The sequence below is a fragment of the Rhinoraja longicauda genome, chromosome 9, assembly GCF_053455715.1.
Source record: "Rhinoraja longicauda isolate Sanriku21f chromosome 9, sRhiLon1.1, whole genome shotgun sequence".
NCBI lineage: Eukaryota > Metazoa > Chordata > Chondrichthyes > Rajiformes > Arhynchobatidae > Rhinoraja > Rhinoraja longicauda.
This window is the reverse complement of record NC_135961.1, coordinates 61,376,832-61,521,010: the sequence shown is the minus strand read 5'-3', so window position 1 is coordinate 61,521,010 and position 144,179 is coordinate 61,376,832. Positions and strand designations below refer to the sequence as shown.

Below are 144,179 nucleotides of genomic sequence, written 5' to 3'. Positions count from 1 at the left end.
TATATGAATGTATTCTCACACACAAACACATCTATCTATATCTATCTATCTCGACCCAAAACGTCACGCCTTCCTTCTCTAGAGATGCTGCCTGTCCCGCTGAGTTACTCCAGCATTTTGTGTCTACCTTCGATTTAAACCAGCATCTGCAGTTCTTTCTTACATCTCTCTCTCTCTCTCTCTCTCTCTCTCTCTCTCTCTCTCTCTCTCTCTCTCTCTCTCTCTCTCTCTCTCTCTCTCTCTCTCTCTCTCTCTCTCTCTCTCTCTCTCTCCTCTCTCTCTCTCTCTCTCTCTCTCTCTCTCTCTCTCTCTCTCTCTCTCTCTCTCTTCTCTCTCTCTCTTTCTCTCTCTCTCTCTCTCACAGGAAGTATTTATGGAGCCTTGTTGCTGTTGCTTTATGAATACAGATGTGGTGCGGTGGAATCTTTTCAATACAGTGAAAGTTTGCCAAGACATTCCTTCATGAGCTTAAAGTTGAATGTCTTCAGACTGCAGATTAAAGCAAACAATTTGCAAGCCTTTGTACCTCAGCCAGTGCAATCATTCATCTGACAGTCCCACATAATCAGAAACACTATCTTAAAACAAACCTCCCGCTTTGCACCAGTATATTTTGACACCTTAGTTCCACCTCTGATTATTATTTGGAATGCTCACCAACCCTGGTGATGAACTGACTTCCTCAATCAAAGCTCTTGATGGTTTTCTAGGCTGCTCATGAACCCTGTTTTGCCTCTGAGTTTCCCATCCATTCGTTACTTTAGACTTTAGGGATACAGTGACAGAAACAGGCCCACCAAGTCCACACCGACCAACGACTACCCCAAGCACGAGCACTATCCTGCACACTAGGGACAATTTACGGAGGCCAATTAACCAACAAGCCTGCACACACCCTTGGAGCGTGGAAGGAAACCGGAGCACCCGGAGAAAACCCACGCAGTTACAGGGAGAACGTACACACTCCGTACAGACAGCACCCGTAGTCAGGATCGAACCTGGGTCTCTGGAGCTGTAAAGCAGCAAATTTACCTGCACCACTGTGCCGCCCTTTCATTGAAACTAATATTCTATTCATTTAATCTGGTCATAAGTCATAGGAGCAGAATTAAGCCATTTGGTCCATCGAGTCTACTCCACCATTCAATCGTGGAAATGTGCCTAGCAGGCCTTTGCTACTTAGAACCCTGATCCTGCACCATCACTCGAGACATAGGTCTACACCTAGTTCCTTGTAATGCATGGATCGATTCTTGCACCCTACGCCAATTATACCTGAAACCCCCCCCAGTGTGAATATACCTCTGCTGCACATGTGGAGAACTAGTTATTAAAGCAGTTACCTTTCCAGTGCCAAAGCACATTCCATTGTGTGCATCAATAGCTGAGAGCAAATAATATAGAAACATAGAAAATAGGTGCAGGAGGAGGCCATTTGGCCCTTCGAGCCAGTACCGCCATTCATTGTGATCATGGCTGATCATCCACAATCAGTAACCCGTGCCTGCCTTCTCCCCATATCCCTTGATTCCACCAGCTCCCAGAGCTCTATCTAACTCCCTTAAATTCATCCAGTGAATTGGCCTCCACTGCCCTCTGTGGCAGAGAATTCCATAAATTCACAACTCTCCGGGTGAAAAAGTTTCTTCTCACCTCAGTTTTTAATGGCCTCCCCTTTACTCTAAGACTGTGGCCCCTGCTTCTGGACTCCCCCAACATTGGGAACATTTTTTCTGAATCTAGCTTGTATAATACCTTTTATAATTTTAAACGTCTCTATAAGATCCCCTCTCATCCTTCTAAACTCCAATGAATACAAGCCTAGTCTTTCCTATCTTTCTTCATAAGGCAGTCCCGCCATCCCAGGGATTAACCTCGTGAACCTACGCTGCACTACCTCAATAGCAAGGATGTCCTTCCTCAAATTAGGAGACCAAAACTGCACACAATACTTCAGGTGCGGTCTCACCAGGGCCCTATACTACTGCAGAAGGACTTCTTTGCTCCTGTACTCAAACCCTCTCGTTATGAAGGGCAACATGCCATTAAGTTTCTTCACTGCCTGCTGTACCTGCACACTTACTTTATAATTATTACATAATGAGGGGTGGTCTCAGCCAAAATTATCTCCCCTCCAGCAACACTGGCTGACAATTTATTTTGTTAACGCTTCAGTCTATACAGCATGGCAAGTTGTTGCTTGATAAACATCCCAGCCTGGAGACGGGAACCTCATTAGAAGAAGGGTAACAAAGTCACAAGGCGATCAAGGCTCAACAGCCTGCTCCCTGTGTCAAAATCCAAAGCCTTGAAGAAGGAGAGGCACGGTGGCGCAGTGGTAGAGTTGCTGCCTTACAGCGCCCGAGACCCAGGTTCAATCCTGACTACGGGTGCTGTCTGTACAGAATTTGTACATTCTCCCCGTGACCTGCGTGGGTTTTCCCTGGGTGTTCCGGTTTCCTCCCACACTCCAAAGACGAACTGGTCTGCAGGTTGTAAATCCGGTAAAAGATTGTAAATTGTCCCTAGTGTGTAGTAGTGTTGGATTGCTTATCGGCACGGATTCGGTGGGCCGAAGGGCCTGTTTTCGCACTGTATTTCTAAACTAAACTAAACTAAGCTAGCCAAGATGATTAAGGAACATATGTGAGAACTGGAAACTAGTTGGGGAGGGGGGGGGGGAGGGGGGGATGGGGCATTGTGTGTACTCACGCTGCCTCAGCAAGGCCAACAGCATAATCAAGGACCAGAGTCACCCCGGTCACTCCCTCCTCTCCCCTCTCCTATCAGACGAGAGGTTCAGAAGTTTGAAAATGCACACCTCCAGCTTCAAAGACAGTTTCTTCCCAGCTGTTATCAGACAACCGAACGGTCCTCTCATCATCTTGAGTGCGGTCCCGACCTCCCATCTACCTCATTGTAAACCTTTGAACTATCTTTAATCGGACATTATCGGACTTTATCGTGCACTAAATAATGCACCCTTTATCCTTTATCCGTGTGCTGTAGGTGGTTTGATGGTGTTCGTGTGTAGTCTACATGGACAGACTAGATAGCATGCAAACAAAAGTTTTTCACTGTACCCCGGTACACAATAACAAACTAAATTAAACTAAACAAGTGCAGAATGTATGAGAGAATGAGCAGCCACCTTTTTGCTCTTTAACCACCATTCAAGACAGATCACATGAAATTTGTCACAAGTCTGAAGAAAACTTTGGTCAACAGCGATTATTATTCTATTCAACCACTATCGACCGTATTGGTGATCATCAGACTATCTCTGATCGGACTTTACTGGCTTAACCTTGCACTAAACATTGTTCCCTTCTCATGTAACTGTACACCGTAAGTGGCTCGATTGCAATCATGCATTGTCCTTCTGCTGACTGGGCAGTGCACACAACAAAAGCTGTTCCCTGTGACACGTGGCAGTAAACCAAAACTGAACTGGAAGCAGTTAAAAATGAAACTTGTCACAATCCCTTCTCTCCAGAGATGCTGCCTGTCCCGCTGAGTTACTCCAGCATTGTGTGCCTGCTTACTTTCAACATCTATTTACTTCATTCCAGAGCAAAGACAAATGCCTCTCCTGCAGTGACCTTCAGCCTCAATTACCAATGGGCACGAACAATGATGGCTTAATGGTCCTTTGAGTCAATGAAAGCACAATCCCATTGAAAACAACAAACACGGCATCAGCGAGCTCATTCCTCCATTCCACAGATGCCAAAAGGTCAAGTGGTTCTGAAAGGTAGCAATCTGAGCAGAGATGGAGCTCACAATGAAGGTATAAGCAAACGTGAACTACAGGGCAACACTCTTGATTAAGATGATACAAGGGTCGATGCCTTGCGATGATCTTGAGTTCACCTGAGCGTTAGGTTAAGGTGGAAGATTAGGGCGCAGCGATAGAGTTGCTGCCTTACAGAGCTTGCAGCGCCAGAGACCCGGGCTAGATCCTGACTACTGGTGCTTGTCTGTACGGAGTTTGTACGTTCTTCCCGTGACCGCGCAGTTTCCTCCCACACTCCAAAGACGTACAGGTTTGTAGGTTAATTGACTTGGTATAAGTGTAAATTGTTCCTAGTGAGTGTAGGATAGTGTTAATGTGTGGGTCAGTGCAGACCATGACTCTGATCACAGAAAGGTTACAGCAAAGAAAGAGGCCTTTCATCCCATCTAGTTAATGCTGGCCCTATGCAAGGTAAATTCAGCCGGACAGATTGCCATTGTGTCTGAAGATGGGTCTCGACCCGAAACATCACCCATTCCTTCTCTCCTGAGATGCTGCCTGACCCGCTGAGTTACTCCAGCATTTTGTGAATAAATACCTTCGCCATTGTGTAGTCCAACCCTTGTATCACTGAGGAGAATCCTGCAAACCTTTGTAACCTTTTAACCAAACGGCTTCAAAGCTTAGTCACCATAAACATATGACTCAAACTGACTTCCCATGATAATGTGAGGTCGGACTATCTAAATGCTTGTTTGGCGCTTCGACCGATCACTGCTAACAATTTCTGCGTGTGGGATTTTCCGAGAGCAACAATCTGTCAAGAAATGGCTCTGCTTTGCTGGGAGTTCAAGCACATAACTCTCCTTGGTCAGAGGCATGATATCAGCCCTGTAATTTACATTTCTGAATTCCTCACTGAGCACTCTGCTCTCATGTCCTACTCCATTTAACCCTAACCAGAAACTCCCGGAAAATCAACTTGTGCATCTTAAAATTGACGGTGACTCCCACTTGAATTAAAATTATTTCCAGGGCAAGACAGGAATGAAGACAAGTGCTGCATTAGAGTCTGAAGAAGGGTCTCGACCCGAAACGTCACCCATTCCTTCTCTCCCGAGATGCTGCCTGACCTGCTGAGTTACTCCAGCATTTTGTGAATAAATGCTGCATTAGAGTTGCTGCCTTACAGCGCCAGAGATCCCGGTTCGATCCTGACTACGGATGCTGTCGGTTCAGAGGTTGTACATTCTTCCCGTGACCGCGTGGGTTCTCTCCGGGCGCTCCGGTTTCCTCCCGCACTCCAAAGACGTGCGGGTCTGTAGGCTAATTGCCTAGGTATGATTGTAAATTGTCCCTCGTGTGTGAAGGACAGGATAAGAGGGCGGGGATCGCTGGTCGGAGCGGACACGGTAGACCGAGGGGCCCTGTTTCCACGCTGCATCTCTAAACTAAACTAAACTAAACTAAATAAAAGTGGACAATTGCCCAAAAAAGAAGTTATACGAGTAATTTCCAGGAAATCCGAGGTGAAAACCATTGCGCCAATACTCTAGTTGGCCATCCTATCTACTTGTGAAGGAAGGAATTGCAGATGCTGGTTTACACTGAATATGCTGGATTAACCCAGCGGGTCAGGCAGCATCTCTGGAGAAAAAGGAATAGGGGACGCTTCGGGTTGAAACCCCTCTTCAGACCAGGATATCCAGTCGTTGCCATGGGTTGCACCGCAGTCCCAGTGGGTTGAGGATAGGACTAACGTTCAGTATCGGGTTTGCAGGGGGAGAAGATATCATGGGCAGTCATGGGCATGGTAAAATATTTCATTGCTGATTTGATTTTGGGGGCCCAATCTTTGCAGGCACATCTCCGTGCAATGTGCAAAGCTCGCCCTTGATCGTTGAGTCTGGGACTCCAGGACTTCCAACTGACGGTGGTGGTGAAATCTTCACCTCCCTGTGGAAGTCAGAACACATTCATGCTTCGGCTTGAATAACTTGAATAACAATATGTTATTCCTTTCTTCACAAGTTATAGGAATAGAATGAGGCCATTCAGCCCATCGGGTCTACTCCGCCATTCATTCGTGGCTGATCGCTACGTCCCAAACCCATATTCCTGCCATCTCCCCATAACCATTAGCAAATTTGCAGATGATACTAAGCTGGGGGGTAGTGTGAATTGTGAGGAAGATGCAATAAGGCTGCAGGGTGACTTGGACAGGTTGTGTGAGTGGGCGGATACATGGCAGATGCAGTTTAATGTAGATAAGTGTGAGGTTATTCACTTTGGAAGTAAGAATAGAAAGGAAGATTATTATCTGAATGGTGTCAAGTTAGGAAGAGGGGATGTTCAACGAGATCTGGGTGTCCTAGTGCATTAGTCACTGAAAGGAAGCATGCAGGTACAGCAGGCAGTGAAGAAAGCCAATGGAATGTTGGCCTTCATAACAAGAGGAGTTGAGTATAGGAGCAAAGAGGTCCTTCTACAGTTGTACAGGGCCCTGGTGAGACCGCACCTGGAGTACTGTGTGCAGTTTTGGTCTCCAAATTTGAGGAAGGATATTCTTGCTATTGAGGGCGTGCAGCGTAGGTTCACTAGGTTAATTCCCGGAATGGCGGAACTGTCGTATGTTGAAAGGCTGGAGCAATTAGGCTTGTATACACTGGAATTTAGAAGGATGAGGGGGGATCTTATTGAAACATATAAGATAATTAGGGGATTGGACACATTAGAGGCAGGAAACATGTTCCCAATGTTGGGGGAGTCCAGAACAAGGGGCCACAGTTTAAGAATAAGGGGTAGGCCATTTAGAACGGAGATGAGGAAGAACTTTTTCAGTCAGAGAGTGGTGAAGGTGTGGAATTCTCTGCCTCAGAAGGCAGTGGAGGCCAATTCGTTGGATGCTTTCAAGAGAGAGCTGGATAGAGCTCTTAAGGATAGCGGAGTGAGGGGATATGGGGAGAAGGCAGGAACGGGGTACTGATTGAGAGTGATCAGCCATGATCGCATTGAATGGCGGTGCTGGCTCGAAGGGCTGAATGGCCTACTCCTGCACCTATTGTCTATTGTCTATTGTCTAACCCTTGACACCCGTTCTAATCAAGAATTTGTCTATCTCTGCCTTAAAAATACCCACTGACTTGGCCTCCACAGCCCTCCACAGTTCCACAGATTCACTACCCTCTGACTAAAGAAGTTCCTCCTCACCTCCTTTCTAAAAGAGCGCCCTTTAATTCTGAGGCTATGACCTCTGGTCCAAGACTCTCCCACCAATGGAAAACGTCCTTTCCACATCCACTCTATCCAAGCCTTTCATTATTCTGTAAGTTTCAATGAAGTTCCTCCTCAACCTTCTAAACTCCAGCGAGTACAAGCCCAGTGGTGTCAAACGCTCGTCGCATGCTAACCTACTCATTTCTTCTTGATCTGCAGATTAGTTGTTGAAGATTAATCATCCAGGCCATAGAGTTGTGCAGTACAGAAAAATGCCCTTCGGCCCAGCTCCTCCATGCTGGCCAAATTGTCTATCTGAGCTGGTGCCATTTGCCAATATTTGGCCCATATTCCACTCAACCGTTTCTATCCATTACCTGTCCAAATGTCTTTTAAACATTGTGCCTCAACCTATCTCCACAGCTTGCACTGTCAATTTGTTCCAAAAGCCCCTATCCTTTGTGTGGAAATGTTGGCCCCAGTTCTCTTTTAAATATTTTCCCCTCTCATTCCAGAACCAGGGGCCACAGTTTAAGAATCCAGAACCAGGGGCCATAGTCTAAGAATCCAGAACCAGGGGCCACAGTCTAAGAATCCAGAACCAGGGGCCACAGTCTAAGAATCCAGAACCAGGGGCCACAGACTAAGAATCCAGAACCAGGGGCCACAGTCTAAGAATTCAGAGCCAGGGGCCACAGTCTAAGAATCCAGAACCAGGGGCCACAGACTAAGAATCCAGAACCAGGGGCCACAGTCTAAGAATAAATGGGAGGCCATTTAAAACTGAGGTGGAAAAAAAAAAAATTCACCCAGAGAGTTGTGAATTTCATCATATCATATCATATATATACAGCCGGAAACAGGCCCTTTCGGCCCACCAAGTCCGTGCCGCCCAGAAATCCCCGTACATTAACACTATCCTACACCCACTAGGGACAATTTTTTACATTTTACCCAGCCAATTAACCTACATACCTGTACATCTTTGGAGTGTGGGAGGAAACCGAAGATCTCGGAGAAAACCCACGCAGGTCACGGGGAGAACGTACAAACTCCTTACAGTGCAGCACCCGTAGTCAGGATCGAACCTGAGTCTCCGGCGCTGCATTCGCTGTAAAGCAGCAACTCTACCGCTGCGCTACCGTGCCGCAGAGGGCAGTGGAGGCCGATTCACTGGATGAATTTAAAAGAGAATTAGATAGAGCTCTAGGGGCTAGCAGAACCAAGGGATATGGGGAGAAGGCAGGCACGGGTTACTGATTGTGAATGATCAGCCATGATCACAATGAATCGCGGTGCTGGCTCGAAGGGCCGAATGGCCTCCTCCTGCACCTATTTTCTGTTTTTTTCTATTTGAACTACATGCCCTGTAATGTTTAGACCCCCCATTTCCCCCCTTACCATGGAAACAAGAGTGTAACCTTCCACTTTATCTACCATGTTCATAATTTTATATACCTCCACAATATAAACCACCAACAACGGAGATGAGGAAAAACATTTTCAGTCAGAGGGTTGTAAATCTGTGGAATTCTCTGCCTCAGAAGGCAGTGGAGGCCAATTCTCTGGATGCATTCAAGAGAGAGCTAAATAGTGCTCTTAAGGATAGTGGAGTCAGGGGGTATGGGGAGAAGGCAGGAACGGGGTACTGATTGAGAATGATCAGCCATGATCACATTGAATGGTGGTGCTGGCTCGAAGGGCCGAATGGCCTACTCCTGCACCTATTGCCTATTGTCTTTTGTCTTCAATGGTTCAATGGTTCATTGGAGCTTTATTTGTCACAGGTGCAACTACACAGTGAAATTCGTTATGCATATATTACACATGCAGGCACCGCCATGTTTTGGTACCATTTCCAAAGTCCAAAGTCCGGTCTGCCCGCCAGCTCGGTCGAGAGTCAAAGAGTGATAGAGTGAGTGATACAATGTGGAAACAGGCCTCTCGCCCAACTTGCCCACACCGGCCAACATGTCAATAGACAATAGACAATAGGTTCAGGAGGAGGCCATTCAGCCCTTCGAGCCAGCACCGCCATTCAATGTGATCATGTCTGATCAGTACCCCGTTCCTGCCTTCTCCCCATACCCCCTGACTCTGCTATCCTTAAGAGCTCTATCTAGCTCTCTCTTGAATGCATTCAGAGAATTGGCCTCCACTGCCTTCTGAGGCAGAGAATTCCACAGATTCACAACTCTCTGACTGAAAAAGTTTTTCCTCATCTCAGTTGTAAATGGCCTACCCCTTATTCTTAAACTGTGACCCCTTGTTCTGGACTCCCCCAACATTGGGAACATGTTTCCTGCCTCTAACGTGTCCAACCCCTTAATAATCTTATACGTTTCGATAAGATCTCCTCTCATCCTTCTAAATTCCAGTGTATACAAGCCTAGTCGCTCCCATCTACACTAGTTCCACCTGCCTGTAGATGTCCCATCTACACTAGTCCCACCTGCCTGTGTTTGGCCCATATCCCTCCAAACCTGTCCTTTCCATATACCTGTCTGTTTGTTAAATGTTGGGATAGTCCCAGCCTCAACTACCTCCTCTGGCAGCTTGCTCCATACACCCACCACCCTTTGTGTGAAAAAGCTACCCCTCAGATTCCTATTAAATCTTTTCCCCTTCACCTTAAATCTGTGTCCACTGGTCCTTGACTCATCTGCACTGGGCAATAGACTCTGTGCATCTACCCGATCTATTCCTCTCTTGGTTTTATACACTGGAACGGTTCCCGATCCAGGTAAGCCCCAGGCTCCTGCAGGGCATTCTCCCTTTGTCGCCATTAGGGTTGCCAACTTTCTCACTCCCAAATAAGGGACAAAAGGTGACGCCCCACGTGACCTCTCCCAGCCAGTGGCCATGTGCTCCCACTCCACCAATGGCGGCCTACACTATCCGGGGTTACACTGTCCGGGCCTACAGCAGCCCCCGGGCCTACAGTGTCCGGGCCTACAGTGTCTGGGCCTACAGTGTCTGGGCCTACAGTGTCTGGGCCTACAGTGTCTGGGCCTACAGCCGGGTCAAGGGCAGTCCAATACGGGACAAACCAATTTAACCCAATGTACGGGATGTTCTGGCTAATACGGGACAGTTGGCAACCCTAGTCGCCATCGACCGGATCGGCCTCCAAACCGTCGTCCCTCTCCTCGCCCGGACATCTTTGTGCCCCGGGGTTGGGGTTGGGGTGGGGGGGGGGGGGGGGAGGGGGGGTCTGTGAAGGGACAATCAATATTTTTTAAAGTTTCTACTTTCATTTCAAACTGTAAAAAAGTAATCCAACATTGTTACAAAGCAGCCCAAGAAGCTTTAACGTGGAATCACGGTGGAATCGCGTACAATGGACGGGCGAATACACTTGCCAAGAATGCTTCAATCGGAAGATAACAAGCTGAGAGGGCGATATTGTGTCAAGTCTTATCATTTCATCTTTTCCTTCGAAAGTGCAACGTAAATGCACCTATCTGAAGAAAGGATATTGGCCCCACAGCGCAGAAAGCCCAACGGGAAAGAATGAGCGAGCTTAATTCTTCACCCTCTCCCGTGTCATACAGAATGGTAACTAGCACTCATCACGTCAAAGTTGACTAAAGTTACAGAGCTCATCAGTCCGCACATGACATTTTGTTACCACCACCACGCCTGCTGAAATACAAAGTCCTCACGGAGCTGATAGATGGGTGTGTAAATGCCGAGACTCAACAATCTACTTGTCAATTTTTTCGGGCTGTGAAGACCATGACTGTCAGTACTTGCATCAACTTACGTCTTGGGTTTTCATCACGTTGATCAGGCCCACGAACGTATGCATTTCATCCCCTTTCCTTCTCGAAGGCAGTGAAGTATGAGCCACTTTTTGTGTGCCTTGTTCAAATACATGAAAGCCAGATTGTATTAAAGACTCTGGACTTTAGACTTTAGAGATACGGCGTTGAAACAAGCTCTTCGGCCCACCGAGTCCGCGCTGGCCAGAGAATCACCCCGTACATTAGCACTACCCTACAAACACTAGCGACAATTTACAATTTACAGAAGCCAATTAACCTTCAAACCTGTACGCCTTTGGAATGTGGGAGGTAACTGGAGCACCTGGAGAAAGCCCACTCAGTCACAGGGAGAATGTATCAACTTCAAACAGCACCCATGGTCAGGATCAAACCCAAGTCCTTGGAACTGTAAGGCAGCAACTCTACCGCTGCGCCACCGTGATGCCACTAAGAGTTTAACATTTTATGATATGATGTTTCATAATGTATAGATTTGATGTTTCATAATGTATAGATTTGATGTTTCATAATGTATAGATTTTTCTGACCTAAACTCACCTTGACATCAGGCATTAGATGGCAAAGCACGAAAAAGTCGTTGATGTGTGAGGAAGAAACTGCAGATGTTGGTTTACACCGAAGGTAGACACTAAATGCTGGAGTAACTCAATGGGTCAGGCGGCATCTCTGGAGAAAAGGAATAGGTAGTATAAGGCTATCTGGACTACACTTCTTCCCACCCGGTCCCCTGCAAAAAGTCTATCCCCTACTCCCAATTCCTCCGTCTGCGCCGCATCTGCGCCCGGGATGAGGTGTTTCACACTAGGGCTTCCGAGATGTCCTCGTTCTTCAGGAAACGGGGCTTCCCCTCCTCCATTATAGATGAGGCTCTCACTAGGGTCTCTTCTACATCCAGCAGCTCCGCTCTTGCTCCCCCTCCTCCCACTCGCAACAAGGACAGAGTCCCCCTCGTTCTCACCTTCCACCCCACCAGCCAGCGGATGCAACAAATCATCCGCCAACATTTCCGTCACCTACAACGGGACCCCACCACTGGCCATATCTTCCCATCCCCTCCCCTCTCTGCATTCCGCAGAGACCGTTCCCTCCGTAACTCCCTGGTCCACTCGTCCCTTCCTACCCAAACCACCCCAACCCCGGGCACTTTCCCCTGCAACCGCACGAGATGCAACACCTGTCCCTTTAGTTCCCCCCTCAATTCCATCCAAGGACCCAAACAGTCTTTCCAGGTGAGACAAAGGTTCACCTGCACCTCCTCCAACCTCATCTATTGCATCCGCTGCTCTAGATGTCAACTTATTTACATCGGCGAAACCAAGCGCAGGCTCGGCGATCGCTTCGCTGAACACCTGCGCTCGGTCCGCATTGACCAAACTGATTTCCCCGTGGCCGAGCACTTCAACTCCCCCTCCCATTCCCAGTCTGACCTTTCAGTCATGGGCCTCCTCCAGTGCCATAGTTAGGCCCACCGGAAATTGGAGGAACAGCACCTCATATTTCGCCTGGGCAGCTTGCAGCCCAGTGGTATGAACATCGACTTCTCCAACTTTACATAGTTCCTCTCTTCCCCTCCTCCTTCCCAGATCTCCCTCTATCTTCCTGTCTCCACCTATATCCTTCCTTTGTCCCGCCCCCCTGACATCAGTCTGAAGAAGGGTCTCGACCCGAAACGTCACCCATTCCTTCTCTCCTGAGATGCTGCCTGACCTGCTGAGTTACTCCAGCATTTTGTGAATAAATACCTTCGAAAAGGAATAGGTGACGTTTTGGGTCGTGACCCTTCTTCAGGGTCTTCTTCGTCGTCTGAAGAAGGGTCCCTTTCCCGAAACGTCACCTTTTCCTTTTCTCCAGAGATGTTGCCTAACCTGCCGAGTTACTCCAGCATTCTGTGTCTATCTTGAGGCAGTTGAGCCAGGTGCAATGACGACATTTAAAAGGTACCTGGACAGGTACGTGGAGAGGAGAGGTTTAGAGAGATATCGTGGACAAATGGGACTAGTTTAGATGGGCATCTCAGTCAACATGGATGAGTTGGGCCAAAGGTTTTGTTATGTGCTACGTGACTCCATGACTTGAACCGATCTGCCATTGGTATTTGTGAAATTACTCTTCAACTTCCTCTCCAACAGTCCAGTCTCTCTTCCAGCATATTGTTTTTTTGACTCTTTGAGACCCAAAGACAGAAGATCATGAGTTTGGGGCACATTCAAAAGACTTGGCATGAAAGTCTACTGAAGAGGCACAGCTGTGCCAATGTAAGTACCAACTTTTTGCCCGGGAAAATAAACTATTTTAAGGAGAATCCAGGAGTTATCACTAAACAATACACCTGTTCTTCAACGTTTCCAAAAGAGATGATCAGGGTCCATTACATGCATTAGAACAGCTGTGACTTATTTTCGAGTGCATTCAGATATACTGAAAGAGCACTAAAGGTGAGTGATTTTGTGTTTCAAGGAGATAAATTCAACAACTGCTCTGCCAGATATAAAAGTGAATTTATTCTTCCAAGGAACGCTGTTTAAAAATACCTGTGGTTGCTCCCAAATGGACGATCTTTGTGCTTGTCAGGGTCGACGGCACGGTGGCGCAGCGGTAGAGTTGCTGTCCTACAGCACCAGGGACCCAGGTTCGATCCCGACTACGGTGCTGTCTGTACGGAGCTTGTACGTTCTCCCGTTGACCTGCGTGGATTTTCCCCGAGATCTTCGGTTTCCTCCCACACTCCAAATACGTACAGGTTAATTGGCTTGGTGTGCGTGTAAATTGTCCCTGGTGTGTGTAGGACAGTGTTCGTGTGTGGGTATCACTGGTCGGTGCGGACTCAGTGGGCCGAAGGGCCTGTTGCACGCTGTATCTCTAAACTAAACAGTCTGTTTACACAGGGTTACACAGTGTATATTGCAGAGAATTAGGCCATTCAGCTTACCATCCTTTACCAAAGGTCTTGCTCCGTCTACTTCCTCACCTAAATCTAAACATTCTCTCTCTCCATCCACTTTGTCATATACTTTTAATAATTCTAATGACCTTTCTCAGTAACCACCCCTCCAACCCCTCCCCCCTCCTACCCCCCCTCACCCCCCCCCCCGCCCACCAAACACCAAAGCCTCCTTTTCTCAAGAGAAAAGAGACACAATCTCTTTATCCTTTCCTGAAATATACGTTGCATTTTCCGCACTATCCTTGTGAAAAAGGAGACACAAGAAACTGCAGATGCCGGAAGCTCAAGCAAAACACAAAGTGCTGGAGGAACTCAGCAGGTCAGGCAACTTCTGCGTTAGATGGGTGATGTTTTGGCTCGGGACCGCTTGGAGTGGTGGAGGGTGAAAGCTGGAAAGGAAACGTGACCCGGGTTCGTTCCTGACCTCGTGTGCTGTCTGTGTGGAGTTTGCAGGTTCTCCATGTGACCACGCCGGTTTCCTCCGGGTGCTCCGGTTTCCTTCCACATCCCAAAGACGTGTGGGTCTGTTGGTTAACCAGCCTCTGTAAAATTGCTGCTAACGTGTCGGGTGTGCATGAGAAAGTGGGATAACGTGGAACTGGTGTGAACAGGTGATCGATGGTTGGCGTGGACTCGCTGGGCCGAAGGGCCTGATTCCCGGCTGTATCTTCCAACTAATTAAAATTTGCTCCTTGAGTAGAGGAGCAAAGACATCCTTCTGCAGTTGTACAGGGCCCTGGTGAGACCACACCTGGAGTATTGTGTGCAGTTTTGGTCTCCAAATTTGAGGAAGGACATTCTTGTTATTGAGGGCGTGCAGCGAAGGTTCACGAGGTTAATTCCCGGATTGGCGGGACTGTCGTATGTTGAAAGACTGGAGCGACTGGGCTTGTATACGCTGGAATTTAGAAGGATGAGAGGGGATCTTATTGAAATGTATAAGATTATTAAGGGGTTAGACACGTTAGAGGCAGGAAACATGTTCCCAATGTTGGGGGAGTCCAGAACCAGGGGCCACAGTTTATGAATAAGGGGTAGGCCATTTAGAACGGAGATGAGGAAAAACTTTTTCACTCAGAGAGTTGTGAATCTGTGGAATTCTTTGCCTCAGAAGGCAGTGGAGGCCAATTCTCTGGATGCTTTCAAGAGAGGGTTAGATAGAGCTCTTAAAGATAGCGGAGTCAAGGGACATGGTGAGAAGGCAGGAACGGGGTACTGATTGTGGATGATCAGCCATGATCACTGTGAATGGCGGTGCTGGCTCGAAGGGCCGAATGGCCTACTCCTGCACCTATTGTCTATTGTCTACTGTCCATTAAAATGACAGTAGTTGTGGGGTCTTTCCCCCTTTGGCACACGGGAGGAATCCGGAGAACCTGCAGGGAACCCACGTAGCCACAGGGATAATGAGCAAACACCATCGGACAGGGCTGGAGGTCGGGATGGAATCTGGGCCACTGGAGCTGTGAGGTAGCAGCTTTACTACATGCAGAGTGCAGCTAAACTATGTTCCAAAGTTTGTAAAAGGTATCAATGTGCCAAGGCTCTCAGTTCTGAAGTTGGACATGTGCTCTCCTCATATTTCACTTGGGCAGCTTACAACCCAGCGGTAGAAAGTGGATTTCTCAAATTTCAAGTAACCCCTGCATTCCCTCTCTCCATCACGCTAGTTGTCCTACCAGTTCCACTGTTCGCATCACTGTATCCCCTCGTTATCACCTCTTCCCCACCCAACAATGGACCATTGTGGGCTCCACCCTTCCTTAGTCATCTGTTGCCGGATCACGGGGCTTGGGTCGGCCCGCTGCGGACCTTTCACCGTCCGGCGCGGCCTGGAACGTGGCAACTTCAACAGCCTGACCGCGGGAGAAGACGGCAGGGGAAGAGAAAATACATTCTGGCCTTCCATCACAGTGAGGAGGTGACTGGAGGAGACTCACTGTGATGGATGTTTCTTTTTTTTGTTTTGTGTTGGTTTGTGATTGTGTGTGTGTTATTGCTTATTTTTATTGCTCTTATTGTTGGACTGTGGGTAAGGGAATTTCGTCCAAAAGACTTGTTTTTTTGGATGACAATAAAGATGATTCTGATTCTGACTCTGATTCTGATTTGGATTTGGATTTGGATTCTGATTCTGATTCTGATTCTGATTCTGATTCTGATTCTGATTTGGATTCTGATTCTGATTCTGATTCTGATTCTGATTCTGATTTGGATTCTGATTCTGATTCTGATTCTGATTCTGATTTGGATTCTGATTCTGATTCTGATGTAGACTATTCAATTCTCGGCAGTGTGGCATGGTGGCGCAGCTGCAGAGTTGCTGCCTTTCAGTGCCAGAGAGGCTGGTTCGATCCTGACTATGGGTGCTGCCTGCAGGGAGTTTGTACGTTCTCGCTGTGACCGCGTGGGTTTTCTCAGAGTGCTCCGGTTTCTTCCCACATTCCAAAGACGTGCAGGTTTGTAGGTTAATTGGCTTCTGTAAATTGCAACATTGTCCCTCGTGTGTAGGATAGCACTGGCGTGCATGGTGATCACTGGTCAGCAGGGACTCGGTGGGCTGAAGGGCCTGTTTCCGCGCTGTATCTCCAAAGTAAAGTCTAAAGCTTTTATCTGCTTTGATATACCTTCCCAAATAGTGTGGGTGGTGTCCACTGCTTCCACCTCCTGGTAACTTGCTGCATTACTTCCCTTTGGGCAGGTGGCCCCAAATGTCAAAGAGAACGACCTTCTTCTATTCATCTCATGCCGTCAAACCTACACTTTAATCAACTCGTCCAACAAGATAAGGCACAAAATGCTGGAGCAACCCAACTGGGCAGGCAGCGTCTCTCTAGAGAAGGAATGGGTGACGTTTCGGGTCGAGGACCCTTCTACCGACTGAGAGTCAGGGGAGAAGGAGGCAAGGGAAACGAAAGGGTAAGGTTTGAAAACGACAGATCAAAGCAGACAATGCTCAATGAAACGTAGAATGGTTCATTTGGATTTGGATTTAGATATAGAGATACAGCGCGGAAACAGGCCCTTCGGCCCACCGAGTCCACGCCGCCCAGCGATCCCCGCACATTACCACTATCCTACACACACTAGGGACAATTTTCTTTTACATTTACCCAGTCAATTAACCTACATACCTGTACGTCTTTGGAGTGTGGGAGGAAACCGAAGATCTCGGAGAAAACCCACGCAGGTCACGGGGAGAACGTACAAACTCCGTACAGACGGCGCCCGTAGTCAGGGTCGAACCTGCGTCTCCGGCGCTGCATTCGCTGTAAGGCAGCAACTCTACTGCCCATTGTTAACTAGTCGGAGAACTAGGGTGGGGGAAGGGATGGAGAGAGAGGGAAAGCAAAGGCTACTTGAAGTTAGAGAAATCAATGTTCATACCGCTGGGGTGTAAACTGCTCAAGCGAAATATGAGGTGCTGTTCCTCCAATTTGAGTGTGGCCTCACTCTGACAGTGGAGGAGGCCCAGGACAGAAAGGTCAGTGTGGGAATGGGAGGAGGGGGGGGGAGCTGAAGTGTTTGGCAACCGGGAGATCGCGTGGGCCTGGGCGCCGTACAGGAGTCCACGCCTGGAAGTGCGGACGCTGGATATCTCGTGTTCCAACGCGTGCCCGTTCGCCGTCTCGCAAGTCTGTTTCGCCGCCCGTTCCTCCAGCTCCCCATGCAGCTATTGGAAAAAAAAAGACTGCAGAAGTTAAAAGGTCATCAGCAGCCTTCGGAGAGGCTGGAAAGGAATTTGTCCCCATATCGCAGCTGCTCGCATTTAACTCACCACATCCCCTTTAATTTTGACACACAGCTCTTTGAAGACTAATGATACGCCAGATTTGCCAACCCACCCCTTTCTTGCACAGCTCCGAACCCATTCCACACTGGGGGCTTGCTTGTTCCTGCCACTTGGAACCTCTGCATTTTTTCCCTCGCCTGTAAAATCTACTTTTCTTTTTAAAATGTATACTTTTTTTTTAAAATCACGATGAGATACAGCCATGGCTTTGTCTGCCAATCTCACGTCAGTGGGATATGAAATCCCGAGTGTTTCTTGGCGTCTGAGACATCTATGTGCGAACGGCGACTGGCATTCCACGAGGCGAAACAAGCTCTTTGTCCATATTTGTGCTTCAAAAACCTCCTGGACCCATCCCTCCACACATGAAAGGCAAAGCAGTCATTTTCATATGATCCGCACACCTTAAGAAGTCATTCGTTTGTCTTAGTCTTAAAAAAAACACAACACATAATGATATCCCATTTCACAAACCTCACAGTGTTTTCAATTCAAAGGCAGGAAGTACAAGGTAATAGCTACAGCACTATAATTACTGAGCGTGAGATATGAACTACAAGGTTTGAGAATAAATTGAATTATCGGAGCTCGAGGTGGACCGATATTCCTTATTTAATGCACTAATTCTCAAAGGTTTCAAAGGTCTTTTTATTCACAAAATGCTGGAGTAACTCAGCAGGTCAGGCAGCATCTCAAGAGAGAAGGAATGGGTGACGTTTCGGGTCAAGACCCTTCTTCAGACTGATGTCAGGAGGGCGGGACAAAGGAAGGATATAGGTAGAGACAGGAAGATAGTCCCAAGAAAGCAGATGTGGCTGTGGTAGCGAGTCTGGGTCAAAATGTGGTCGTAGAGTAGGAGGGCAGGAGAAATCACAGAAGGGGAGCAGCTAGTCCCAAGAAAGCTCTATCTTCCTGTCTCCACCTATATCCTTCCTTCAGGCGGGCCCCCCTGACATAAGTCTGAAGAAGGGTCTCGACCCGAAACGTCACCCATTCCTTCTCTCCTGAGATGCTGCCTGACCTGCTGAGTTACTCCAGCATTTTGTGAATAAATATCCACGATGTTAAAGTCCCCAGGCTCCCGCTGTTGGAGCTCCATGGTCGATCCCTGGCAAAGGGATCGCCAGCTCCACGATGTTAAAGTCCTGCAGGCTCCCGCGGTTGGAGCTCCCAAATCGATCTCCAGCAAGAGACCGCCAACTCCCCGATGTTAGGCCGCAGTGCGGACGGAGATACGATACGGAAAAATAATCGCATCTCCGTCGAGGTAAGAGATTAAAAAAGGTTCCCCCAGCTCCCACATAAAACAAACTAAAGAACTCTAAAAAACATACATTTAACACATACCATCAAAACAACAAAGAAGGAAGGGACGGACAGACTGTTGGCGAGGCAGCCATTGCTGGCGCCACCCGGTGGGCGAGTTTCTGTGTGTTTATCAACATCTTTGATCGGACCTTACTGGCTTTTCCTTGCGCAGAACGTTATTCCCTTATCATGTATCTATACACTATAAATGGCTCAATTGTAATCATGGTTAGCACGCAACAAAAGCATTTTGCGGTACCTCGGTACACGTGACAATAAACTAAACAACATTTTTAAAGTCTTTTTTAACCTGATAGGTTATGGTAAATTTTTATTCCCCACCAGGATGGCACCTTTCACACCCATCACACAAACCAACCTCCCTTCCATTGACTCCGTCTACATCTCACGGTGCCTCGGCAAGGCCAGCAGCACAATCAAGGACCAGTCGCATCCTGACCACTACGACTTCTCCCCTCTCCCATCGGGCAAAAGGTACAGAAGTGTGAAAACGCACCCCTCCAGATTCAGGGACAGTTTCTTCCCAGCTGTTATCAGGCAACAGAACCATCCTACCACAACGAGAAAGCAGTGCTGAACTTCTATCAATCTCATTGGAAACCCTCGGACTATCCTTGATCGGACTATACTGGCTTTATCTTGTACTAAACATTATTCACGTTATTCCCTTTATCATGTATTTGTACACAGTGGAGCATGGAGAACCAGCTGGGAACAGACATCACCTCCTCCTCAATTCACTGTCGCACCGAACACCACAGCCCCACCCGGCTCGGACACGCCCCGCAAGGAGTGGGTCGCCCTGAACTGGCTCCGCACAGGGGTCGGCCGGTTCAACGCCAACATGCATCGTTGGGGGTTGCGTCCATCAGCAGCCTGCGTGTGTGGAGCAGACCAGCAAACAGCGCAGCACGTCATTTTCGACTGCGCTGTCCTCCGTCCCCCTGGTGGAGGGGTAGGCCTCACGGCCCTCGACAACAGCACATTGCACTGGCTACAGCGCCTGGAGGGCGTTACATAACTTCTGCTGCCTCAAACGCAAGAAGAAGACACTGTGGGCGGCTCAATTGTAATCATGTATTGTCTTTCCATTGACTGAATAGCAGGCAACAAAATGCTTTTCACCGTACCCTGTTACACGTGACAATGAACTAAATTAAACTAAATTAAACTGAACTGAACCTAAAATACAAAAGAAATTTTTCATTTACAAATGGTCACTGGCAATGGACATGTTCACACCGGGGATAGACACAAAATGCTGGAGAAACTCAGCAGGACAGCCATCATCGCTGGATGGAAGGAATGGGTGACGTTTTGGGCTGAGACCGTTTTTCAGACTGTCTGAAGAAGGGTCTCGACCCGAAATGTCAACCATTCCTTCTATCCACAGATGATGCAGGTGCCACTGAGTTACTCCAGCAGTTTGTGTCTATCCCCTCTTAATTGTGTAATTTGCCAGTCAGGAGATGGGGGCGGGGGTTGAAATGTTGATACAGCTGGAATAGCAAGATAAATGAAAAAAGTGATAGGAGCAGAATTAGGCCATTCGGCCTATCAAGCCTACTCCATCATTCAATCATGGGTGATCTATCTTTTACATTTCAACCCCATTTTTCACCTGCCTTCTCCCCATAACCCCTGACACCCGCACAAATCAAGAATCTATTAATCTCCACCTTAAAAATATCCATTGACTTGGCCTCCACAGCCATCTGTGGCAATGAATTCCACAGATTCACCACCACCTGATTAAAGAAATTCCTCCTCATCTTCTCCACATCCACTCTATCCAGGCCTTTCGCTATTCGGTAAGTCTCAATGAGGTCCGCCCTCATCCTTCTAAATTCCAGCGAGTACAGGCCCAGTGCCATGAAATGACTCCATCTTTTGTCGGTTGCTTTCGAAGAGTTCTACCTTGTCGGAGAGCTGGTGATGTTCCACTTCAATTATTCACCTCCGTTTAAATCTAAAATCACAAGCAACCGATTTCAAAGCACCTCCCACTACTCTCAATCCCACCACCATCTCCTCTGCTGAATCCATTTTCACACAAGTCCAATGTTGCGAGGAATGACAGGAACCACTTCCATGGGAGGTATTTGAGCAAGGCAGGATGAGAGGGGATCTTATCGAAACGTATAAGATTTTTAAGGGGTTGGACACGTTAGAGGCAGGAAACATGTTCCCAATGTTGGGGGAGTCCAGGACAAGGGGCCACAGTTTAAGAATAAGGGGTAGGCCATTTAGAACTGAGATGAGGAAAAAAGTTTTCAGTCAGAGAGTTGTAAATCTGTGGAATTCTCTGCCTCAGAAGGTAGTGGAGGCCAATTCTCTGAATGTATTCAAGAGAGAGCTAGATAGAGCTCTTAAGGATAGCGGAGTCAGGGGGTATGGGGAGAAGGCAGGAACGGGGTACTGATTGAGAATGATCAGCCATGATCACATTGAATGGCGGTGCTGGCTCGAAGGGCCAAATGGCCTCCTCCTGCACCTATTGTCTATTGTCTATTGTCTTCACCTAATATCCACACACAAGCACTTATGTGCAAAGTTGTTGGATGGCTATCAGGAATGCTGTCTTATTTTCTTTCCCCTGCCTCTTGTGGTTCAGGACTACACCACAGCTGCGTTTAATCAGTCGAGATGGACACAAAATGCTGGAGTAACTCAGCGGGACAGACAGCATCTGACTGAGGAAGGGTCTCAACCCGACATGCCACCCATTCCTTCTGTTGGAATGGCAAGATAATTGAAATAAGTTATAGGGGCAAAATTCGGCCATTCGGCCCAACAAGTCTACTCCACCATTCAAACATGGCTGCTCTATCTCCCACTCTCAACCATTCTCTGGCGGTGCTGGCTCGAAGGGCCGAATGGCCTCCTCCTGCACCTATTGTCCCCATAACTCTTACCACCCGCACTAATCAAGAATCAATCAATAAAAAGTATCCATTGACTTGGCTTCCACAGCCAGCCGTGACAATGGATTCCACTGATTTAACACCCTCCAACTATCTTCTTCAGTCAGAAGGAGGGTCTTGACCCGAAACGTCACCCATTCCTTCTCTCCAGAGATACTGCCTGTCCCGCTGAGTTACTCCAGCATTTTGTGCCTATCTTCGGTTTAAACCAGTATCTGGAGTTCCTTCCGACACATTTAATCGCTCGAGCTTCAGTCAAACCCAACTCTGGCCGACGATGGTTACAAATTAAGAAGAAATTAAGAACATCGAAGGCGGCCAGGGTGGCGCAGCGGTAGAGCTGCTGCCTTACAGCGCTTGCAGCACCTGAGACCCCGGTTCGATCCCGACCACGGAGTTTGTACGTTCTCCCCGTGACCGTGTGGGTTTTCTCCGAGATCTTCGGTTTCCTCCCACACTCCAAAGACGTGCAGGTTTATAGGTTAATTGGCTCGGTGTAAGTGTAAATTGTCCCTATTGTGTGTGCAGGATGGTGTTAATGTGCGGGGATCGCTGGTCGGCGCAGACTCGGTGGGCCGAAGGGCCCGTTTCCGCGCTGTATCTCTAAACTAAAACTAAACTGAAAAATGGTCTTGATTTTATTTGCCTGTTTCAAAGAGCAAGTTTCCCATTTAATTACAAAGGGGAAACCGAAAGACATTCAAACCAAACCATTTCAGCACCTGACCACACCTGCAAGGGGAAATATTCTTAATGCTTCACTATTTATCTAACTCCCCAGCCTAACATCTGCTAATCCCCCGTGTATAATTAAGCGATTTCCCGAAACAATGCTGAAGCATGCTACAAAATAATCACAGCCTAATTTTAAGAGAGACACCCAATAACATTTTGAGGTTTTCGTTTAATTTGATACTCGCCAAGTTGATTCTTATTGCTTACAAAAGGTAAAAATAAAATGAAAAATGCTGCTGTTGAAACTAATTAAAAGATGCAGTTTGCGGTAATGACAGGTGCTGTTAACAGCTTGGAAATTATCAGAGGCTGTGATTTTAGGGTCCTGGTTAAGTAATGATAGAATGTTGTTGGACCTCACACCCATTAATGGCATCCAGAGTGCACTTACCCCCGTAGCCCTTCATCTGAAAGTGGTTGCCATAAAAAGGATGACATATAAGAGACTGCTTGTTGACAGAGTAATTTGTAATTGTTTTTACTGAACCCGAGGTCTCTACTTTCATCTGGCATTGTCACACAGCTGAGCAATCATCAGGAAACTTGAGGGTTGGGAAGGAATGGGAATCTTAATTGCCTATAATGGCCACTGGTTCTGTACTCCGTTCTTATATGTACCAAGTGCCAAGAGAGAGGGCTGTTAATTTTCTCGACCAAAGGAACAAGAATACCTAACGATAGACAATGGACAATAGGTGCAGGAGGAGGCCATTCGGCCCTTCGAGCCAGCACCGCCATTCAATGTGATCATGGCTGATCATTCTCAATCAGTACCCCGTTCCTGCCTTCTCCCCATACCCCCTGACTCCGCCATCATTAAGAGCTCTATCTAGCTCTCTCTTGAATACATTCAGAGAATTGGCCCCCACTGCCTTCTGAGGCAGAGAATTCCACAGATTCACAACTCTCTGACTGAAAAAGTTTTTCCTCATCTCAGTTCTAAATGGCCGACCCCTTATTCTTAAACTGTGGCCCCTGGTTCTGGACTCCCCCAACATTGGGAGCATGTTTCCTGCCTCTAACGTGTCCAACCCCTTAATAATCTTATACGTTTCGATAAGATCTCCTCTCATCCTTCAAAATTCCAGTGTATACAAGCCTAGTCGCTCCAGTCTTTCAACATGTGATAGTCCCGCCATTCCGGGAATTAAGCTTCTTCTTTCTTTTAAGGGGACACGTTGGTGAAATATGATGTGAGATCAAATCTGTACAATTCTCCCCGTGACCGCGTGGGTTTTTTCCGGGAGCTCTGCGGTGTCCTCCCACATTCCAAAGACGTACAAGTTTGTAGGTGGGGTAGGAAGGAACAGCAGATGCTGGTTTACACCGAAGATAGACACAAAATGCTGGAGTAACTCAGCGGGACAGGCAGCATCTCCGCAGAGAAGGAATGGGTGACGTTTCGGGTCGAGACCCTTCTTCAGTCTGAAGAAGACACAAAAGATAGACACAAAATGCTGGAGTATTCAGGACTACACCACAGCTGCGTTTAATCACTCGAGATGGACACAAAATGCTGGAGTAACTCAGCGGGACAGACAGCATCTGACTGAGGAAGGGTCTCGACCCGACATGCCACCCATTCCTTCTGTTGGAATGGCAAGATAATTGAAATAAGTTATAGGGGCAAAATTCGGCCGGTACAACTGTAGAAGGACCTCTCTGCTCCTATACTCAACTCCTCTTGTTCGTTGGATGCTTTCAAGAGAGAGCTGGATAGAGCTCTTAAGGATAGCGGAGTGAGGGGGTATGGGGAGAAGGCAGGAACGGGGTACTGATTGAGAGTGATCAGCCATGATCGCATTGAATGGCGGTGCTGGCTCGAAGGGCTGAATGGCCTACTCCTGCACCTATTGTCTATTGTCTATTGTCTATTGTAACTCAGCGGGACAGGCAGCATCTCCGGAGAGAAGGAATGGGTGGCGTTTCGGGTCGAGACCCTTCTCAGTCTGAAGAAGACACAAAAGATAGACACAAAATTCTGGAGTAACTCAGCAGGACAGGCAGCATCTCTGGAGAGAAGGAATGGGTGATGTCACCCATTCCTTCTCTCCAGAGATGCTGCCTGTCCCGCTGAGTTACTCCAGCACTCTGTGTCTATCTTTAATGTGGGATCATGATGTGACTGTGTCTTAAAAACCTCGTTGTAAAAGAAAAGCAACTTATAACAAATGCAGCACAGAGTCTTCATATTTTCAATTCCTAGATATCTAGATAGTTATTTGGAACATCTATGCCTTCATCCTATGTAAACTTGTAGATATGAGGTGATTTTGATCAACTCAATAACATTTCCACCTGTAAGAAGCACAGTGAAGATGTGTTTGAGGTGGATCAATGTCTTTGAAATCTTTGAGGCTACAGTCGTACTAATTTAGTTTAGTTTAGATTAGAGATAGCCATCCACCTGCATCTTCCCTCAGTTGCTCATCATTGCGGCTTGAAAACAGTCCTGCATTATTGATGGATCAAAATTGCCTTCCAACTGTGGGACTACCTTAGTTTAGTTTAGAGATACAACTTGGAAACAGGCCCTTCGGCCCACCGAGACCACGCCAACCAGTGATCACCCCATGCACTAGCACTGTCGTACACAGTAGGGACAATTTACAGTTTTTACCAAAGCTAATTAACCTACAATCATGTATATCTTTGGAGTGTGGGAGGAAACTGGAGAAAACCCACACAGGCCAGGGGGAGAACGTACGAACTATGTACAGACAGCACCCCCAGTCAGGATCGAACCCGGGTCTCTAGCGCTGTAAGGCAGCAACCCTACTGCTGCGCCACCGTGCCACTATGTTTAATGAATCAATTAATTAATTAATTAATCAATTAATTAATCGATTGATTAATTGATTAATTAAGTGACAGATAGATAGATAGATAGATAGATAGATAGATAGATAGATAGATAGATAGATAGATAGATAGATAGATAGATAGATAGATAGATAGATAGATAGATAGATAGATAGATAGATAGATAGATAGATAGATAGATAGATAGATAGATAGATAGATAGATAGATAGATAGATAGATAGATAGATAGATAGATAGATAGATAGATAGATAGATAGATAGATAGATAGATAGATAGATAGATAGATAGATAGATAGATAGATAGATAGATAGATAGATAGATAGATAGATAGATAGATAGATAGATAGATAGATAGATAGATAGATAGATAGATAGATAGATAGATAGATAGATAGATAGATAGATAGATAGATAGATAGATAGATAGATAGATAGATAGATAGATAGATAGATAGATAGATAGATAGATAGATAGATAGATAGATAGATAGATAGATAGATAGATAGATAGATAGATAGATAGATAGATAGATAGATAGATAGATAGATAGATAGATAGATAGATAGATAGATAGATAGATAGATAGATAGATAGATAGATAGATAGATAGATAGATAGATAGATAGATAGATAGATAGATAGATAGATAGATAGATAGATAGATAGATAGATAGATAGATAGATAGATAGATAGATAGATAGATAGATAGATAGATAGATAGATAGATAGATAGATAGATAGATAGATAGATAGATAGATAGATAGATAGATAGATAGATAGATAGATAGATAGATAGATAGATAGATAGATAGATAGATAGATAGATAGATAGATAGATAGATAGATAGATAGATAGATAGATAGATAGATAGATAGATAGATAGATAGATAGATAGATAGATAGATAGATAGATAGATAGATAGATAGATAGATAGATAGATAGATAGATAGATAGATAGATAGATAGATAGATAGATAGATAGATAGATAGATAGATAGATAGATAGATAGATAGATAGATAGATAGATAGATAGATAGATAGATAGATAGATAGATAGATAGATAGATAGATAGATAGATAGATAGATAGATAGATAGATAGATAGATAGATAGATAGATAGATAGATAGATAGATAGATAGATAGATAGATAGATAGATAGATAGATAGATAGATAGATAGATAGATAGATAGATAGATAGATAGATAGATAGATAGATAGATAGATAGATAGATAGATAGATAGATAGATAGATAGATAGATAGATAGATAGATAGATAGATAGATAGATAGATAGATAGATAGATAGATAGATAGATAGATAGATAGATAGATAGATAGATAGATAGATAGATAGATAGATAGATAGATAGATAGATAGATAGATAGATAGATAGATAGATAGATAGATAGATAGATAGATAGATAGATAGATAGATAGATAGATAGATAGATAGATAGATAGATAGATAGATAGATAGATAGATAGATAGATAGATAGATAGATAGATAGATAGATAGATAGATAGATAGATAGATAGATAGATAGATAGATAGATAGATAGATAGATAGATAGATAGATAGATAGATAGATAGATAGATAGATAGATAGATAGATAGATAGATAGATAGATAGATAGATAGATAGATAGATAGATAGATAGATAGATAGATAGATAGATAGATAGATAGATAGATAGATAGATAGATAGATAGATAGATAGATAGATAGATAGATAGATAGATAGATAGATAGATAGATAGATAGATAGATAGATAGATAGATAGATAGATAGATAGATAGATAGATAGATAGATAGATAGATAGATAGATAGATAGATAGATAGATAGATAGATAGATAGATAGATAGATAGATAGATAGATAGATAGATAGATAGATAGATAGATAGATAGATAGATAGATAGATAGATAGATAGATAGATAGATAGATAGATAGATAGATAGATAGATAGATAGATAGATAGATAGATAGATAGATAGATAGATAGATAGATAGATAGATAGATAGATAGATAGATAGATAGATAGATAGATAGATAGATAGATAGATAGATAGATAGATAGATAGATAGATAGATAGATAGATAGATAGATAGATAGATAGATAGATAGATAGATAGATAGATAGATAGATAGATAGATAGATAGATAGATAGATAGATAGATAGATAGATAGATAGATAGATAGATAGATAGATAGATAGATAGATAGATAGATAGATAGATAGATAGATAGATAGATAGATAGATAGATAGATAGATAGATAGATAGATAGATAGATAGATAGATAGATAGATAGATAGATAGATAGATAGATAGATAGATAGATAGATAGATAGATAGATAGATAGATAGATAGATAGATAGATAGATAGATAGATAGATAGATAGATAGATAGATAGATAGATAGATAGATAGATAGATAGATAGATAGATAGATAGATAGATAGATAGATAGATAGATAGATAGATAGATAGATAGATAGATAGATAGATAGATAGATAGATAGATAGATAGATAGATAGATAGATAGATAGATAGATAGATAGATAGATAGATAGATAGATAGATAGATAGATAGATAGATAGATAGATAGATAGATAGATAGATAGATAGATAGATAGATAGATAGATAGATAGATAGATAGATAGATAGATAGATAGATAGATAGATAGATAGATAGATAGATAGATAGATAGATAGATAGATAGATAGATAGATAGATAGATAGATAGATAGATAGATAGATAGATAGATAGATAGATAGATAGATAGATAGATAGATTTATTGGCCAAGTATGTAAACTTGATTTCTTTGGAGTGGGAAAAGTTTCTTATGATGGCCTCTATGCATCACTCCATCTTCATTCGGTTTCCTTGGCTATAACAGTCGGTGATAATCAGAAAAATATATAAGTTACTAGAAATCATAATGCACATTTTCCAGTTACATAGAACATAGAACAGCATAGTGCAGGAACAGAACTGTCGACCCTGAATGTTGTGCCAAATGTGATGCCAAAACAAAATTTCTTCGGTATAAACTAGCATCTGCAATTCCTTCCTCCACAAATTAATCTCATCTGCCTGCACACAATCATAATAATAATAATAATCATAATTTATTAGCCCCAAGTATATTTTGCAACATACGAGGAATTTGGTTTGCCATACAGTCATACCAAAAAAGCAACAAGACACACAACTACATACAAATTTGACATTAACATCCACCACAGTGGCTCCTCCACATTCCCCACTGTGATGGAAGGCAATAAAGTCTTATCTTCTTTCCTCCTTTCCTCCCACGGTCGGAGGAGCCGAACCATCTGCAGCCGGTGATTGAGCTCCCACGTCGGGGCGGTCTAAGCACCCGCATCGGGGCGGTCGAAACTCCCGCGGCTTGGACTTCCCGAAATCGGTCCCTAACCAGGGACCGTGAGCTCCACAGTGTTAAAGTCCGCAGCTTCCCGCAGGTTGGAGCTCTAGAAAGGCCAACCCCCGGCAAAGGGATCGCCCGCTCCAAGATGATAAAAGTCCGCAGGCTCCCGCGCGGTTGGAGCTCTAGAAGTCCCAAACAAGAGGCCGCCAACTCCACCATGTTAAGTCGCAGTGCAGACAGAGATACAACGTGGAAAAAGTTGCCTCTCCATCGAGGAAAGAGATAGGAAAAGTTTCCCCCACCCCTTACAAATACAAAAACTAAACATAAGCTAAACCCAACATTTTACAACAAACTAAAAACACAAAGAATGAGAAAGACGAAGACAGACGGTTGGCGAAGAAGCCATTGTGCAGCACCCCAACATGATCCATACACCTCTATTCCTGTCATATCTAGACAAGATAATTTATACGACACTCACTCACCCCCTCTATTTAAGATCAATTCAAATCATTATGAATAATTTTAATATTCATTTTGCCCTGCGTGCCATTAGTGATTTTATGCACTCTCTATATATCATTCTAACATCTATCAAGAAAACAGATTTGGGGAATTAATTAACATTACAGAAAGAGTTAATAGATGATACTGAAATGACAAGCGGTTTGAGTTATGGGTCATGTCGATTGTAATTATGTTTATTTTAGTTTTAGTTTAGTTTAGAGATACAGGGCGGAAACAAGCCCTTTTTGCCCACCGAGTCCGCACCGACCAGCGATCCCCGACAGGCACATTAACGCTGCCGTATATACACTGGGGACAATTTACACATACACCAAGCCAATTAACCTACAAACCTGTACGTCTTTGGAGTGTGGGAGGAAACCGAAGAACTCGGAGAAAACCCACGCAGGTCACGAGGAGAACGTGCAAACTCTGTACAGACAGCGCCCGTAGTCAGGATCGAACCCGGGTCTCAGGCGCAGCAGGCACTGTAAGGCAGCAACTCTACCGCTGCGCCACCACTATTGAGCACTATCGAGCATAGTAACTCCCAACAATTTTTTTGAATGGCATTATAGAACTAATTATCTACCCGCAAGAAGATGGGGATTCAGGGGCTGTTTCGCAACACCACGCACAGAGTCTAATTGACGTGTGCGTTTACAGATCAATTAGCCCTCTGTAAAATGCCCTCGTTGTGTAAGGAGCGGATGAGAAAGTGGGATAACGTGACACTAGTGTGAACGGGTGATCGATGGTCAGCGTGGACTTGGAGGGACGAAGGGCCTGTTTCCATGCTGAGTCTCTAGATTGAATTAATATACTAAACAAACAATCAGAAATCCTATCAGAGAGGGGTATGGAGTTCCTTCAAAGGGACTATCCTAAAAAAAGTGGCAATGAATTAATCAATAAGTTTGGATGTTTCAACACAAATTAACTGTAGATTAAAAATAGATGTGTGACTGTTAAAGGGGTCAATTTATGGAATTGTTGCAACAATGAATTAAAGGAGTCTAGTAATATGTGTAAATTCAAGAAAATGTTCAAAAATATTATATTTGAAAGATACAAAATATGTGATCAGCACTGACATGACAGAAATGATGGTTCTTGACTATATTTGTGTTTCTTTCTATGTTTTGTTTATCTGCTTCTGACTTATGATGCCGTGTTTTTTTAAATTATATTTTGTTGAGTATTAAGGGTAGGCACAATAAGCTTTTGCTTCTGCCTACACCTTTTTTTTTGTTCGGTCAGAAAATATCATGTGTGATTATATTGTTTTATTTTTTATACAATGGTTTCGTACTATTTAACTTTCACAACTGTATGGTAAATCTGTTGTAGTGCATTGACTGGGGAATAAATAAATGAGTAAATAAATAGACAAATAAATAAATAAATAAATAAATAGATTAATTAATTAATAAATAAATAAATAAATAAATAAATAAGTAGATGGATAAATAAATAAATAAATAAATAGATAGATAGATAGATAGATAGATAGATAGATAGATAGATAGATAGATAGATAGATAGATAGATAGATAGATAGATAGATAGATAGATAGATAGATAGATAGATAGATAGATAGATAGATCAATAAATAAATAAATGGATAAATAAATAGATACATAAATAAATAGATAAATAAATAAATAAACGGATAAATAAATAGATAAATAAATAAATAAATAAATAAATAGATAAATAGATAAATGAATAGATTAATAGATATATAAATAGATAAATAGATAAATAAATAAACAAATAAATAGATAAATAAATAAATAAACAGATAAATAAATAAATAGACAGATAAATGAATAAATAAATAAATAAATAAATAAATAGATAAATAGATAAATAAATAAATACATAAATGAATAATTAAATAGATAAATAAATAAATAAATAAATAAATAAATAGATAGATAGATGAATAAATAAAAATAAATAAATAACTAGATAAATAGATAGATAAATAGATAAATAGATAAATAGATAAATAGATAAATAAAAACTTCATGTTTTTAATTTTCTGTCTCTTCAACAATAAAATTAGTGCAAACAAGTATTTGTATTTTAGCTTGACCCACGTTGAAAGACTAATGCTACCATCAGACAGTGCTTGGCCTAAATGGGCATAAATTGACTGTACAGGCTGCAGTCACTACACGTGACATTAAATGTTTACAATATCTTTATTGTAAATGTTGATTCTCTGTCCCCTCAGGTCACCAAAATCTGGTTAAATACGAAGCCTTATTGTACGCTGAACTCCCAGCGATTATCAAAACATTTTCTGAAAACTAAATGGAATTTGATTTAGATTTTAGATTACGATTTAGAGATACAGCGCAGAAACAGGCCCTTCGGCCCACCGGGTCTGCGCCACCCAGCGATCCCCGTACATTAACACTATCCTACACCCACTACGGACAATTTTTACATTTACCAAGCCAATTAACCTACGTACCTGTACGTCTTTGGAGTGTGGGAGGAAACCGAAGATCTCAGAGAAAACCCACGCAGGTCACGGGGAGAACGTACAAACTCCGTACAGATGGCGCCCGTAGTCAGGATCGAACCTGAGTCTCCGGCGCTGCATTCGCTGTAAGGCAGCAACTCTACCGCTGTACCACCGTGCCACATTTGATTGAAAGATACAGCATTGAAACAGGCCCTTCAGCCCACGAGTCCACGCCGACCATTGATCACCCAGTCACATGAATTCTGTACTGCCCCCACTCTCTCATCCTCTCCCTACACCACTGGAGGCATTTTGCAGAGGCCAATTAACCTACCAACTGGGAAGTCTTTGGGGATATTGGAGATAACCGGAGCACCCAGAGGAAACCCACGCGGTCACGGGTAGAATGTGCAAATTGCGCACAGGCAGCACCCGAGGTCAGGATCGAACCCGGGTCTCTGGCGCTGTGAGATAGCAGCTCTACCCGATATTTAACTCGGCCTCTGTCAAATCCCTCAAATCTGGATACATATGAGGGCATGTCGAACTCTGAATCCTGAGCCTTAATAAAAACATGTTTCTTAAAGCTAAATGAAACCTGTGCATCAAAATGGAATGAAAAAGTGGTATGCGACTTATCATTCTAAGCTTTTAAAGCCTTTTTAATGCAGACAACATATGGCCAGGACTTATTTACAGCAGTGGTGGAATCAAAGGATTCTTTGGAAGTTCCCTGATATCTCTGGTATGAAGGAATAATTCATCGACAGCTCTCCTACAGGAATATAAAATTGTGGAAGTAAAGTCTACCACGGGATTAATTGGAAGGAGGAGGCTCCAAAACCGAAGGGAAATAAATTACATTTAAAGACCCCAGAAATGCAGCACCTCACCCCCTCCCTCCTCACTCAACCCCCAGAGATTGGAGGAGACAATTAGTTGACATAGGTGTTGCAATGTCAAGACCAGTCTGTACGTGGCAAGTTTGCACAGAGCCGTAACAATGATGGTCTGAAGAAGGGTCTCGACCCGAGACATCACCCATTCCTTCTCTCCAGAGATGCTGCCTGTCCCACCGAGTTACTCCAGCATTTTGTGTCTATCTTCAGTCTGAATCATAAACTGCACATTCAGTAGAGTCAAAGCGGAATTGTTGTGCGGCATTTAAGGGAGAATAAAGGTCAAGGTCCATCTGGAGTTTTCACACCTTACCCTTCCATATCTCTAATCTCCCTCTCCCCTGACTTTCAGTCTGAAGAAGGGTCTCGACCTGAAATGTCGAGCTGAAATTCCTTCTCTCCAGAGATGCTGCCTGTCCCGCTGAGTTACTCCAGCTTTTTGTGTCTAGATCATTTGTTTTAGTGACATTACCTAGAGTTATATATATATATATATATATATATATATATAGGGAATCTCACATCATTACTCACATCATGTGCTTTGCAGAGGGCACAGAGGAGGTTTACCAGAATGCTAAGAAAGGGGCTAGTCAGCCTAGGCCTACGCGATCTCCCAGTTACCAAACACTTTAACTCCCCTTCGCATTCCCACATTGTCCTTTCTGTCCTGGGCCTCCTCCACTGTCAGAGTGAGGCCCAACGCAAATTGGAGGAACAGCACCTTATATTTTGCTTGGGCAGCTTGCAACCCAGCAGTATGAATATTGATACTAGTTTCACTGTCCTCATGATTAATTTTACAGTTTGTATGCTTCGTTGTCATCTTCCCCTCAGCCAACAATGAACCGTTTTACATTTCCTTAATCTGCTTTGATCTGTAGTTTTCACACCTTATCCATCCATACCTGTAGTCTCCCTCTCCCCTGACTCTCAGTCTAAAGAAGGGTCGCGACCCTAAACGTCACCCAGTCCTTCTCTCCAGAGATGCTGCCTGTCCCACTGGGTTACAGACAATAGACAATAGGTGCACAAGTAGGCCATTCGGCCCTTCGAGCCAGCACCGCCATTCAATGTGATCATGGCTGATCATCCACAATCAGTACCCCGTTCTGGCCCTCTCCCCATACCCCCTGACTCCGCTATCATTAAGAGCTCTATCTAACTCTCTCTTGAATGCATCCAGAGAATTGGCCTCCACTGCCTTCTGAGGCAGAGAATTCCACAGTTTCACAACTCTCTGAGTGAAAAACTTTTTCCTCATCTCCGTTCTAAATGGCCTACCCCTTATTCTTATAATAGACAATAGACAATAGACAATAGGTGCAGGAGGAGGCCATTCGGCCCTTTGAGCCAGCACCGCCATTCAATGTGATCATGGCTGATCATTCTCAATCTGTACCCTGTTCCTGCCTTCTCCCCATACCCCCTGACTCCACTATCCTTAAGAGCTCTATCTAGCTCTCTCTTGAATGCATTCAGAGAATTCGCCTCCTCTGCCTTCTGAGACAGAGAATTCCACAGATTCACAACTCTCTGACTGAAAAAGTTTTTCCTCAGTTCTCAGTTCTAAATGGCCTACCCCTTATTCTTAAAATGTGGCCCCTAGTCCCAACATTGGGAACATGTTTCCAGCCTCTAGTGTGTTCAATCCCTTAATAATCTTATATGTTTCAATAAGATCCCCTCTCATCCTTCTAAATTCCAGTGTATACAAGCCCAGTCACTCCAGTCTTTCATTTAGTCCAGCAATTTGTGTCCACTCACCAGAACGCTACTTGGATTAGAGGGTTTCAGCTACAGGAAGAGGTTGGATAGACTTGCATTGTTTTCTCTGGTGCATCGGAGGTTGAGGGGAGACTTGATAGTGGTATATATAATGGTGAGAGGCATAGATAGGGTAGACAGTCAGAACCTTTTTCCCAGGGTGGAACTGTCTAACAATGGACAATAGACAATAGGTGCAGGCGTAGGCCATTTGGCCCCTCGAGCCAGCACCGCCATTCAATGTGATCATGGCTGATCATCCACAATCAGTACCCCGTTCCTGCCCTTTGCCCATACCCCCTGACACTAGAGGGCATAGCTATAAAGTGTGTGGGGCAAAGTTTGATAGAGATGTGCGGGGCAAGTATTTCTTACACAGAGAGTGTTGAAGGCCTGCAACGTATTGGCAGAGGTGATGGTGGAGGCAGATACAACAGTGACATCTAAGAGGCTTTTAGAAAGGCACATGGGGGTGCAGGGAATAGAGGGATATGGACCATCTACAGGCAGATGAGATCAGTTTAACTTGGGAATCATGTTCGGCACAACATTATTATCTGACAGTCTGAAGAAGGTTTCCGTCCCGAAGACCCTGCCCATTCCATAACACAAACCAGCCTCCGTTCTGTTGACTCCATTCACACCTCGCGCTGCCTCGGCAAGGCCAGCAGAACAATCAAGGACGAGTCGCACCCTGGCCACTCCCTCTTCTCCCCTCTCTTATCAGGCAAAAGGTACAGAAGTGTGAAAACGCACACCTCCAGATTCAGGGACAGTTTCTTCCCAGCTGTTATCAGGCAACTGAATCATCCTACCACAACCAGAGAGCAGTGCTGAACTACTATCTACCTCATTGGTAACCCTCGGACTATCCTTGATCGGACTTTGCTGGCTTTACTTTGCACTAAACATTATTCCCTTACCATGTGTCTGTCTATGCACTGTAAACGGCTCGATTGTAATCATGTGTTACCTTTCTGCTGACTGGTTAGCACGCAACAAAAGCTTTTCACTGCACCTCGGTACACGTGACAATAAACTAAACTGAACATTCCCTCCAGAGATGCTGCCTGACTCGATGTTACTCCAACATTTCATCTTTTCCTCAAGATTCCAGCATCTGTAGATCCTTGCGTCTCCAAACATTGCGTTTTCTCCAAATGCCTTGAAACACTTCAGAGATGTTTCACTTCCTGACTAGTGGCACCACCTGCTGTTAGTCTATTGCCTTGAAATCCATTTTTAATATTCATTTAGATGCGAACAAAATCTCTCAAGACTACGAAAGAAAAGTTCATAAAGTCATAAGTGATAGGAGCAGAATTAGGCCATTCGACCCATCAAGTCTACTCCGCCATTCAATCATGGCTGATCTATCTCTCCCTCCTAACCCCATTCTCCAGCCTTCTCCCCATAACCCCTGGCACCCGTACTAATCAAGAATCTATCGATATCTGCCTTAAAACATTTTTTTAAGTTCCGGTGTGTTTTATTTAAATATCAAGAATTTTATTTCAGCTTCATATTGTACCATTTTCACAAACCAACAGTGAACAAAAAGCATTTTTGGTGGAAGCTAGAAGTTAAACACAAAAGTGTGTCGAATTATACAACCTGCAGATACCCAGTCAGACCAAGATGGTGCCTCTAATCTCGTTAGGACCGAACAAACTTTAAATGGACAAGTGGCAGAAGCATCGTGCCGGTCTAAAGGAAATGCCAAATGCATCCATATGTTTTCTCAAATAAAAAATAAAAAAATTCGATATTAAATGTTATTATATATATTTTCCATATATTTTCTTAAATTTCCTCTATATCAATTGGTTTGGATGAGGACATAGAGGCCAAGATTAGCAAGTTTGCAGATTATAGAAAAGAGGGTGGTTTTGCAGATAGTGAAGTTGGTTGTGAAAGATTGCAGCAGGATCTGGATCGATTGGACAGGTGGGCAGAGGAATGGTTGATGGAATTTAATGCAGAGAAATGTGAGGTGTTGCATTTTGGGAAGTCTAACATGGGCAGGACCTACACAGTGAATGACAGGGGTCTGGGTGGTGTTGTAGAGCAGAAGGATCTCGGAGTGCAGGTACCTAGTTCCTTGAAGGTGGAGTCGCAGGTAGAACGGGTGGGCAAAAAGACTTTTGGCACATTGGCCTTCATCAGTCAGAGTATTGAGTACAGAAGTTGGGAGGTCATGTTGCAGTTGTATAAGACATCAGCGAGGCTGCATTTAGAGTATTGTGTTCAGTTCTGGGCACCGTGTATTAGGAAAGCTGGAAAGGGTACAGAGAAGATCTACGAGAATGTTGCCAGGACGAGACGATGTGAGCTATAGGGAAAGGTTGAGCAGGCTGGGACTCTATTCCTTGGAGCGCAGGAGGATGAGGAGTGATCCTATAGAGGCGTATAAGATCATGAGAGGAATAGATCGGGTAGATGCACGGAGTCTCTTTCCCAGAGTAGGTGAATTGAGGACCAGAGGGCATAGGTTCAAGGTGAAGGGGAAATGATTTAATAGGAATCTGAGGGGTAACTTTTTCACACAAAGGGTGGGGGGTGTTTGGAACAAGCTGCCAGAGGGGGGTAGTTGAGGCAGGGACTATCGCAACATTTAACAAACAGTTAGACAGGTACATGGATAGGACAGATTTGGAGGGATATGGACCAAATGCGGGCAGGTGGGACTAGTGTAGCTGGGACACGTTGGCCGGTATGGGCACATTAGGCCAAAGGGCCTGTTTTCACACTGGATCACCCTATGACTCTACGACTCTAAAAAGCAGATAATGCTGGAACTACTTTGGCACATCGTGCAGCTTTAGGGGAAAGAGAAACGGAGTTAAACGTTCATCTTGGAGAACCTTCATCAAAGATTGGCTTGTACCCAAAATTGCACTCTGTTTCTCTTTCCACAGATGCTGCCTGACCTGCTAATTGTTTCCAGCGTTACCTGTTTTTCGTTCAGATTTCCGCCATCTGAATGAAATTGAATTGAAAGATGCAGCGTGGAAACAGGCGTGGACAGAGGACGTCCTTTATGTCGCTTCTACTCATGCCTCGCTCCATTGCTGATGTCTCTGGTAAGCTGACAAGTAGCTTGCTGGGTTGGGAGGAACTGCAGATGCTGGTTTACACCGGAGATAGACACAAAATGCTGGAGGAACTCAGGGGGCCGGGCAGCATCCCTGGAGAGAAGGAGTGGGTGACTGAAGAAGGGTCTCGACCCGAAACGTCACTCATTCCTTCTCTCCAGAGATGCTGCCTGTCCCGCTGAGTTACTCCAGCATGTGGGTGCAGCAACAGTTTAGTTTAGTTTTGTATAGTTTAGTTTAGATTATTGTCACATGTACCAAAATAGAGTGTAAAGCTTTTTGTTGCCTGCTATCCAGTCAGCGGAAACACTACGCATGATTGCAAACAAGCCGTCCACAGTGTACAGGTACATGATATAGGGAATAACGATTAGTGCAATATAAAGTCCAGCAAAGTCCAATTAAAGATAGACTGAGGGTCATCAACTGCTCTCTGGTTGTTGATAGGATGGTTCAGTTGCCTGATAACAGCCGGGAAGAAACTGTGGATAGCCACAACATTCTGGAGTAACTCAGCGAGTCGGGCAGCATCTCCGGATAAAAGGAACCCTTGACGTTTCAGGTCGAGACCCTTCTTCAAACTGAGAGTCAGGGGAGAGGGAAACTAGAGATATGGAAGGGGAGGGTGTGAAAACGACAGGTCAGATGATGGTCAGGGAGAAGTAGAATGGCTCATTGTTGGCTGAGGGGAATGTGGCAACCAGGCATACAAACTGTAACACTAATCAGGAGGACAGTGAAACCGGTCGGAGAACTAGGGAGGGGGAGGGATGGAGAGAGAGGGAAAGCAAGGGTTACTGTTGTTTCTTACTCTTGCAAAGAGCAGGTTTCCCTTTCTTTGGTACTAACTTCCCTCCTTTCACCTTCAACGAATTGTAGATTGCCAAAACTCAAGCGGTCCCTTTATTATCTGTAAACTGAGCTTTTTACAACCTCAGACCGAACCGAATAATTTGCATGCAGGAAGGTAGCACGCAGGTACAGCAGCCAGTGAAGAAAGCCAATGGAATGTTGGCCTTCATAACAAGAGGAGTTGAGTATAAGAGCAAAGAAGTCCTTCTGCATTTGTACAGGGCCCTAGTGAGACCACACCTGGAGTATTGTGTGCAGTTTTGGTCACCAAACTTGAGGAGGGACATTCCTGCTATTGAAGGAGTGCAACGTAGGTTCACGAGGTTAATTCCCGGAATGGCGGGACTGTCGTACGTTGAAAGACCGGGCTTGTATACTCTGGAATTTAGAATAAATTTGCAGTCAATGATGTAGGTTTGATGTCGTTATTACAGTCAACCTCGTGCCTGGCACGTCCCACAAGCAACCACGAGATAAAAATCGAGACGATCGCTCAGCGAATAAATGTTCAATAGAATCATCAAAATCATATAGAGATGTATAAAATAGGAATAAATTGCCTAGAGTAGGAGAATCGAGAACCAGAGGGCATAGGTTTAAGGTGAGGGGGGAAATAGTTTGTAGGAGTCTGACGGGTAACCTTTTCACACAAAGGGTGGTGGGTGTATGGAACGAGCTGCCGGAGGAGGTAGTTGAGACAGGGTTAACTGTTGCAACGTTTAAGAAGCAACTAGACAGGTACATGGATAGGACAGGTTTAGAGGGATATGGGCCAAATGCAGGCAAGTGGGACTAGTGTTGATGGGACATGTTGGTCGGTGTGGGCATGTTGGGCCAAAGGGCCTGTTTCCACACTGTATGACTCTATAAACTTACCAGTCAGAATTAGTATGGTGAAGCTTGCATGTTCTGAATTTTGGCAATCTACAATTCCTTATCATTTTCACAAATTACCAGTTGCCCTGCCGATTTAATTCATGTTCAGAAAGGAGCACCCTCTCCTGGATGAATCCCAGTACTACCCTTAACTAAAAATATTTGGCAAAGAACAATGCTTTCCGGAAAATGCAATGGCCCAGATTTTGAGTTAGTGTTGGGCCAACAATACTTGTCACTGAAATTCGTAACAAAAAAATATATACAGTAGTCTTTTGCAATGGGAAAACTGTGAACATTCTGGCATTGTAGAAACAAGGAACTGCAGATGCTGGTTTACAAAAAAGGACCCAAAGTGCTGGAGTATCTCAACAGGTCAGGCAACAACTGTGGAGAACAGGAATACGTAGCATTTCAGATCGGGGGCCTCCTTCAGACGGAGTCTGAAGTCTGAAGAAGGGTCCCGACCCAAAACATGGTGGCACAGCGGTAGAGCTGCTGCCTTACAGCGCCAGGGATCCGGGTTTGATCCTGACTACGGGTGCTGTTATGGGAGAATATTATTTTATGCATGATATTATTTGCTATTACACTGTCTGTATGGAGTTTGTACGTTTTCCCTGTGACCTGCGTGGGGTTTTCTCTGAGATCTTCGGTTTCATCCCACACTCCAAAGACGTACAGGTTTGTATACTAATAGGCTTGGTATAAATGTAAATTGTCCCTAGTATGTGTACGGTGGTGTTAATGTGTGGGGATTGTTGGTGGGCTGAAGATCTTTTAGATTTTTTTTAGATTTAGATTTAGAGATGCAGTGCGGAAACAGGCCCTTCGGCCCACCGGGACCGTGCCGCCCAGCGATCCACACACATTAACACTATCCTACACACACTAGGGACATTTTTTTACATTTACCCAGTCAATTAACCTACAAACCTGTACGTCTTTGGAGTGTGGGAGCAAACCGAAGATCTCGGCGAAAACCCACGCAGGTCACGGGGAGAACGGACAAACTCCATACAGACGGCGCCCGTAGTCGGGATCGAACCTGAGTCTCCGGCGCTGCATTCGCTGTAAGGCAGCAACTCTACCGCTGCGCCACCGTGCTGCCCTTGGTGTTTCCAGCGCTGTATCTCTAAACTAAACTAAACTAAAAAGAAGCTGCCTGACCCGCAGAGTTACTCCAGCACTTTATGCCTTTTTTTAAAGGCACAAAGCGTGGCATTGCATCTTATAGAAGGAGCATCATATGCATCAGCCTAGTTTACCTCTGCAGTTGAAATATGAAATGATTTTGTTAAGTGGTCTGGTCACAGACCAAAATTATTAATATTAATCCTTCCTTCAAAAATAATCAACAGCTTTTAAAAACAAAACACAAAAATTGTTTAAAAATTCAAAAAGAGATTAAAAAACACACTATTAGATGCACATAAACACTTCAAAAAGTCTGCATTTTAAATATTCTGGATATAAAAGCAATACTCTAAACTCATAGTTCATAGTTAAAAGTCTTGTTTAATTAACAAACTTTTACCTAAATGTTTTGTGTTTTCATGGCACAGAGATTGTTGGCAAATTGATATCATAACTATTGGGCAATTAATGCAAGATCTCTCTCCCTGTTCTACTTTGTGTTGTGTCCAGCATTCAACAAACAGCCTTAACATCAGATGTTTAGTCTCCATTTCCAGATTTCTACATTCATAAGGCCATAAGGTCATAAGGAATAGGAGTAGAATTAGGCCATTCGGCCCATCAAGTCTAATCCGCCATTCAATCATGGCTGATCTATCTCTCCCTCCTATCCCCATTCTCCTGCCTTCTCTCCATAACCTCTGACACCTGTACTAATCAAGAATCTATCTATCTCTGCCTTAAAAATATCCACTAACTGGGCCCCCACAGCCTTCTGGAGCAAAGAATTCCACAGATTCACCACCCTCTGACTAAAGACATTTCTCCTCATCTCCTTCCTAAAAGAATGTTCTTTAATTCTGAGGCTATGACCTCTAGTTCTAGACTCTCCCACATGACTCTAGACTCTCAAACATGTAGGCACAAAAGTAACGAAGGTGAGATGAGGTTTGTGGTTACCACAGTGAATTTTGATGGCTGTGTCTTTCTTCTCTTCATATCATATCATATCATATCATATATATACAGCCGGAAACAGGCCTTTTCGGCCCTCCAAGTCCGTGCCGCCCAGCGATCCCCGCACATTAACACTATCCTACACCCACTAGGGACAATTTTTACATTTACCCAGCCAATTAATCTATATACCTGTACGTCTTTGGAGTGTGGGAGGAAACCGAAGATTTCGGAGAAAACCCACGCAGGTCACGGGGAGAACGTACAAACTTCTTACAGTGCAGCACCCGTAGTCAGGATCGAACCTGAGTCTCCGGCGCTGCATTCCCTGTAAAGCAGCAACTCTACCGCTGCGCTACCGTGCCGCTCTTGTAAAATCCCAGCCAATATACATCTGTAACATGGTGCAGACTGCGCATAGAGTCCACAATTCCTCTTCGCTCTTCCCTAGCACTTCAAAGCTTCTTATTCAGACTCTCCCTCAGTCTCACCTCATCCTCAAAATCCATGGGTTATGAACTCCTTTGAAATCTCACCATATCAACGCATTCTCTATTTTGGTTACATTCCTTTACTCTTAGAAACATAGAAACATAGAAAATAGGTGCAGGAGTAGGCCATTCGGCCCTTCGAGCCTGCACCGCCATTCAATATGATCATGGCTGATCATCCAACTCAGTATCCCGTACTTGTCTTCTCTCCATACCCCCTGATCCCTTTAGCCACAAGGGCCACATCTAACTCCCTCTTAAATATAGCCAATGAACTGGCCTCAACTACCTTCTGTGGCAGAGAATTCCACAGATTCACCACTCTCTGTGTGAAGAAAAACTTTCTCATCTCTTGCACCGTGAATGGAAATCCGTAGTTTAAAAATAACAATTTATTTTCACTCTCCATTACTCCAAATTTGGGCACTGAGCTAAATCACTCCTTCCCTCTGAAAATCTCTGGCCAAGTTGTCTCCACGAAGCTGTTTTTTTAAAATAAGCCTTCTTAGAAATTTCCTCTTCGGCCATGGTTCTGGCTTCTCACCCTAAATTGACGGCATCTCCTTGTCCAACATCCTCACCCTCCACTTCTGAGTCCCAATAGACAATAGACAATAGACAATAGACAATAGGTGCAGGAGGAGGCCATTCGGCCCTTCGAGCCAGCACCGCAATTCAATGTAAACATGGCTGATCATTCTCAATCAGTACCCCGTTCCTGCCTTCTCCCCTTGCAAGTTTCAGGTGGCTGGTTGGCATACGACCCGAGTCTGGCAATGGGAAGTTTGGTTCAATTGAGTAGCACACCCTCAAACCTGTTTCCCATGGCAACTGGCCAGCTCCAACCTAGTACACCATTGGTCATCCTCATTGGCTAATATTGAAGTGAAGGAAGGAAGGCAGGAAGTGAAATCACAATGGGAGTGACCCAACCAATCACCTGGTGAGGTGGGTCCCAGGTCAACGGCAGTCCTTGTCATTCCCATGGAGATATGGAAGAGCATTCCTACTCCTTCTTTCACCAAAGTCTTGTATTTACATAGCACCTCCGGATAGTAGGACATCCAAGAAGCAATATCAAAACAAAATCTGAGAAGTCTGGAGTGACTGGGCTTGTATACTCTGGAATTTAGAAGGATGAGAGGAGGTCTTATTGAAACATATAAGATTATTAAGGGGTTGGACACGCTAGAGGCAGGAAACATGTTCCCGATGTTGGGGGAGCCCTGAACCAGGGGCCACAGTTTAAGAATAAGGGGTAGGCCGTTTAGAACGGAGATGAGGAAAAACTTTTTCACTCAGAGAGTTGTGAAGCTGTGGAACTCTCTGCCTCAGAAGGCAGTGGAGGCCAATTTCCTGGATGCTTTCAAGAGAGAGTCAGATAGAGCTCTTAAGGATAGCGGAGTCAGGGGGTATGGGGAGAAAGCTGGAACGGGGTACTGATTGTGGATGATCAGCCATGATCACGGTGAATGGCGGTGCTGGCTCGAAGGGCCGAATGGCCTACTCCTGCACCAGTTGTCTATTGCCTATTATCTATTGACATTCATAAAGATCTTGTCTCTTTAGGGTTAGGGCGGGGGTCATGGGTTATGGGGAGAAGGCAGGAAAATGGGGTTGAGAGGGTTGAGGTCCAGCCATGATTGAATGGACGGTGTGGACTCGATGGGCCAAATGGCCTCATTCTGCTCCTGTCACGTGAACTCATTCTGAAGTTAACCGAAACCTCACCTATCCATATTCTGCAGAGATGCTGCCTGACCTGTTGGTTTACTCCAGCACTTTGCGTCATTTTTCCTGAGGTTTTGACTAAACACCTCACGGTCAATGGGACAGGATTTCAGAAGCACTGTGAAAGGGAGGGATGTGAAGACCTTAAGGCAAAGGAACTCAATCGTTTGGAACCAATTACTGTAGGTATGATCACCAATGATGAAGTGATAACAACTGGATTATGCATTTGGAGGAATTCAGAACTCTCAAGGGACTAGAAACAGGGAAGGCAAAAACCGTGGAGGGATTATAAAACAAGGGGAAGGTTTACTGGGCCTGGAGCCAATGCAGGCAAGTGAGCACAGGTAGGAGAAATTTGTGCACGTTCGGAAGTAGAGATTTGGAAGAACTGAAGATAGACACAAAATGCTGGTGTAACTCAGCAGGACAGGCAGCATCTCTGGACAGAAAGTATGAGTGACGTTTCGGGTCGAGACCCTTCCACAAATGCGTCTGAAGAAAGGTCTCGATCCGAAACGTCACCCATTCCTTCTCTCCAGAGGTGCTGCCTTGCTGAGGCACCCGTTGAGTTACTCCAGCATTTTGTGTCTTTCTTCGGTGTAAACCAGGATCTGCAGTTCCTTCCGACACCTTTGGAAGAACTGATGTTTACGGAGGCTGAGATCCTGGTTTGGAGAACATTGGAGCGGTTCCTATGAAAATAACTGTTCTCTTACCTTTGTGAGGCCTCTCCTTTCTGACCACTTGGGCTGAATCGGCATTACCTCAATGTCTTATTGACAGTATAGTCTCTGACTTATTTACAGTAACGAGCCCCCAACCTCATTGAGGTGGGTTACACAGTTACTGAGCTAAAGGAACAGGAGAAATTTGGTGACGGGACTTAAATAATTTTCCATTGCAACTTTAATTCTGGCGCCATCGAGTTTCTGCCAAGTTCACTGAATACCAATCAGCTCTGTTGTGTGTGAAGAACCCAATATAAATGTTTGTTGTTGTTTAATAAACTCTGGCTTTTAACCCAGTTCCACAGCTAGTCAAATATCCCAAATCCATTTTGGTCAACGAAACAAAATGACAAGGTCCTTTTTAAAAGCAATCGTTTCAATTACTATCAAAATAGTATTGTAGTGTATCCTTGTATTTCAGGGAAGCGAACAGTCCATAAAGTAGATTATACATTTCTGAGATTTTTTAAAACCACAGCAATTGTGGTTCATAAAAGTCATTGTAGGGCGGCACGGTGGCGCAGAGGTAGAGCTACTGCCTTACAGGGACCCTGGTTTGATCCTGACTACGGGTGCTGTCTGTACGTAGTTTGTACATTTTCCCTGTGACCTGCTTGGGTTTTCTCTGAGATCTTCAGTTATCTTCCAACACTCCAAAGACGCACAGGTTTGTAGGTTAATTTGCTTGGTATAAATGTAAATTGTCCCTAGTGCGTGTAGGATAGTGTTAGTGTGCGGGGATCGCTGGTCGGTGCAGACTCAGTGGGCCGAAGGGCCTGTTTCTGCGCTGAACAAAACTAATGTAATTTAATCAAAGATTGAATTAAGATATAAGATATTGAATTAGGCTTCAACTGCACACTATTGCAAACTAAATAATTGCTAACATTTTGTTCTTTTTGTTTCTTTCTTGAAGATAGTGACTCCACAGTTGACTTCCATCTGGTCCAAGATGCAAACTCTCACTACTTTCTTCGACTTTATGTTATTTAGCTCATTTGCTATCTTCATTCCTGCTGCCCCATTTTTTCTCTATTGTATAAAACCAGTTCAATCTATAGAAAATTAGACTTTAGTTTAGTTTAGAGATGCAGCGCAGAAACAGGCCTTTTGCACCGACCAGCGATCCCCACACACTAACACGATCCTACACACTAGGGACAATTTACAATTTTACCAAAGCCAATTAGCCTACACACCTGTACATCTTTGGAGTGTGGGAGAAAACCGGAGCACTCAAAGAAAAACCGCGTAGGTCACAGGGAGAACGTACAAACTCCCTACAGACAACACCCGTAGTCAGGATTGAACCCGGGTCTCTGGCGCTGTAAGGCAGCAACTCTACCACGGTGCGCCACTGTGCGGCCACAATGTATAAAATGGAGTCCTTATCACAAGGCGAACACAAAATGCTGGAGTAACTCAGTGGGTTAGGCAGCATCTCTGGAGAACATGGATGGGTGACAATTCGGGTTGAAACCCTTGTTCAAACTACTGGAGAAAAACGATGGGTGACATTTTGGGTCAGAACCCTTCTTCAGACTTGTATCCCAACAGTTCCTATCCCAAGCTAGCTTGGAAAGAACGCCTGATTAAAAACTGGGCATTTTGAAAAATGTTTTGATTGATGTTGCATTACGCAGTATATTTTAATAGTATACTATTATAAGAAAACACAGTTTTGTGTTTGGGTTTAATTAATCAACATCATAGATTTCATTGTGTGTCGAGTGCAAATTCTTAATTTTCGGCATTTCTTTGTTCGTTGTGCGTTTTTCCTCACTTTTAATTGTTTTATCTCTCTTTAAAATATATTCCATATACGTTAAGAAAAGGTACACCAGCCCCCAACATAAAAAGAGTTTTTTAATTGTTTGTCTCTGCCCAATCGTTTCCATATATTGCTGCTTAAACAATTAATGTTATGTTTAGACCATTGTTGAAGTTGGGTTAGGTAGGGCAAAGAAAACAATCCTAACAGTGGCACAGCGGCTCGATAGCGCAGCGGTGGAGTTGCTGTCTTACAGCGCTCTCAGCGCTGAAGACCCGGGGTTCGATCCCGACCACGGGTGCTGTCTGTACGGAGTTTGTACGTTCTCCCCGTGACCTGCGTGGGTTTTCTCCGAGAGCTTTGTTTTCCTCCCACGCTCCAAAGACGTACGGGTTTGTAGGTTAATTGGTAGAAGTGTAAATTGTCCGTAGTGGGTGTGGGATAGTGTCAGTGTGCGGGGACCGCTGGTCAGCGCGGACACGGCGGGCCGAAGGTCACCACCAGCAGTGCACGGCCCCTCTCCTCTCTCGGGCAGAGCCGGCAAGCCATGACCTCCATGTGCAACTTGGGAGCACACCAAGCTAGTTTGTTTATTTACGGCTATTAAAAATAAAATATACCATCTGGGCATCTGCGGGCTTGCAAAGATCACAGTGTGTGCTTTTCAGCTGCCGGGCCACTCATTCAATGGGTGCCTCAGTGGGAAGACCACTTGCGGCAGGCACACCCTTCGCAGCTGAGGCCAAGCAGAATCTGCAACAATGCCAGAACCAGCCAGATGGTTTATTGTGACACAGGCAGGGAGGTTGCGATTTAGTCATACAGGGCACTGGTGAGACCACATCTGGAGAACTGTGTACAGTTGTGGTCTCCTTATATGAGGAAGGATGTAAAAGCATTGGAAGCAAATTAAGGAAGCTTTTTATAAACTAATGCCTGGAAAATGCAGCTTGGCTTTTGCTGGCTTTCACTTGGGTTTCTAGCACTCCTTGGTGCTTTAGAAGACACGAGAGGGGGGTTATAATTAGTGGGCCAGAGGTGTTGTGTCATTAATACGTGACCTCTTGCTGGTCCGACAAAATGGATAATTCAACATTCTGGAAATGAGGATGCCAGAAAATTGGGTGGACCTGTAAAAATGTCCATTTAAAATGTGAGTTGCTTAATATTGTTTAATTGAAATATTTGGGGCAGCACGGTGGTACAGCGCCAGAGACCCGGGTTCGATCCTGACCTCGGGCACTGTCTGTGTGGAGTTTGCACGTTCTCCCTGTGACCGCGTGGATTTTCCTCCCGCATTCTACAGACGTGCCGGTTTGTAGGTTAATTGGCTTCTGCGAAATCGTTCCAATGATTATAGGATAGAGCTAGTGTACGGGTGATAAGGTGGACCGAAGGGCCTGTTTCCATGCCGAATCTATCTCTAAACTAAACTAAACGATTGGCTTATATCTACAAAAATTGTAAAAGAGAGGCGACTTGGCTGAAACATTTATCATTCTGAGGGGAATTGGCAGAGTGAAAGTGAAGAGGCTGTTTCATCTTGAGGGTGAATCTAGACCAGGGATCACTATTTAAAAATAAAGGGTCACGTTTTTACGACAGCTAAGATGAACATTTTTTCTCACAGGTCTTTGGGTTTCGAAGAGCAGTGCAAACAAAGCTTTTGAAAATGTTTAAGGCAGAAATAGACAGTTGGTAGCCAAAAAGATGAAAAGTTACTCTAACTGAAGGGGAATATGCAGTTGAGGCTACAAGTCAAGAGTGTTTAATTGCCAAATGTACCAGCAAAAGAACAATGAAATCCTTACCTGCAGTTGCATAAGAGGTCTATAAACACAATACATACAGATAATATGTAATAAACAAAATGTAACTTAAGGTTTATTTTTTTTTAGATACGTGATATGCAAACTCTAGATAGACGCAAAATCTGGAGTAACAGCAGGTAGGCAGCATCTCTGGCGAAAAAGAATAGGTGATATTCTGGGTCGGAACCCTTCTTCAGACCTGAAGAAGAGTTCCAACTGGAAACGTCACTTATTCTTGTTGTCCAGAAATGCTGCCTGAACCCACTGTTACTCCAGCATTTTTTTGTCTACGGTATATACCTACACATATGCAAACTCTAATTAGATTCAATTCACCAATTTAAGGTTTATTTAAAAAATGTGTGAAATGCAAGACTCCAACCAGGGAATAAAAGTGTAGAAATAAAGATAAAATACATTGAAAATACACCACGCGTTATCCAGCATGTGTTAAGAGAAAGGACAGCAGTGACACTGGGCGGCGCTGGGCAGCAACTGGGCGGTGGTGCAGCGGTAGAGTTGCTGTCTTACAGCGTCAGAGACCCGGGTTCGATCCTGACCACGGGTGCTGCCTGTACGGAGTGTGTACGTTCTCCCTGTGACCGCGTGGGTTTTCACCGGGTGCTCCAGTTTCCTGCCACACTCCAAAGACGTACAGGCTTCTGTGGCTTCTGCGAAATCGTTCCAATGATTATAGGATAGAGCTAGTGTACGGGTGATCGCTGTTCAGTGCAAACTCGGTGGACCGAAGGGCCTGTTTCCATGCCGAATCTATCTCTAAACTAAACTAAACGATTGGCTTATATCTACAAAAATTGTAAAAGAGAGGGGACTTGACTGAAACATTTATCATTCTGAGGGGAATTGGCAGAGTGAAAGTGAAGAGGCTGTTTCATCTTGAGGGTGAATCTAGACCAGGGATCACTATTTAAAAATAAAGGGTCACGTTTTTACGACAGCTAAGATGAACATTTTTTCTCACAGGTCTTTTTGGGTTTCGAAGAGCAGTGCAAACAAAGCTTTTGAAAATGTTTAAGGCAGAAATAGACAGTTGGTAGCCAAAGAGGTGAAAAGTTACTCTAACTGAAGGGGAATATGCAGTTGAGCTTACAAGTCAAGAGTGTTTAATTACCAAATGTACCAGCAAAAGAACAATGAAATCCTTACCTGCAGTTGCATAAGAGGTCTATAAACACAATACATACAGATAATATGTAATAAACAAAATTTAACTTAAGGTTTATTATTTTTTTTAGATACGTGATATGCAAACTCTAGATAGACGCAAAATCCGGAGTAACGGCAGGTAGGCAGCATCTCTGGTGAAAAAGAATAGGTGATATTCTGGGTCGGAACCCTTCTTCAGACCTGAAGAAGAGTTCCAACTGGAAACGTCACTTATTCTATTTGTCCAGAAATGCTGCCTGAACCCACTGTTACTCCAGCATTTTTTTGTCTATCTTCGGTATATACCGACACATATGCAAACTCTAATTAGATTCAATTCACCAATTTAGATTTAGATTTAGAGATACAGCGCGGAAACAGGCCCTTCGGCCCACCAAGTCCGCGCCGCCCAGCAATCCCCGCACACTAACACTATCCTACACACACTAGGGACAATTTTTACATTTTACCCAGACAGTTAACCTACAAACCTGTACGTCTTTGGAGTGTGGGAGGGAACCGAAGATCTCGGAGAAAACCCACGCAGGTCACGGGGAGAACGTACAAACTCCATACAGACGGCGCCCGTAGTCAGGATCGAACCTGAGTCTCCGGCGCTGCATTCGCTGTAAGGCAGCAACTCTACCGCTGCGCCACCGTGCCGCCCGTAGGTTAATTTAAAAACTTGTGAAATGCAAAACTCCAACCAGGGAATAAAAGTATAGAAATAAAGATAAAATACATTGAAAATACACCACGCATTATCCAGCACGTGTTAAGAGAAAGGACAGCAGTGACACAGAGACGCAACTGGGCGGTGCTGGGGGCAACTGGGCGGTGGTGCAGCGGTAGAGTTGCTGCCTTACAGCGCCAGAGACCCGGGTTCGATCCTGACCACGGGTGCTGCCTGTACAGAGTGTGTACGTTCTCCCTGCGACCGCGTGGGTTTTCACCGGGTGCTCCAGTTTCCTCCCACGCTCCAAAGACATACAGGTTTGTAGGTTAATTCGGTAAGTTGTAAAATTGCCCCCCGTGTGTGTAGGTTAGTGTACCGGGTGATCGCTGGTCGGCACGGACTCGGTGAGTCGAAGGACCTGTTTCCACACCGTACCCCTTAACGCCTAAAGTCTAAAGCATGTCAATGCTTTGTATATGAAACCTTTTTTTATTCAAAATGATCTGTTGCCTATTTTCAACATATTTCTGTTTTTATGTCAAATTTCCTCCCTTCAGTTTAAAAAAAAAAACTTTTGATAAGGACAAAGGATTCAGTTCATATGAGATTCAGTTTGCTTACGGAACTGTCATCTAAATATTTATACGAGGTAAGGCGTTGAATGGTAGACCTGAGGATCGGGGATATTTTGATTCCATTTGTTTAGATTACTTTGGGATCCTGACCCACTCTATCAGCCAAGTCTGCCCTTAGATTACATTATTAATATAAAAATAACGCATGCTTGGAGGATGGATGCAAACGACACGATACAATTGGTAGCACCGTCCTTCAAAATGCTACCGGGGCCGATGGAAGATTTGGAAATTTGCTCTTCATTATTAACGCCTGAGAAACAATTCCTTTCTCTTGAAAGTAGAAAAGTGACCCACTGCAATAACAAAACTAGTTGACAAGAATGAATAAATGTTCATCCCAAACTATGTTATTCTTTGATTACTTACAGGAAATGAGCGCAAACTGTAAACACTAACAAATGTCAAGGAGGTGACAGAAAATAATAAACTTCTGCACTTTAAAAAAAGGTGGGCTATAATATTGAAAAGCTGAGGAGAAGTTCAACAGAGTTTAAAAGAAAGAACTTTGGACTACTAGTATTGTACACTTTCCATTACAGAAGAGTGTGCATAGAGTTTATCTTGTACTCATAGAGTCATACAGCATGGAAACAGGCCCTTCGGCCCAACGTGCGCACCCCGACCGACATGCCCGATCTACACTTGTCCCACCTGCGTGTGTTTGGCTCATTTCCCTCCATACCCATGTACCCGTCTAAATGCTTCCTAAACCTTGCGATAATACCTACCTCACCTACCCCATCCAGCAGCTCATTCCACACACCCACCATCCTATGTGTAAAAAAAGTTACCAATCAGCTTCCTTTTACACCTTCCCCCTCTTACCTTAAACCTAAGTCCTCTGCTTCTCGATTCCCCTACTCTGGGAAAAAAGATTCTGTGCGTTTACCCAATCTATTCCTCTTAGATTTAGATTTTTTTAGATTTAGAGATACAGCGCGGAAACAGGCCCTTCGGCCCACCGAGTCCGCGCCGCCCAGCGATCCCCGCACATTAACACTATCCAACACACACAAGGGACAATTTTTACATTTTACCCGGTCAATTAACCTACATACCTGTACGTCTTTGGAGTGTGGGAGGAAACTGAAAATCTAGGAGAAAACCCATGCAGGTCACGGGGAGAACGTACAAACTCCGTACAGACGACGCCCGTAGTCAGGATCGAACCTGAGTCGACCGCGCTGCATTCGCTGTAAGGCAGCAACTCTACCGCTGCGCCACCGTGCGACCCTTATACAAGCTGCTTGTACTAGCTACTGATTTATCTTTCAAGTACAACATTTTTCGTATTTGTGAAGTCCACTACATGGCCGAATATGGCCCCTGCCCAATGCCTGGCACTGACACCATTTTACTGTGTGTAAGCCTCGTTGTCACCTTCTCCTCAACCAACAAGGCCTCCTCCATTGTCAGAGTGAGGCTCTACGCAAATTGGAGGAACAGCATCTCATATTTCGCTTGGGCAGCTTACAACCCAGTGGTATGAGTATTGATTTCTCTAACTTCAAGTAACCCCTGCGTTCCCTCTCTCTCCATCCCACCCCCACCCAAGTCGCACCAGCTTCTCGTTCTCACCTAGCAAACAGCTAACAATGGCCTGTTTCCTTTATCATCGTAACTTTTTTGCATATCTTTCATCCATTATTCTATATCTCTCTACATCACCGATATATTTCACTCATTTCCCTTTCCCCCGACCCTCAGTCTGAAGTAGGGTCTCGACCCGAAACGTCACCCTTTCCCCCTCTCCAGAGGAGCTGCTTGTCCCACTGAGTTGCTGCAGCATTTTGTGTCTACCATTAACATCTTTACTTTGTGTTTTCCAATCAGTTTGGTCGGGCCAGGCATGATGACAACGTTCCAGACCCAATTTCCGTTCCATGTTTCAAAAGGCACATTCCAAGTATGACATTCATTGGCAAAAATGTTGAAGATAACAAAAAAAATTCACGGCCAATGTTGTTCTACGGCATTTCCCTGTCTGGTATTTTAATGGAACCGGTCCTTCATTTATTTATTTGAACTGGATCACCTCCTCTTGCAAAGAATGGACAGATATCACACGCAGATAGCTGCGAAACGATATCACACAATAGTTTCCGCAGTTACTCTTCAGTTAGGTTGACATTTTGCCTCGTCTTTTTACCGGCCATTCTTTTGCAAGGTGGGGAATTGTGGATTGTCATTTGCTTTGTGTTTCCTATGGCAAACAATGAGTGCCACGCTCTGGTAGGTAGGTTTTTCAGTGTTATCTGAACTCATGTCCGGCTACGTCCTTGAGTACACACTGCAGGTTGTGTTATTCTTAATATCGTTGACGTTTATGGAGCCAGCCTTATTCCACTTATGACCAGATTGCTTTTTCTTGATCGGTTCATGGCTGGTGCCTGTGATCACATCACTTAAATGAACTGAAGTGTTATTGTTCTTCATTATGTAAACTTCACTGATGTAGGATATGATTTCTGTAGAAATCGCAGGGGAACAGTGATGTGTGTATAGGTTATGGAAAACCAGTCACAGTCTTCAGTGTAAAAGCATTAAACCCATTTCTTTGCTTATTATTTTTTCCATAGAATTCTCATTAGCTACCGAAAGCACTTTTATGACCGAGATGTTATGACCAAATATCCTCTCATCCGCTTTTACTTATTTTCCTCTTCTCTTTTGGTTTCAGTTCTCACTGAAACGAAATCTTCAGGAGATTTTTTTTTTTAACGATAGGGAAGAAATTGTCTGTGCATCATAGGACATAGGACAAGGAAAGTTACAGCACAGGAACAGGCCCTTCGGCCCACAATGGTTGTGCCGAACATGATGCCAAAATGATCTAATCTCCTCTGCCTGCAAGTGATCCAATTCCTTTCAATCCCTGCATATTCATGGGCCTATCGAAAGGCCACTTAAACACCACGATTGTATCTGCCTCCACCACCACCCCTGTTAGCACATTCCAGGCACCCACCAACTCCATGTAAAACAAAACTTGGCCCGCACATCTTTGTCCCTCTCGCCTTAAAGCTATTCCCTTTAGTCTTTGAAATTTCCACCTGGGAAAAAGGTTCTGACTGTCTACCCCATCATAATGTTATTTACTTCTCTGAGGTCTCCCCTCCACCTCTGTCGGTCCACAGAAAACAATCTACGTTTGTTCAACACAAAATGCCGGAGTAACTCAGCAGGTCAGGCAGCATCTCTGGAGATGCATCTCCTTCCCTCCAGACATGCCGCCTGTCCCGCTGAGTTACTCCAACATTTTGCGCCTGTCTTCAGTGTAAACCAGCATCTGCAGTTCCTTCCTGCACACTGCGTTTGATCAACCTCTCCTGAAAACTAATTATCTCTATTCAAGGGAGCACTCAGGGAAAACCTCATCAGCACTCCCAGCCAAGCCTCCGCGTCCTTCCTGTAATGGAGCAAATTCAAAATAGAGTGCGCAATACTCTAAACACTTTTTGAACATTGTATACCGAACTTCCCAACCTTCGCAGAGCTATGTATAGTAAACTACAGCGGATCTTTCATAGGTGCTAGGAGCAGAATTAGGCCATTCGGCCCGTGACGACTACTCCGCCATTCAATCATAGTCGATCTATCTTTCCTTCTCAACCCCATTCTCCTGCCTTCGCCCCATAACCCCTGACACCCTGACTAATCAGGAATCTGCCAATCTCCGCCTTACAAATATCCATTGACGGCCTCCACATCCGTCTGCGGCAATGAATTCCACAGATGCACCTCTGACCAATGAAATGCCTCCACATCTCCTTTCTAATGCTATGTCCTTTTATTCTGAGGCTATGCACTCTGGTCCTAGACTCTCCCACCAGTGGAAACATCCTCTCCACATCCACTCCATCCAGGCCTTACATTATTCGGTAAGTTTCAATGTGGTCCCCATTCATCCTTCCAAACTCCAGCGAGTACAGGCCCAGTGCCGTCAAACGCTCATCATATGTTAACCCAATCATCCCTGGGATCACTCTCGTAAACGTGCTCTGGACCCTTTCCAACTCCAACGCATCCTTACTCAGATATGAGGCCCAAAACTGCTCACAATAGTCCATATGCGGTCTGAACAGTGCATTATAGAGACTCAGCGTTACATCCTGTTGTTCTCCCTGAGACTGTATGGGTTTCATAAGGACATAAGGGATAGGAGCAGAATTAGGCCCTTCGGCCCATCAAGTCTACTCCGCCATTCAATCTTGACTGATCTATCTCTCCCTCCTAACCCCATTCTCCTGCCTTCCCCCCATAACCCCTGACACCCATACTAATCTAGAAGGTTTCCTCCGGGTGCTCCGGTTCCCTCCCACATAGAAACATAGACAATAGGTGCAGGAGGAGGCCATTCGATCCTTTGAGCCAGCATTGTCATTCAATATGATCATGGCTGATCATCCAGAATCGGTATCCCGTTCCTGCTTTCTCCACATATCCTTTGATTCCATTAGCCCCAACTCTCTCTTGAATACATCCAGTGAATTGGCCTCCACTGCCTTCTGTGGCAGAGCATTCCACAGATTCACAACTCTCTGGGTGAAAAAGTTTTTCCTCATCTCAGTCGTAAATGGTCTACCCCTTATTCTTAAACTGTGACCCCTGGATCTGGACTCCCCCAACATCGGGAACATTTTTCCTGCGTCTAGCCTGTCCAATCCCTTAATAATTGTATATGTTTCTACAAGATCCCCGCTCATCCTTCTTAATTCCAGTGAATATAAGCCCAGTTGATCCATTCTTTCATCACATGTCAGTCCTGCCATCCCGGGAATTAACCTGGTGAACCTACGCTGCACTCCCTCGATAGCAAGCATGTCCTTCCTCAAACTAGGAGAACCAAAACTGCACACAATTCTGCAGGTGCGGTCTCACATCCCAAAGAACGCACAATATATGTTAACTTTCGCTGGCCTGTGCACTTGCTCCACCGCTCAATAATATCACGGCCGACCCTTGCCACATCTCGTTTCTGACCTGGTCCAATCTCTCACTTTGTGTTCATCTCAGTTGCATGAATCCACCACCAACTTCCCCTGTTGGCTTGGAACACACTTTCAAGTTGCAGAACCCCACTCAGCTTGCCCGCTGCATCCATACCCTTCCCCTGAGCCAAACCGCTCACAGGATCTGCTCTCACCGTCTTTCCTATTGGAAAAGTGAAGATGGAACATTTCAACACATGCGCTGCCCAAATCAACAGCGAAACGATATAAACATTTTGAGGGGAAAAAAATGATGGATGAGTGAAATGGAAAATAAAACAGTCTTGAAGTCCCAGTGTGTGTGGGATTATATTTCTCAGTCTTAGTGGTAAAAAATAAATAGCCAGTTTTCTTGGAACCTGATGATTGTCTGTCCTTGAAGGCATGAACAGATTAAGCCAAGATCAGTTCCACAGGAAATAAAGACACACAGTGAGGTGGGGCAGCATCTCTGGAGAACATGGACAGGTGATGTTTTGGGTCAGGATCCTTCTTCAGACTGATTGTGATCGGGAGAGGGGGAGGGGGGAAAGAAAGCCGGAAGAGAGGAGGTGCAGGACAAAGCCTGGCAGGTAATAGGTGGACACAGGTAAGGGTGGGGGGGGGGGGACTTGATAGTCACATGGTTGGACAAAGGCCAGAGATGAAAGGACAGAAGGTATAAGGCAATCTCCCAGATGTATTGGAGGACAGAGGATCTAGGGGGGTAGAGGAACTGAAATAAATTTTCATTAGGCGAGAAATAGTATTGGGTAGACTAATGGGACTGAAGGGTGATAAATCCCCTGGGCCTGATAGTCTGCATCCCAGGGTCCTCAGGGAGGTGGCTCTAGAAATAGTGGACGCATTGGCGATCATTTTCCAATGTTCAATAGATTCGGGATCAGTTCCTGTGGATTGGAGGATAGCTAATGTTATCCCACTTTTCAAGAAAGGAGCGAGAGAGAAAACGGGGAATTACAGACCAGTTAGCCTGACTTCGGTGGTGGGAAAGATGCTGGAGTCAATTATTAAAGAGGTAATAACGGTGCATTTGGATAGCAGTAAAAGGATAAGTCCAAGTCAGCATGGATTTATGAAAGGGAAATCATACTTGATTAATCTTCTGGAATTTTTTGAGGACGTGACAAGCAAAATGGATGAAGGGGAGCCAGTGGATGTAGTGTATCTAGACTTTCAGAAAGCCTTTGATAAAGTCCCGCACAGGAGATTGGTGACTAAAATTAGAGCACAGGGTATTGGGGGTAGGGTGTTGACATGGATAGAAAATTGGTTGGCAGACAGAAGCAAAGAGTAGGAGTAAACGGGTCCTTTTCAGAATGGCAGGCAGTGGCGAGTGGAGTGCCGCAAGGCTCGGTGTTGGGGCCGCAGCTGTTTACCATATATATTAATGATTTGGAAGAGGGAATTAGAAGCAACACTAGCAGGTTTGCGGATGACACAAAGCTGGGTGGCAGTGTGAACTGTGAAGAGGATGTTAGGAGGTTGCAGGATGACATGGACAGGTTGAGTGAGCGGGCAGATGCGTGGCAGATGCAGTATAATATAGGTTATCCACTTTGGCGGCTGAAACAAGGAGGCAGATTATTATCTCAATGGAGTTAGGTTAGGTAAGGGGGAGGTCCAGCGAGACCTGGTTTCCTTGTACACCAGTCACTGAAAGTTTTGGCGTGCAGGTACAGCAGGCAGTGAAGAAAGCTAATGGAATGTTGGCCTTCATAACAAGAGGATTTCAGTACAGGAGTAAAGAGGTTCTTCTGCAGTTGTATAGGGCCCTGGTAAAACCACATCTGGAGTATTGTGTACAGTTTTGGTCTCTTAATTTGAGGAAGGACATCCTTGTGATTGAGGCAGTGCAGCGCAGTCCAAACCCACACGTCTTTGGGATGTGGGAGGAGACCGGACGAGCACCCGAAGAGAAACCACGCGGTCACAGGGAGAACGTGCAAACTCCACACAGGCAGCACTCGATGGCTGCAAGGCAGTGGCTCTATCAGCTGTGCCGGCCTAATGCAAACGTTGTTAAAAATCACACTTAAGGGAAATTATTGGGGGAATATTTTAAATCAGAAGAGCCGATCTGATGGACAGTTTAGGGCTGCACCTTGGGGCAGCAGGTAGAGCTGCTGTCTCACAGCACCAGAGATCTGGGTTTGATCCTGACCTTGGGTGCTGTCTGTGTGGAGTTTGCACATTTTCCCTGTGACCATGTGGATTTCCTCTGGGTAGACAATAGACAATAGACAATAGGTGCAGGAGGAGGCCATTCGTCCTTTCGAGCCAGCACCGCCATTCAATGTGATCATGGCTGATCATTCTCAATCAGTACCCCGTTCCTGCCTTCTCCCCATACCCCCTGACTCCGCTATCCTTAAGAGCTCTATCTAGCTCTCTCTTGAATCCATTCAGAGAATTGGCCTCCACTGCCTTCTGAGGCAGAGAATTCCACAGATTCACAACTCTCTGACTGAAAAAGTTTTTCCTCATCTCAGTTCTAAATGGCCTACCCCTTATTCTTAAACTGTGGCCCCTTGTTCTGGACTCCCCCAACATTGGGAACATGTTTCCTGCCTCTAACGTGTCCAACCCCTTAATAATCTTATACGCTTCGATAAGATCCCCTCTCATCCTTCTACTCTGTAGTTTCCTCCCACATTCCAAAGACATGTGGCTTTGTAGATTAGTTGGCCTCTTTACATTGCCCCTAGAGTGTAGGGAGTGGATGAGAAAGTGGGACAACATGGAACTAGTGTGAACGGTTGAAGAAGGGTCTCGACCCAAAACGTCACCCATTCCTTCTCCCCAGAGATGTTGCCTGTCCCGTTGAGTTACACCAGCATTTTGTATCTATGAACAGTAGATCGGTGGTCAGCGCGGACCCAGTGGGCCAAAGATCTCATGTTCCATGCTGTATCTCTAAACTAAACTAACGGCGAGGTGGCGCAGCGTAGAGTTGCTGCCTTACAGCGCCAGAGACCCAAGTTCAATCCTGACCACGGGTGATGTCCGTACGGAGTTTGTATGTTCTCCCCATGGGTTTACTCCGAGTTCTTCAGTTTCCTCCCACAATCCAAAAATGTGCAGGTTTGTAGGTTAATTGGCTTGGTAGAAAGGTAAAATTGTCCCTAGTGTGTGTAGGATAGTGTTAGTGTGCGGGGATCGCTGGTCATCGGGGACTCGGTGGGCCGAAGGGCCTGTTTCCACGCTGTACCCCTAAACTATACTAAACTAAAATAAATTAAACTAAATGACAATTTATTGCCCGCCAACAGCGGTAGGAGCCTTATGACTTAATATGAGTTGGGCAATAGACAATAGACAATAGACAATAGGTGCAGGAGTAGGCCATTCAGCCCTTCGAGCCAGCACCGCCATTCAATGCGATCATGGCTGATCACTCTCAATCAGTACCCCGTTCCTGCCTTCTCCCCATACCCCCTCACTCCGCTATCCTTAAGAGCTCTATCCAGCTCTCTCTTGAAAGCATCCAACGAACTGGCCTCCACTGCCTTCTGAGGCAGAGAATTCCACACCTTCACCACTCTCTGGCTGAAAAAGTTCTTGCTCATCTCCGTTCTAAATGGGCTGTGTCTAAATCCACACCACAGCTGTTTAAATACGAAGAGGATTCTGAGCCACTGCCTGCTTCTGACAGTCAAATATAAACGTGCAAGAAGGAACTGCAGATGCTGGTTTAAACCGAAGATAGACACTAAAACGCTGGAGTAACTCAGCGGGACAGGCAGCGTCTCTGGAGAGAAGGAACGGGTGACTTTTCTGGAAGAAGGGTCTCGACCCGAAACGACACCCATTCCTTTCCTCCAGAGACGCTGCCTGTCCCGGTGAGTCTAATGTAAAGCACTGCCTTCCAGGTAAGCAGTCGGATATTTAGGGAGGAGAGGTGCACGGAGCCAAAAGGGGGGAGAAGAGCAAAGCCGCAGCTCTGTCCGTGAAGGCCCTGCCCTTTGTTCCTGCCCTGTGTTGGAAAATTTCTCTCTCCAATTTTTGGCCTTGTCACCTTTCGTGGCAGCTGCCATTTTGCTTTCCGTGAGCAGAGTTTACGACAAAACTAAATTTGACATAATAGATCGGGTAAATGCACAAAGAGAAAGGAGATCAAGGAAAATGTAGAATAGATCATTGGTTGACACAAAATGTTGGAGCAACTCAGCGGGTCAGGCAGCATCTCGGGAGAGAAGGAATGGGTGACGTTTCGGGTCGAGACCTTCCTTCAGACTGGTGTCAGGGGAGGGGGCAGGACAGAGATAGAATGCTGTTAGCTGGGAGAAGATAACAACCTTGATCTCCATTCCCTTTGTCCTATTTTCACACCCTACACTTCCTTATCTATGTATCCCCCTCCCCCTGACATCAGTCTGAAGAAGGGTCTCAACCCAAAACGTCACCCATTCCTTCTCTCCACAGATGCTGCCTGTCCCGCTGAGTTACTCCAGCATTTTACGTCTATCTTCGGTTTAAACCAGAATCTGCCGTTCCTTCCTACACATTTACCCCAGCCCACGGTTGGAGTTTTTTTAGATTTAGAGATACAGTGCAGAAACAGGCCCTTCGGCCCACCGGGTCCGCGCCGCCCAGCGATCCCCACACACTAACACTATCCTACACCCACTAGGGACAATTTTTACATTTGCCCAGCCAATTAACCTACATACCTGTACGTCTTTGGAGTGTGGGAGGAAACCGAAGATCTCGGAGAAAACCCACGCAGGTCACGGGGAGAACGTACAAACTCTGTACAGACGGCGCCCGTAGTCAGGATCGAACCTGAGTTTCCGGCGCTGCATTCGCTGCAAGGCAGCAACTCTACCGCTGCACCACCGTGTCGTTAAAATGAGACCCATGAAGTGAGCTTCCCCACATGTCACCGAGATACCCTGATCATTCTCATACAACCAGGATACTTGTGCCCTCTCATTCTCAGGCACACTACCATTCTGTTCAGGCATATTCCATCACCTTCACTTTAGACTTTTGACATACAGTGTGGAAACAGGCCCTTCGGCCCACCGAGTCCACGCCAACCAGCGATCCCCTTATACACCAACACTAACCTACACACCACGGGGGAACAATTTACAATTTACAGACGCCAAATAACCTACAAACCTGTACGTCTTTGGAACTGGGAGGAATCCAGAGCACCCGGAGAAAACCCACGCCGTCAAAGGTAGCGTGTAGGAAGGAACTGCAGATGCTGGTTTTTAAAACGAAGATAGACACAAAATGGCGGAGTAACTCGGCAGGACAGGCAGCATCTCTGGAGAGAAGGAATGGGTGACATTTTGAGTCGAGGCCCGAAACGTCACCCATTCCTTCTCTCCAGAGACGCTGTCCCGCCTGTCCCGCCGAGTTACTCCGCCATTTTGTGTCGACCATCGCAGGGAGAAAGTACAAACTCCGTACAGACAGCCCCCGTAGTCAGGGTTGGACCCGGCTCACTGGCGCTGTAAGGCAGCAACTCTGCTACTGTACCACCGTGCCACCCCGTCCTTCCTTGCTGCCCAGCACCCCCTCTTCACTTCTATCTAAGGGAGAGCAGCTGAGTAGACAGAGAAAATAATTGTGGCCTTGAGTTATTTTTAACCCCCTCCCCTTGCCCTGCGTGGCCTGGTTTTTTTCGCTGCATCTTCAAGTACAAGTATAAATTATTATTATTTCCTTTCTGGGTCCAACTGTATTAAGTCCTCCCTCTCCACCCTTCTATTTTTTACCATTGTTCATTCTAGATAACCAGGTACCACATCAGTATCCAAGCATAAAACTTCACAAGGTAGACACAAAATGCTGGAGTAACTCAGACTCGAGACTGAAGAAGGGTCTCGACCCGAAACGTCATCCATTCCTTCTCTCCCGAGATGCTGCCTGACCCGCTGATTTACTCCAGCATTTTGTGTCTACCTACAATTTAAACCAGCGTCTGCAGTTTTTCTTTCCCTACATAAAACATCGCAAGATGGGTGCCTCTTTTCCAGACACATAGGACAAGCACCCAAGGCACATCGTAAAAAAATGTGTAGTCTGCAAAAAGAGGTGAACACTGCCCGGTCCATCACGGGCACTGACCTCCCCACCATCGAAGGGATCTACAGGAGTCGCTGCCTGCAAAAAGGCAGCCAGCATCGTCAGAGACCCACACCACCCTGGTCACAAGCTCATTTCACTCCTGCCGTCAGGAAGAAGGCACAGGAGCCTGAAAACTGTAACGTCCAAGTTCACGAACAGCTTCTTCCCTGCGGCCACCAAGTAGGCTTGTGCTAACTGCAAATAAGAATTTCATTGTTCGTGCAACAATAAACCACTCTTGACTCTCAATGGAGTCAGTTCTGTTGAAGGTGTTGCATGAGGGTTGTGATATAGACACAATAAACTGGAGTAACTCAGCGGGACAGGCAGCATCTCTGGAGAGAAGGAAAAGGGTGACGTTTCACCAGACAGGCTGAAGAAGGGTCTCGACCCCAGAAACATCACCCATTCCTCTTTCTCCAGAGATGCTGCCTGTCCCGCTGCGTTACTCCAGCTTTTTGTGTCTATCTTCGGCTTAAACCAGCATCTGCAGTTCCTTCCTACACACAAGGATGTTAAATATATTAAATGCTGCTGCAAGAAAGAATCTCATTGTTCCGTTTCAGGACATATGACAATAAAACACTCATGATATCAACAAAGTTGACCAAAAAAATCACTTTATAAACAAAATGTTTTTTTTCTATTGGGTAAATAACTACCAATTAAACATTCTTCTTTCAATTAGTTGGTATTAGTTGGTATTTCATAATTCATAAAGAGTCATGGTGTTCTACAGCACGGAAACAGGCCCTTCAGTCTAACTTGCCCATGCCAACCAAGATGCTCTATCTACACTAGTCCCACCTGCTCGCGTTTGACCCATATCCCTCTAAATCCTTCCTATCCACGGCCAGTGTTTTTATAATGCTGTTATAGTATCTGCCTCAACTATCTCCTGTGGCAGCTCATTCCATATATCCACCACCCCTCTGTATGAATAAGTGCTGGAGTAATGGGTCAGGCTACACCTCTGGAGAACATGGATAGGTGTCATTTTGGGTCAGGACCGTTCTTAGTTAGAGAGGTACACAGTACTGTAGGCACGTCAACTCCCCCTCCCACTCCCAGTCTGACCTTTCTGTCCTGGGCCTCCTCCAGTGCCATAGTGAGGCCCACCGGACATTGGAGGAACAGCACCTCATATTTCGCCTGGGCAGCTTGCAGCCCAGCGGTATGAACATTGACTTCTCCAACTTTAGATAGTCCCTCTGTCCCTCTCTTCCCCTCCACCTTCCCAGATCTCCCACTGTCTTCCTGTCTCCACCTATATCCTTCCTTTGTCCCGCCCCCCCCCCCCTGACATCAGTCTGAAGAAAGGGTCTCGACCCGAAACGTCATCCATTCCTTCTCTCCTGAGATGCTGCCTGACCTGCTGAGTTACTCCAGCATTTTGTGAATAAATACCTTCGATTTGTACCAGCATCTGCAGTTATTTTCTTACAATGCAAACGGTCTGATGAACGGCACTGACTCGAAACATTATCCATCCTGACCTGTTGAAGGACTCCAGAACTTTGCGTCGGTTTTTTTGTCAGCCAGCATCTGCAGTTCCTTGTGTCTTTCTCTACTAGTTAATTCATGTTGCCCCATTAACAAGCTCAAAAAGTTTGTCTGCCAAACATGACCACAGGGGGGCAACAGAGACTAATCTGCAGTAGTGTTTGAGATTTACAAAAGGAGGTCACTTCTGGTCACTGTTTTGCAAGCAACCTCTGAAACTCTTAATCCTATATAATCTCGATCTGAAAATTGATACCTAAATGGTTATTGGTCTCAGCACCGTGGCAAAACGTATATTTTTTGGGGGGGAAAAATGCACTTACAATGTGATACAGGTAGGGTGAAGAATGTGCAAGGAGTGGGAAATAATTCAGATCGCATCACACCAGGAATGTGCCAAAGGTTTAGACGATGGTGTATCTGATTTGCTAACATCCCAGAGGGTGGGCACGGTTGAAGGTTGGATCAGTTCAGTGCTCGGAACTTGCCTTGTCTGTACTCGTGCTTGGAGTTTGGAATGACAACAGATATGATCTCAAAGCTTCAAAAGAGATCTCAAAATGACGTTCTTCAGCGCAAGATAGTCTGAATTCCTCCAAGGATTGTGAGATCAATGGAAGATAATGGCAAGATGCCACTGGAAAACTTTCCAATTGAAGGCGTGGAGTTAAAGTGACAGAGCTATCATTGGAAAATAAAGCTAGACTGTGAAAGTTCTTTTTCTTTCTTTCTTGAAGATAGTGACTCCACAGTTGACTTGCATCTAGTCCAAGATGCAAGCTCTCACTACTTTCTTCGACTTTATGTTATTTAGCCCATTTGCTATCTTCATTGCCTCTGCCCCATTTTTTCTCTATTGTATAGAACCAGTTCAATCTATAGAAAATTAGACTTTAGTTTAGTTGAGAATGATCAGACATGATCACATTGAATGGCGGTGCGGGCTCGAAGGGCCGAATGGCCTTCTCCTGCACCTATTTTCTATTGTCTATTGTCTATTGTTTAGAGATACAGCGCGGAAACAGTCCCTTCGGCCCACTGGGTCCGCGCTGACCAGTGATCCCCACATTCACTAGCGCTATCCTACACACTAGCGACAATTTGTAATCTTTACTGAAGCCAATTAACTTACAAACCTGTATGTCTTTGGAGTGTGGGAGGAAACCGGAGCACCCAGGGAAAACCCACACAGTCACGGGGAGAACACACAAATTCTGTACTGACAGCATCCGTAGTTAGGATCGAACCTGTGTCACTGGCGCTGTAAGGCAGCAACTCTACCATCTGGTCACCAGGGCTACATCTGTCCCTGGGTGTGGAATTTGAACCGATATCTACCACTCAAGTCTTGAGCGCGTTCTCTGCCTTTCTTGAGAGGAATCACAGAACGAAGACGCCTGTGCGTGTGTTTGTTTAACGTATACTTGATGTCGCCCTCCAAGAAGCACACAGTCCTACACAAATCAATCAACTAATTCCAATGGCAAGGGAACAGACAATAGACAATAGACAATAGACATTAGGTGCAGGAGGAGGCCATTCGGCCCTTCGGCCCTTTGAGCCAGCACCGCCATTCAATGTGATCATGGCTGATCATTCTCAAGCGTTCCTGCCTTCTCCCCATACCCCCTGACTCCGCTATCCTTAAGAGCTCTATCTAGCTCTCTCTTGAATGCATTCAGAGAATTGGCCTCCACTGCCTTCTGAGGCAGAGAATTCCACAGATTCACAACTCTCTGACTGAAAAAGTTTTTCCTCATCTCAGTTCTAAATGGCCTAACACTTATTCTTAAACTGTGGCCCCTTGTTCTGGAACCAAGATGATTGGAGCTGATAGATCTGTTGCAGCCTTCATCCTCCTTCACAGCCGTTGAGTTCAAGATAACTTCATCCGCCTGGCCCGCCGGTGTGGTCTTGTAGGTTGGATCGTTCTTGGTCTGGTCCCTCATCCTCGACCTGGCCGCCATGGGTGGCCCCACCAGAAGCTAGTGCTTCCCACGGCATCGCTCTCGGAATCACGTGTGGCAGGCGAGCCTCTTCACCACGACAAGGTGAACGACCCGCAGAGGTCGAGGGCAATTACATGGATCTGGCTCCATTAGAGGCTGAAATTATGGAGGCTGTGAGCACAGGTCAGACTGGGACGAGAGCATTACTGATGTAGTTGTACCCAAATTGCTAGAAAGACTGGTTGTTTGTATTTCACCACTTGCTGGAGGAACTCAGCGGGTCAGGCAGCGTCTGTGGAGGGAATGGACGGGTGACGTTTCGGGTCATGACGACGCTGTGAACACAGAGGGTGGCACGGAGGCGCAACGGTAAAGTTGCTACCTCGCAGTGACCGGAGACCCGGGATCAATCTTGACCATGGATGCAAGAAAATAACTGCAGATGCTGGTACAAATCGAAGGTATTAATTTCGCAAAATGCTGGAATAACTCAGCAGGTCAGGCAGCATCTCAGGAGAAAAGGAATGGGTGACGTTTCGGGTCGAGACCCTTCTTCAGACTGAAGAAAGATCTCGACCCGAAGCGTCACCCATTCCTTCTCTCCTGAGATGCTGCCTGACCTGCTGAGTTACTCCAGCATTTTGTGAAATAACTGACTATGGATGTTGTCTATACAGAGTTAGTTCTCTGTTACCATGTGGGTTTTCTCCAGGTGTTCCGTTTTCCTCCCATTCTACAAAGGTGTACAGGTTTGTAGGTTAATTGGCTACAATAAATTGGAGATTTTCCCTGGTGTGTTGGATAGTGCTAGTGTACGGAGTGACTGATGGTCGGCTTGGGTCGAAGGGTTTGTTTCCACGCTGTATCTCTCTAAAGTTAAATCTAAAGGCCCTCTTCAGGCTTTATTAATGCCTACAATGCCAAAGAATGAGCCGACTGGGCCTCACTGGAATTTAGAAGGATGAGAGGAGATCTTATAGAAACATATAAAATTCTTAAGGGATTGGACACGCTAGATGCAGGAAAAAATGTTCTCGATGTTGGGGGAGTCCAGAACCAGGGGTCACAATTTAAGAATAAGGGGTAGGCCATTTAGGACTGAGTTGAGGAAATTCTTTTTCACCCAGAGAGTTGTGAATCTGTGGAATTCTCTGCCACAGAAGGTAGTGGAGGCCAATTCACTGGATGTTTTCAAGAGAGAGTTAGATTTAGCTCTTAGGGCTAATAGAATCAATGGATATGGGGAAAAAGCAGGAATGGGGTACTGATTTTGGATGATCAGCCACGATCATATTGAATGGCGGTGCTGGCTCGAAGGGCCGACTGGCCTACTCCTGCACCTATTTACTATGTTTTTATGTTTCTCTGTTTCTATGTTCACTGTGTCGGGTTGATCACCAACGGTGATGAAACAAACTATAGAGCGGAGGTGCAGAACCTGGCGGACTGGTGCTCTGATAACAACCTGTCCCTAAATAGCACCAAGACCAAGGAGCTGATCATCAACTTCCGTAGGTCACACAACGGGGAATACGCCCCCATCTTTATCAACGGGGACAGTGTGGAGTGTCCAGCTTCAAGTTTCTGGGCACTCACATTTCAGAGGACCTAACATGGTCCAATAACACTGCTGCGCTGATCAAGAAAGCACAGCAACGACTGTTCTACCTAAGAACACTGAAGAAGTCTGGTCTACCCCAACAGCTGCTGACGACATTCTACCGCTGCACCATAGAGAGCATCCTAACACATGGCATCCCTGTGTGGTATCTCAACTGCACGGAGGCAGAGAGGAAAGCTCTTCAGCGGGTAGTCCATAGAGCTCAGAGGACCATTAGGAACACAGCTACCAGCCTTGGAGGGCATCTACAACACACGATGCCTCAGAAAAGCCACCAGCATCCACAAAGACTCTTCACACCCCTGCAACAATCTGTTCGAACTTCTTCCATCGGGCAGATGATACAAGGCCTTCTAATTAATTTATTGCATCGTATGGGAGGCGCATTCCCAATCTCGTTGTACCCCTGTACAATGACAATAAAGATATATTGTATTGTATTGTATTGTTTACAGTACTATGTACCTCGAACTCCCTAACCCTCACAGGTGTTTGTGTTAAGAGCCCGCACCTGGAACAGTGCTACTCAACACAGCTTCATCCCATTACCAATGTGCAGTGCTGTCCAACAGCACATAGCTCTGAAAAATTATTCACCTTCCCATCTTTTGCTAAAATAACTTTAATCCTTTTGAAATTTCAATTAATATGCAAACATTTTTGTATTCTGCAAAATTCTAATCTAGGAGTTAAAGGCACATAATTATCATTGAGATGGGTTGTAGAAGTTGGCAGCGGCATTTAAATCAATTTCTATCCATTGAGTCTCAAGTGTGCATCTTGAGAGGAATGACATTTACCAGTCAATAGACAATAGACAATAGACAATAGGTGCAGGAGTAGGCCATTCAGCCCTTCGAGCCAGCACCGCCATTCAATGCGATCATGGCTGATCACTCTCAATCAGTACCCCGTTCCTGTCCTATTGTGAGCCTGAAATCTTGCAGACAGCCACAAAAGTTCCCAGCCCAATATGTCACCTATCCATGTTCTCCAGAGATGCTGCCTGACCCTTGAATTGCTCCAGTGCTTTGTGTCGTTTATTTTGGTAAACTTGCATCTGCAGTTCCCTGTGTTTCCAACCACGAACTCTTAGTCTGAAAAGGGGTCCCGATTCAAAACGTCACCTATCCATGTTCTCCAGAGATGCTGCCTGACCCGTTGAGTTATTCCAGCACTTTGTGGCTTATTCCGTAAACCTACATCTGCAACTCCAACTTCCGAACTCCTAGTTGGTGACTGGGGAATCACAGGTAAAGTTTGAGTTTGGTCCTGACTTCAAAAGCAACAAGGCATCTGGAAATTTAAACCCATGGCACTTATTTTTTAGTGTAATGCAATTGACCAGTCATTTTCTTCCAAGGATAAACCATGATTAAGTCACAGAGTTGCATGGAAACAGGCCCTTCGGTCCACCTTGCCCATAAGGACCAACATCTCCCATCTACACTAGTCCCACTGGCCTGCCTTTGGCCCATATCCACCTAAACGTATCCTATCCATGTACCTGTCTAAATGTTTCCTAAACGCTGCATTAGTCCCTGCCTCAACTACCTCCTCCAGCAGCTCATTCCATACACCCACCACCCTTTGTGTAAAAAAAGTTACTTCTCAGGTTCTTATTAAATCTTTCCCCCCTTACCTTAAACCTATGTCCTCTGGTTCTCGATTCCCCTACTCTGGGGCAAGAGAGTCTGTACGTTTACCTGATCTATTCCCCACAATTTTGTACACCGTCTACAAGATGGGAGGGTAATGGTTTCATAGAAACATAGAAAATGGGTGCAGGAGGAGGCCATTCGGCCCTTTGAGCCAGCAGCACCATTCATTGTGATCATGGCTGATCATCCACAATCAGTAACCTGGACCCTACTTCTCCCCATATCCCTTGATTCCACTAGCCCCCATTGCTCTATCTAACTTCAAAAGGGATATTAACGTTTTCCCACGTAGAGGATGAAGTGTACATGGAATGAGCAGCCAGAGGAAGTAGTGGAGGTGGGTAAAATAACTACATTTAGAAGACACGTAAATGGGTACATGAATAGGAAAGATTTGGAGGGATATGGGCCAGGCCCAGACAAGTGGGACTAGCGCAGTTAAGCAATTTGGCCAGCATGGATGTGATGGGCCATAGGCCCAGTTGCCATGCTGTGTGTCTCTATAAAACAGCTTGCAGGTACCACTTCAGTACTGAAATAGTGCATGCCTTACATTTCAACACAGCACAGTATCTAAAATGGAAGGAAGGCCGGGGTGTGGAAACATGAGAGGAGGAAGATATCTCGGATTCACCATCCTTTTGAACTCAGAACTCGGGTAGGTAATGTCTGAATCACACCCTCCCCTGAATACATGTCTTATATTGAACATATCACTCACCCATCTCTTTGTTCCCAGCCAGCAGTCTCTTCTATTAGCCCAGGGGAAGGATTAATCTGGTGTTTTGTTGCACACAAATATCCAAAAGATTAGTGTTGTGTTTGGCATGATTGTGCAAAACCATTTTATTTTCCCTTCTCCTCCCCTCCCCTGTTTTCTATTCATTTTCCTTCTCCCTTACTTGATCACTTTTTATCCACATCTGCTTCAAAACCTCTTTGTTACGAACCAAATCTGTCCTTATTGCTCTTGTTTTCAACTTACTTTCGAAACATTGTCAAGGCAAGACCTCTCTGGGCGGCACGGTGGCGCAGCGGTAGAGTTGCTGCTCACAGCGCCAGAGACCCGGGTTCCATCCTGACCACGGGTGCTGTCTGTGTGGAGTTTGTACGTTCTCTTCGTGACCTGCGTGAGTTTTCTCCGGGTGCTCCGGTTTCCTCCCACACTCAAACGTTGCACAGGTTTGTAGGCTAATTGGCTTGGTATAAATGAAAATTGTCCCTGGTGTGTAGGGTAGTGTTAGTGTGCAGGGAGCGCTGGTCAGCGCAGACTTGATGAGCCGAAGGATCTGTTTCCTCGCTGTGTCTCTAAACTAAACTAAATTAAATTTATTTGTTTCTGATCCAATTTTTCCCCATTATTTTCACAATCTATTCAGTGTTTCCGAGGCAGAACAGTTTTTTGTTCCATATTTCTCTAATTAGGTCATAAGATCTTAAGGAATAGGGTTGGAATTGGGCCATTCAGCCCATCGTCTACTCCGCCATTCAATCATGGCTGATCCATCTCTCCCTCCTAACCCCATTCTCCTGCCTTCTCCCTATAACCTCTGACACCCGTACTAATCAAGAATCTATCTATCTCTGCCTTAAAAATGTCCACTGACTTGGCTTCCGCAGCCTTCTGTGGCAAAGAATTCCACAGATTCACCACCCTCTGACCAAAGATTACTCCTAATTTTGATCCTACCCTTTAGCTTTTTCCTCTTTCATCTCGCCGCAATTGATTCGGCATACCTTGTTCTCAAATTCTCAGCATTGCACCTTTCAATTGCGATTCAATTGATTGATTTGATTTACACTGATCATCGATCACCCGTACACAATAGTTCTACATTATCTCACTTTCGCATCCACTCTCTACAGTCTATCTATGGGGGCAATTTTTATCTGCAAACCCATGCGTCTTTGAGAGTTCACTAATAAGTGAAAATGTGTGTGTGAAAACGCACACCTCCAGATTCAGGGACAGTTTCTTCCCAGCTGTTTATTGGACAACTGAATCATCCTACTGCAACTGGAGAGTAGTCCTGAGATACTGTCCACCTCACTGGAGAGCCTCGGACCATCATTCCTCGGGCTTTACTGGAGTTTATCTTGCACTAAACATTATTCCCCTCTAAGTATCTGTAAACTGCAGATGGCTTGATTGTAATCATGTATTGCCTTTCTGCCGACTGGTTAGCACGCAACAAAAGTTTTTCACGCACGCACTTGCACCATCCTACACACACGAAGGACAATTTCCAATTATACCAAGCCAATTGACCGACAAACCTGTACGTCTTCGGAGTGTAGGAGGAGTCCGGATCACCCCGAGAAAACCCACGCTGGTCACGGGGAGAGCGTACAAACTCCGTACGGACAGCACCCGTAGTCAGGATCGAACCCGGGTCTCTGGCGCTGTGAGGCGGCAACTCTACCGCTGCGCCACTGTGCCGCAATCTGTGCACCAGGCCGTCTCTGGAGAGATCCTGCCTGCCCCGTCGAGTTACTCCAGCACTTTGTAATTTCCTCACGACTCCAGCATCTGCAGTTCCTTGTGTCTCTCGATAAAAGTGAAACTTTCCAGTCTCCCATCAAGATCTGCAACATCAGATTCCCAGGGGGGTTAATGTCAGAGTAACATTCTCTCAATACTATCAACCTCAAATATTCCAAGGGCAGATAACGCTAAGGTTAGTTACACAATACATTACCTGTTCTGGCACAGCATGAAAAGACGTAGTGTTTTTAAAACTTAAGCTTACATTCCTTTAAGAAGTTTTTTAACAAAACCCCAATAAAGTGCAGTTGTTGAAGCTGGACAGTGCCAAGAGATATAGGTTACCTTTGCAAATGAATTATGTTTCATAAAATTGGCTGCATTAGAAGAGGACCCTGCTGAAGAAGATCATTAAAGGGCGGCACGGTGGCGCAGCGGTAGAGTTTACAGCGCCAGAGACACGGGTTCGATCCTGACTATGGGTGCTTATCAGTACGGAGTTCGTACGTTCTCCCCGTGACCTACGTGGGTTTTCACCAAGAGCTCCAGTTCCCTCCCACACTCCAAAGACGTACAGGCTTGTAGGCTAATTGGCTTGGTATAAATATTGATTATACCAATCAATATTGCTTGGTATAATCAATATTATACCAATCAATATAATATTGAATGTACCAATATATATACCATTGTCCATGGTGTGTGGGGATACCAATATTTATACCAATATTTATGCCATTGTCCATGGTGTGTGGGGATACCAATATTTATACAAATATTTATACCATTGTCCATGGTGTGTGGGGATCGTTGGTCGGTGTAGGCTCAGTGAACCAAAGGGCCACTGAACTGAACTAAACTTCTCTAAATTAAACCAAACTAAACTTTACATCAGCAACTCCTTGGCTAAGAGGTAGCAACAAAGAACTGCTGGTGCTAGGTTACACCAAAGATAGACACAAAATGCTGGCGTAGCTCAGCGGGTCAGGCAGCATCTCTGAAGAAAAAGGGCAGGTGAAGTTTTGTATCAGGTACATCTGAAGAAGGGTCTCAATCTGAAACGTCACCTGTTTCCAGAGATGCTGCCTGACCCGCTGAGTTACACCAGAACTTTGTGTCTATCCTTGGCTGAGAGGGTGCTTCCATTTACAGCTAGGTTGTGGAGGATAGGTTTGTGCAGCGTAGGTTTACTAGGTTAATTCCCGGAATGGCGGGACTATCATATGTTGAAAGACTGGAGCGGCTAGGCTTGTTTACACTGGAATTTAGAAGGATGAGAGGGGATCTTATCGAAACATATAAGATTATTACGGGGTTGGACACGTTAGAGGTAGGAAACATGTTCCCAATGTTGGGGGAGTCCAGAACCAGGGGCCACATTTTAAGAATAAGGGGTAGGCCATTTAGAATGGAGATGAGGAAAAACTTTTTCAGTCAGAGTTGTAAATCTGTGGAATTCTCTGCCTCAGAAGGCAGTGGACGCCAATTCTCTGAATGCATTCAAGAGAGAGCTAGATAGAGCTCTTAAGGATAGTGGAGTCAGGGGGTATGGGGAGAAGGCAGGAACGGGGTACTGATTGAGAATGATCAGCCATGATCACATTGGATGGTGGTGCTGGCTCGAAGGGCCAAACGGCCTACTCCTGCACCTATTGTCTATTGTCTATTGTCCTGCACACTAGGGACAATTTACAATCTTTATCAAAGCCAATTAGCCTACAAACCTGTACGTCTTTGGAGTGTGGGAGGAAACCGGAGCACCCGAAGAAAACACACGCGGTCACGGGGAGAACGTACAAACTCCGTACAGACAGCACCCGTGGTCAGGATGGAACCCGGGTCTCGGGCGCTGTGAAGCAGCAACTCGACCGCTGCGCCACCGTGCCACCCATTAGGTGTGAGGTGCTCTCGGGACTGCTGCATTTGACACAGGTGTGGCCCACTCTCTGCCTCAGCTATCGTAAGATTGTAAGTTCTCGGAGCAGAATTAGGCCATTCGGCCCATCAAGTCTGCTCCACCATTCAATCATGGCTGATCAATCCTTCCCTCTGAACCCCATTCTCCTGCCTTCTCCCCATAACCCCTGACACCCGTACTAATCAAGAATCTGACAATCTCTGCCTTAATATTATACATTGATGGCCTCCACAGCCTTCTGTGGCAATGAATTCCACGGATTTATCACCCTCTGACTTAAGAAATTCCTCCTCATCTCCTTTCTAAAGGCCACCTGGGCCATCTTTCATGTTCATCTGGGAATCACAGATGGAGCAGGTCTGATGGGTCACGATTACAGTTGCCAACTGTCCCATATTAGCCGGGACATCCTGTATTTTGGACGAAACATGTCTACAACATGTTCCCAATGTTGGGGGAGTCCAGAACAAGGGGCCACAGTTTAAGAATAAGGGGTAGGCCATTTAGAACGGAGATGAGGAAAAACTTTTTCAGTCAGAGAGTTGTGAATCCGTGGAATTCTCTGCCTCAGAAGGCAGTGGAGGCCAATTCTCTGAATGCATTCAAGAGAGAGCTAGATAGAGCTCTTAAGGATAGCGGAGTCAGGGGGTATGGGGAGAAGGCAGGAATGGGGTACTGTTTGAGGATGATCAGCCATGATCACATTGAATGGCGGTGTTGGCTCGAAGGGCCGAATGGCCTCCTCCTGCACCTATTGTTTATTGTCTATTGTCTATTGAAATTGATTTGTCTCATAGGACACTGCCCTTGTCCCGTATTAGGCCTGGGGGGTGCTGAAGGCCCGGACGCTGTGGGCCGTGACACTGTAGGCCTCGACACTGTCGGTCCTGACACTGTCGGTCCCGACAGTTTAGGTTTCCGACATATTAGCCGCGAACAGTCTAGGTCCCGAGGCCAGGGCGCCGCCTGACGGAGGTTGCATAGCAACCCGCCTCCCGGCCCGGGCGGCCGCCATTGGTGGAGCGGGAGCACGTGGCCGCTGGCTGGGTGAGGTCACGTGGGGCGCGAGGCAGTGACGTCACCTTGTCCCCACATTTGAGAGTGAGATAGTTGGCACCCCCTAGTCACGATGCACAGGTCAGCGGATAATGGGGGCAAATGTGCACCTTTTCGGATCGAGACCCTTCTTCAGACTAGTTAGGGGAAATGGAAACGAGAGATATAGACGATGATGCAGAGAGGTAAAGAACAATGAATGATAGATATGCAAAAAAATAACGCTGATGAAGGATATAGGCTGTTTGTTGGGTGAAAACGAAAAGCTGGTGCGACTTGGGTGGCGGAGGGATGGAGAGAGAGGGAATTCCGGGGCTACTTGCAGTTTGTGAAATCAATGTTCATCCCACTGGGCCGCAAGCTGCCCAAGCGAAATATGAGATGCTGTTCCTCCAATTTGCGTGTAGCCTCACTCTGACAATGAAGAAGCCTCACCTATCCATGTTCTCCAGAGATGCTGCCTGAGCCGCTGAGTTACTCCAGCACTCTGTGCCCTTCTCTGCAATTATGGGTCTGGATACTGTGAGCAGAACAGTTCCAGCCCCAGGTGCCAACAATTGAGGAATCAATGCCAGGAATCAACCAGACATCATCAAATCAACGCAGATGGACTGATAGCTTCGCCCTCACTGTGCGCTGGAGGTGCTCAGCGGGTCAGGCAGCATCTGTGGAGGAAAATAGACAGACCGCATCTTCCCTTTTTTTTTTTTTTTACCCCCTGACTCTCAGTCTGAAGAAGGGGTCTCGACCTGAAACGTCACCCGTTCCTTCTCTCCGGAGATGCTGCCCGACTGACCCCTGCTGAGTTACTCTGACTTTTTTTGTGTGTGTGTCTATCTTTGACCACTTATCGGGGGGGGGGGGGGGGGGGGGGGATGGGGAATGCTTCTGAAGAAGGTTGCTCCAAGCAATAGACAATAGACCAATATAGACAATAGGTGCCTGAGTAGTAGGCCATTCGGCCCTTCGAGCCAATACCACCATTCAATGTGATCATGGAAGAGAAAATACATTCTGGCCTTCCATCACAGTGAGGAGATGTCTGGAGGAGACTCACTGTGATGGATGTTTCTTTTTGTTTGGTGTTGGTTTATGATTGTGTGTGTTATTGCTTATTTTTATTGGTCTTACTGTTGGACTGTGGGTAATCTTTCATTTCACTGCACATTTATGTGTATGTGACAAATAAATTGACTAATGACTATTGACATGGCTGTATAAGAAAAATAACTGCAGACGCTGGTACAAATCGAAGGTATTTATTCACAAAATGCTGGAGCAACTCAGCAGGTCAGGCAGCATCTCAGGAGAGAAGGAATGGGTGACGTTTCGGGTCGAGACCCTTCTTCAGACTGATGACATGGCTATGGTCATTCTCAGAGCACTTTGATGCTCCGTTCAAGATTCCAGCACCTGCAGTTTCTCCTGCGCCTCCACCTTCGCAGCTAAACAACAAGATACAAAGAAGTTCCGGGATTTAAATAAAGCATTAGTTGGCTGGCAGGAAGTGGAAATCTTTGCCTTGAGGGGAGGGGAGGGAGATTGTTTGAAATCTCAGACTTCACCTTGCATTCCCTGTTGTTAAACCTTGGCTGCAGGAGCACCGTCAATCGGGCTGAATGCACGACTGGCTGCTTGGTCGCTGGATTGGAGTGGCTGTTAGATTCACAGACTCATATTCAGTATTAATTTTCCTCCTGTTTTTCTTTTGCACATTTTTTTTTGTTGCCTGAGGGGAATGTTTTAGTTGAACGTCGCGGGTTTTTTTTCTCTTTTTGTGAAAATAAACTCAAGGTGAGTTTACCTGTCTGCAGACCAAAGGAGAACAAAAAAATATATATAATACTCGCCTCCTCGTTACTGTTAAGCCGGGGAGAATCTCGGGATTACTGCCGGGGGAAAAACAAGGTACAAACGGTCAGGGATCAACTCCTGAACAGGACCTTCACCTCCAAGTAAGCTTTTGCGATGGTTTGCAACTTTGGGGGAAACTTTTAGGTGACTTTTAGGAAACTTAGCCTGGAAACCCGTAGGTAACTTTTAAGTAACTTTTGGTAACTTTTAAGTAACTTTAGGTAACTTTTAGGTAACTATTAGAGACTTTTAGGTAACTTAGAAAATTTGTAGGTAACATTAAGGTAACTTGAAGGTAACTAACTTTAAGGTACCTTTAACTTTAAGGTAACTTTAAGGTAACTTTTAGGAAACGTTTAGATAACTTTTAGGTAACTTTAAGGTAACTTTTAGGAAACGTTTAGATAACTTTTAGGTAACCATTAGAAACTTTTAGGTAATTTAGAAAACTTTTAGGTAACATTTGGTAACTTTAAGGTAACTTTTAGGTAACTTTTAGGCGACTTTTGGGTAACTTTTAGGAAGCATTTAGGTAACTTTAGGTGACTTTTAAGAAAACCTTGTGAAAACCTTTGTGAAACTATTTCATCTCGCTATGCTATTGCAACCTTAAATCCTATTCCTATTCATGGAATAATCCTAAATGCTCCCCTTAACCATCTTTCCCCACTCCATCTGCTCTGAGTTTTCCTCTGTTTGTTTCCCATTTCTGTTCCTTTACCTTCAGCGCCTTGCATTCACGCCCCTCCTCATGTGTTGGTATTGTTATCAAAGAACGCCCCTGATGATGCGTGTTTGTACCTTCAATAGAGCCATTGTTTGTCCCGAATTTTAATGATCTGCACGAGTTTAAAAGCCGTGTATTTTGTGTAGACTTGGGATTTTCTTTCCCCTCCCGCATGTAACCACTTGTTCAAAAGCTAGCGTTAGCCCATGGCAGGTGGTATCAAAGTTCAGTTTACATTGAAGGGCTTCCTTCCAGTTGAGCACTAGGAATGTGGAACAACAAGATTTTTTCTTTTTGGTCGTAGCTGTTTTTCATTCTTGGACAGCAAATTTTAGTCATCTCGTTTCTGATTCTTGGCCCGGTAGTCTAGTCATACGCATGTTTGTCCAACGTTAACTACCTATTTTATGTCATCATTACCGATTTGGCTTACTTTATCCCAATTACAATCCCATTATAATGCACCTCTCCACTGTAAATGGCTCAATTGCCATTGTCATGTATTATGGTCTTTCTGCTGACCAACTAAAGCTTTTCACTGTACCTCGGTACACGTGACAATAAACTAAACTGAACTAACAAAAACAGGCTTGAAAAAGGAGACAAAATGTTGGAGTAACTCAGCGGGTCAGGCAGCATCTCTTGGGGAAAAAAAGGAGTACTGTAGGTGACGTTTTGGGTCGAGACCCTTCTTCAGACTGAGAGTGGAGGGGGGTGGGGGAACCAGAGATATGAAGAGGTACATAGAACAAACGAATGAAAGGTATGCAAAAGGGCAAATCAAAGTCAGTAACGGTGATCAAGGAAAGGTGGAGCCCACAATGGTCCATTGTTGGCTGCGGAGAAGGTGTTAACGAGGGAAACAGTGAAACGAAGCAGGACGGCTGTGAAACTAGTCGGAAAGGAAAGGGAGGGGATGGTGGTGCTGGCTCGAAGGGCCAAATGGCCTACTCCTGCACCTATTGTCTATTGGAATGCAAGGGCTACTTGAAGTTAGAGAACTCAAAATTCATACCCCTGGGGTGTAAGCATCTCAAGCAAAATATGAGGTGCTGTTCCTCTGATTTGCATTGGGCCTCACTCTGACAGTGGAGGAGGCCCAGGGCAGAAAGGTCAGTGTGGGAATGGGAGTTAAAATGATTGGCAACTGAGAGATAGCATAGGCCAAAGTGGACTGAGCAAAGGTGTTCAGTGAAATGATCACCCAGTCTGCACTTGGTCTCGCAGATATATAGTTCACACCTGGAACAGCGGATGCAGTAGATCTATGCCCTAATTTGTTTTGACCTTTTCTTGCCTCCAGTTTATTCCACCCCCCCCCCTTTTAAGTCTGAAGAAGGGTTCCAACCCAAAAGTCACATATTCTTTTTCTACTAGGATGTTGCCTGATCCGCTGAGTTACTCCACCATTTTGAGTATATCTTTAGCATCTCTGGAGAACACGGATAGATGACACTGCGGGTCGGGACCCTTGGTTCGTCGTTCTTGGTCCTCCAAAATATTCCAAATGGAATTTAAACTGGAGGTGGCAGAGTATGGACTTAAGCAAGATGGGCTTCTAGGAGAAGAAGAGCTGCCTTAAATTTAGTTGTGTCTGGTTGAGTAACTATAGTAGGGTGAAGACTATTCCATGCTTTAATTGTGCGAGGGAAGAATGGATTGCTATACACATCTGTCTTGATAGCTGGTATCTCAAATTGAACCCTTCTTTAGAATTACTTCAGCACTTTGTGTCCATTTATAATAATAATAATAATAATAATATTCATTTATTGTCATTGCAACGAGTACAACGAAATTAAAAAATAGCCAATCCTGACGGTGCGTAAAAACATATATGCAATAAATGCAAAAACAAATAAAAACAATTATATTAAGTACAAAAGTTTTAACAGTGTTGCCTAGTGCAGAAGGTAGTGTTCAGTTCTCGTATGGCCCTGGGGTAAAAACTGTTCTTAAGTCTGTTTGTTCGGGATTAGATCGACCTGAAACGTCGACCAGAGGGCAGATGAACAAACAGACGGTGGCCGGGGTGGGATGGATCTTTTATTATTTTGCCTGCTCTACTGAGGCAGCAGAGGCTGAACAGGTGCTCCAGGGAGGGCAGTGAGCAGCCGATGATCTTCTGGGCCGTCGTGATGACCCTACAAAAACTGGCTTATTTTTGTGTTCCACCTTTTAAACTTTACAAAGAGGTAATTTAAAGAAAAATTGAATGAGTTATTTACTCGGGTGACACAAGCCTTAGTTAAAGAGGCAACTGCTCAGTAGGAATTAAAAATGTTAGAAAATCTCAGCAGGCAGTCAGCATCTGTGGGAAATAGTTTGTTTTTCAAATAGAAAATAGACATAAAGTGCTGCAGTAACTCAGCAGGGTCAGGCAGCATCTCTGGAGATAAAGGATGGGTGACGTTTTGGGTCAGAACCCTTCTTCAGACTCAAAACGCCCGACCCCAAATTTCACCCATCCTTTCTCTCCAGAGATGCTGCGTGAGTTACTCCAGCACTTTGTATCTATTTTTGATCTAAACCCGCACCTGCAGTTCTTTGTTTTTACATTTTGACTGGGTCATATTGGACTTGGAAAAGCAGATAACGTAACAAGGTACTTCTGTTACAATATAATGATGGAGAAATGCAAGATATGTGTGGAGAATTCTCGCCCACTTTTAATGACTATTGTCAGTTTTAGTTTAGTTCAGTTTTAGTTTACTGAGGTATAGCGAAAAGCTTTTGTTACGTGCTAACCAGTCAGCGGAAAGACTACAATTGAGCCATTCGTAGTGTAAAGATACATGATAAGGGAATAACCTTCCGTCCAAGGTAAAGTCAGTTAAGTCCGGTCCAGATTGTCCGAGGGTCAATGTACTGAGGTAGTTAGTAGTTTAGGACTGTTCTCTAGTTGCGGTAGGATGATTCAGGTATTCTGAGCTCTCATTGGAAGAGGGTGGATGTGGATTGAGTGGAAACAAGTCATTCTCAGTACTGAGGGACTCTGAAACCAACCAATCGCTTGGGCAGCTTACAGCCCAGCAGTATGAGTATTGACTTCTCTAACTTCAAGTAACCCTTGCATCCCCTCTCTCTCCGTCACTTCCCCATCTCCGACCAGTGTGACAGTCCTCTTGATTACATTTTATCTTTGTATGCTTCGTTGTCACCTTCCCTGAGCTAACAATGATCCGTTCTCCATTTTCCTCGATCTCATCCCGGTTGATGTCTCGTTTTCACACCTTACGCTTCCACGTCGCTTGTGTCTCCCTCTCCCCTGACTTTCAATCGGAAGAAGGGTATCGGCCCGAGACGTCACCCATTCCTTCTCTCCAGAGATGCTGCCGGTTCCGCTGAGTTGCTCCGGCATTTTGTGTCGATCTTCGGTGTAAACCAGCATCTGCAGTTCCTTCCTAACACAATGGTTCAATGGTGGTGCTATTTATTGTCACATGTGCAAAAATACAGTGAAATTCTTTTCTCTCACTCCAAAGACGTACAGGTTTGTAGGTTAATTGGCTTGGTAAAATTGTAAATTGTCCCTGGTGTGTGTAGGAAAGTGCTGGTGTGCGGGGATCGCTGGTCGGCACGGACTTGGGTGGGCCGAAGGGCCTGTTTCCGTGCTGTATCTCTAAACTAAACTAAACACATCGTGAGGGATGTGGTGCTGTTGTCAAGTCAAGTCAAGTCAATTTTATTTGTATAGCACATTTAATACCAAACCCACGTTGACCAAAGTGCTGTACATCACTTCAGGTACTAAGAAACGAACATAGACAATAGGTGCAGGAGGAGGCCATTCGGCCCTTCGAGCCAGCACCATCATTCAATGTGATCATGGCTGATCATTCTCAATCAGTACCCCGTTCCTGCCTTCTCCCCATACCCCCTGACTCCGCTATCCTTAAGAGCTCTATCCAGCTCTCTTGAATGCATTCAGAGAATTGGCCTCCACTGCCTTCTGAGGCAGAGAATTCCACAGATTCACAACTCTCTGACTGAAATAGTTTTTCCTCATCTCCGTTCTAAATGGCCTACCCCTTATTCTTAAACTGTGGCCCCTTGTTCTGGACTCCCCCAACATTGGGAACATGTTTCCTGCCTCTAACGTGTCCAACCCCTTAATAATCTTATACGTTTCGATAAGATCTCCTCTCATCCTTCTAAATTCCAGTTTATACAAGCCTAGTCGCTCCAGTCTTTCAACATATGACAGTCCCGCCATTCCGGGAATTAACCTAGTAAACGTACGCTGCACGTCCTCAATAGCAAGAATATCCTTCCTCAAATTTGGAGACCAAAACTGCACACAGTACTCCAGGTGCGGTCTCACTAGGGCCCTGTACAACTGCAGAAGGATCGCAAACAATGGCACACAAACATAACAGCACATACATAAACAGTTCACAGCGCCCCATCAGAGGGCCTCAAACGCCAGGGAGTAAAAATAGGTTTTGAGCCTGGACTTGAAGGAGTCGATGGAGGGGGCAGTTCTGATGGGGAGAGGGATGCTGTTCCACAGTCTAGGAGCTGCAACCGCAAAAGTTCCTTTTTGAAGAACATCTTTTCCATAATTGCATACCGACGACATCAATCTTTCAGATACACTGGTCCCAGGCCGTTCCAAAAATATGCAAGGCTTTGATGACGTTCAGTGACATGAGGCCAGTGAAATAACTTGAAGCCACGTTCCACAATGTCTCTCGTACCTGTTGATCCTCGGAGAAACAGCTTCCCTGGAAGCACAGCTTGTGCTGCCCCTGCTCACTCTGCGGGAAGTAAAAGCCTGTCTTGTGCAACAATTCCTCGCTCCTAGGGTTTGCCACTCCCGTTTACAGCTCCTACAATAAAACTTGCAGTAGTTGGCCCGGTTCCATTGTTTGTTCATTCTCAATGAGGGACGGGGTGAGTCATGTTATGTGCCCTGGTCTTGGACCGAAAAGATAGACGGAAGCAATAAATAAGTCTCAAAGAAAAGTCAAAATGACCCAGTTTAGTATAGTTTAGTTTAGTTTAGAGATACTGCGTGGAAACAGGCCCTTCGGCCCACCGAGCCCGCACCCACCAGCGACCCCCGCACATTAACACTATCCTACACACACTTGGGACAATTTACAATTGTACCAAGTATACAAAACCAAGTCAATTAACCTACAAACCTGTACGTCTTTGGAGTGTGGGAGGAGACCGAAGTTCTCAGAGAAAACCCGCGCAGGTCACGGAGAGCACGTACAAACTCCGTACAGACAGCACCCGTAGTCGGGATTGAATACGGGTCTCCCGCGCTGCAAGCACTGTAAGGCAGCAACTCTACCGCTGCGCCACCTGTTCTGCTGAATTAATGGAAAAACTTTACAATGCATGAACTCTAGGAACTAGGCCATTACGTTTGGAATATCTTTCTTGGGACCTGTACATGGATAGGAAAGGTTTGGATGGATATCGGCCAAATGCAGGCAGGTGGGACTGGTGCAGGTGGAGCACCTTGGTCGGCATGGACAAGGTGGCGCAGCGGTAGAGTTGCTACCTTACAACACTTGCCACGCCTGCGACCTGGGTTCGATCCCGACCACGGGTGCTGTCTGTACTGAGTTTGTACGTTCTCCGCGTGACCGCGTGGGTTTTCTCCAAGATCTTAGGATTCCTCCCACACTCCAAAGACGTACAGGTTTGTAGGTTAATTGGCTTGGTATAAGTGTAAATTGTCCCCACTGTGCGTAGGATAGTGTTAATGTGCGGGGATTGCTGGTCGGTGCTGACTCGATGGGCCGAAGGGCCTGTTTCCGCGCTGTATCTCTAAACTAAACTAAATCGAGAGATTGTGGCGTGCTGCACCTCTGGTCTATTTTCTTATTCCTTTCTTGGATGGGGGTTTGTGGGTCTATCATTTATTGTTTATCTAACGTTTATTGCCCATCTCTAATTGCCCTTTTGATTCACTGCATTCCTTTCGGGGAATGTGTCAGGTGGTGCAGCGGTAGAGTTGCCGCCTTAGAGAACCTAGAGTTGCCGGTTCGTGATGTCCCCGCCAGAGACCCGGGTTCGATCCTGACTGCGGGTGCTGTCTGTATGGAGTTTTTACGCTCTCTCCATGACCTGCGTGGGTTTTCTCCAGGATCTCCAGTTTCCTCCCACACTCCAAAGACGTGCAGGCTTGTAGGCTAATTGGCGATGGTCAAAAAATAGTCAATTGTGTGTAGGATGGTGTTAGTGTGCGGGGATCGCTTGGTCGGCACGGACTCGGTGGGCCAAAGGGCCTGTTTCCACGCTGTATCTCTAAGCTAAACTAAGGTAGTCCCACAGTGCTGTCAGAAGACTGATCTGTGGAATTCTCTGCCTCAGGCAGTGGAGACCAATTCTCTTGATGCTTTCAAGCGAGAGTTAGATAGAGCTCTTAATGATAGCAGAGTCAGGGGGTATGGGGAGAGGGTAGGAACGGGGTACTAATTGTGGATGATCAGCCATGATCACAGTGAATGGCGGTGCTGGCTTGAATGGCCTACTCCTGCGTCTATTGTCTATTGTCTAAGACAATTTTGATCCATTGATAATTCAGGAATGTTTATGAGTCGCGATGGTGAGGGAAGATGCAGGTGGTGGTTCTTGTGAACCTGTTGCAGCAATCCTTAGGAATAGAAGTTGTGGGTTTGGGACAGGGAGTTGGAGTAGCCTTGGTAAGTAAGCAGGTGCAGTCAGTGCATTTTGTAGATGGTGCACACTGCAGCCACTGTGCATTTGTAGAGAGAATGACTAAGCACGATGGATAGGTTGACAACACATGGGCTTAGTTTAGAGATGCAGCGTGGAAACAAATCCTTAGGCCCACCTGTACACTAGTTCTATGTTATCCCAGTTTTGCATCCTGCACTCTAGGGGCAATTTTACGGAAACCAATTAGCCTACAAACCTGTATATCTTTGGGGTACGGGCGGAAACCAGGGCACCCGGAGAAAATCCACGATATGATACCATACGATAGAACTTTATTTATCCCAGGGGGGAAATTGATCTGCCAACAGTCATAAAAACACAAAATACACCAAACACATGAAACATGAAATTAAAGTGGCGAGTGGAAAGGCTTGGGGGATGTGCAAAGATTGGGGAGGGGTGGGTGGGGAGGGTAATCGGTCTCAGTCCACGCCACGACAGAACGGTGGGGCGGCACGGTGGCGCAGCGGCACGGTGGCGCAGCGGTAGAGTTGCTGCCTTACAGCGAATGCAGCGCCGGACACTCAGGTTCGATCCTGACTACGGGCGCCGTCTGTACGGAGTTTGTACGTTCTCCCCGTGACCTGAGTGGGGATTTCTCCGAGATCTTCGGTTTCCTCCCACACTCCAAAGACGTACAGGTTTGTAGGTTAATTGGCTGGGCAAATGTAAAAATTGTCCCTAGTGGGTGTAGGATAGTGTTAATGTGCGGGGATCGCTGGGCGGCGCGGACCCGGTGGGCCGAAGGGCCTGTTTCTGCGTTGTATCTCTAAATGTTAAAAAAAAAGAAGGGGGAGGAGTTGTACAGTTTGATAGCCACAGGGGTGAAGGATCTCCTGCGGTGTTCTGTCCTGCATCTTGGTGGAACCAGCCTGTTGCTGAAGGTGCTCCACACGCGGTCACAGGAGAACGTGCAAACTCCGTACAGACAGTACCCATAGTCAGGGTCAAACCTGGGTCTCTGGCGCTGTAATGGCAGCAACACTACCGCTACCCCAGTGTGCCATCCAATCAAGTGGGCTTCTTTATGGTGGATAGTGCTGAGCATTGAAAGTGCACAACATAACGCTGGAGTAACTCAGCGGGTCAGGCAGCGTCTCTGGAGAAAAGGAATAGGTGATGTTTCTGGTGGAGACCCTTCTTCAGAGTAGTGCAGTGAGCACCTTGGTATTGTGTTGACAAGGGGAGAGTATTCCATTGTACTTCTAACTGATACCTTGTAGAAACGGTTTTTATTCACAAGATGCTGGAGTAACTTAGCAGGTCAGGCAGCATCTCAGGAGAGAAGGAATGGGTGACGTTTCGGGTCGAGACCCTTCTTCAGACTGATGTCAGGGGGGCGGAACAAAGGAAGGACACAGGTGGAGACAGGAAGATAGAGGGAGAACTGTGAAGGGGGAGGGGAAGAGAGGGACAGAGGAACTATCTAAAGTTGGAGAAGTCAATGTTCATACCGCTGGGCTGCAAGCTGCCCAAGCGAAATATGAGGTGCTGTTCCTCCAATTTCCGGTGGGCCTCACTATGGCACTGGAGGAGGCCCATGACAGAAAGGTCAGACTGGGAATGGGAGGGGGAGTTGAAGTGCTCAGCCACCGGGAGATCAGGTTGGTTAAAGCGGACTGAGTGAAGGTGTTGAGCAAAATGATCGCCGAGTCTGCGTTTGGTTTCGCCAATGTAAAGACGTTGACATCTAGAGCAGCGGATACAATAGATGAGGTTGGAGGAGGTGCAGGTGAACCTCTGTCTCACCTGGAAAAACTGTTTGGGTCCTTGGATGGAGTTGAGGGGGGAGGTAAAGGGACAGGTGTTGCATCTCCTGCGGTTGCTGGGGAAAGTGCCCGGGGAAAGTGCCCTTGTAGAGCGGAATGTCTTTGGAAGGTCAAGTGGCGGTTCACTCAGCTCAGAAGCCCGACTTGCCCATGCTGACCAAGATACCCCATCTACGCTTATCCGAGGGGTAACTTTTTCACACAAAGGGTGGTGGGTGTATGGAACAAACTGCCAGAGGAGGTAGTTGTGGCTGGGACAATCCCATCGTTTAAGAAACAGTTGGACAGGTACATGGATAGGACAGGTTTGGAGGGTTATGGACCAAGCGCAGGCAAGTGGGACTAGGGTAGCTGGGACATTGTTGGCTGGTGTGGGCGAGTTGAGCCGAAGGGCCTGTTTCCACACTGTATCACTCTATGACTCACTTGTTGGTGGAAGAGACCCACGCTAAAGAAAGTTCGAGGAAAGAACTGCAGATGTTTGTTTAAATCGAAGATAGACACAAAATGCTGGAGTAACTCAGCGTGACACGCAGCATCTCTGGAGAGAAGAAATGGGTGACATTTTGGGTCTCGACCCGAAACGTCACCCATTTCTTCTCTCCAGAGATGCTGCCTGTCCTCACTGAGTTACTCCAGCATTTAGTGTCTATCTGAAGAAAGTTCATTTTTTATTCTCCTCACTGAAACTCTGAAGAGAATAAGCATCTCAATAAATGTATTCTCTAAGTGTGTAAGTGGGGTGATTTAGTTGCTTGACAGTAGCTGATGCAAGCTATTGCTTTGCACGAGGTTCCATCAAAACCCATGGTTTGAAAACTCCTCAAATTTTGTTTTTATTGCTAGCTCCGCTGTTGGACCGTGGCAGGATGACATCCTCCAATGATTATGGAGCCACTTCGTGGGAGCTCAACGTTCAGGTGGATCAGCTAAGTGAAGATTTACCATTGGACTTCAAGCTGAGGGTAACAGGAGACTTTCATGTCGGTGGAGTCATGCTTAAATTAGTGGAACAAATCCGTAAGTGGATTTCTTGCAAAGTTATAAATTTCTTACCTCCCAAACGCAGGTAAATTAACTAGTTAGAAACAAGGACCTGCAGATGCCTGTTCCTTGTGTCCATCTCCCGCCCTAAAATGACATCTATCCATATTCTCCAGGGATGTGTTATTGTTATAGATAGACACAAAATGGTGGAGTAACTCAGTGGGTTAGGCAGCATCTCTGGAGAAAACGAATGGGTGACGTTTTGGGTCGGGTCTCTTATTCAGAGATTTTTCCTCCAGTCACGCTAGCCTGACCCTCTGAGTTACTCCATCATTTTGTGTCTTTTTTTTTACTGCTAAAATTACATGTTCGTGAGTCTGAAGAAGGGTTCTGATCCAAAATGTCACCTACCCATGTTCTCCAGAGATGTTGCCTGACCTGTTCAGTTACCCTGGCATTTTGTGTCTATCTTTGGTATAAACCAGCATCTGCAGTTCCTTTTATTTCCACAATGTAATAGTTACTTGTGATACAAGAAAGTGATACACACACCTATGAATTTCATCTTCCCCACCACTCCCTACTATCGTGAATCAAACTTTTTTTTAAAAAACAGCATTTAAACCCCTGAAATTAATTGCTTAAACATTTTAAATTTTGATAAACCTCTCATGTTCAGGCATCATCAAGTCAAGTCAAGTCAAGTCAATTTTATTTGTACAGCACATTTAAAAACAACCCACGTTGACCAAAGTGCTGTACATATCATATCATATATATCATATCATGTATATACAGCCGGAAACAGGCCTTTTCGGCCCTCCAAGTCCGTGCCGCCCAGCGATCTCCGTACATTAACACTATCCTACACCCACTAGGGACAATTTTTACATTTACCCAGCCAATTAACCTATATACCTGTACGTCTTTGGAGTGTGGGAGGAAACCGAAGATCTCGGAGAAAACCCACGCAGGTCACGGGGAGAACGTACAAACTCCTTACAGTGCAGCCCCCGTAGTCAGGATCGAACCTGAGTCTCCGGCGCTGCATTCGCTGTAAAGCAGCAACTCTACCGCTGCGCTACCGTGCCGCCCTGAGTACATCTGATTAGGTACTAAGAAACGAACATACAATGGCACACAAACATAACAGCACATACATAAACAGTTCACAGCGCCCCCTCAGAGGGCCTCAAACGCTAGGGAGTAGAAATAGGTTTTGAGCCTGGACTTAAAGGAGTCGATGGAGTGGGCAGTTCTGATGGGGAGAGGGATGCTGTTCCACAGTCTAGGAGCTGCAACCGCAAAAGCGCGGTCACCCCTGAGCTTAAGCCTAGACCGCGGGATAGTCAGTAGCCCCAAGTCGGCCGACCTGAGGGACCTGGAGATAGAGTGGTGGGTTAGAAGATTTTTGATATGGTGGGGGGGGGGGGGGGGGGGGGGAAGCCCGTTTAGGGCTTTGTATGTGAATAGGAGGAGCTTGAAGTTGATTCTGTACCTTACTGGGAGCCAGTGGAGAGAAGCCAGAATCGGGGTGATGTGGTCCCTTTTACGGGTACCCGTCAGGAGTCTTGCTGTGGTGTTTTGGACCAATTATGTTCAAGAATGAGTACACAGCCCCTGATTCCCATGTTGCCATGGAGGTTAATGCAGCCAATGTGTTACTTCTGGAGGATTTGCTGGATAACGCAGCAGTGTGAGTTACACTGGCAGAATGCAACATAGAATATACACCGATCAGCCAAAACATTATGACCACTGACAGACGAAGTGAATAACATTGATTATCTTGTTACAATGGCACCTGTCAAGGGGTGGGATACATTAGGCAGCAAGTGAACAGTCAGTTCTTGAAGTTGACGTGTTGGATGCAGGAGAAATGGGCAAGAGTAAAGACCTGAGCGACTTTGACAAGGGCCAAATTGTTATAGCCAGACGACTGGGTCAGAGCATCTCTGAAACGGCAAGGCTCCCGGTCAGCAGTGGTGAGTACCGACCGACAGTGGTCCGAGGAGGGACAAACCACAAACCGGCGACAGACAGGGTGTTGGGCGCCCAAGGCTCATCGATGCACGAGGCTATCCCATCTGGTCCAAACCGACAGAAGGTAACTAAAAAGGCAATACGGGGAGAAAAGATGAGGTACGAGGGTAAACTAGCAAATAATATAAAGGAGGATAGTAAAAGCAGGAAACATGTTCCCAATGTTGGGGGAGTCCAGAACCAGGGGCCACAGTTTAAGAATAAGGGGTAGGCCATTTAGAACAGAGATGAGGAAAAACTTTTTCAGTCAGAGAGTTGTGAATCTGTGGAATTCTCTGCCTCAGAGGGCAGTGGAGGCCAATTCTCTGAATACATTGAAGAGAGAGCTAGATAGAGCTCTTAAGGATAGCGGAGTCAGGAGGTATGGGGAGAAAGCAGGAACGGGGTACTGATTGAGAATGATCAGCCAGGATCGCATTGAATGGCGGTGCTGGCTCGAAGGGCCGAATGGCCTACTCTTGCACCTATTGTCTATTGTCTATTGTCTACTGTGGCACAAGTCACAGAAAATTTTAATGGTGGTCACGGGAGGAATGTGTCACAATACACAGTGCATCGCACCCTGCTGCATATGGGGCTGCACATGGAGGACTATCAGCATATTCGGCAGGTGGTCATAATGTTTTGGCTCATCTGGTCATAATGTTTTGGCCAATCGGTGAATTTTGACAGTAGAGTCAGAGAGTCACACATTCAGCAATGAAAACAGGTACTTCAGCCCAACTCACCCATGCCAATCGAAGTACCAGTCTCTGGCAGAATGTAGAAACAAGGAACTACAGATGCTGGGTTACACCAAAGGACAAGAAGTACTGGAGTAACTCAGCGGGTCAGGCAGCATCTCTGGAGAAGGTGACGTTTCGGGTCGGGGCCCTTCTTCAGACTGCAGAAAAAAGGGCCAGTTTAGTTTATTGTCACGTGTACTGAGGTACAGTGAAAAGCTTGCGTTGCGTGCTAACCAGCCAGAAAGACAATACACGATTACAATCAAAAGCCATTCGCAGTGTACAGATACTGTACATGATAAGGGAATAACGTTTAGTGCAAGGTCCCCTGCAAGAAGTTAGGAGGGAGAGATAGATCAGCCATGATTGAATGGCCGAATGGCCTAATTCTATTCCTATCACATGACCTTATGATCCAAAATGACTTGATGGGTTGAATGGCCTAATCCTACTCCTATCACATGACCTTATGATCCAAAATGACATGATGGGCTGAATGGCCTAATTCTACTCCTATCACATGACCTTATGATCCAAAATGACTTGACGGGCCGAATGGCCTAACTCTACTCCTATCACTTGTGACCTTATGATCCAAAATGTCACCTATCCATGTTCCCTAGAGATGCTGCCTGCTCTGCTGAGTTACTCCAGTACTTTGTGTCCACCTATCACTTGCCGGGCTTTTTGTTGCACCTCCATCTCTCCTCCAGCTTCCCCCCCCCCCCCCCCACCCTTACTACAATGTCCGAAGAAGTTATCTCACCCCGAGCCATCACCTGTCCATGTTTTCCGGAGATGCTGCCTAACCCGCTGAGTTACTCCAGCACTCTGTGTCCAAGCTCTGGCAGAGGTGCTGCTCCAAGAAAGGAAGTTTATGTGAATAAAGATTCTGGGAGTTTCTAAAGCCAGCTGCTGACTTGCAATTGCCCATTTTACGCAATAATGTTAGACACAAAATGCTGGAGTAGCTCAGCGGGTCAGGCTGCATCGAGGGAACAAAACCTCCAGGCTTCATCCCCAGGGCCATAGCTGCTATGAACCGGTCCTGCTAAGCCGGATGGTCACATCGCACAGTGATCCGGCACACATCTACTTGCACTTTATTCTGTTTTAAAACTGTTACAATTTGTTTCATTGGGTTTTTTAAATTAATACTGACTAGCTAATTAAATTATTGCATCGTATGGGAGGCGCATTCCCAATCTCGTTGTACCCCTGTACAATGACAATAAAGATATATTGTATTGTATTGTATTGAGAGAGAAGGAATGGGTGACGTTTCGGGTCGAGACCCTTCTTCAGACTGATTCGATGGTTCTTTGTTATTACCTGCATTGAGGCTCAGCGGAATTCTTTGTTTCCACACAGTTCAGCTAATTATGACGATACAAAAGCACATTCCCAAATTAAGTACAAAGTGTACAGAAATAGTACACTGGGACTGACAAGAGCCACCAGGTTTTGGTGCCATTTTCAAAGGCCTGGTTGCTTTAAGCGCGGCTGGCCGTACAGGCTGCGTTGCAGTGTTGGCCTGGCCAAGCGAAGCTGCAGTCTGAGATGTACCTCTTTGCAATCTTTCAGATGGAAATTACAGTTGTTGAGTCATAGAGTGATGCAGTGCGGAAACAGGCCCTTCGGCCCAACCTGCCCACATTGGCCACCATGTCCCAGCTACACTAGTCCCACCTGCCTGCGCTTGGTAAAAATTGGTAAAATGGAGACTTTAATGTTTGGCATTTCGTACGTCCAAGGGGGAGTTGTTAATTTTTCCTCAAACTAAAGTTTTCCTCAAACTAAACTGTGACAAATCCGAAATCATCATCATTGGACCAAAAACGCCCACCAAATCCGCCCACAACTTCACCCTCAACATCGACGGTTTCCCAGTATCCACCTCCCCTCACATCCGGAATCTTGGCATCATCTTTGATCAAACCCTCTCCTTCGACAAACACACTAAACACATCACCAAGACAGCCTTCTTCCACCTCAAAAACATCGCCCGTCTCCGTCCATCCCTCTCCTCCACAGCTGCAGAAAACCTCATCCACGCCTTCATCACCTCCCGTCTGGACTACGGTAACAGCCTCCTCTATGGTTCACCCTCAAAAATCATCAATAAACTCCAATACATCCAGAACTCCGCTGCCCGTCTACTCACCCACTCCCCGACCCGTGACCATATCACCCCCGTCCTTTACAAGCTCCACTGGCTCCCCATCCCCCAGAGAATCCAGTACAAAATTCTCCTCATGACCTACAAAGCCCTCCATAACCTGGCCCATCCTACCTGACTGACCTCCTCCACAGACACACTCCCACCCGCACCCTCCGCTCTGCTGCTGCTAACCTCCTGTCCCCCCCCCATCCGGACCAAACTCAGATCCTGGGGGGACAGGGCTTTCTCCATCGCTGCTCCCACCCTCTGGAACTCACTACCTCAAACCATCAGAGAATCCTCCTCACTCACCACATTCAAAACATCACTTAAGACTCACCTGTTCAACACTGCCTTCAACCACTGACCGTCACCTCACCTTCTGTCTCCTTTTTTGTTCGTTTATTTATTTATTTTTATGTTTTACTTACTCTGTAAAGCGTCTTTGAGTTTCCAGAAAAGCGCTATACAAACGAAATGTATTATTATTATGTATTATTCAAATTTAGTGACGAATTTACTTTAATCACGTTAACTTTATTTTATTTGGTCCATAGCTGTGCTGCAAGACTGGTCAGACCATGCTCTCTGGTGGGAGCAGAAGAAATGCTGGCTTCTGAAAACTCACTGGACGTTGGACAAGTACGGAATCCAAGCTGATGCTAAACTACATTACACACCGCAGCACAAACTATTAAAACTACTGCTGCCGAACATGAAGACCGTAAGATTAAAAGTTAGCTTCTCTGCTGTCGTCTTCAGGGCAGTGGTCGATATCTGCAAAGCTTTGAGTGAGTAGAGTACTTTGTTTTGTTTTCTAAAATCCATGGGTTAAAAAAAGGGCAGAAACTGGGCGTCATGGTGGCGTAGCGGTAGAGTTGCTGCCTTACACGTGCCAACGACACGGGCTCGATCCTGACTACGGGGGCCTGTCCGTACGGAGTTTGTACCTTCGCCCAGTGACCGCGTGAGTTTTCTCCGGGTGCTCCGGTTTCCTCCCACGCTCCAAAGACGTACACGTTTCTAGGTTAATTGGCTTGGTAAAATTGTAAATTAGCCCTAAATGGACAATAGACAATAGGTGCAGGAGGAGGCCATTCGGCCCTTCGAGCCAGCACCGCCATTCAATGTGATCATGGCTGATCATTCTCAATCAGTACCCCGTTCCTGCCTTCTCCCCATACCCACTGACTCCGCTATCCTTAAGAGCTCTATCCAGCTCTCTCTTGAATGCATTCAGAGAATTGGCCTCCACTGCCTTCTGAGGCAGAGAATTCCACAGATTCACAACTCTCTGACTGAAAAAGTTTTTCCTCATCTCAGTTCTAAATGGCCTACCCCTTATTCTTAAACTGTGGCCCCTTGTTCTGGACTCCCCCAACATTGGTAACATGTTTCCTGCCTCTAACGTGTCCAACCCCTTAATAATCTTATACGTTTCGATAAGATCTCCTCTTATCCTTCTAAATTCCAGTGTATACAAGCCTAGTTGCTCCAGTCTTTCAACATATGATAGTCCCGCCATTCCGGGAATTAACCTAGTAAACCTACGCTGCACGCCCTCAATAGCCTATAATGTAGGATAGTGTTGGGCCAAACCACTGTTTCAGTTCTGTATCTCACTGGTGGAGCAGAACATATTGTCGATGAAACGGAGATTGGACTTGAACTCTTGACTTGAGAAGAAAGAGGTGTCAGTCACCTCATTGAGACGTACAGATTTCTTCCAGGGCTTGTTAGGTGGATGCAGGGATGATATTTGCCCTGGCCGGGGTATCTAGAACCAGGGACACAGTGTCAATAAAAGAAATTGGTCGACACCAAGTACTGGAGTAACTCAGTGGGTCAACCAGGACTTTTGGAGTAAAAGGATGGGTGACATTTTGGGTCTGGAGAAAGATGGTGGGGAGGGAGGTGTCTGAGATCGTTCGGGTGAATATGAGGGAAGGGCGAAAGTTAGTGGTGAAGTTTAATAAAGGCCATGAGTTCTGCACACCAGAAGTGCCTTGACCCAAAGCTCCCAAGGGTCGGGCCATACCACTACCGACCCCTCGGCACGGGAATGGACCGGTCCAGGGCAGCGGTCCTTTGCTACGGATATAAGGACGAGGTTTTGGGCGCGAAGTCATTCCAGCAGACTTGACCGGTCTGATAACTGTAATAAAACCAAACCTCCCGAAATACCCGGCTCCTCGCCTTTATTTCAGGCCTCTTTCGATGCGCCACAACCCATCCTTTATCTTCAGAGATGCTGCCTGACCTCCTGAGTTACTCCAGTACTTTGTGTCATGGTATCATTGGTATAAACCAGCATCTGCAGTTCCTTGTTTCTTAACGAATTGGTTGTTCAGGACTGGAATTGGGGAAAACATCTTCACCCATAGACAATAGACAATAGGTGCAGGAGGAGGCCATTCGGCCCTTCGAGCCAGCACCGCCATTCAATGTGATCATGGCTGATCATTCTCAATCAGTACCCCATTCCTGCCTTCTCCCCATACCCCCTGATTCCGCCATCCCTAAGAGCTCTATCTAGCTCTCTCTTGAATGCATTCAGAGAATTGGCCTCCACTGCCTTCTGAGGCAGAGAATTCCACAGATTCACAACTCTCTGACTGACAAAGTTTTTCCTCATGGGTCCTTGGAATTCTCGACCCAAGAGAGCTACAGAGTATGTTGAAGGTGTTCTTTAGATCACATGGATATTATGGGAATAGAAAGATATATGGCTAGCACAGTGTGTAACTTTGAAGTAAATGATTAGCCATGTCCTTGCTGAGGAGGTACAATGGATCAATGGACTATGACTGCTTTTATTCTGTTACATGTGACTGAAAAGAGATGATGTGAAATCAAATCTGATTAAAAATAGAGAAAGAAATAATTCGGGGAGAAATCATGAAGGGTCAGCACGGTGGCGCAGCGGTAGAGTTGCTGCCTTACCGCGCCAGAGACCCTGACTACGGGTGCTGTCTGTACGGAGTTTGTACGTTCTCCGCGTGACCTGCGTGGGTTTTCTCCGAGATCTCAGGTTTCCCCCCACACTCCAAAGACGTCCAGGTTTGTAGGACAATTGGCTTGGTAGAAGTGTAAAAATTGTCCCTCGTGTAGGATAGGGTTAATGTGCGGGGAACGCTGGTCGGTGCGGACTCGGTGGGCCGAAGGGCCTGTTTCCATGCTGCATCTCCAACCAAACTTAACTAAACTAAACAGGACGAGGCAAAAGGCAGCACATTTTACAACAACCTCTTGGAACAACTTACAACCTGTTTGTTGAGAGTCCACGTTTTTTTCTTGTTTCATTCTGTGCCTCCGAGAGATCAATATAATGTCAGCGTGACAAAGCTTTTCATTAATGGTGATAACAGCCCATATACCTGTCGAGAGATTCGCTTCATTTGGTTGCCGGGAGATGGGTGACTGTGAACACTCGGCCTTTTGTTGCCTACGGGGTAATCATGGATGAAAGTCTCACCACCTCTCTACGACTTATTGGTGATTTCGATGGCAGGTCTTTGAAACAGCAATACGTTTGTGGTCAATTCTTACGTCAGTTTTTTAGGTTGGAGACACAACGCGGAAACAGGCCCCTTCGACCCACTGAGTCCACGCCGACCAGCGATCCCCGCACACTAGCACTATTCTACACACACCAGTGACAATTTTACAATTTTACCAAGCCGATTAACTTACAAATCTGTACGGCTTTGGAGTGTGGGAGGAAACCAGAGCTCCCGGAGAAAGCACACGCAGGTCATGGGAAGAACGTACAAACTCCGTACAGACAGCACCCGTAGTCAGGATGGAACCCGGGTCTCTGGTGCTGTAAGGCAGCAACTCTACCGCTGCGCCACCGTGCAGCCCGTTTCTCTTCCCCATTTTCGTCTCATAACAATAATCTCAGCAGACCCTCTGTAAACTGTTTGAAATTGTGTCTGCTCAAACTATTTAGTTTATTTTATTTAGAGATTCAGTGTGGAAACAGGCCCTTTGGCCCATCAAGTGCACCCTGACCATAACACTAGTTCTATGTTATCCCACTTTCTCATCCACTCCTTACACACACTAGAGGCAATTTGCTGCAGCCAATTAACCTACGTACCCACACGTTTATGGGACATGGGTGGAAACCGGAGCAGCCGGAGGAATCCCACGCAGTCACAGAGAGAACAGGCAAAAGCCTCAAAGTCAGCACCTGAGATCAGGATCGAACTCTGGCCTCTGGCGCTGTGAGGCAGCAGCTCGACCAGCTAGGTAGATTAATTTGGAACTAATTTTGAATTAATTTTCAACTAATTGACTAGCTCCACTCTGCCACCCTTTCTGATTGATATAAGCAAATTTATTAGATGATTTAGCCTTTCAACAATCTGCTACATCCAAATCTGGAAGCAGCTAGCTTTCATTTGGATGTGAATTGATTATACAACAGATTTAAAAGGAATCTGAGCGATAACTTTTTCACACAATGGGTGGTGGGTGTATGGAACAAGCTGCCGGTGGAGGTAGTTGAAGCAGGTACTATTGCAACGTTTGGAGGGATATGGGCTAAACAGAAGCAGGTGGGACAATTGTAGATGTTGTGTAGTGTAGTCTGAAGAAGGGTCTTGACCCGAAACTTCGCCCATTCCTTCCCTCCAGAGATGCTGCCTGTGCCGCTGAGTTACTCTAGCATTTTGTGTCTATCTTCTGTGGATAGGGCATGTTGGCTGTTGTGGGCAAGTTGGGCCAAAGGGGCCAGTTTGCATGCTGTAAGACTCTATGAGTCTATGACCCCACAACTGTGAGAAGAGGCTGTGTGTGTGTGTGTGTGTGCGTGTGTGCGTGTGTGCGTGCGTGCGTGCGTGCGTGCGTGCGCGCGCGCGTGCGTGTGTGTTTGGGCATTTGGGGGAAATTTGTAAGCATGATCCCTACTTTAAATACTGAACATTTTTAAAGCTTGCAAGTTGGAATATGGAAACTGACCATAAGTATGCACAGCTTCAGTTTCAGTTTATTTTATTGTCACGTGTACCACAGTTTCATGGTGAAACTTTTTTGTTGTGAACTGCGAAGAGGATGCTAGGAGGTTGCAGGGTGACTTGGACAGGTTGAGTGAGTGGGCAGATGCAGTATAATGTAGATAAATGTGAGGTTATCCACTTTGGCGGCAAGAACAAGGAGTCAGATTATTATCTCAATAGTGTCTGATTAGGAAAAAGTGCAACGAGACCTGGGTGTCCTTGTACACCAGTCACTGAAAGTAAACATGTAGGTACAGCAGGCAGTGAAGAAAGCTAATGGCATGTTGGCCTTCATAACGAGAGGATTTGAGTACGGGAGTAAAGAGGTCCTTCTGCAGTTGTACAGGACCCTGGTGAGACCACACCTGGAGTACTGTATGCAGTTTTGGTCTCCTAATTTGAGGAAGGACATCCTTGCTATTGAGGCAGTGCAGCGTAGGTTCACGAGGTTAATCCCCGGAATGGCGGGACAGTCATATGAGGAAAGATTGGAAAGACTGGGCTTGTATTCACTGGAGTTTAGAAGGATGAGAGGGGATCTTATAGAAACGTAAAAAATTATAAAAGGACTGGACAAGCTCGATGCAGGAAAATTGTTCCCAATGTTTGGGGGAGTCCTAAACCTGGAGGCCACAGTCTAAGAATAAAGGGGAGGCCATTTAAAACTGAGATGAGAAAAAACTTTTTCACCCAGAGAGTTGTGAATTTGTGGAATTCTCTGCCACAGAAGGCAGTAGAGGCCAATTCACTGGATAAATTTAAAAGAAAGTTAGATAGAGCTCTAGGGGCTAGCGGAATCAAGGAATATGGGGAGAAGGCAGGCACGGGTTACTGATTGTGGATGATCAGCCATGATCACAAAGAATGGCGGTGCTGGCTCTCGAAGGGCCAAATGGCCTCCACCTGCAGTTTATTATTAATAATGCTTATGATATATTGTGAACACATCAGCTGCAAAGGGGTGTCCAGGGAGGGTGGGTGAGGGTTATTTTTGTTGTTATATATAAAGAACAAAATGGAGGGGAATGTAATGCATCACGTTTTTTCTTATTGTATCTTTCCTTCAATAAAAATAAATATTTAAAAAAAATAATACTTAAAATATAATAATTTAAGAATTTAAGAATCTAAAATGTTATATTCTATATCTTTCAATTTATATTAATCTCTTGCAGGGGAGGAGGATGTGGGGGGTCTGACTGATATATATATAGATAGATACATCGTGAGGGATAATGATTTAGTGCAAGGTAATGCCAGCAAAATTCGATCAAGGATAATCCGAGGGTCACCAATGAGGTAGATAGTAGTTCAGCACTGCTCTCTGGTTGTGGTAGGATGATTCGGTTGCCTGATAACACCAACTTTCGTTGCACAGCTGTTCAGTAACTTCTTATTTCGTCCTGAAATTACTTTTGGATCATAGGTTTCATGTGTAATGACCATCAGTTTGAGTTTTACGTAAAATTGCAAACACATTCCTGTTTACAATCTTCACAAGGGAAAAGACAAGTGGTGACCTGTACTGAAAATCAGGCGCATTGTTGCAGAACAAAATAATAGCGATTAGCAATCCATCACTCCGCCTTCAGTTATCTGGTCAAATGTGCTTGAAATCATCTGCAGTGACGTTTATTAAAGTATTTACAGAAATTGGACGAGGACATTTTAAAAGGGGGAAGCCATTTGGAATATACTGCACTTTTCTTTTTAGATTGATCCTGGCACAATCCAATATACTGCACCAAACGTCAAAGTGACATTTCACCCTTCAAATCAAAGACAACGCTAACAATTAATAATGATTCGGTTCTCGTTCTCTGTCGTGTGTGTGTGTGTGTGCGTGTGTGTGTGTGTGCACGGGCGCATGCGTATGTGTGTGTGTGTGTGTGCATGCATATATGTGTGTGTGTGTGTGCGTGGGTGGATGCGTATGTGTGTGTGTGCGTGTGCATGCGTGTGTGCACGTGTGCATGCGTGTGTGCTCGTGCATGCTTGTGTGTGTGTGCGGAGAGAGGGACAATAGACAATAGACAATAGGTGCAGGAGTAGGCCATTCAGCCCTTCGAGCCAGCACCGCCATTCAATGCGATCATGGCTGATCACTCTCAATCAGTACCCCGTTCCTGCCTTCTCCCCATACCCCCTCACTCCGCTATCCTTAAGAGCTCTATCCAGCTCTCTCTTGAAAGCATCCAACGAACTGGCCTCCACTGCCTTCTGAGGCAGAGAATTCCACAGATTCACAACTCTCTGACTGAAAAAGTTCTTCCTCATCTCCGTTCTAAATGGCCTACCCCTTATTCTTAAACTGTGGCCCCTGGTTCTGGACTCCCCCAACATTGGGAACATGTTTCCTGCCTCTAATGTGTCCAATCCCCTAATTATCTTATATGTTTCAATAAGATCCCCCCTCATCCTTCTAAATTCCAGTGTATACTGGAAGAGAGAGAGAGATCACAGCAATGACCGTCAGATAGTGGAGGATGAAAATACAGGGATTTATTGCTCGGAAACTAATTCCAGAATAACCTAAGGTATTTATTCACAAAATGCTGGAGTAACTCAGCAGGTCAGGCAGCATCTCAGGAGAGAAGGAATGGGTGACGTTTTGGGTCGAGACCTTTCTTCAGACTGATGTCAGGGGGGCGGGACAAAGGAAGGATATAGGTGGAGACAGGAAGATAGAGGGAGAACAGGGAAGGGGGAGGGGAAGAGAGGGACAGATGAACTATCTAAAGTTGGAGAGGTCAATGTTCATACCGCTGGGCTGCAAGCTGCCCAAGCAAAATATGAGGTGCTGTTCCTCCAATTTCCGGTGGGCCTCACTATGGCACTGGAGGAGGCCCATGACAGAAAGGTCAGACTTGGAGTGGGAGGGGGAGTTGAAGTGCTCAGCCACCGGGAGATCAGGTTGGTTAAGGCGGACTGAGCGAAGGTGTTCAGCGAAACGATCGCCGAGCCTGCGTTGGGTTTCGCCGATGTAAAGAAGTTGACATCTAGAGCAGCGGATACAATAGATGAGGTTGGAGGAGGTGCAGGTGAACCTCTGTCTCACCTGGAAAGACTGTTTGGGTCCTTGGATGGAGTTGGCGGGGGAGGTAAAGGGACAGGTGTTCTTTTGTTCTAATGTGTTCTCAGGTGTTCTAATGTTCTTTGGTAAATGGAGCTGTAGAAGATTTAACAAAGTAAATGCAAAATCGGTTGCCAAGGTTTCAGCTATTCAGTTTCAATGCAAGTAGCTGCTTAATGCCAGCACAGAATGTATTAGTGTTTTCCAATGGAAATAACCTGCACTTGATGCCTGTATCTGATTTGCATGGTTTGTCACATCAGTTGCTTTTCTCCGTGATCTTTGTGTGGAGACAGTCCCCATTGGCAAAAGGTAACATAATGTAGTTCAGACGCATCAAAGCATTGTTGTCCACTTTGTTGCTGGAGGAACTCAGCGGGTCAAGCACTATGTGTGGAGGAAATGACCACCATGATACTTTATGGTCACATGTACGTGATACAATGAAATTCTTCATTTTGCATTCAATAGACAAAGTATGCAAAGAGTTGCCACCTATAGGGTGCCGAAGTTGCAAAAGTATTCAATACAGTCCCGATAGTCTCTCTTCGCTCTCTTGACCCCCCCCCCCCCCAGATAGATGACAAGGTAGGTTCTTGATTAGTACGGGTGTCAGAGATTATGGGGAGAAGGCAGGAGAATGGGGTTAGGAGGGAGAGATAGATCAGCCATGATCGAATGGCGGAGTAGATTTGATTGGCCGAATGGCCTAATTCCATTCCTATTCCATATGACATTTCGGGTCAGGACTCTTCTTCAGAAGAGCGGCACGGTGGCGCAGCGGTAGAGTTGCTGCCTTACAGCGAATGCAGCGCCGGAGACTCGGGTTCGATCCCGACTACGGGCGCCGTCTGTACGGAGTTTGTACGTTCTCCCCGTGACCTGCGTGGGTTTTCTCCAAGATCTTCGGTTTCCTCCCACACTCCAAAGACGTACAGGTATGGTAGGTTAATTGGCTGGGCAAATGTAAAAATTGTCCCTAGTGGGTGTAGGATAGTGTTAGTGTGTGGGGATCGCTGGGCGGCGCGGACCCGGTGGGCCGAAGGGCCTGTTTCTGCGCTGTATCTCTAAAAATCTAAAAGAGTCCTGACCCAAAACGTTGTCTCGCTGTTGCCTCCACAGATGCTGCCTGACCCACTGAGATCCTCCAGCACTTTTGTGTTTTACTCAAGGCTCCCCCATCCACCATCTGCAGTTCCTTGTGTCTCCATTGTCCACATTTACTTTGGACGTGATAATTTTGGGAAGAAGGAAAACGAACTTTTGATTTTTGATACGGAATTCGTGGGAATGTCTTTGCAATCGTTGTTGGGCTGAAATTCGGGAGAAATGTTTTTTTGCGGATACGAGGAACTGCAGATGCTGGTTTACAAAAAAAAAGACACAAAGTGCTGGGGCAGCTCGGCGGGACAGACAGCATCTCTGAATTTCCTCGGAAGGCATTTAGAAACATAGAAACATAGAAAATAGGTGTAGTAGTCCATTCGGCCCTTCGGCCATTCAATATGATAATGGCTGATCATCCAAAATCAGTACCCCGTTCCTGCTTTCTCCACATATCCCTTGATTCCGATAGCTCCAAAGAGCTACATCTAACTCTCTTGAAAATATCAGTCTGAAGAAGGGTCCCGACGTGTTGTTGCTGCATTTTTTAAAAAGCCATGCAGATAAGTAATGAAGGTTCAGGCCAAATTGCTAGCCAGCTGAGAGCTTCAGTCAGCTGCCTGGCGTTGAAACAACAAAGACATTGTGAGCCAATTTAAACTCCCGAGACTGCGTGTGTGTGTCTGTTTATGTTGCGTTCAGATGTATTATTTCACTAATGCTTTTGCAATGTGTTTTGAAGAATGTAATTTTCCCTGTGGAGATTTATTTGTTTTCCTTGTGGTTGGAACTTGGGTCCTCTTGGTGACCGGCCGACACCTTTCAATACACGTATTAATCTCGAACACGAGCTCTCTCCCACATTGACTCCCAATACAATTAACGGGCTTGACGTGTGTCTTCCGATAAAACTCTTTTAAGCAGTGGAAACAGCTGTTCAGGCTGACAAAATATTGCCTCCTTTGTTTCAAAAACATTTTTTCAACCTTGGTCGAGTAATGACGTTTGGGGAAAAAACAAGTTTCTACTCCATAATGAGAAAATGTTTGCGCTAGGATTATCTATTTGGCTGGTGTGTAATGTCAGAAGAAGATTAATAGGATGTCAAATGGTGTGGAAATTTGGGGTTTATTTTTCCAAAGTTATAAAGACTGCTTTGGCAAAATTTCAGTTGCAAGATTCTAAATCACCAAAGATAGACACAAAAAGATGGAATAACTCAGCGGGACAGAAGGAATGGGTGACATTTCGGGTCGAGACCCTACTTCAGACACCACTTAGGATTTAGAGTCATAGTGTGATACAGTGTGGAAACAGGCCCTTCAGCCCAACTTGCCCACACCAGCCAACATGTCCCAGCTACACGTTGGTACATATCCCTCCAAACTTGGTCCATGGGTCCAAGGCGCTAGGTCCATATCCCTCCAAACTTGTTCTATCCATGTACATGTCTAACTGCTTCTTAAACGTTGGGATAGTCACAGCCTCACCCACCTCCTCTGGCAGCCTGTTCCATACACCCACCACCCTTTGTGTGAAAAAGTTACCCCTCAGAATCCTATTAAATCGTTTCCCCTATGTCCTCTGGTCCTCGATTCCGCCACTCTGGACAAGAGATTCTGTGCATCTACCCGATCTATTCCTCTCATGATTTTATACACCTCCATAAGATCACTCCTCATCCTCCTGCGCTCCAAGGAATAGAGACCCAGCCTGCTCAACCTCTCCCTATAGCTCAGACCCTCTAGTCCTCGCGACATCCATGTAAATCTTCTCTGAACCCCTTCAAGCTTGACAATATCTTTCCTATGACATGGTGTCTTGGTAGTAGCCAAATATTGTCTTGGCGGCACGGTGAATACTGAGAATACTACCAAGTTATGTTAAGATTTGACACGGCTGAATTTTGAACCCATTAAATAGGTGGTTAGCCTGCTCAGTACACTAAGAATGTATTAATAAGTGTAAGAAAATAACTGCAGATGCTGGTACAAATCGAAGGTATTTATTTCACAAAATGCTGGAGTAACTCAGCAGGTCAAGCAGCATCTCAGGAGAGAAGGAATGGGTGACGTTTCGGGTCGAGAACCTTCTTCAGACTGATGTCAGGTGGGCGGGACAAAGGAAGGATACAGGTGGGGACAGGAAGATAGAGGAAGAACTGGGAAGGGGGAGGGGGGGACAGAGGGACAGAGGAACTATCTAAATGCGCGTAGTATAAAAAATAAAGTGGATGAGCTTGAGGCTCAGTTAGTCATGGGCAAGTATGATGTTGTAGGGATCACTGAGACATGGCTACAAGAGGACCAGGGCTGGGAACTGAATATTCAGGGGTACACAACGTATAGAAAAGACAGACAGGTGGGCAGAGGGGGTGGGGTTGCTCTGATGGTAAGGAATGATATTCATTCCCTTGCAAGGGGTGACATAGAATCAGGAGATGTTGAATCAGTATGGATAGAAATGAGAAATTGTAAGGGTAAAAAGACCCTAATGGGAGTTATCTATAGGCCCCCAAACAGTAGCCTCGACTTAGGGTGCAAGTTAAATCAGGAGATAAAATTGGCGTGTCAAAAATGTAATGCTACGGTGGTTATGGGAGATTTCAACATGCAGGTAGACTGGGAAAATCAGGTTGGAAATGGACCCCAGGAAAGAGAGTTTGTAGAGTGCCTTCGAGATGGATTCTTAGAACAGCTTGTACTGGAGCCTACCAGGGAGAAGGCAATTCTGGATTTAGTGTTGTGTAATGATCCTGATCTGGTAAGGGGACTAGAGGTAAAAGAGCCATTAGGAGGCAGTGATCACAAGTTGATAAGTTTTACTCTGCAAATGGAAAGGCAGAAGGGAAAATCGGAAGTGTCGGTATTGCAGTATAGCAAAGGGGATTACAGAGGCATGAGGCGGGAGCTGGCCAAAATTGATTGGAAGGAGGCCCTAGCAGGGAAGACGGTAGAACAGCAATGGCAGGTATTCCTGGGAATAATGCAGAGGTTGCAGGATCAATTTATTCCAAAGAGGTGGAAAGACTCTAAGGGGAGTAAGAGACACCTGTGGCTGACAAGGGAAGTCAGGGAAAGCATAAAAATTAAGGAGAGGAAGTATAACATAGCAAAGAAGAGTGGGAAGACAGAGGATTGGGACTCTTTTAAAGAGCAACAAAAGTTAACTAAAAAGGCAATACGAGGAGAAAAGATGAGGTACGAGGGTAAACTAGCCAATAATATAAAGGAGGATAGCAAAAGTTTTTTTAGGTACGTGAAGAGGAAAAAAATAGTCAAGGCAAATGTGGGTCCCTTGAAGACAGAAGCAGGGGAGTTTATTATGGGGAACAAAGAAATGGCAGACGAGTTAAACCGTTACTTTGGATCTGTCTTCACTGAGGAAGATACACACAATCTCCCAAATGTTCTAGGGGCTGGAGAACCTAGGGTGATGGAGGAACTGAAGGAAATCCACATTAGGCAGGAAATGGTTTTGGGTAGACTGATGGGACTGAAGGCTGATAAATCCCCAGGGCCTGATGGTCTGCATCCCAGAGTACTTAAGGAGGTGGCTCTAGAAATAGTGGAAGCATTGGAGATCATTTTTCAATGTTCTATAGATTCAGGATCAGTTCCTGTGGATTGGAGAATAGCAAATGTTATCCCACTTTTTAAGAAAGGAGGGAGAGAGAAAACGGGTAATTATAGACCAGTTAGTCTGACATCAGTGGTGGGGAAAATGCTGGAGTCAATTATAAAAGACGAAATTGCTGAGCATTTGGATAGCAGTAACGGGATCGTTCCGAGTCAGCATGGATTTACGAAGGGGAAATCATGCTTGACAAATCTACTGGAATTTTTTGAGGATGTAACTAGGAAAATTGACAAGGGAGAGTCAGTGGATGTGGTGTACCTCGACTTTCAGAAAGCCTTCGACAAGGTCCCACATAGGAGATTAGTGGGCAAAATTAGGGCACATGGTATTGGGGGTAGGGTACTGACATGGATAGAAAATTGGTTAACAGACAGAAAGCAAAGAGTGGGGATAAATGGGTCCCTTTCGGAATGGCAGGCAGTGACCAGTGGGGTACCGCAAGGTTCGGTGCTGGGACCCCAGCTATTTACGATATACATTAATGACTTAGACGAAGGGATTAAAAGTACCATTAGCAAATTTGCAGATGATACTAAGTTGGGGGGTAGTGTGAATTGTGAGGAAGATGCAATAAGGCTGCAGGGTGACCTGGACAGGTTGTGTGAGTGGGCGGATACATGGCAGATGCAGTTTAATGTAGATAAGTGTGAGGTTATTCACTTTGGAAGTAAGAATAGAAAGGCAGATTATTATCTGAATGGTGTCAAGTTAGGAGGAGGGGGAGTTCAACGAGATCTGGGTGTCCTAGTGCATCAGTCAATGAAAGGAAGCATGCAGGTTCAGCAGGCAGTGAAGAAAGCCAATGGAATGTTGGCCTTCGTAACAAGAGGAGTTGAGTATAGGAGCAAAGAGGTCCTTCTACAGTTGTACCGGGCCCTGGTGAGACCGCACCTGGAGTACTGTGTGCAGTTTTGGTCTCCAAATTTGAGGAAGGATATTCTTGCTATGGAGGGCGTGCAGCGTAGGTTCACTAGATTAATTCCCGGAATGGCGGGACTGTCGTATGTTGAAAGGCTGGAGCGATTGGGCTTGTATACACTGGAATTTAGAAGGATGAGGGGGGATCTTATTGAAACATATAAGATAATTAGGGGATTGGACACATTAGAGGCAGATAACATGTTCCCAATGTTGGGGGAGTCCAGAACAAGGGGCCACAGTTTGAGAATAAGGGGTAGGCCATTTAGAACGGAGATGAGGAAGAACTTTTTCAGTCAGAGGGTGGTGAAGGTGTGGAATTCTCTGCCTCAGAAGGCAGTGGAGGCCAGTTCGTTGGATGCTTTCAAGAGAGAGCTGGATAGAGCTCTTAAGGATAGCGGAGTGAGGGGGTATGGGGAGAAGGCAGGAACGGGGTACTGATTGATAGTGATCAGCCATGATCGCATTGAATGGCGGTGCTGGCTCGAAGGGCTGAATGGCCTACTCCTGCACCTATTGTCTATTGTCTATTGTCTAAAGTTGGAGAAGTCAATGTTCATACCGCTGGAGTAACTCAGCAGGTCAGGCAGCATCTCAGGAGAGAAGGAATGGGTGACGTTTCGGGTCGAGAACCTTCTTCAGACTGATGTCAGGTGGGCGGGACAAAGAATGTATTAATGCATTGCAGCATTTTGTTCTAGTTGAACCTACGAGATTTCATTGTTTTTGTGAAATTCTTTCAGATATACGAAGACCTGAGGAACTTTCCCTGTTGAGACCGCGAAAAACTATCTGTAAAAAGAAGAGTAAAGAAAAGATCGACACACATCCAATTAATGAAGATATTTTAGATTTGGATCAGACGCCATTATCTCCAGGATCAATAGGTAATTACAATGCGGTGAGCCATACTTGTCTGAATCTGAAGAAGGGTCTCGACCCCAAACGTCACCCATTCCTTCTCTCCAGAGATGCTGCCTGGCCCGCTGAGTTACTCCAGCATTTTGTGTCTATCTTCGGTTTAAACCAGCATCTGCAGTTCCTTCCTACACAAAACTACTGATGCTGGAAGCCCTAAACAAAACAGGCGGCGCAGTGGTAGAGCTTTTGCATGGCAGCGCCAAAGAACCAGGTTAGATCCTGACCTGACATCTTAAACAACTTGCGATAGTCCCTGCCTCAACCACCTCCTCTGGCAGCTAATCCCATACACCCACCACACATTGTGTAAAAAAAACGTTACACCTCAGGTTTCTATTTAATCATTCCCTCCTCGCCTTAAACCCATGCATTCTGCTTCTCGATTCCTCTACTCTGGGCAAAAGACTCTGTGCACCTAGCCGATCTATTCCATGATTTTGTACACCCCCATAAGAAGGCGCTGCGGTAGATTTGCTGTGTTTGCAGCACCAGAGACCCGGATTCGATCCCGGCTACAGACGCTGTCTGTACGGAGTTTGCACATTCTCCCCGTAACCTGGGTGAGTTTTCTCCGAAATCTTCGGTTTCCTCCCACACTCCAAAGACGTACAGGTGCGTAGGTTAATTGGCTTGGTATAAATGTAAAAATTGTCCCTCGTGTGTGTAGGATAGTGTTAGTGTGCGGGGATCGCTGGGCGAAGCAGATTCAGTGAGCCGAAGGGCCTGTTTCTTCGCTCTATCTCTAAACTAAACTGACATTTGTCCTCTGGTTCTCGGTTCCTCTACTCAGGGCAAAAGACTGTGCATTTACCTGATCTATTCCTCTCATGATTTTCAACACCTCGATAAGATCACCCTTCACCCACCTGTGCTCCAAGGTTTCCTCCTAACCTCAGAGCAATTCCTCAGCTCTCATCCTTCATTATTCACCTCTGGGAGGTTCTTAGGAATGACAAGGCTTCTAATCATGAGCACTTTGGCTTCAATGGATGCCATAAACCAGTTGTGATCAACGAACAGTTAGATAATTGCAGCTTTCAACCAGAATACACTCAAAGACACAGAGTGCTGGTGACTGCATGCAACAATCCAACATCGCATTTACTTGCATGCTAGACTCGAAATGCTGGAGTAACTCAGTGGGACAGGCAGCATCTCTGGAGAGAAGGAATGGGTGACATTTTTTTAGATTTTCTATTAGATTTAGAGATACAGCGCGGAAACAGGCCCTTCGGCCCACCGAGTGCGCACCGCCCAGCGATCCCCGCACATTAACACTATCCTACACACACTAGGGACAATTTTTACATTTACCCAGTCAAATTAACCTACATACCTGTACGTCTTTGGAGTGTGGGAGGAAACCGAAGATCTCGGAGAAAACCCACGCAGGTCACGGGGAGAACGTACAAACTCCGTACAGACGGCGCCCGTAGTCAGGATCGAACCTGAGTCTTCGGCGCTGCATTCGCTGTAAGGCAGCAACTCTACCGCTGCGCCACCGTGCCGCTCGTGAAGACCCTTCTTCAGTCTTGACCCGAAACTTCACCCATTCCTTCTCTCCAGAGATGCTGCCTGTCCTGCTGAGTTACTCGAGCAATTTGTGTCTATTTTCGGTTTAAACCAGCATCTGCCGTTCCTTCCAAAAGATTTACTTGCATGCTGTTGGTCATTGATCATTGTAAGGTTATTGAACAATTATAAAATACCCCATGCTAATACAGTAAACCCTTGCTATAATGGACCTCTCTTTAATGGATTTCAGTTACAGCGGACAGACCTGCCAGCGGCTGCCCGAGCTACCCCTTAGCTCAGTTTAGTTTATTGTCACGTGTACCGAGGTATAGCTAAAAGCTTTTTTGTTGCGTGTTAACCAGTCAGCGGAAAGACAATATATGATTACAATCGAGCCGTCCGCAGTATACTTGGTAAAGGGAATAACGTTTAGTACAAGGTAAAGTCCAGTAGTGTCTGAGGAGAAATAGTCCGAGAGTCTCCGACAAGGGAGATAGTAGCTGAGGACTGCTCTCTCGTTGTTGCTGGCTTGCACCATCTCGAGAGAGAGAGAGAGCGCTAGATAGAGCTCTTAAGGATAGCGGAGTCAATAGACAATAGGTTCAGGAGGAGGCCATTCAGCCCTTCGAGCCAGCACCGCCATTCAATGTGGTCATGGCTGATCATTCTCAATCATTACCCCGTTCCTGCCTTCTCCCCATACCCCCTGACTCCGCTATCCTTAAGAGCTCTATCTAGCTCTCTCTTGAATGTATTCAGAGAATTGGCCTCCACTGCCTTCTGAGGCAGGAAATTCCACAGATTCACAACTCTCTGACTGAAAAAGTTTTTCCTCGTCTCCGTTCTAAATGGCCTACCCCTTATTCTTAAACTGTGGCCCCTTGTTCTGGACTCCCCCAACATCGGGAACATGTTTCCTGCCTCTAACGTGTCCAACCCCTTAATAATCTTATACGTTTCGATAAGATCTCCTCTCATCCTTCTAAATCAGGGGGTATGGGGAGAAGGCAGGAACAGGGTACTGATTGAGAATGATCAGCCATGATCACATTGAATGGCGGTGCTGGCTCGAAGGGCCGAATGGCCTCCTCCTGCCACCTCCCTGTTATACCACGATAATCCCTTGCTTGGTTATCGCAGACAATTGGCAATAACGGACAACATTTTCACCCCCCATTGGACTGTTATAATGAACATGGTCTGTTATAACCTGTGCAAGATAATCACTTATGAGGTGTTTGCACAGTAATCAACCAGAACCAGAACCCAGAACCAGAAGGTTTTCCGTATTTTGATTAATTGGATTAATTGGAGCAGATTTAATATTATAAGTTTCCTGTGTTTATTCATTATTTGGTGCGTTTGCATGCTTAGTGCTTTTGTAGATTCACGAGCCTTGGTCCGTCTAGCCCAGTGGGAAAGTAATACTTGCTCAGAAATTGGATATGATGCTTTCTTGGTGAATGGAACATGTGCCGTCAGCCAAATTGATGACCGGCAAAATAGAGATTCGGGAAGTCGGCGAGAAACCTGTTTTTTTTAGATTTTTTTTTTAGATTTAGAGATACAGCGCGGAAACAGGCCCTTCGGTCCACCGAGTCCGCGCCGCCCAGCGATCCCCGCACATTAACACTATCCTACACACACTAGGGACAATTTTTACATTTTACCCAGCCAATTGACCTACATACCTGTAAGTCTTTGGAGTGTGGGAGGAAACCGAAGATCTCGGAGAAAACCCACGCAGGTCACGGGGAGAACGTACAAACTCAGTACAGGCGGCGCCCGTAGTCGGGATCGAACCTGAGTCTCCGGCGCTGCATTCGCCGTAAGGCAGCAACTCTACCGCTGCGCCACCGTGCCGCTTGTGCTTTCCCGCAAGAACTTCACTGGCTGCGGGCTGCACAGTAGCGCAGCTGATAGAGCTGCTGCCTCACAGCGCCAGAGACCCGGGTCTGATCCTGACCTCGGGTGCTGTCTGCGTGGAGTTTGTGCGTTGTCCCTATGTCTGCATGGACTTTCTCCGGATCCTCCCAAAGACATGCGGGTTTGTAGATCAATTGGCTCTCTACAAATTGTCCCCCAGAGTGGATGAGAAAGTGGGGTAACATAGAACTCGTGCCTGGTTTGGTTTAGTTTATTATCACGTGTACCGAGGCACAGTGAAAAGTTTTCGTTGCGTGCTAACCAGGCAGTGGAAAGACTGTACGTGATTACAATCGAGTAGTTACAGATAGGTGTACAGATATGGCCACATGCATTCCAATTTCTTAAGCAATTACTTTCAGGCAGCATCCATGGAGAAAAGGTCTGGTGAAAGGTCTCGACCCGAAATGTCAGCTGTTCCTTTTCTCCAGAGATGCTGCCTGGCCCGCTGAGTTACTCCAGCATTTTGTGTCTTTCTTTGGTGTAAACCAGCATCTGCTGTTCCTCCTTGCACGTCAAATTGTTTAATCGTCTCTTCACTACATGTGTTTCATTGCACAGCGAGCCCGGGGCTTTACAGCAAGACGATGACCCCCATCTACGACCCCGTCAACGGAACTCCTGTATCCTCCACAATCACGTGGTTCAGTGATAGTCCACTGGCTGATCAAAACTGCAATATCTTGGCTGTTAGCCAGCCGAACCTTACCCCAGAGGTACTGGCCAAAATGTACCGGCCACAGACTCAAGTTGACAAAGCAAAGATAAACACTGGGTGAGAATGGTTGAAATTACTTGTTTATTTGTTCATTGAAAACCATATTTAGAGTCATAGAGTGATAACGTGTGGAAACGGGCCCTTCGGCCCAACTTGGCCAGCTACACTAGTCCCACCTGCCAGCATTTGGTCCATATCCCTCCAAACCTGTCCTATCCATGTACCTGTCTAAATGTTGGGATAGTCCCAGCCTCAACTACCTCCTACGGCAGCTCGTTCCATACATCCACCAACCTTTGTGTGAAAAGGTTACCCCCTCAGATTCTGATTAAATCTTTTCCCCTTCACCTTAAACCAATGTCTGGTCCTCATTTCACCTACTCTGGGTAAGAGACTGTGCATCTACCCGATCTATTCCTCTCTATAAGATCACTCCTCATCCTCCTGCGCTCCAAGGAATAGAGTCCCAGCCTGCTCAACCTCTCCCTATAGCTGACACCCTCTAGTCCTGGCAACATCCTCGCAAATCTCTGCACCCGTTCCAGCTTGACACCATCTTTCCTATAACATGGTGCCCGGAACTGAACACAATACTCTAAATACGGCCTTGTAGTGGCCTGGCGGAGGCCTGATCCGCCACAGCCTCACATTTGAAGTAAATTAATCAAAGCCAATGCATTGACAAATACCCTCATGACACATGCAATATGCGGCTTATGAGGTAATCCTTGCTGAAAGAAGGTCACAAAAGGGAACCAGAATAATTAAGAGAGTCAAGGGAATGTGTCAAGAGTATCTGTCCCGAAAAGGAACAATGAAATTCTTACTTGCAGCAGCACAACAGGTTTGTACACACAGTATTCACTGTACACATTAAGACAATAGACAATAGGTGCAGGAGGAGGCCATTCGGCCCTTCGAGCCAGCACCGCCATTCAATGTGATCATGGCTGATCATTCTCAATCCGTACCCCGTTCCTGCCTTCTCCCCATACCCCCTGACTCCGCTATCCTTAAGAGCTCTATCCAGCTCTCTCTTGAATGCATTCAGAGAATTGGCCTCCACTGCCTTCTGAGGCAGAGAATTCCACAGATTTACAACTCTTTACTGAAAAAGTTTTTCCTCATCTCCGTTCTAAATGGCCTACCCCTTATTCTTAAACTGTGGCCCCTGGTTCTGGACTCCCCCAACATTGGGAACATGTTTCCTGCCTCTAACGTGTCCAACCCCTTAATAATCTTATACGTTTCGATAAGATCCCCTCTCATCCTTCTAAATTCCAGTGTATACAAGCCTAGCCGCTCCAGTCTTTCAACATATGACAGTCCCGCCATTCCGGGAATTAACCTAGTGAACCTACGCTGCACGCCCTCAATAGCAATAATTCATGACACACGCCCTCAAAAACACTGCCCAGTCCATCACCGGCTCTGACCTCCCCACCGTCGAAGGGATTTACCGGAGTCGCTGCCTCGAAAAGGCAGCCAGCATCATCAGAGACCCACACCACCCTGGCCACACACTCATTTCACCCCTGCCATCGGGAAGAAGGTACAGGAGCCTGAAAACTGTAACCTCCAGGTTCAGGAACAGCTTCGTCCCTACAGCCATCAGGCTATTAAACACAACAACCTCAAATAAGCTCTGAACTACAATAGACATCTATATACTAAAACCCTCGTTTGTTTGTTTATTTATGATCGAACTACAGCCAAAGCGGTACACGATAGCTTGATAATTGTAGGCCCACCTTACTCACCGTCATCGCTTTAATGGTAAAGCACGTAGTTTTATTGAAATCGGTGTTATATTTTTTAAGTTATTCACATTTTAAAGTTTAAATCTATCTCCTAGGAAGGGAGGAGGGAGGGGGAGGGAGGGGGAGGGAGGTGGACAAGGGGGGTTGAGGGGGATGGAGAGGGGGAAGGGGATATGGGGAGGGGAGGGGGAGGGGGGAGGGGGGGAGGAGAGGGTGCTGCACCAATGCAGGAGAGGTTTGGGCCCAACGGGTCCACTTGGTCTAGTTATTATTATTATTATTGCACAACTATTGTTTGTTTTTTGAGTATGTGTATATATATATATATATATATATATACATATGTGTGCGTGTGCACATACATGTGAGTATGTGCATACATACATACTGAACTTATTTTTTCTCTCTTGTTTATCCTATTGTTTACAGTGTTACTATGTTTACATATTCTGTTGTGCTGCAGCAAGTAAGAATTTCATTGTTCTATCTGGGACATACGACAATAAAACACTCTTGAGTCTTAATATAAAAGAGAAGAGAAAAAAAAGTTCAACAAGTAAAAAAACCCAATAAAGTGCAAAAACAAAACAAAGACCAAGATCTCTAGTGGAACCCAAGATCAGTTGGAGTTTATAGTTCTCAATAGCCTGAAAATGGCGCCAAACTGGCGACTACTGTCTCAGTGTATTACCACCTTACACTTGCACTCCATCTGAGATGTGACAAATAAAGCTGTTTGTGTATTAATGCTTGGACCCCATCGACATGGTCTCTGTGATGTTTCAAAGAGTTAAGCAACTTCTATGTGCGCCTTTTAAGGAGCTCTGACGATTCTCATGAATGCATGAAGAGTTTCCGCTAATTTGATCAGCGTTGCTCAAATTGCGCAAAATGTAACATTACTCCCTGGGGCGAGAGCAGTGGAGAACGTGCAAGCAACTTGAGTAGATAAAGAATGCGTAACCCGGGTGAATGAAGGTGAAGCTTTTCCATTGCTAACACACCGAGGTGGAGATGGGCCATCAGAGTGATGACCGTCGGAGGTCTTTTTTTCACAAAATGCTGGAGTAACTCAGCAGGTCAGGCAGCATCTCAGGAGAGAAGGAATGGGTGACGTTTCGGGTCGAGACCCTTCTTCAGACTTATGTCAGGGGGGCGGGACAAAGGAAGGATATAGGTGGAGACAGGAAGATAGAGGGAGAACTGGGAAGGGGGAGGGGAAGAGAGGGACAGAGGAACTATCTAAAGTTGGAGAAGTCAATGTTCATACCGCTGGGCTGCAAGCTGCCCAAGCAAAATATGAGGTGCTGTTCCTCCAATTTCCGGTGGGCCTCACTGTGGCACTGGAGGAGGCCCATGACAGAAATGTCAGACTGGGAGTGGGAGGGGGTGTTGAAGTGCTCAGCCACCGGGAGATCAGGTTGGTTAAGGCAGACTGAGCGAAGGTCTATCAGTTGGAGGTCTATCAGCATGGGTTGCGGCCTTTGCTTTGCAAGTGTTGTTACTGAATGCAAACACAGGCACGCAGGCATCAGAAACAGGAGGCCCTGGGTTAAGATAAGAGGAATTCATTGTAAATTGGATCTACAGGGTTTGTTTTCCCTGAAGGAGTAGTTGATATTTGGAATGTGCTGCCAGAGGAGGTGGTGAAATCAGAGCTAATAATATGTTTAAAATGCATTTAAATAAACATTTGAATAGGTCCTCGAGGCATAGAAAGATACTATCATAATGCAGGCAATTGGGATCAATGTAGATGGGCAAAAGGTCAACATGGACATGGTGTGCTGAAGGGCCTGCTTCTGTGCTGTACCACACTATAACTCTGGGTACTTTTGGGGAAGGGTATTTTTTGGAATGATTTTCGACACTTTTTCAGTCTTAAAACCTTTCACACCGTCATCGAGACCCGAAACGTCACCCATTCCTTCTCTCCTGAGATGCTGCCTGACCTGCTGAGTTACTCCAGCATTTTGTCGATATGGATTACGTGCATTCTCCCTGTGACCACATGGGTTTTCATCGGGTGCTTCCAGTTTCCTCCTGCATCCCAAAGACCTGCGGGTTGTTAGGTTCATTTGCCTCTGTGAATTGACCCGAGAGTGTCGGGAGTGGATGCGAAATTGGGATAACACGGAACTGGTGTGATCGATGGTCGTTGTGGACTCGGTGGGCCGAAGGGCCTGTTTCCGTGCTGTCTCTTTAAATTAAATTAAACTAAACATAATGGAGTTGACACGTTGAGCCTCGAGATTAGGGTAGTTTGTCTTGCAGCATTCCAAATGCGGTTTAAATTTTAACGACGTTTAAGGAGCGCGTGTTTCCTCCGGGTGTTCCAGTTTCCTCCTCCATCCCAAAATGTGCGGGTTTGTAGGTTAGAATCATAGAAACATAGAAAATAGGTGCAGGAGTAGGCCATTCGGCCCTTCGAGCCTGCACCGCCATTCAATATGATCATGGCTGATCATCCAGCTCAGTAACCTGTACCTGCCTTCTCTCCATACCCCCTGATCCCTTTAGCCACAAGGGCCACATCTAACTCCCTCTTAAATATAGCCAATGAACTGGCCTCAACTACCTTCTGTGGCAGAGAATTCCACAGACTCACCACTCTCTGTGTGAAGAAATGTTTTCTCATTTCGGTCCTAAAAGACTTCCCCCTTATCTTTAAGCTGTGACCCCTGGTTCTGGACTTCCCCAACATCGGGAACAATCTTCCCGCATCTAGCCTCTCCAACCCCTTAAGAATTTTATATGTTTCAATAAGATCCCCCCTCAGTCTTCTAAATTCCAGCGAGTATAAGCCTAGTCTATCCAGTCTTTCTTCATATGAAAGTCCTGCCATCCCAGGGATAGACAATAGACAATAGGTGCAGGAGTAGGCCATTCGGCCCTTCGAGCCTGCACGCACCGCCATTCAATATGATCATGGCTGATCATCCAGCTCAGTAACCTGTACCTGCCTTCTCTCCATACCCCCTGATCCCTTTAGCCACAAGGGCCACATCTAACTCCCTCTTAAATATAGCCAATGAACTGGCCTCAACTACCTTCTGTGGCAGAGAATTCCACAGACTCACCACTCTCTGTGTGAAGAAATGTTTTCTCATCTCGGTCCTAAAAGACATCCCCCTTATCCTTAAGCTGTGACCCCTGGTTCTGGACTTCCCCAACATCGGGAACAATCTTCCTGCATCTAGCCTCTCCAACCCCTTAAGAATTTTATATGTTTCAATAAGATCCCCCCTCAGTCTTCTAAATTCCAGCGAGTATAAGCCTAGTCTATCCAGTCTTTCTTCATATGAAAGTCCTGCCATTCCAGGGATAGACAATAGACAATAGGTGCAGGAGTAGGCCATTCAGCCCTTCGAGCCAGCACCGCCATTCAATGCGATCATGGCTGATCACTCTCAATCAGTACCCCGTTCCTGCCTTCTCCCCATACCCCCTTACTCCACTATCCTTAAGAGCTCTATCCAGCTCTCTCTTGAAAGCATCCAACGAACTGGCCTCCACTGCCTTCTGAGGCAGAGAATTCCACACCTTCACCACTCTCTGACTGAAAAAGTTCTTCCTCATCTCTGTTCTAAATGGCCTACCCCTTATTCTTAAACTGTGGCCCCTTGTTCTGGATTCCCCCAACATTGGGAACATGTTTCCTGCCTCTAATGTGTCCAATCCCCTAATTATCTTATATGTTTCAATAAGATCCCCCCTCATCCTTCTAAATTCCAGTGTATACAAGCCTAATTGCTCCAGCCTTTCAACATACGACAGTCCCGCCATTCCGGGAATTAACCTAGTGAACCTACGCTGCACGCCCTCAATAGCAAGAATATCCTTCCTCAAATTTGGAGACCAAAACTGCACACAGTACTCCAGGTGCGGTCTCACCAGGGCCCGGTACAACTGTAGAAGGACCTCCTTGCTCCTATACTCAACTCCTCTTGTTACGAAGGCCAACATTCCATCATCATCATATCATCATATATATACAGCCGGAAACAGGCCTTTTCGGCCCTCCAAGTCCGTGCCGCCCAGTGATCCCCGTACATTAACACTATCCTACACCCACTAGGGACAATTTTTTTTTTTTTTTTTTTTTTTTTTTTTTTTTTTTTTTTTTTTACATTTTACCCAGCCAATTAACCTACATACCATTGGCTTTCTTCACTGCCTGCTGTACCTGCATGCTTCCTTTCAGTGACTGATGCACTAGGACACCCAGATCTCGTTGAACATCCCCTCTTCCTAACTTGACACCATTCAGATAATAATCTGCCTTTCTATTCTTACTTCCAAAGTGAATAGAATCTGGTGAACCTTCTCTGTACTATCTCTAAGGCTAGAATGTCTTAAACCAGAGGTTAATTGGCCTCTGTGAATTGCCCCCGGTGTGTAGGGAGTGGATGGGAAAGTGGGGTGACACAGAACTGGTGTGAATAGGTGATCAATGGTGGGTGTGGACTTGGTGGGCCGCTTGGGGCCTGTTTCATTGCTGCATCTCTAAACTAAAGTAAACCGCACATAATGGAGTTGACACATTGAGCATTGAGATTAATGTAGTTTGTCTTGCATCATTCCGAATGCATTGTAAACTTTAACAAAAGTAAGTGTTCATGCAGTAGTTGAGGTGTGGAAGAGAAGGGGTAGGCCATTTAGAATAACGGGCAGGCCATTTAGAATAAGGGGCAGGCCATTTAGAATAAGGGGCAGGCCATTTAGAATAAGGGGCAGGCCATTTAGAATAAGGGGCAGGCCATTTAGAATAAGGGGCAGGCCATTTAGAATAAGGGGCAGGCCATTTAGAATAAGGGGCAGGCCATTTAGAATAAGGGGCAGGCCATTTAGAATAAGGGGCAGGCCATTTTAGAACGGAGATGAGGAAAATCTTTTTCACTCAGAGAGTTGTAAATCTGTGGAATTCTCTGCCTCGGAAGGCAGTGGAGGCCAATTCTCTGGATGCTTACAAGAGAGAGCTCGGTAGAGCTCTTAAAGATAGCGGAGTCAGGGGGTATGGGGAGAAGGCAGGAACGGGGTACTGATTGAGAATGATCAGCCATGATCACATTGAATGGTGGTGCTGGCTCGAAGGGCCGAATGGCCTACTCCTGCACCTATTGTCTATTGTCTATTGCAGAGCATCAGTTACTGCATACAGATACAAAGTGCTGGAGTAACTCAGCAGGTCAGACAGCATCTCTGGAGCAAAGGGATAGGTAACGTTTACGGTCGAGACCTATTGTCTATTGTCTATAAGAGTTTGATTAAGTGCCAACTAAGGTGGAGATGGAGTGATTGTATCAGGCCAGCAGAAACGAAACAATGCAGAATCAAAGAGTGAAGACATTGCAATGGATCTAAGATCATTTCTTTATGGTTGTGTTTAATGTTGGATTTCTGCAGATGGCTAGATTCATCACGTTCACTGATGGAGCAAGGCATCCAGGAAGAAGATAAGCTGATGTTGCGTTACAAATACTACAGCTTCTTTGATCTGAATCCAAAAGTAAGAGATGCGGCCAGATTTCATTATTCTCTGCATGTGCTGGGATTTACAAAGAAACTGACTCCTATGTGGGAGTATTATGAGGTTGCAATGTGGGGAAAGTAATGACATTCGGTTCATTTTAAAATAATAGACAATAGGTGCAGGAGTAGACCATTCAGCCCTTTGAGCCAGCACCACCATTCAATGTGATCATGGCTGATCATTCTCAATCAGTACCCTGTTCCTGCCTTCTCCCCATACCCCCTGACTCAGCTATCTTTAAGAGCTCTATCTAACTCTCTCTTGAAAGCATCCAGAGAATTGGCCTCCACTGCCCTCTGAGTCAGAAAATTCCACAGATTCACAACTCTCAGAGTGAAAAAGTTTTTCCTCATCTCCTGTTCTAAATGGCCTACCCCTTATTCTTAAACTGTGGCCCCTAGTTCTGGACATGTCACCCAACATCGGGAACATGTTTCCTGCCTCTAGCGTGTCCAATCCCTTAATAATCCTTTATGTTTCAATAAGATCCCCTCTCATCCTTCTAAATTCTAGAGTATACAAGCCCAGTCGCTCCATTCTTTCAACATACGACAGTCCCGCCATTCCGGGAATTAACCTAGTAAACCTACGCTGCACTTCCTCAATAGCAAGAATGTCCTTCCTCAAATTTGTGTACTTCAAAGATATTTTGAAGTGCACAACAAAAACATTGTGTTTGGCTCTAGTGCCAAGATCTAATTAACGAGGGTAAAGATTCTGACTGAACAGACAATAGGTGCAGGAGTAGGCCATTCGGCCCTTCGAGCCAGCACCACCATTCAATGTGATCATGGCTGATCATCCACAATCAGTACCCCGTTCCTGCCTTCTCCCCATACCCCCTGACTCTGCTATCCTGAAGAGCTCTATCTAGCTCTCTCTTGAATGCCCACCAGAGATGCTGCCTGACCCATTGAGTTACTCCAGCACTTTGTGTTTTACTCAAGATTCCGGCATCTGCAGTTTCTTTTGCCTCTCAAATTAATTACGAATTTTCATCTCTACATCTCAAAGATTTCAATTTGACGGCCTTTTTAGTTTAGAGATACAGCGCGGAAAGAGGCCTTTCGTCCCACTGGGTTGTGCCGAACAGCGATCCCCCCACACCAACACTATCCTGCACACACTAGGGTGAATTTACAATTATACCAAGCCAATTAGCCTACAAACCTGTACGTCTTTGGAATAGACAATAGACAATAGGTGCAGGAGGAGGCCATTCGGCCCTTCGAGCCAGCACCACCATTCAATGTGATCATGGCTGATCATTCTCAATCAGTACCCCCGTTCCTGCCTTTTCCCCATACCCCCTGACTCCGCTATCCTTAAGAGCTCTATCTAGCTGTCTCTTGAATGCATTCAGAGACTTGGCCACCATTGCCTTCTGAGGCAGTGAATTCCACAGATTTACAACTCTCTGACTGAAAAAGTTTTTCCTCATCTCCGTTCTAAATGTGGGAGGAAACCGGAGCACCCGGAGAAAACCCACGCAGGTCAAGGGGAGAATGTGCAAACTCCGTACGGACAGTGACCGTAGTCAGGATCGAACTAGGGTCTCGGGCGCTGTGAGGCAGGAACTCTACCGCTGCGCTGACGAGCCGCGCCATATGCTCTTAAACTGTCAATGATGCAAACATGTTAATTGTAGGCCAGAGAATCTGACTGCCATCAGACCATCGGCCCTCACGCCCTGGCGACAGTCGTACAGTTTAAAAAAATTAATAACGAAGTATGCTGTGCAAAAGTTTGGATCAACAAAATGTTTTTCTCTCTATTAATGGCAGTACGATGGTGTTCGGATAAACCAGCTGTATGAGCAAGCACGGTGGGCAATCCTCTTAGAAGAAATCGACTGCACGGAAGAGGAAATGTTGATGTTTGCAGCATTGCAGGTACAAACAATTGTCCTCCCACCTGCTTCAACAGGATGAAGATCATGCCCCGACAGGTAGCGTAACAGCATCCAGACCTCCAATGCATAGAAACGCAGAAAGTAGGTGCAGGAGTAGGCCAATCAGCGCTTCGGGCTAGCACCGCCATTCAATATGATCATGGCTGATCATCCATAGAAACATAGAAAATAGGTGCAGGAGGAGGCCATTCAGCCCTTCGACCCAGCACCGCCATTCATTGTGATCATGGCTGATCATCCACAATCAGTGCCCCCTTCGTGCTTTCTCCCCATATCCCTTGATTCCGTTAGCCCTAAGAGCTCTATCTAGCTCTCTCTTGAATACATCCAGTGATTCGGCCTCCACTGCCTTCTGTGGCAGAGAATTCCACAGATTCACAACACTCTGGGTGAAAAAGTTTCTCCTCATCTCAGTCCTAAATGGCCTACCCCTTATTCTTAAACTGTGACCCCTGGTTCTGGACTCCCCCACCATCGGGAACATTTTTCCTGCATCTAGAATTTTATATGTTTCTATGAGATCCCCTCTCATCCTTCTAAATTCCAGTGAATATAAAATCATAATATTATATGATAGGAGCAGAATTAGGCCATTCAGCCCATCGTCTACTCCGGCATTCAATCATGGCTGATCTATGTCTCCCTCCTAACCCCATTCTCCTGCCTTCTCCCCATAACCTCTGACACCCGTACTAATCAAGAATCTATCTCCGCCTTAAATATATCCACTGTCTTGGCCTCCACAGCCTTCTGTGGCAAAGAATTCCACAGATTCACCACCCTCTGCCTAAAGAAATTTACCCTCATTTCCTTCCTAAAAGAATGACCTTTAATTCTGAGGTTATGACCTCTGATCCTAGAATCTCCCACTAGTGGAAACATCCTCTCCACATCCACTCTAGCCATGCCTTTCACTATTCTGTACGTTTCAAGGAGGTCCCCCTCATTCTTCTAAACTCCAGCGAGTACAGGCCCAGTGGCGTCAAACGCTCATCGTTTACGAGCCCAGTCGATCCATTCTTTCATTGTATGTCAGTCCCGCCATCCCGGGAATTAACTTGGTTACAACCAACTTTGTTAAGGTTGGGATCTAGGGTCCTGTTTCTGATTCATATAAAACAGCTTGAATTGTTTGGCATTTTTCCCATTGCCTTGCAACCGTCCAGCACAATGATGATGGGGGAGTCACAGTGGAGCAACCGGCCGACTTGCTGCCTTGCGGCCCCAGACCCCTTCAATTTAACTTTTGACTTACCATGACAGTCACATTTTATCCACCGAACCTTTCCCAAAGTGAATGTGTTGCCTGGATGAGACTCACCCCCAAAAACTCTTTCATAAGGTCTTTGTTTTATATGAGTTATGCGAGAATCCAAGATTATCCGTGGGGAAGACTGCAACCGAAGGGTGGCACAGTGATGCAGCAGTGGAGTTGCTGCCTTACAGCGCCAGAGTCCCAGGTTCAATCCTGACTGCGGGTGCTGGCTGGACAGAGGGTGTACAAGTTCTCCCTGTGACCTTGTGGGTTTTCTCTGGGTGCTCCGGTTTCCTCGCACACTTGAAAGATGTACAGGTTTGTTCGTTAACTCACTTTGGTAAGTGTAAAACTGGCACTAGTGTGTGAAGGTTAGAATATGGGCTGGTCGCTTGTCGGCGTGGAGGCCAATTCACTGGATGAATTTAAAAGAGAGTTAGATAGAGCTCTAGGGGCTAGCGGAATCAAGGGGTATGGCGATATACAGGCTTGTGTACACTGGAGTTTAGAAGGATGAGAGGAGATCTTATCGAAACGTATAAGATTATTAAGGGGTTGGACACGTTAGAGGCAGGAAACATGTTCCCAATGTTGGGGGAGTCCAGAACAAGGGGCCACAGTTTAAGAATATGGGGTAGGCCATTTAGAACTGAGATGAGGAAAAACTTTTTCAGTCAGAGAGTTGTGAATCTGTGGAATTCTCTGCCTCAGAAGGCAGTGGAGGCCAATTCTTTGAATGCATTCAAGAGAGAGCTAGATAGAGTATACAAGCCCAGTCGCTCCATTCTTTCAACATACGACAGTCCCGCCATTCCGGGAATTAACCTAGTAAACCTACGCTGCACTTCCTCAATAGTAAGAATGTCCTTCCTCAAATTTGTGTACTTCAAAGATATTTTGAAGTGCACAACAAAAACATTGTGTTTGGCTCTAGTGCCAAGATCTAATTAACGAGGGTAAAGATTCTGACTCTGAACAGACAATAGGTGCAGGAGTAGGCCATTCGGCCCTTCGAGCCAGCACCACCATTCAATGTGATCATGGCTGATCATCCACAATCAGTACCCCGTTCCTGCCTTCTCCCCATACCCCCTGACTCTGCTATCCTGAAGAGCTCTATCTAGCTCTCTCTTGAATGCCCACCAGAGATGCTGCCTGACCCATTGAGTTACTCCAGCACTTTGTGTTTTACTCAAGATTCCGGCATCTGCAGTTTCTTTTGCCTCTCAAATTAATTACGAATTTTCATCTCTACATCTCAAAGATTTCAATTAGACGGCCTTTTTAGTTTAGAGATACAGCGCGGAAACAGGCCTTTCGTCCCACTGGGTTGTGCCGAACAGCGATCCCCCCACACCAACACTATCCTGCACACACTAGGGTGAATTTACAATTATACCAAGCCAATTAGCCTACAAACCTGTACGTCTTTGGAATAGACAATAGACAATAGGTGCAGGAGGAGGCCATTCGGCCCTTCGAGCCAGCACCACCATTCAATGTGATCATGGCTGATCATTCTCAATCAGTACCCCGTTCCTGCCTTTTCCCCATACCCCCTGACTCCGCTATCCTTAAGAGCTCTATCTAGCTGTCTCTTGAATGCATTCAGAGACTTGGCCACCATTGCCTTCTGAGGCAGTGAATTCCACAGAGGCAGTGGAGGCCAATTCTTTGAATGCATTCAAGAGAGAGCTAGATAGAGTATACAAGCCCAGTCGCTCCATGTGGAATTCTCTGCCTCAGAAGGCAGTGGAGGCCAATTCTTTGAATGCATTCAAGAGAGAGCTAGATAGAGTATACAAGCCCAGTCGCTCCATGTGGAATTCTCTGCCTCAGAAGGCAGTGGAGGCCAATTCTTTGAATGCATTCAAGAGAGAGCTAGATAGAGCTCTTAAGGATAGCGGAGTCAGGGGGTATGGGGAGAAGGCAGGAACGGGGTACTGATTGAGAATGATCAGCCATGATCACATTGAATGGCGGTGCTGGTTCGAAGGGCCGAATGGCCTTCTCCTGCAACTATTTTCTATGTTTCTATGACACTTAAATTGAAATGCAGTTCAGAATAATCGCTTCACTGTGCAGTAAAGCCTTTTAATGCGTACAATAGGTTGTGGTTACGTTGCATCATTTTCACCTTTGTTATATTCAAAATTTAAATCTGCGTCTCACACTTTCCATTTTCAGCAGAATATCAATTAGTGGTTAGTTGACATGTGGTTAAGGAGTCGTTCTTTGACTTTCCTTTTGGGCAACTCAGGTCCCACTATTAAAGCAGAACAAGCTTGGGGCATGCAGTAGGTCAGATGAACATATTCAGCATAGATGGGCCTTTCCTTTAATATCCACAAGACCAGGGTCCCTTGATCTACTTGCCCCTGCTGCATCTTGTTGCGTCCTGGCAATTGAGTCTGAAGAAGGGTCTTGACCCGAAACGCCACCCGTTCCTTCTCTCCGGAGATGCTGCCTGTCCCGCCCGCTGAGTTACTCCAGCATTTTGTGTCTATCTTCCATTTAAACCAACACCTGCAGTTCCTTCCCACAGAAAAGTTTACTTCAGTTTAGTTTAGAGATGCAGTGTGGAAACAGGCCCATCGGCTCACCGAGTCCATGCCGACTAGCGATCACGTTACCCTGGTACATACTACACACTGGGAGCAATTTACAATTTTACCCAAGCCAATTAACCAACAAAACCTGTACGTCTTTGGAAGATTGTGGGAGGAAACCAGAGTGACCAGAGAAAACCCACGCAGACACAACGCAGAGAACGTGCAAACTCTGTACAGGCAGCACCCGTAGTCAGGATCGAACCCGGGTCTCTGGCGCTGTAAGGCAGCCATTCTACCGCTGCGTCACCGTGCCGTTGCAAGGTACATGAGTTACCTTCATGAGGTGCATGAGATCCATGAGGTACATTCAATGCTTTCAGCTAAATTTCCTTTGCGTGCTGTTTTAATGATAGGTTTGATGCCTTTGCTAAAATGGCCGTGCAAAGACATATCAGCAAATAATAATCCTGAAGGTAATTTATAATATTTTTGCTTTCTTACGTGTGTTGCCTAGCAATACAGAAATCTATTACACTGAGCGGCACGGTGGCGCAGCGGTAGAGTTGCTGCCTTACAGTGAATGCAGCGCCGGAGTCCCGGGTTCGATCCTGACTACGGGTGCTGTCTGTACGGAGTTTGTACGTTCTCCCCGTGACCTGCGTGGGTTTTCTCCGAGATCTTCGGTTTCCTCCCACACTCCAAAGACGTACAGGTATGTAGGTTAATTGGCTGGGTAAAATGTAAAAATTGTCCCTAGTGTGTGTAGGATAGTGTTAATGTGCGGGGATCGCTGGGCGGCGCGGACCCGGTGGGCCGAAGGGCCTGGTTCCGTGCTGTATCTCTAAATCTAAAAAATCTAAAATCTATTAACCGTTGACGGGATGGGCGTGCTTATTAACTGAATTCTAAGAAAGCCGTACTTTCCGAAGATATAATATGCAACCATTTCCCGAGGCAATGGAATGTAATTATATATTTGTACTGTGCTTCATTTAAGAAGCATCAACATTTCACGTTTGATTTAATTCAAATTTAAAATCGGTGATCGGTGCCTTGACAACACGTTGCCAAATTGATTTTTAAGGAACAAATAAAGTACTTTGTAATGCCGACATTCTCAGTTACATTTTCCACACACTCTGAATTAGTTAAATATAACGATTTTGCATGCAGGATGCTGCAGTTAAAGTTTAACAGTTGGCGATATAAACATCAGGCCTGGATCGCATTCACAGGGGTGGAGGTGGTGGAGGCAGATGCAATAGTGGTGTTTAAGAGACTTTTAGATAGGCACATGGAATGGAGGGATATGGATCGTGTGCAGGCAGATGAGATTGGTTTAACTTTGCATCATTTAGCCAGAGAGTGGTAAAGTAATGGAATCCATTGCCACAAACGGCTGTGGAGGCCAAGTCATTGGGTATTTTTAAAGCAGCAACTGACAGGATTTGTAGGGGCGTCAAAGGCTACGGGGAGAAGACAGGAGAATGGGTAGAGAGGGAGAGATAGATCAGCCATGATTGAATGACGGAGTAGACTCTTTACTTTATAGACGCAGCGTGCAAAAAGGCCCTTTGGCCCACCAAGTCCGTGCCGACCAGCGATCTCCCATACACTAGAACTATCCTATACATTAGGGGAAAATTTACTATTTTTACAAGCCAATTAACCTACAAACCTGTACGTTTTCGGCGTGTGGGAGGAAACCGAAGTCCCACGGGGAGAACGTACAAACAAACGTACAGAGAGCATCATATAGTATAAGAAAATAACTGCAGATGCTGGTACAAATCGATTTATTCACAAAATGCTGGAGTAACTCAGCAGGTCAGGCAGCATCTCGGGAGAGAAGGAATGGGTGACGTTTCGGGTCGAGACCCTTCTTCGTACAGAGAGCATCCACAGTCGGGATCGAACCCGAGTCTCTGGCGCTGTTAGGCAGCAACTTATTTCATATTTTTCATATTTCAGATACAGCGCGGAAACAGGCCTTTTCGGCCCACCAAGTCCGCGCCGCCCAGCGATCCCCGCAAATTAACACTATCCTACACACACTAGGGACAATTTTTTTTAAACATTTACCCAGTCAATTAACCTACATACCTGTACGTCTTTGGAGTGTGGGAGGAAACCGAAGATCTCGGAGAAAACCCACGCAGGTCACGGGGAGAACGTACAAACTCCTTACAGTACAGCACCCGTAGTCAGGATCGAACCTGAGTCTCCGGCGCTTCATTCGCTGTAAAGCAGCAACTCTACCGTTGCGCCACCTGTACCGCTGCTCCACCGTGCCGCCCTTGATGGGCTGAATGGCCTCATTCTGCTCCTATGACGGATGAACTTATAATTTTCGGCACAAACATTGTGGGCCGAAGGGCCCGTTCCTGTGCTGCACTGTTTCACTGTCCTATTTGTTCTTAAAATTATGTCCGGTCTGTTCTGGGAGAGTTCTGGGGAAAATGTACTTTACAGTAATCACTTCGGTAAATATTAAAATATTGTTTCAGTACCACATAAGCAGGTTGTCGCTACTATCTGAACCGCAAGACTACACAAACGAGCAAGACGTGGATGAAGTGGAGGCCGCTCTGACCAGTCTTGAGGTGACTCTTGAAGGTGGAAAAATTGACAACATTTTGGTAAGAAACTGTTTTTAATAGTTTTATTATGCTTCTACGTTTTCCTGAAAAGAAATGTATTCTAGGGTTTTGTTTAGTTTTAGAGTTACGGCGCGGAAACAGGCCCTTCGGCCCACCGAGTCCGCACCTACCGGTGATCCCCGCACATTTTTTACATTTATACCAAGCCAATTAACCTACAAACCTGTACATTTTTGGAGCGTGGGATGGAAACTGAAGTTCTTGGAGTAAACCCACGCAGGTCAGGGGGAGAATGGACAAAACCCTGAACAGACAAGCACCTGTAGCCAGGATCGAACCCGGGTCTCTGGCGCTGTAGGTGCTGTAAGGCAGCAACACTACCGCTGTGCCACCAGTTATCAGTCACATAATTCCAGATGTTTACGATGTTGCCTGAAGAAGGGTCCCAACCGAAAACATCACTTGTCCAATCCCTCCCCAGGGAACCTTTTACAATACAATATATCGTTATTGTCATTGTACAGGGGTACAACGAGATTGGGAATGCGCCACCCATACGATGCAATAAATTAATTAGCTAGTCAGTATTAATTTAACAACCCAATGAAACATATTAGAACAGTTTTAAAACAGAATAAAGTGCAAGTAGATCTGTGCCGGTTCGCTGTGCGATGTGACCATCCGGCTCAGCAGGACCGGTTTGTAGCAGCTATGGCCCTGGGGATGAAGCTGTTCCTGAGTCTGGAGGTGCGGGCGTAGAAGGCCTTGTATCGTCTGCCCGATGGTAGAAGTTCGAACAGACTGTTGCAGGGGTGTGAAGAGTCTTTGTGGATGCTGGTGGCTTTTCCGAGGCATCGTGTGTTGTAGATGCCCTCAGAATGGAACTGCAAATGCTAGTTATATACTGAGGATGGACATAAAGTGCTGGAGTAACTCAGCGGGTCAGGCAGCACCTCTGGAGAAAAAGGATGGGTGACTTTTTGGGTGGGGGCCCTTCTTTAGGTTTTGGGTCGGAACCTGAAATCTCACCCGACCTTTTTCTCACCCGTCACTTTTCGTGTCTGAAGAGGGGTCTCGACCCGAAACGTCACCAGTCCACGTTCTCCAGAGATGCTGCCTGACCCGCTGAGTTACTCCACCACTTCGTGTCCTTGCATCCAGTTTCTGCTTTTCTTGTTTTTAAATGGCCGTTCTTCCTGAACTGTAATTACTGAAAAGAATGAGTACATTTCAGATGTACTTTAGACATTTCAGTGTTCCAAACCACTCATTGTAAAAGAATAAATCACGGTAAACAGTTTAGCAATTAGATGCAGTTAAATGCAGTGACAAAATGATTGAGTAAAAAAAGAGTTCTTGCTTGACTTCCCTGAGAAGCCAGTAATGAGTGATGAAATTTCAATTTAAAATTCCTGCTCAAAGCTATAGATTTTTCAGTCATAATTGCAGTGAAAATTGAAAGAGATGTATAATTAACATAAGCATTTTATTCTTTGGAAAAAAAACATCCACCCCTCAATGCTTTCAAGTTATTTCTTGCCTCCCTTTGATTCTGTGTGCTATTAGCAGGTGCAGTTCTCTGCCAGCTTCTGTCACCAGAGTAGCTATTGAGAGGGTTGAGAATGACGATATAAATTCTTTCTCTCCTCAGTTGCAACTTCACCAACTGCAGCTATTTTTCCCAACCCCCCCCCCCCCCCCCCCCCCCCCCCCGATCTAGTTAGATCAGGGCGGCACAGTGGCATCAGAGACCACGGTTCGATCCTGACTACGGCTGCTGTCTGTACGGAGTTTGTACGTTCCCCCCGTGACCGCATGGGTTTTCCCCGAGATCTTCGGTTCCCCCCCCCCGCACTCCAAAGACATAGATTAATTGGCTTGGTATAAATGTAAATTGTCCCGAGTGTGCGTAGGATAGTGTTAATGTGCGGGGATCGCTGGCCAGTGTGGAATCGGTGGGCCAGAGGACCTGTTTCCGCACTATATCTATAAACTAAACTAAACTAAACATCGAACAGTACAGCACAGGAACGGGCCCTTCAGCCCACAATGTTTGTGTCGAACATGATCCCAAGTTAAACTGATCTCATCTGCCTGTACATGATCCGTATACCTCAAACCCCTGCACTTCCATGTGCCGATCAAAAAACCTCTTAAACACCACTGGTATTTGTAAGGTTAATTGGCTTCTGTAAATTGCCCCTAGTGTGTAGGATGTGAAAGTGGGATAGTTCATAAGTTCATAAGGAATAGGAGTAGAATTAGGCCATTTGGCCCATCAAGTCTACTTCGCCATTCAATCATGGCTGATCTATCTCTCCCTCCTAACCCCATTCTCCTGCCTTCTCCCCATAACCCCTGACACCCGTACTAATCAAGAACTATAGCATCAAGATGCTGTGAGGTTGCAGCATGACTTGGACAGGTTGTGTGAGTGGGTGGATGCATGGCAGATGCAGTTTAATGTGGATAAGTGTGAGGTTATCCACTTTGGTGGTAAGAATAAGAAGGCAGATTATTATCTGAATGGTGTCAAGTTAGGAAAAGGGGACGTACAACAAGATCTGGGTGTCCTAGTGCATCAGTCACTGAAAGGAAGCATGCAGGTACAGCAGGCAGTGAAGAAAGCCAATGGAATGTTGGCCTTCATAACAAGGGGAGTTAAGTATAGGAGCAAAGAGGTCCTTCTGCAGTTGTATAGGGCCCTAGTGAGACCGCACCTGGAGTACTGTGTGCAGTTTTGGTCTCCAAATTTGAGGAAGGATATTCTTGCTATTGAGGGCATGCAGCGTAGGTTTACTAGGTTAATTCCCGGAATGGCGGGACTGTCGTATGTTGAAAGACTGGAGCGGCTAGGCTTGTAAACACTGGAATTTAGAAGGATGAGAGGGGATCTTATTGCAACATATAAGATTATTAAGGGGTTGGACACGTTAGAGGCAGGAAACATGTTCCCAATGTTGGGGGAGTCCAGAACCAGGGGCCACAGTTTAAGAATACGGGGTAGGCCATTTAGAACGGAGATGAGGAAAAACATTTTCAGTCAGAAAGTTGTAAATCTGTGGAATTCTCTGCCTCAGAAGGCAGTGGAGGCCAATTCTCTGAATGCATTCAAGAGAGAGCTAGATAGAGCTCTTAAGGATAGCGGAGTCAGGGGGTATGGGGAGAAGGCAGGAACGGGGTACTGATTGAGAATGATCAACCATGATCACATTGAATGGCAGTGCTGGCTTGAAGGGCCGAATGGCCTACTCCTGCACCTATTGTCTATTGTCTATTGAACTGGAGCTGGTTCATGGAACAGGTGTGAATTGGTGATGATGGTCGGCATGGACACGGTGGGCCAAGGGGCCTGTTTCCACGCTGTATCACTAAAATAAACTATAAAAATATGAGGAACATTATTAATAAAATCGACCAAATGAGACGTTTATTCCGTGAAGAACAAAATAAACTTCATCCTGAATCCAATTGCTTGAAAAGACACAGCTGCTGTTTTACATAAATATGAATTTGCATTCAACAAGAATTAAATCAATATTGTGCCTTGGTATTTTCTAACATTTGGTCTGTTTATGTTCCTTTTTTTTTTGCAAAGAATGTTAAGTTAATTAACATGTTTTAAAAATAATTACACCAGCTGCTTTTATTCTAGGAGGACATAACAGACATCCCAAAGTTAGCAGATTATCTTAAAATTTTTAGGTAAGTAAATGAATGCTTTGAGTATCACACATCTTACACAATATGAAAATGTTTAGCTGCTGAATATTTCATTCAAGAATTGGAAAAAGTGTTGTGAATAGATTGCAATTGTTTTTTTAGGGAGTGGGGCAAGATATGTTTCTGCAATAGTGCGGAATAGCATGGAAATCTATTTACTAAACATCCATTCTATCACAACGTTCAAAAAGTATTTAGACAGGGACAGGATATGTGCCAGACATGGGCAGGTGGGACAAGTGTAGATGGGGCATGTTGGCCGATATGGCCAAGTTTGGCCGAAGGGCCTGTTTCCATGCCTCTATGACTCTATACATTCTTAATGTTAATAGAGCACTAACCGATGTTAATGTCTTTGTTATAGTGTTCATTCTTCAATAGGATGCTTTTAAATTTCAAGGCCCAAAATAAACTTAATCTCTGAACTAAATTAACCTCTGGTATTTATTCACTATGTATGGATGGATAATGAGCTAATAAACGACAGTGATATTGTCAATTACATCTTCAACTACGATTTGTCTTGGCGCATTGCAATATTTGACTAGTGATAGGTGGAAGTGTGGCATTTTGTTTTAATAAAATTGGATGGCAGTAGTTTAGGAGATGATGGGTTAATATAGAAATGGATTTTAAAGGAAATGTAATTGCAAATCATTGACTTCTTCAAAAAGACTGGAGCGACTAGGCTTGTATACACTGGAATTTAGAAGGATGGGAGGAGATCTTATCGAAACGTATAAGATTATTAAGGGGTTGGACACGTTAGAGGCAGGAAACCTGTTCCCAATGTTGAGGGAGTCCAGAACAAGGGGCCACAGTTTAAGAATAAAGGGTAGGCCATTTAGAAATGAGATGAGGAAACACTTTTTCAGTCCGAGAGTTGTGAATCTGTGGAATTCTCTGCCTCAGAAGGCAGTGGAGGCCAATTCTCTGAATGCATTCAAGAGAGAGCTAGATAGAGCTCTTAAGGATAGCGGAGTCAGGGGGTATGGGGAGAAGGCAGGAACGGGGTACTGATTGAGAAAGATCAGCCATGATCACATTGAATGGTGGTGCTGGTTCGAAGGTCCGAATGGCCTCCTCCTGCACCTATTGTCCATTGTCTATTGCAGTAATGGTTTCACTTGCACAAGTTTGTTTTCTTAATATTTTTTCATATTTTAGGCCTAAAAAACTGCTGCTGAAAGCCTACAAGCAGTACTACTTTATTTTTAAAGATACGTGTCTGTCGTACTTTAAGAACAGAGACCTTTCGCAAGGAGAACCAATTGAACAATTGAACTTGAGAGGTGAGAAACTAATTTACAAGTAAACAGAGCACAAATAAAAGCCAGCAAATTGGTCCTAAACAAATCAGAATGCCAAATATTACTTTAGTAATTACATTTCAAATACAGTGATGATGGACACAAAAAGCTGGAGTAACTCAGCGGGACAGGCAGCATCTCTGGAAAGAAGGAATGGGTGACGTTTGGGGTCGAAACCCTTCGTCAGGTCTTGACCCGAAACGTCACCCATTCCTTCTCTCCAGAGATGCTGCCTGTCCCGCTGAGTTACTCCAGCTTTTTGTGTCTATCTTCGGTTTAAAATCAGCATCTGCTGTTCCTTCTCACACTGAATGAAGATGGTGTACTTTATGCAGTGAATATACACCGATCAGCCAAAGCATTATGACCACTGACAGGTAAAGTGAATAACATTGAATATCTTGTCACTATGGCACCTGTCACGGGGTGGGATATATTAGGCAGCAAGTGAACAGTCAGTTCTTGAAGTTGATCTGTTGGATACAGGAGAAATGGGCAGGAGTAAAGACCTGAGCGACTTTGACAAGGGCCAAATTGTTATGGCCAGATGACTGGGTCAGAGCATCTCTGAAACGGCAAGGCTTGTGGGGTGCTCCCGGTCAGCAGTGGTGAGTACACCGACAGTGGTCCGAGGAGGGACAAACCACAAACTGGCGACAGACAGGGTGTTGGGCGCCCAAGGCTCATTGAATCACGAGGGCCACGAAGGCTATCCCGTCTGGTCCGAACCGACAGAAGGTCGACTGTGACACAAGTCACAGAAAATTTTAATGGTGGTCAGGGGAGGAATGTGTCACAATACACAGTGCATCGCACCCTGCTGCGTATGGGGCTGCACATGGAGGACCAACAGCATATTAGGCAGGTGGTCATAATGATTTGGCTCATCAAGTCATAATGTTTTGGCTGACCGGTGTATCTCCCACTTATGCAAAGTATTCGGTTGTCATTTAATTGCTGTTAAAGTCTCAACATTTTAGCTAAAAAAAAATTGGTTTATTAAATTGCAAAACTGAAGGAATGCATGCAGTGTTCTGATCTACAAGACATCGGAAGAATTTTGTTGACAAAAATCGATGTAGCCTTTAGGCATTTCACTGACAACTGTAACGAACACTGTAAAAATTATCTGAATTACCGTGAAGAGAAATCAGTCCTCAGCTTTGGAAGGTAACTTTGGATTTTCCGTGAGGCACAAAGCTTCTAACATCGAGGGAGGAGAAACCAAAGGGATTTGGGAGATGGAACATTGTGAGAAATTGCTCTTTGATTATATTTCAGCTCACCAGGTCTCATCCAGATTGGAACTACTCGTCAATGTTTAAAAAAAAAGTCTAGGTGTGCGTAACTCCTACCTCAACCACTGAATATCCTGAGGCACTTTGCAGTCAATTAATCACTTTGAAAAAATTAATTTCAAGTTTACAAGTTTTATGAGTAGAATTAGGCCATTTGGCCCATCGAATCTACTCCGCCATTCAATCATGGCTGATCTCTGCCTCCTAATCCCATTTTCCCGCCTTCTCCCCATGACACCCGTTCTAATCAGGAATTTGTCTATCTCTGCCGTACAAATATCCACTGACTTGGCCTCCGCAGTCCTCTGACTGAGTTCCACAGATTAACTACCCTCTGACTAAGTTACTAGTGTTTCATAATAATGCTGGTCCCATTACGTCCCTTTTGAGGCCTAGTCCACTGGGATCAAATCTTCCAATAGTTGGCTGAATGTGCTTCCCTCCATTGCCTCAAAAGTAACTTTCTGAAAACCCTGTAGGCAGGAACTGCAGATGCTGGTTTAAACGGAAGATCGACACAAAAACCTGGAATAACAGCATCTCTGGAGTAAAGGAATAGGTGACGTTTCGGGTCAACATCCTTCTTCAGACTGAGAGTCGGGGGAAAGGGAAATGAGAGATATAGACGGTGGTAGAGAGATACAGAACAAATGAATTAAAGATATTGGGCACGGTGGCGCAGCGATAGAGTTGCTGCCTAACAGCACTTGCAGCGCCAGAGACTCAGGTTAAATCCCAACTACGGGTACTGTCTGTACGGAGTTTGTACGTTCTCCCCGTGACCGCATGGGTTTTCTCTGAGATCTTCGGTTTCCTCCCACACTCCAAAGACGTACGGGTTGAAGGTTAATTGGCAACTTGGTACAATTGTCCCTAGTGTGCGTAGAGAGTGTTAATGTGCAGGGATCGCTGGTCGGTGCGGACTCGATGGGCCGAAGGGCCTGTTTCCGCGCTGTATCTCTAAACTAAACTAAACTAATACGCAAAAAGGTAACGATGATAAAGGAAGCAGGCCATTGTTAGCTGTTTATTAGGTTAGAACGAGTACAGTCAAAGAGACTCAACAAGTCAACTTTGAAGCTGGTACAACTTGGGGTGGGGGAGGGATGGAGAGGGAATGGGTTGTAAGCTACTCAAGCGAAATATGAGATGCTGTTCCTCCAATTTGCGTTTGGCCTCACTCTGACAATAGAGGAGGCCAAGGACAGAAAGGTCAGTGTGGGACTGGGAAGGGGAATTAAAGTGTTTGGAAACTGGGAGACTGGGTAAGTCCAGGCGACTAATCTAATCAAGGTACATTTTCCCTACTTGAATTTATAACTAGAGTACATAATTGCCATTGTTTATAAAATCTACCTTAAAGAGAACCTGTATTTTCATATATAAGTGGATATATAAAGTCACTAATTTGCAACTGTGCATTCAACTACCTTCCCACCGTGTCTCAACAATAGGGTTCCACGAGAAATGGAACTACTTGAAGAGCACCATAGCCTAAACGTTCATTGTCAATATGTGGGTCAGGCAGTATCTCTGCAGAACATGGATATGGAAACCAAAACTCTACCCAGTAGTCTAGGTGCAATCTCACCAAAGCCCTTTATCGCTAAAGCTCCAAGGAATAAAGTCCCGGTCTGCCCAATCTCACCCTATTGCTCAGGCCCTCGAGCCTTGGCAACATGTGTGTGGAAAAAGTTACCCCTCAGATTCCTATTTAATCTTTCCCCCTTCACCTTAAACCTGTCCTATGGTCCATGATTCACCTACGCTGTCCACGAGAGAAAACCCACACAGTCACGGGGATAACATACAAACTCTGTACAGACAAGCACCCAAGAGACTCAATGCATCTACCTTATCTATTCCTCTCATGATTTTATACAACTCTATAAGATCACCCCTCATCCTCCAGCGCTCCAATGAATAGAGTCCCAGCCTGCTCAACCTCTCCCTCTAGCTCAGACTCTTTAGTCTTGGCAACATCCTCGTAAATCTTCTCCGTACCCTTTCCAGCTTGACAACATCTTTCCTGTAACATGGTGCACTGAATTGAACACAATACTCCTAATGCGGCCTCTCCAATGTCTTATCCAACTGCAACATGACCTTCCGACCATACCCAATGCCCTGACGATTGAAGGCCAATGTGCCAAAAGCCATTTTGATTTTTGTGTCCCCATTTGTCCTCTCACGTTGCTGTTTGGTTTGAAACTCTGCTTAATCTAGGATGTGAAGTGGTACCGGACGTCAATGTAGCAGCGCAGAAATTCGGGATCAAGCTGCTGATTCCTGTGTCTGACGGCATGAATGAAATATACATAAAATGTCAAAATGTAAGTATTTCATTCGTTGGCATCAATATCAGTTTGTGAAGCAGAGAGTCCTTCAGCACCCACCAACTATCAGAAATGACAAGAACTAGCACACAGTCTTTGGGACCTCAAACCCCATCTCTACCTTGTTGAGCAGAATTCCCCAATAGTCTAAAGAGTTATTTTTATTCATTTATATTTCTGGACCAAGCCATCCTCATTGTGAACACTATCATTTAGAAATATAGAAACATAGAAAATAGGTGCAGGAGTAGGCCATTCGGCCCTTCGAGCCTGCACTGCCATTCAATATGATCATGGCTGATCATCCAACTCAGTATCCCGTACCTGCCTTCTCTCCATACCCCCTGATCCCTTTAGCCACAAGGGCCACATCTAACTCCCTCTTAAATATAGCCAATGAACTGGCCTCAACTACCTTCTGTGGCAGAGAATTCCACAGATTCACCACTCTCTGTGTGAAAAAAAACTTTCTCATCTCGGTCCTAAAAGACTTCCCCCTTATCCTTAAACTGTGACCCCTTGTTCTGGACTTCCCCAACATCGGGAACAATCTTCCTGCATCTAGCCTGTCCAACCTCTTAAGCTTAGTTCAGTTTATTGTCAGGCCTACCGAGGTACAGTGAAAAGCCATCGTTGCTTTCATCGTGCTTTCCACTGTGTTCTTGAATAGGGCGGCACGGTGGCACAGCGGTAGAGTTGCTGCCTCACAGTGCCAGAGACCCAGGTTCGATCCCGACCGTGGGTGCTCCCTGCACTGAGTTTGTACGTTCTCCTCGTGAGTTTTCCCCGGGTGCTCTGGTTTTCTCCCACACTCCCAAGACGTACCGGTGTGTAGGTCAGTTGGCTTCCATTTTTTAAAAAATTGTAAATTGTCCCCAGTGTGCAGGATAGTGCTAGTGTACGCTGGTTGGCACGGTGGGCCGAAGGGCCTGTTTTCACAATGCTGCTCTCCAAGGAGTAGAGAGTCCTGGCATGCTCAACCTCTCACTATCGCTTAGGCTTCTGTGCTCCAGCAATGTGCTCATAAATCTCTGCACCATTTATCCACAACAGTTATCCACGTCAAATCACTGAGTGGGTTTACCGACCTTCATTGAAAATGTTTGCTTAATTTTACATCATTTTTCAGTTTCGTTTTTTTTTTTAGTATTAGCGATACCCTCTGAAACTGAATCAGTGATTCAAAATTAATTGTTAGTTTTTGTTTAGTTTAGAGACCCAATAAGGGGTAGGCCATTTAGAACTGAGATGAGGAAAAACTTTTTCAGTCAGAGTTGTGAATCTGTGGAATTCTCTGCCTCAGAAGGCAGTGGAGGCCAATTCTCTGAATGCATTCAAGAGAGAGTTAGGTAGAGCTCTTAAGGATAGCGGAGTCAGAGGGTATGGGGAGAAGGCAGGAACGGGGTACTGATTGAGAATGATCAGCCATGATCACATTGAATGGCGGTGCTGGCTCGAAGGGCCAAATGGCCTCCTCCTGCACCTATTGTCTATTGAGACTCAACGCGGAAACTGGCCTTTCGGCCCTCCGGGTCCGCGCCAACCAACTATGCCCGCACACTAACGCCATCCTACAAACACTAGGGACAATTTACAATTATACGGAGCCAATTATTCCTACAAACCTGTGGAAGGAAACCGGAGATCCCAGAGAAAACCCACGCAGGTCACGTGGAGAGCGTACAAACTCCATACAGACAGCACCCGTAGTCAGGATAATCGTGATAATTGTTTAATTTGTAAACTGCCGATACAGGCGGCTTTTGTTTGATCACATTTTGCTTAGTATGTTTGTATGTTTTTCTTTGGAATAAAACTTTTATATATTAAAAAAATTAAAATAAAAATTAAAATAAAAAAAGTAGTCAGGATCGAACCCGTGTTTCCGGCACTGTAAGGCAGCAACTCTACCGCTGCGCCATCGTGCCTCCCCCGTGTCTTCTGGATGATTCTCATGAATAGAGCCTTTGTGTTTGCTTGCAGGAAATACAATATGCTAAATGGATGGCTGCCTGCCGACTGGCTTCCAAGGGCAAGACCATGGCTGATAGTTCATACCCCAGCGAGATTTATAACATTCAGTCTTTCTTAAAGATGAAGAATGTCAATTCTGCCCCTCAGCTGATGCACGGCCCAACAGAAATGGATATGAACCCTGAATCTCTCGTCTCGCCCCGATACTTGAAGAAGTTCAAAGCCAAGCAGGTATTGAAAGACAGTCAGCTTTGTCACTCAGAGGGTGGCGGGTATACAATATGATACGATATGATATGAGAAAACTTTATTTATCCCAAGAGGGTAATTGATCTACTAACAGTCATAAAAACACCAAATACGTGAAACATGAAATTAGTGACGAGTGGAAAGGTTTGGGGGATTTGCAAAGATTGGGGAGTGTGGGGGATATGGGATGAGCTAACTGAGGAAGTCGTTGAGGTTGGTATTACAACAGCATTTAGAAGACACTTGGACAGGTACGTGTTTAGGAAGAAAGGCAAATGGGACGAATGGGCATCTTGTGAACTGAGATGAGGAAAAACCTTTTCAGTCAGAGAGTTGTCAATCTGTGGAATTCTCTGCCTCAGAAGGCAGTGGAGGCCAATTCTCTGAATGCATTCGAGAGAGAGCTAGATAGAGCTCTTAAGGATAGCGGAGTCAGGGGGTATGGGGAGAAGGCAGGAACGGGGTACTGATTGAGAATGATCAGCCATGATCACATTGAATGGCGGTGCTGGCTCGAAGGGCCGAATGGCCTCCTCCTGCACCTATTGTCTATTGGTAGGCCGAGTTAGTAGGAAGGGCCTGTTTCCATGCTGTGTGACTCTATGACTCTATTTTCTTCAATACACAACAACCAGAATGTGGGCGGCACGGTAGCGCAGCGGTAGAGTTGCTGCTTTACAGCGAATGCAGCGCCGGAGACTCAGGTTCGATCCTGACTACGGGTGCTGCACTGTAAGGAGTTTGTACGTTCTCCCCGTGACCTGCGTGGGTTTTCTCCAAGATCTTCGGTTTCCTCCCACACTCCAAAGACGTACAGGTATGTAGGTTAATTGGCTGGGTAAAATGTAAAAATTGTCCCTAGTGGGTGTAGGATAGTGTTAGTGTGTGGGGATCGCTGGGCGGCACGGACTTGGAGGGCCGAAAAGGCCTGTTTCCGGCTGTATATATATGATATGATATGATATGATATGATACATCACATTATAAAAACAATTTGTGGTGCATTATTTCCATAAAGAAATCTATGTGATGCATTTCATTCTTTTTACTTGATTCTGTAAAGCATTTGTCCTCACTTAATCATATTTTTACATTAAATAAATCAAACATTTTATTTCAAGCTTTCAACCTGAGTTTTGTTTCATGTGTGAAAGCTAATTTTGCAGAAGTGCAGGTGAGAGGAAAAGCTGTTTTTTAAATTATGCTTGCGAGAAAGTAGATTAAAGATATGCTACAGTCAAGATTTACTCTAGTAACCGGAATTCAATTGTACAATCTTACTTTGAAACTTTAAGTGACACTGTTATTTTGAAATCAGAACAAAAAGACACCAAGTGATGGACTAACTCAGTGGGCCAGCATGTTGGGACCTGCACAACCTGAAAAGTCACCTATGGTCACCTGTGGGAAGGAACTGCAGATGCTGGTTTACACTGAAGACACTCACAAAAAGCTGCAGTAACTCAGCGGGGCAGGCAGCATCTCTCGAGACAAGGAATAGGTGATGTTTCGGGTCAAGACCTTCTTCAGACCTATCGATATTCTACCTGATCCACTGAGCTACCTAGCGCTTTGTGTCTTTTTTGTTAACCAGCATCTGCAGCTTCTTGTGTCTCAATAGACAATAGACAATAGACAATAGGTGCAGGAGTAGGCCATTCAGCCCTTCGAGCCAGCACCGCCATTCAATGCGATCATGGCTGATCACTCTCCCCATACCCCCTCACTCCGCTATCCTTAAGAGCTCTACCCAGCTCTCTCTTGAAAGCATCCAACGAACTGGCCTCCACTGCCTCTGAGGCAGAGAATTCCACACCTTCACCACTCTCTGACTGAAAAAGTTCTTCCTCATCTCCGTTCTAAATGGCCTACCTCTTATTCTTAAACTGTGGCCCCTTGTTCTGGACTCCCCCAACATTGGGAACATGTTTCCTGCCTCTAATGTGTCCAATCCCCTAATTATCTTATATGTTTCAATAAGATCCCCCTCATCCTTCTAAATTCCAGTTTATACAAGCCCAATCGCTCCAGCCTTTCAACATACGACAGTCCCGCCATTCCGGGAATTAACCTAGTGAACCTACGCTGCACGCCCTCCATAGCAAGAATATCCTTCCTCAAATTTGGAGATCAAAACTGCACACAGTACTCAATGTGTTTTCGAACCAACTTGGTTTGGGGAATCAAATGACATTTTTACATGGCGTTGTACAAAATTGGTTTCCATGAAGGGTCTCGACCCGAAACATCGCCCATTCCTTCTCTCCCGAGATGCTGCCTGACCTGCTGAGTTACTCCAGCATTTTGTGAATAAATACCTTCCATTGCAACAGTGAGCTGAACACCTTGCCTGCAAACATGCTGTAGGATCATCTCATTCTCACATGGTCCATCTCTGATACTTCCCACAGCCATCGACACTGTTACTTCCTCCTACGCTACCTCCTGTAAGGACTCCACCACTATGGTATTTGCCATAAGGCATCTGCAGCACTGTACACAGGGGGTGGGAGTGTGCACACAATTTCCCAAAGTGTTACCTTGGTCAAACTGGTGACAATGGCCTACAAATTAATTCAGCAATGTTAAAGAGAGAGTTAGATTTAGCTCTTAGGGCTAAAGCAATTAAGGGATATGGGGAAAAAGCAGGAACGGGGTACTGATTTTAGATGATCAGCCATGATCATATTGAATGGCGGTGCTGGCTCGAAGGGCCGAATGGCCTACTCCTGCCATTGGACAACAACTCCCACCCCATGCAGGACGCTGTTACTGAGTAGCTCCTTTAGTGAAAGACTATGTTCTATGTTTCTAAATCTTCTATATTACAGCTAATGCTTGTATTCATAGGTTCATAAGTGATAGGAGAAGAATTAGGCCATTCGGCCCATCAAATCTACTCTGCCATTCAATCATGGCTGATCTATCTCTCCCTCCTAACCCCGTTCTCCTGCCTTCTCCCCATAATCCCTGCCACCCATAAACCCATTTATTCAGCGGAAGAATAAATTTAAAACAAGGTGCAATGCAATGAAGCTACTAGACAGCACATTTAATGCTAAACAATTGTCTAGCCGGCAGCGCTTGTGACTAAACCAAAGATTCCACATGCAATTTATTTGCAGTTGACAACACGCATCCTGGAAGCTCATCAGAATGTGGCCCAGATGACGTTGGTAGAAGCCAAGATGAGATTCATCCAGGCGTGGCAATCGCTGCCAGAATTTGGACTTTCATACTTTATCGTCAGGTGAGTTACGTGAGATCACACGAACATTAGGAATATGGCCTTGTGCTCAGCACGGTGGCGCAGCGGTAGAGTTGCTGCCCTACAGCGCCAGAGCCCCCGGCTCGATCATGACTATGGGTGCTTGTCTGTACAGAGTTTGTATGTCATCCCCGTGACTGTGTGGGTTTTCTCCGAGATCTTCGGTTTCCTCCTACGCTCCAAAGACGTACAGGTTTGTAGGTTAATTGGCTTGTGTACAAATTGTAAAATTGTCCCTAGTATGTTAGTATGTCGGATAGTGCTAATGTGCGGGGATCGCTGGTCGGCATGGACTCAGTGGGCCGAATTGCACACGGTTCGGGTAAAGTCTAAAGCAAGAGGATTTGAGTATAGGAGCAGGGAGGTTCTGCTGCAGTTGTACAGGGCATTGGTGAGACCACACCTGGAGTATTGCGTACAGTTTTGGTCTCCTAATCTGAGGAAAGACATTCTAGCCTTAGAGGGAGTACAGAGAAGGTTCACCAGATTGATCCCTGGGATGGCAGGACTTTCATATGAAGAAAGACTGGATAGACTAGGCACATACTCGCTGGAATTTAGAAGACTGAGGGGGGATCTTATTGAAACATATAAAAGTCTTAAGGGGTTGGAGAGGCTAGATGCGGGAAGATTGTTCCCGATGTTGGGGAAGTCCAGAACCAGAGGTCACAGCTTAAGGATAAGGGGGAAGTCTTTTAGGACCGAGATGAGAAAACATTTCTTCACACAGAGAGTGGTGAGTCTGTGGAATTCTCTGCCACAGAAGGTAGTTGAGGCCAGTTCATTGGCTATATTTAAGAGGGAGTTAGATGTGGCCCTTGTGGCTAAAGAGAGAAGGCAGGTATGGGATACTGAGCTGGATGATCAGCCATGATCATATTGAATGGCGGTGCAGGCTCGAAGGGCCGAATGGCCTACTCCTGCACCTATTTTCTATGTTTCTATGACTCTTTCGCACCAGAACAAATGAAAGGTAGAAAATGGCCCATTTCATTATTTTTACGTGCACGGGGAAAGTGGATACGAAAGAAGTATGATTTTAACTTTGTCGGGATTTATTTCTGCAAGTAACTCAGACTTGCACTCTGTATTAACCTCTTGGGAACTCTGTAGATAAGGACATTCTGGAAGCTGCCATTTAAAGCCAATGTTGTTGCTTGCTTTTGCAGATTCAGAGGAACCAAAAAGGATGAATTGTTGGGCATTTCCTACAACCGATTAATAAGAATTGATATGGCAACAGGAGATCCTATCATAACTTGGAGATATAGCAACATAAAACAGTGGAACGTCAATTGGGAAATTAGACAGGTGAGTTACAACGAACACTATCATATCTCAATAATATATTCCTTTATTTGTCCCACACCGGGGAAATTTGCAGTGTGACAGCAGCAAAATGGATAGCAAGAGACATTCATTATAAATAAAAATAAAGATAAGGATAATTGTCATCATTTACTGTGTTTTTTTTAAAAACTGTTACTGTTAACTGGTCTGCTGGGAGCAGTGCTGGTGTGTGCAGTCTCACAGCAGCGGGAAGGAAGGACCTTATGGCGAGTCTGGAGGCTCGTTCTTTGTTAAAGAAGTTTATTGCGACAGCAACATTCGATTACAAAGTATAACGAACGAGATTACAGACAACCATTAATTCTAACTGTTCACTTCGAAGAACTCTCCTAACTCACTAGTTTTGGGCGCCAAAACCACACGTGACGTCGCTGTCCAATCAGCGGGCTCAACTCCCTGGACCAATCCCTACGGTCGCACTCACACGTGACCTTGCTGGCCAATCTGAGGGTTCGACTCCCAGGACTAATCTCTATGGTCGCTACAACCTCCTATATCTCTCCTTCACGCACTTGGGGTGAAGGAGTCTGTCACTGAGGGAGCTACTCAGTGCAGTGACAGTGTCCTGCATGGGGTGGGAGTCGTTGTCCAGCAGCGATGTTATCTTTGCCATCATCCTCCTCTCTCCCACCGCCTGCACTGAGTCGAGGGGGCAACCCAGGACAGAGCTGGCCTTCCTGACCAGCCTGTCAAGTCTCTTCCCCTCCGCCGCTGAGATGCTGCTGCTCCAGCAGACCACTCCATAGAAAATGGCCGATGCAACCACCGTGTTGTAGAAGGTCCTTAGGAGTGCCCCCTGCACTCCAATTAATGTTTACATAAATTTATATAAATTTACATAAAATTATGTTGACAGTGTACTATGTTTGCATGTTCTGTTGTGCTGCTGCAAGTACGAGTTTCATTGTTCTATCTGGAACATACGACAATAAATCACTTTTGACTCTGGAATTTCATAACAGGCTCAATTTCAAATATTAAACCCCAATGGGAAAGGTTTAGAGGGATATATATGGGCCAAACCCAGACAGGTGGAACTAGTGTAGATGGGGCATTTTGGGCCAAAGGGCCTGTTTCCATGCTGATTGACTCTACTGCTCGAAGAAACTTTCTACCAGATTTTTGTCATTAGAAATTACTAATAACACTGTAAGGCGGCAACTCCACCGTTGCACCACCGTGCTTTCCAACAGATAAGCTTAACAGATAACTGTGTAGCATTGTAAACGTGGATAATAGAAACATAGAAACATAGAAAATAGGTGCAGGAGTAGGCCATTCGGCCCTTCGAGCCTGCACTGCCATTCAATGTGATCATGGCTGATCATCCAGCTCAGTAACCTGTACCTGCCTTCTCTCCATACCCCCTGATCCCTTTAGCCACAAGGGCCACATCTAACTCCCTCTTAAATATAGCCAATGAACTGGCCTCAACTACCTTCTGTGGCAGAGAATTCCACCGACTCACCACTCTCTGTTTGAAGAAATGTTTTCTCATCTCGGTCCTAAAAGACTTCCCCCTTATCCTTAAGCTGTGGAAGGTAATAATTATGAAAGGTCAAATGCTATCTATCTGTTGGTACATTAGACTTGGTACAAAAATCACATGGAAATGTTCCTTTAGAAATAGAAGCACTGCAAAAGCAAGACGACTATAATTAAATCTTGAAAAATCAAATGCACCAACCCAGTTATAATGTTCACCTCTGGCTGATATTTTCTGGGAAGGACAGCAAGACGCTATTGGGACACAGGAGACCATTTTTCAATTCATTTTTTCATTCCTCTGTACAATAGACAATAGGTGCAGGAGGAGGCCATTCGGCCCTTCGAGCCAGCACCGCCATTCAATGTGATCATGGCTGATTATTCTCAATCAGTACCCCGCTCCTGCCTTCTCCCCATACCCCCTGACTCCGCTATCCTTAAGAGCTCTATCCAGCTCTCTCTTGAATGCATTCAGAGAATTGGCCTCCACTGCCTTCTGAGGCAGAGAATACATAGAAACATAGAAAATAGGTGCAGGAGTAGGCCATTCGGCCCTTCGAGTCTGCACCGCCATTCAATATGATCATGGCTGATCATCCAACTCAGTAGCCTGTACCTGCCTTCTCTCCATACCCCCTGATCCCTTTAGCCACAAGGGCCACATCTAACTCCCTCTTAAATATAGCCAATGAACTGGCCTCAACTACCTTCTGTGGCAATACCCCTGCAACTTTCTCTCACCAACACCACACCCCCTCCCTTTTTGTTTTGCTGTGTTACGCAAGTATTTTGTTTAGTTTAGTTTATTGTCACGTGTACCGAGATACCGTGAAAAGCTTTTTGTTGTTTGCTAATCAGTCAGCGGAAAGGCTGTACATGATTACAATCGAGCCCTTCACAATGTACAAGACACAGGATAAAGGGAATAATGTTTAGTAAAAGATAAAGCTCTATGAAAGATAGTCTGAGGTTCTTCAATGAGATACATGGTACTCAGACTGCTCTCTAGTTGGTGGTAGGATGGTTCAGTTGACTGATTACAGCTGGGAAGAAGCTGTCCCTGAATTTAGAGGTGTGTGTTTTCACACTTCTATACCTTCTGCCCGATGGGAGAGGGGAGAAGAGCGGGTGGCATGTTTATTATGAGGTAACTAACAGTAGACAATGAACTTAGCAGTACATCTGTGGGATGTGGGGGACAACCAGAGTACCTGGGGAATAAAAGAGTTTTGCTCAAGAACATGCCAACTCCATGTAGACACAATGCGAGGTTGGGATTGAACCTGGGTCCTTAAAGCTGTGAGGCAGCAACACAAACTGGCACGGGCTCAGTGGGCCGAAGGGCCCGTTTCCGCGCTGTATCTCTAAACTAAACTAAATTCTTGCCATCGCCAATAGATTTATTCTAGGGAAGACAATGCCATCTAGGGGAAAACTAATGCATTGCGGATGCAAGTTTGTTCTGAACGAAACTAATATGGTCCCAAACATCAAGTTGTTGCCTCTTAATTTCAGGTTGAGATCGAGTTTGATCAGAGTACAGCCATAGCACTCACGTGTCTGAATGCAGACTGCAAAACCGTCCACGAATATATTGGAGGATACATCTTTCTGTCGACGCGCTCCAAGGATCAAAATGAAACGCTGGACGAAGAACTGTTTCACAAACTCACTGGGGGTCAGGATTAACGTTAAAGACCCTCCGAACTGCAGCACAACCTCAAGAACAGTTATGGGAATGGGTGGATTTCAAATCAAATCAATTGATAAATAGCTACTACCTACAGTATCTTTACAAATGTTACCTGTAAGAATTACTAGATTGTCCACATATATTGTAACGCTTGAAATGATTATCACAGAATGTGTGCTCTTTGCAGCACTTGCCTTCATAAATTCATAAGTGAAAGGAGCAAGATTAGGCCATTTGGCCCCTCGTCAACTCTGCCATTCAATCATGGCTGATTTATCTCTCTCTCCTAACCCCTTTCTCCCCATAGCCCCTGACACTCGTACTGATCAAGAATCTATCTATCTCTGCCTTAAAAATATCCATTGACAACCTCCACAGCCTTCTGTGGCAATGAATTCACTCTTGTGAATGTGAAAACAGTCACTATTTAATCCTTGCATGTTAACCTCAATGTGCAGATGATGGAAAGGTAATAAATAAATGGTGGTACAGAAATCACTGTGAACTACCTTGGCAATGATTATCA

The 144,179-nt window shown here is 45.4% G+C and overlaps 1 protein-coding gene across 2 annotated transcripts; it reads left to right on the top strand.

The window, feature by feature from the left end:
• Nucleotides 1-85,488: 85,488 nt before the first annotated feature.
• fermt1 (FERM domain containing kindlin 1) lies at nucleotides 85,489-143,649 on the top strand. Of its 2 annotated transcripts, none has more exons than XM_078405936.1 (14): nucleotides 85,489-85,639; nucleotides 91,093-91,326; nucleotides 105,016-105,139; nucleotides 109,194-109,409; nucleotides 116,519-116,621; nucleotides 118,430-118,537; nucleotides 124,872-125,003; nucleotides 128,620-128,669; nucleotides 129,855-129,979; nucleotides 133,522-133,628; nucleotides 135,615-135,836; nucleotides 138,980-139,104; nucleotides 140,292-140,433; nucleotides 143,476-143,649. In XM_078405936.1, exons 1-14 carry the CDS (start codon nucleotides 85,489-85,491, stop codon nucleotides 143,647-143,649), a joined length of 2,013 nt encoding a protein of 670 aa, XP_078262062.1. The 2 variants fall into 2 exon arrangements, with proteins under 2 accessions (XP_078262062.1, XP_078262061.1); XM_078405935.1 differs by having other exon boundaries at nucleotides 105,016-105,159; nucleotides 109,196-109,409.
• The last annotated feature ends 530 nt before the right edge of the window (nucleotides 143,650-144,179 follow it).

Coding starts and splice junctions, on each gene's coding strand:
- fermt1 (XM_078405935.1), top strand. CDS start 85,489: ATGACATCCTCCAATGATTATGGAGCCACTTCGTGGGAGCTCAACGTT. Junction 105,160..109,195: donor ATTATCTCCAGGATCAATAG/GTAATTACAATG, acceptor TTCATTGCACAG/CGAGCCCGGGGCTTTACAGC. Junction 125,004..128,619: donor GAAAAATTGACAACATTTTG/GTAAGAAACTGT, acceptor CTTTTATTCTAG/GAGGACATAACAGACATCCC.